Raw genomic sequence first — 144,179 nt, 5'->3', positions numbered from 1 at the left:
GAGTGTAATGCCAAGTATACTCTATTTAACATTTCATGTTTGTCTATATTTTTGCCACCCTGAAAGACATGTTTTCTTCCTAATTACAATTCTGACCGGAACAGTACCGGAATAGTACCAGTTTTAGAAGTTTTGAGCTTTCTGTCGTGTTTCTGGATTTTGTACCAATATGCTACAATATGAGTTTGTCAATTTGGGGCAAACGCTGTCCTGTATCTAGGCTGGGCCCTGTCCTACACCTCACCCAGAGGAGCATTCCAGCTACCCCTCACCACTTACCTCTGTAGCTGCCGTCCTCTATGCTGAGCACTGGGATATGGCATCATATTCCATTACGCTCCGTTTTAAGGATACTAGGTGCAGAGAAAGTTCACCATGGAGGCTGTTTGGGACAGGCAAAGTGTTCCATGGTGTGTATGAGCCAGATACTGGAGTAGTGGTATGCCAGGGAGCCTGACTGCCCAATAGAATATGCCACTGGGCATATAGCATTTTGATTGAGGTTTCTGCTAATTTTCTTGATAATTAGAAATTATATTTATTTTAGCCAGTGGGTCACTGGAGCGCTAGCCATATTGCTTTATAGTATTTATTACCCATATTTTTTCTCTATGTACATATTACTTCACTGTGTGCACTGAGCTGCATTTCAGTTTGATTATTATTGTTTTTGTCCTTTATATATAGTATTAGCCATACTTTTTATATGCACTTTATTGTTAAATCATTTGTAATATTTTTTCTATTAGTTTTGGCGTATATCATAATTACTGGAATTATTTACTTAATGCACTTTCCACATCTACACTATTCAAAGCGCTGGTGCTTATATTACTTTTGACAAAGCCTCTTTGTTCTTTCCTGCTTGGTAAATATTAAGTACTAGTGTATACATTATCTTTACTATCTCTTATCTATACTGTAAGCATTGTAAATGTTAGAGTTACTATATCATGTAATATATTCTATAGATAGTGTCCTAGATACAGTAGGCAATGTAATTTACATCAGAAACCTAAGAATGCATTACAACAATCTTGCATCATGTGCTTTTATTTCAATTTTTACCATCATGGTTTTAGAAATAATGTTGATCTAATAGTTTTCGGTGTTACCATAGAAACAGTGGCAAGCTTGCGTCACTACATATTAGCATAATTATATGGGTCTATATGCAACCACATTAATACTTTGTTATTGTCATTTTTTCCAGTGTCTCTAAGACTTACATGTATATAAGTTACTATTGATCTTGTTTTTTTCTCACTTTTAGTTGTGTCATTAGGTCACACAGATATGAATTTTTCATACCTCTTTTTTGGGGGGGTCAAAACGTTTATTTTCATGCCTTATGAACATATTATTGAAATATCTATGAGTGCGCACGCCATTGTAAAATTTCTGCATTCATGTCTTGAGGTAAACTACATATACAAACAGGCCGGAAAGGCAGAACGGTTAGTACTTGCTATCAGGCATATGTAAACTACTGTCATAAACACACAGAATTTGATGGAAGTCATTTGGCCCATCTACTCTACCCATTTTTCCTGATGTAGAGAGTCGGACCTTAAGCAGCCCTTGGCCTTGTTTTAGACTCATGGTAGCTTTATGCCTACCCTATACATGTTTAGATTCCCTCACTGTATTAGCCTCTACCACTTCTAATTAGAGGCTGTTCTATTTATCTACCACATAAAACCTCCTTAGTATATGTCCTGTAGTTTATGGGATATATCAAGTCACCAATGTAAATTACTCAGTTAAACATCACTCATATTGGAAAATGTAATATACTGTATGGCCTGGAACACATGGCTAATATAGGCTAATATATCCACTTCAACAGGCAATTAAAGGGAGGCTGGGTGAGTGCTCAAAATACCATTGTATGGTGAAAAACAGCTAAACACCTCAAAAATGTTAACACAACACACGCATACATATTTTTGTGCTCCACTTATATAAAACTCAGGTGTTGTCAACTAAAAGTCTGGAAACAAGTTACCATTCGAAAAGTACTAACTTGAAGGTGATAATGCCAACTGATCTAATGCCATAGGGTTTTATGCTCTAAAAATAAATAGCAATTTAGTAAGGAATAATTGACTTCAAAGCCCACTATAGCACAACGGATCGCCGATCCCTCCAGCCAATTATCTACATTAATTTTTTTAATTAGCCTAGAACTAGATGACACAGATTATTTTTTCAATTATAATAAGAATGACATCTACATCATTTAAGGACAGGTTATTAAGAGCTTACACTTTATTACACAAAAATGATATGAAAATAAGGATGTTTGTTAGCGAGGCAATCTAAACAAGAAGCTTTAATGCCGGGGGGGGATCTGTGAGATTATTTAATGGGGTAGCGTTTCTTTTTAATGTCAGCACCTTCCAACGCACAGAATTTAAAACCTGATATTCGTAGTCCCATTTTAGCTCAAGTCTTCAACTTGCTTAAACTTCAGCAAAGCTCGCAAGTTTCTAACTAAACTGATAGTACTGTATATACCTAAATGGCACCTTAAACTGGTTCAATCAACTTCAACAGAGCTCTTCTTCAGTTGTTTCTGAACCTTAGTAGATAAGGAGTTTTAGTGAATCAACTGATATGTCTCCTGCCCATTGTTTTCTCAAACTGAGTTTGTCTCTCGAGTATGGCAGTGACAAAACACTTTCGTTATTCACTTTATTAATACATTTGCAGTCTTTATGCAAAAAAAGTAAACATTCTTTTTCTCATTGTTATTTGTATGTTCACCATTACGAAAATGCAATGTAGAATTTTTAGGTAAAATAGCTTAGGCATGTTTTTGTGTCTGATTTATCATGTTTAAAGACCAGTATTATGGTCTGGTGGGCACCCTTTGCATAAGTACAGTCATTGTTTTGCCTAAAATGCAATAGACCCGTCTCCTTGTTGGTGGGCAATCTTAAATACAAATGTACGGCTTTAGTAAAAAAAAAACTTACACATTGCTTCAACCAACATACAGATATAAGCAGATAAATAATCCTACAGTATACAGAAAATAATATAAATCATATAAAAATTATGTCTTGTACTGGACTCTGTATATATGAGAAATCTAGAATACTTATTTTAATTAATTGCCATTTAGCCAATGCACAATCTTAAGGAAAAAAATCAATCAGGTAAACAAAAAGGTAAAAATATATAAACTGAGATAAAAAATCATTTTAGTAGCCACTTCTCACCAAAAAACAATCTTTTGAGCCAAACGATGTTACTCATGTTATTCAATTGATTTGTTGAACTAATAATTTGTTATAAGATGTATTATACAACATCTTGATACCCTTCATAGCAAATGCAGAAACAGGTTCCAATTGGCTACGCAGATTTCAACATTCACAAAGTTTGCATTTGTTTTACGGCACTGTGCACAGGGACCAGACAGCAGTGTAGACTACCACAGCAGGATATTGGACCACGAAGACAAGACGAAATAGATCAGGACAAGCCAGGTTAGGATACCAGAGAGCACCGATGTCAGGACAAGCCAGGCCAGGATACCAGACAGCAGCGAAGTCAGGGCAAGCCAGGCCAGGATACCCGACAGCAGCGACGTCAGGACAAGCCAGGTCAGGATACCCGACAGCAGCGACGTCAGGACAAGCCAGGTCAGGATACCAGAGAGCAACCAATATCTAGGCAAACTGATTAAAAAGAATCTAGAGAATTGGACAGAACACTACCAAAGAAAATCTCAGACGTAAACCATGAAAGGGTGTCATGCAGTGAGCGTGTAGGGTTAATATAAGCTGCAGCGAGCAGACTAATGAAGTCACAAACATTATTTAGAGGAGGAAGCAGCAGGTGCAGTCTCCCTAGCAGCCAGAAGGGGAGCAGAGGATGCATCCACATGGTTTCTGGGTTTCAGGTATGTCCTGACAGCATGACACTATGGTGAAAATGTAAATACACTGATTTTGGTGTAACAAATGCAGTGGTTTAACTGTATAAGCATAGCAACCAATTCAATGTTCTTGAAAATTAGACTATTACATTGGTTGGCATGGTGATAAGGCCATTTCTCCAACTTTGCACTGGGATCACAGTTTTGTGCTTGCATCAAAATTTGAACAGTGGTCAAAAATACATCTATTTCAAAAAAGCAATACACCAAAAATACCAATAAGCAACCGAGCCCATCTCAGGTGTATTTTGTCCATAATTGATACTTAAGGAGAGCTCTTACATTATACAAACTTGAAAATCATATTAGCTATAATGTGATTGCCACTACTGAAACCTAGTTGTAATGAACAAAGTACTTATTCTGTTATAACAGCATAAAACCAATGCATATTCTGACATTTTAGTCTATTCTCATGTGCAAAAACCAAGATAGAAAGAAAGGTACTTCCCAAAGAGATGGATAGATGCTGTCAATTTTTCCTTAATTTCACGGTACAGAAGAACTAGCTCAGATTTTTTTTGCGTTTACTAAGAAAATCAATTTACATGTTATTAAAGTCTTGCTAAGAGTAATTGTGGTATCAAAGAAACATTGGTGTAATATCACTCCATTAAGATTATATCTATGAGGAAGATTGACGTACAAGCTGAAATAGCCTGCCGGTCACAGATTCTGCCTCAGCATCCATAACACCTACAGCTGTGTTTATGGTATATTACATCTTGGAGAAATTCATAAATTGGACAAAAGGGGTACAGTGACTGATTTATTTTAAACTTCTTTAAATCTGTAATCTGTAGAATTACATTCCCATTGACACTTGCTTTTTAGTTGTGGATTCAGCTGCCACATTCATTTATTTCTCCTCATAAACTATGATTGATCTTAGATTCTGTTGATGAAGCCACTGTTTTGTTGCCCAAACATGTAGTCTTTGGTCTGACCATCAAATATATAAGGAATGGGTGGTTGCATGAGGTGGTTTAGCCAATGCCGGGTTATGATTAGCATATGAAAAGTAGGAATTTTTATATTTTGTCTACTTGTTAAATGTGGATGTGGACAACAACCACCACTGAAGTCCCTTTATATATCAATAGAAAGTGGATGCTCATCCATTGTGTCACGGATCTGATCATTACTAATCAGACTTACTGACATATCAGATCTTTTAATGGCTGGTCACATTGGGTCCTTATTTGACCGAAAATTATATCAAGAAGAATGTAGCACTTACAGCCACCACTCACTTGCAGCAGAACCATTAATCCTGTAGCGTTAGAAGACCATGCGCCTCCCCAAACACGCATATTAACAATTTGCGACTGCCTGAAACCTTATATAGAAACCAGATGGGGAGTTGCCTGCATGTTAGATTGTGAACTCTGTTGACTAAGGCCCTCCTCACCTTCTGTAACTCCAAACTGTTAACCCATTATATAGCACCGTAGAATATGATGGAACTATATGAATCAATAAATAATAATTGTAATAATGTAAACTGACTGTATATGGCACTTGACATAGTTAAGCTTCATCATTCTTCTGTGAATGTACTTTTTTGTTATTTCCATTTTTTGATGTTTGAGAACAGTGACATCCTTCTGGATGACCCTTACATAACCATAATTTTGTATTACAACATGAATATTATTTTATACAATATAAATATATAGATTGCTATAGGAAAGTGGATTCTAGAACAGGGGTATATCTAATACCCTTAGTGTTAAGAAGAAAGAAGCAATTAGCTAAGATTAAGAAGTGTAACTGAAGTGTGAACAACTCACTGTGATTTTAACACATGTGATAAAACACCATGGTTGTGATCACAGTTTTTTTTCACCAGCTTCTCTATAAAAAGCTCTGTATTAAAAAGGTGGGGTGATCACAAAATCTTTTCACCATTAAGACTTTTAGAAATTAGATTATGTCAGGAAATATTACATGAAAGGTAAACAGTATTTTAAGAGTTGGATCTACTGTTCCTATGCAGTTAAGATGTAAGCCTAAACAAGTTTGTGTAAGCTGTTACCCATAAACCTTTGCTACATTGCAATTCTTATTATGCCATCTTATTATGTCATCATGCCATGTCACATATTACTATGGCCAATTTTGCATCACTGGTCTAGTACTAAATATGAACGCCTGAAAAGGTTATTGCAACTTCTTTAGCCAGCTGTATGGCAAATTGTGTTGCATTATCTGATCAGAAGGAACACAGACTGTTGGTAGTCCTCTTATGGCTTCTAGATCCAGCATATTCTGCAAGAAGGATGGAAGGGGACTGTAATTAAGGCACTGATGTATTCTCCTGTATACATTAACTAAAAGTAAATATACCAAGTATGTTGAATGTATTATTATTATTATCTTTTATTTATATAGCGCCAACAATTTACGCAGCGCTTAATACAATACATATATGCAAGGGGTCTGACAAGACGAGAATTGGCAGGCTAAGACAAACCGATACATTAGGTGGAGAGAGCCCTGCTCGCAAGCTTACAATCTTGAGCATATGCAGTAGGCATTGTGTTTTGTTACAATCACTTACTAAGGAGTCAGATGTCTAAACTGGTGTTGATTCAGTGCCCATGTGTTGTAATTCATTCCAGTAAATCTAGTGATAGTGTCCCAAAATAACTCTTCACAGTGACATACACTTTTGTAAACTACAACACAGTTTGTAAAATGACGTGTAATCTCAGTTACGCTCTGATGAAAAAGCACAATGTTAGTAAATCAGTGGATTAGAAATTTGGCAGACCTTAACATTGTAAAAAATATCATTGTACAGGTTTGGTGTTGATGAGGATGATTGAGCAGAGGTCAATAACATAAGGACATCTGTGTGTCCGTGAAATCAGTGGAAAGGAGATTTAACCTATTCCAGGAACAATCATGCCCTCATAACTTATAGTGATGTTGGGGTATTTGCTCCCAGAAAAGTGGATAGAAGAAAGGGCTAGATGTGTGCATTATTTTTGTGGAAAATAGTGTAAGTGACAGAATTCCTCCAAAAGTTAAGAACTGACTTTGTGGTGGATGTTGTTTATCGGTGGATACAACATTTCCAAGATGGCTGTTAAGGGTGATCTTGGAAATTCTGCACTTCAGTGAAAAGCAAAAAAAAAACTCTTGAAGTGTAACCATTGTTGAGACATTGTTGATGAACTGACCTTATTTTGATCCTGTAATTTGGTAGGACCTTGATTTTGTGATCAGTAACCCATTTTGATGTATGTTTTGGATAATTTTTCCTGCTGGAAGATCCATAACATTTTTTTTATATAGGATAAACCTGTGTTGTGTTTGCAGTTGTATTTTGTGTATTTTTGAAGAAAAGATCAAAAGGTTAAACAATAAAGACAAATTTTTAGAGCCCCCTTTGCTCATATTTGCCAAGGGCACCAATATGAGTGGAGGGAACTGTGTGTATATATATATATATATATATATATATATTTATTTATAATGATTAAAACAATGAGAAATCTTTGTTCTTTTTGCTCATAGCGTTAGAAATATTTTGGTTGCAGCAAAATTTATTATTTTTTTGTTCATTTTAAGGTAATCTTACTTATCTTGTCAACAAAATGCCATTTACAAAACCAGTAACTGATTGATAATAATTAATCAGTCAGCATGCCCTGAAAGGAATGAGAAAAGACTAAACAAATGACAAATTAAAATATTTACATTATGTGTTGTTCTCCTGTGTTATCAGCTTCTGGAACAGGTGACATGTTCAATATGCCTAAATGACACACTGCTTACAATCACTAGTGGGTGATTAATATACAGAAATGACAATTTAAGTCTTCGGAAAGGAAATAGTCGCATATTGGTTGTTATGAGACTATCCATATGCCGATTTCCCGCTCCCTGCAAGTCTGGCTCCACCTGCTGGCGGCGTCATGAATTGTGGATTGCCACAATTTACGCCTGACTGGAGGGCGGCAAAATTCCCCTGGAACTCTCGGTTTGGGTCGCCCCATTAGGGGACCTGGGGGGCACTGTTTTCCGTACACCAGGACATTTCACAGCAGGAATGTTTACTTTGGGCAGGATAGGGGGAGTGGAGGATATTACATGTGCACCGTAACTCAATAAAGAGTCTTGTTTTCACCCTTCCTCAAGCTTCGACTGATGTTTGGGTGGGGAGCTATATATCACTGAACACTCTGTGCAAAAGGGGGAGACTTTTGGTGGAGATACTCTGGTTGAGTATATTGGTCACGGGCAGGGAGCTGCTCTGGCATTAACCAATGAAGGAGTTCCATGCCGGCGATGAAATGAGTCGCTCTTACGGACCTTTAACTCCTAGAGCAGGGAGACCAATGGTCTCCCCAGGCCAAGTTCCACTGTCAGGAGTTAAAGGTCTTTACAAGTGACTCTATTGGTCGCCGGCAGGGAGCTCATCTGCCAAACCAATGGTCTCCCCAGGACAAGTTCCGCATGGAGCTCCTCTGCCAGACCAATGGTCTCCCCAGGACAAGTTCCGCCCTCAGGAGTTAAAGGTCTGTACGAGCAACTCTTTTGGTTGCCGGCAGAGTCGCTCGTACAGACCTTTAACTCCTGAGGGCGGAACTTGGCCTGGGGAGAAGGAGAACACGAAGACGAACACAAAGAGTTGGTCAGCGCCCAAGTCTAATTATCATAGCACATCATGAAACCACTATGTCACATATAGTGTTACTATTATATGTGATCTAAAGGTTGCAATGCATTTGTTCAAGCATTATTAGTAAATACACTAATAAGATGTGATGTTTTCCTCAGAGTTTCATCTCTTTTGTTGCATAACTGTGATATCAAATCCAAAGCAAGGATTTCCCAAAAGACTCCGTATAGACTGTACAGTGTAATGGAAACCAGGGGTCTCTAATGGGACACCTTGTCGTTGTTGCTGATGTCCTTTTCAGGTCTTTCATGAATGATCCTATGAAGCATGCAGTCTTAAGGTGTAATATAGCTCTTTTGTGGGGACTTGACATCAGCTTTTCCCACGCAATAAACTAGACAACTGGTGTATCGAGTGTACAGTTCTATTTGGAACAAAATCTGGTGTTAAAACAAATAAATACTTAAAATCAGGAATCAGAATAAATTAGCCAATAAGAAATTTCACAAAGCAACCAATCAGGCAGATTGTAATATACCATCAGGTTGGAGAAAGAGTGGTTCACAGAAGGGTAACTTTCCTAGAGATGAGTGAGAATTAAAGCCTACTCCTGAAACTTTATCATATGGAGATGGGTGCAGATAACACATTCAAATACCACCCCCATCACCCAATCTGTCACATACAGGAAGGGTGTAATGATAAAACTTGAATCTTTTACATAAAGTTACAAGTGCTGGGTTCTGAGGCAGAAACACGAGGCAAGGCTTCGAAAGTCTTAGCTTTTGTCCTTTTTGTGTACCTGATTAGTTTAGGCTTTGTGCACCCAAATGGAAGCAGTGAGGTATTGGGTGCTGCGACACTTATTCATTTACTTGATTTAAAGAGGTTTTTTTAGATGTTTCCTCAAAAAAGTTGCGTTTCTCCAAATGTGCTTTGCCAGACCTCACTGGGGGACTAGTATGATGGGCCTCGATTTGGTGGATTTTAACAGAATTAGCACAGTTTCAAAATGCAAGCAATTACTTGTTAATATATCCCATGTGTAACTTAATATAGATGAAAAGTGTGTTAAAATTATCCTGGAGCTCTGTTGATGTAGCATTTAAAACAGCAGGGTGTTCTGCTGGAGCTCATATGTCTACCACATGTAGGGACGGTGTTTAAATAACTGTGTCCTCTTATTACGTAATGGAGTATTTATTTACTATTGTCCTAATATTTAAGCTAATAGCACAGTGTTACTTGCAATAAGGATCTCCACGAGCCACAACACAAGCTCATTAGGGTTGGCCCTTCATAATATAATGTTCGTGATTTGATACGCAACCATCATGGAAAATTACAGTTTAGAGAATCAAGTCCTTGGTAGATCTTCTTGCAAGCTAATTGAGACTGTAATATTTTAGTTTGCTGATGCAAACTACCTTGTTATAAAAAATGTTAGGATCAGGGTACAAATGCTTGCTAATTAGTGCCCTCTTTTTATTTTAGGTATCAGGTAAGCATAACATGATTTGGATAAGTTATTTTCCATTTTAAACATTCCTTAACCACAGAAACTGTGTGCTTGAGAGGTTCCATTTTGCTTACTGATTGCTATTAGTTGTTATCAATACACATTAGCTACCTGCAAAGGGTTATTCCTGTGTGTTTTGTTTTAATTAGATTTAATTGTGTCTTGAATTACAGCAAAATATAGATTATAGACTTAAAATAGTATGAAGCTTTCAATTTGCTATTCATAGTTTTCCATCTGTTCTATTGTATGGCAAAGTGTCATAAAAATATTTTGAAATGAAATCATTTATTAGAGAGTGGGAAATATCACCTTACTATTGTTTACAGCAAATATGAGCAATGCGCTAGAGGTATTGGAAACAAATGGCAAGACTCCATCCCGTCGAGGCACACTAATGCATCCCCATGGACAACTGCAATGTTGCAGAAATAATATGTGTATACTGTAAGTAATATACTGCCCCAAAGGGTTACATAGAAACCTGATAATGGCAGATAAGAACCATTTGGACCATCTAGTCTGTACCATTTTTCCTGATGTAAATCTTAATCCCTAACTCTTAAAGTCTTAATTCCATGCATGTTTATATTCCCTTACTGTGCCTCTACCATTTTGTTGATTGGAGACTGTTCAATTTATCTACCACCCTCTATTTTAAAGCCACTTGATCATGTACGACAAGTACAAAACTACATTGTTAGTGCCTATTAATTAAAACTCTGGAGTTTGTTCATCTGCAGTTTAATACATGTGATAGCTGAGAGATCCTTTCACATTTTCATGATGTCACCCCTGGATATGCATGGGGAAATTCTGCAGAATACATCTATATACATTTACTCTTCACTTTGCTCGCCCTTCAACTACTCTGCACAGGAGTTGTGTTTGACTTACCTCCAGCGCTGGCTCAGAGAACACTGCGGGTAGTGGTCTACTCAGAGCCCCTTGCCCATGTGCAGAAAGTGCTACCATTGCATAAACTGTACAGGCAAACAGATATTTGACAGTTATCTGTGTTTATAGCGTTCCAGAATGTTTACATAACTTTTAGAGCGCTATACAAACTTTGATGGTCCACATCTGAATTTGAGGCTAGAGTTGCCATCTCAGCTATTTTTTCCAGGATATATATAATTTTCAAATTTAAAAACTCTCTGGCTTTAATTTGGAATCTCCAGACGAAGAGCTTCTTCCCTTCGTCACCTTCGTTAACCCATACTTCCAGCAGGTGACAGTGGACACTAACTGCAGTGCAATATCTGGATCCTTTGCTTGGATTTATGTTTAAGTCACCCTGTAGCTAAAGCGCTGGCAACAGGGCAGAGCATCGCTGGCCCCTGCCCAGCACCTGCCAAAGGTATTCAGGGAGATACAGCAGCCAGCCCATCCCCCCCAACACCAGCAGGGAGGTGGAACAGCCGGCCCATCTCCCCAGCGGAAGAATCCAATTCCGGGACTGGAGGAACCTGACCTCCCTCCTTAGCGGCAGTTACAACACCAGGGAGAGGATGCCATTTCTTCCCAGCGGCAGGACAAGTCCATGACCTGTGTGGACATCTGCTCGACTAACGCAGATACAGACCGGCATGAGGTCTGGTGCCTGGTTAGTGTCTTTTTGAGGGGGGAGAAATGTCACGGAAGCCTCCGTGACTTGGGACCTGGGCGGCGCCTGGAGGCTGTATTTCCCATGATAGACAATGGACACCTGGATTGCATTTCATACTTCCAGCAGGTGACAGTGGACACTAATTACAGTGCAATATCTGGATCCTTCCTCCTGCCTGTCTGACCAGTATTATTGGTTCTGATGGCAGGTTTGTTTTCATGTGCTTTTTGAGTGCTGTTATAACTAATTTGCATATGATCTGCATATTGTTTTACATATGGTGTGATGCATGCTGATTGTACCTCACCACCACCTTATTGAAAAGCTCTTGGAGGCTAGTGGTGATTGCTTCCTCGATAAAGTTAGTTCCTGTTTTACCTCAATGTGAGTCTCGTCTTGTTGTTGGGGTAAGTCTCGGCGCTGCCCTTGTCAGGGCAGTAAAGCACTGTATTGCTATACTTCTGTATGCTACAGTGCCGCTGACGTCCCGAAGAGCTATGATTCTTGCTGTCTCCGTTGCTAGTCCTGCCTGACGGTTGAAGTTTCGTGTTCCCGGTGGCCATGGGGAGAAGGAAGGATCGTCTGGCGGGTGTACCCAGTTGGGGTACAGGTCGTTCCCGTCACACTCATTATCACTGATCAAAGAAAGTTTTTTTTTCTTCAATTGTTTCTTTTAGTTAAGCTGTAGCAGATAAAAAGCATTAAATAGTACAATCAAACAGGTGCTATTTTTATGGATTATGATCATTTTAAATACTAAGGTCCTATTTGCTTTAAAACAGAGGTGTTAATCTGTGCTATTTTTTTATCTTGTTTTTATTTGAAAAAGTTGTAGAAACTACAAACTACTGATGAAAAGATAGCAGAGGAAATACATTTATTTAAATGTGGATGAATGGCAAAGTATGTGTACTGTCTAAAAAAGTAAATAATTATCTTAGAATAACGGAGAAGAAGAGGTATAGAGATGGGGTGTAGCTGTAGGGAAATGTTGCTTAAGTATATCCATTGGTGCTGCATTAAGTGATTAAAGGTGAACAATGACAATGAACAAAGGCTTTATTTCTCCACTGAACCTTCATTTAGCATTTCCTCAGTGGGCCCTTAATGAAGACAGTTTATGTTATATTAGAAAAATCTGACAACTTTTTATACTCTTAGTAGATTTTAATTATTTATAGAAAACACCTGATAGACCATAACATGACTTGGGCACTATATATTCCATGCAGCTTGACCAAATTAAACATAAATAAAAAACACCGGAGACATGAGGTCGTTGGGAAGGCCACATCGCTTTATTACTGTGATGAATTATCATAGAACAAATAAATTAGTACACATGTAAATAAAACATCTTGATACAAAAGAAGGTTTACCAAAATTTTCCTCTTCAATCCCAGGGGTTTTTGGAACCTCAAGTCCCAGAGCAACTTTGCCATTTTTGCGGTATGTCGGTTCAGCGATTATTCTCTTTTCCTGTGAATAGTGTACCCATGTAAACTATATATATTGTTTTTTCAAGGAGAGATAGAGCTTTCTTTTGATACCTTAGTTTGATGATTAGCTGAAAATTTAGAATGAAAAATGTAGTAAAAACTAGCAAAAATTTGAAAAAAACACCTATTTTTTTAATAAATTTTGCCTCTGAATCCATACAAAATTAGGTAATGTGATGAAAAATTTATATAGATTTTCCATACTTTCCAAGCAGTTATAGGGAACCTACAATAAGGTGTACATTATTCGTAGAATTTTTATGCTTATGGCTTAACGGGATTGGGGATTTATTTTTTTATTATTATCTTTTTTATATTTTTTTTTTTGTATTTTATTTTTTGTATTTTTTTATATATATTTAAAAAAATTGGCGTTTAAAAATGTAACAGTTTTCCGGTGTTCCATAAAATACAGTCGATAATGAGATAAGAAAAAGGGGGAGGGAAGGTGGGACACTGTAGCACACTGCTATTAACTGCAACTAAACCAGTGGTGGGAAAATTGACACATAAATAGCCACTCTGACCCTTCCCAATAGGCTGGGCAACATTGCCCGGTCGCCCCCATGTAACCCCGTAATACCTGAAATGCGTCACTCTTACTGTCATTATGCACCCAGTCATGTAGCCCTTTCTCTTAATATCCAGGGCTTGTCTTTCTTTTAGCGCTATTAAATAACTACAGACCAAACTAAGATGAAAAAGACTAGAACACCAAAAATGGCTAACATGCATCTGCTTTAAAACATTATATTATGCAAAAACTAGATTTGTTTTAAATAAAACTGCACAATACTTTTATAAACATATTTATTATTAATGTGATGCTAGTAATAAAATATGGACGCCCCCCTTTAACAATACCGTATCACCTCTAATTCTGCTCTTTTTTAGAAATAATATATAGTGTTATCTTCTCTCTTCGCTCTCTCTCTTATGTCTCTCTTCTACTGTTATCACTTCTTCCAGCTCACGCCCACTTCAGGCACTGATCACAAAGCTAAGTGAAATAAACTACGCAGCACTATCTACATATAATGTGTTTTTTCCTAAACAACCATAAAAAAAAAAAACAAGAAACAGATGACCACAATCACTGTCTTTGGAATAATTTTTAAGGGTTTCACGACAACGCTTACATTAGAAAATCTCTGCGAAGCAGTGTAATGTTCAAAAATGGCTAGGATGGGAGGCTGTATAATTAAGTATTTTACTCATTCTGCCATTATATTACAGAAACAAAGTAATGTCACCTTTTCAAGCATGTAATGAAGGCATACCTGGCATTTGTACTTGTAAGACTTTTTTCACAGATAAGGGCTGTTATTATTGTCTGAATGTTCAAGTCAATGCCGTAATTAAACATAGTCAAGGCTGCAGAGAGATATGTTTCAAATCTTTTATTCATCCAATGTTTTTGATTTTCCATGGTGCTGAACAAATGTCATAATATAATGATAGGGGGATTTAAGTTACCTTGCCCTCTTATAATCAAAACCAATAGCAATGTGTAAACTACAAAGCGACTGTTTTCTTTTTCCTTCATACAGTAGACACATGAGAATGGACCATCTACTGATGGAAATTAGCTGAATTTATAAAAGAAAATATTCTAATTTTAGGGGAAGAAGTCAATCTAAAACACTACATCTATTGCATTTACATTACCTATGCTATGGGAAAAAAAAACCAGAATAACATAGTAATGTCATTCAGAAAGGCAGCCTAAACCAAAAACATGAGGGACCTATGGACACAGAGGTTTAGTCTTTGTGGGTTTCCTTTTGTGGTGTGGTGAGCATTCAGTTGGGCACATTAAGCAAAGCGGTCCGCCACCCTTTGGCTCCTAGGAAGAACTCCAGCTCCCTTCAGAACTAATCTCCGTGCTGCTGTGGACACAACATGCTATAGTAATAGACCTCAGTAGTGTGAATGGGCTGGTTACAAGGACAATCTCTGGTCTCCCCAACCAATCCATTAATAAAGCAGTGCACTATGGAGCTTGATCATGCAATAGAGTGATTATCCCCCATTTTGCATTACAGGGCTACCATCTTCTGGACCTTTAGCATAGGTCTAGACCAAGGCTAGCAAATACCACTGGCCCCTAACATCTACAGGACAATGCAAGGGACCTCACGATCAGCTCAACTGAGAACAAGCAACAATGGTGAGTAAACAATTATTTTTGTATCTAGAAAGATACTATCCACACCTGAGTTTGTTGGTTTCTCCTGTGAAGAATACATTTGCCTCTACTTGGACATACAGTCTGACATACAGATGTTAAATTCCTCTGTTCCTAAAGAGAGATATGGCAAGCTATTGTTGAACATCATCAGTCGTGCTGGGCACAGACCCAAATGAAGGGAAAATCATATAGACTACCCTTATTGGTAATATCGCTGACTTATGCCCTCAAGTGTAAAATAAATAAATAATGAGAGGAAACCTAATATAGTGATAACTATGAAATGTTGTCTGTCCTTGGTCCAGCATGCCTTGTCATTCTATGCATTGTTCCGAAGTTTCTAGATACAATAACATGGTATTCCAAAGGTGGAAATGCTCAATTTAGCGGCATGACCATGAAAGGCTAGAAAAAAGTACAAAATACACGTGTTTCTAATTGAGATTGGGACTGCTATAACAGGCGGGACCAATCTTATATACGGCTGGAAAAACCTTCACTATTATATCTGATCACAAATATGCAAAGTGTTACCTTTATCATGAGGCCTTGTAGTCTTCAAAATACGAAACCAAGTACTTGTGTGAAATTTTGATATACTCATGGATGGGACCTGCCATAAAGCAAGCTATTAAGAGTTGTCCCACTGTATTGAACTAGTCTGCAGCTTTGCTGCATATTTTAAGACACAAGGACTATTCCCAGTAGGGTGGTGTAGATGTGGATTCCCGCTTGACTATTGTGCCTAGAGCTGCATTAGGTGATATCAAATATTAAACATTGTTCCATTAACATACAATCAAACATAGTCCACGTTTGCCATGACAACAGTACTACACAGCTTGCCGTGTGGCCCATCGTCTTTGACCCCCTCTGGAGACTGAGCCTCAAACAACTGTATCACACTGATGGCATATTTAATGATAAATGGGTAGTGGGAGACATATTACATTGTTTTGAAGCACAGCTTTGATTTTAGTGTGGACAAAGTGGAACGTGCACTTGTAAATAAAAACTGATATGCATTAAAAATGATCCAGTTATGTCAACGCCCTTGCTCACTGTTGGCGGTTGTGCCATGCTAATGAGGACTATCACAGATAAAAGGTATGTCTGAGGTTGTTCATGGTTTTTTGGTTAGTAAATTGTGGGCTGCCCTTGTTAGCAGTATTAGTCTGATCTGCCTATGAAGAGATTATCCTGAGTGAGGATTCTGTAGGTTCAGTTTTAAGCAAGCAGGAAAGCCAGCAAAAGTAACTCTACATAACTTATACATTATAAAGCAAGCACTTTGTTTTCTCCAAATTCCAAGATGAACAAAAATGTAACTTTGGCGTAAAATGAGAATAAACTGGAAAATTGTAATTATAATCTCTCCATTCTACATGAGTCATTGCCTTGTTACAATATCCTCTTATCAATGAAGTTATTTAGCTGATCTGTCATGCCTGTATAATTGTCCGTTATCTGGGTTTTATCCCTTGGAATGTGCAGATAACCTTGATCATTATACTGCTTATAAGACATTGCAAATGTTTGTGGGTGTAGAGATTGAACTATAGATAGCATTTTATTGACCTGGCTAAGTCTAGCACAGCGCACAGCATATGTTGCCATCACAATTTCCCCAAAGAGCCCCAAATTTTAGCAAACCACTTGTGCTATGAAAAGTTTGCATGAAAAGCGAAGATGTATCAGAGGTATACAGACAGAGCCGGCCTTAGGTGTTCTGGCGCCCTGTGCGGACTACTCCTCTGGCGCCCCCCCATCCCAAAAAAAGAAAGGAATAAAAACTTGTAACAAAACCCCAATCACTATATACTACGCCAAACATTGATGTGGTGTAGGCCTACCACTTCACTGTCTGGCTTAGTAGTAGGGATGCACCGAAACGATTTCTGGACTGAAACCGAAAGTGCAGCATTTACCTGGCCAAAACCGAATATGACCCCCCCACACCATAAAGAAATCTAACACTTTCATTTAAAGTAAGTAACACACCAAAATAGGACAAAACAATTAAATAACAATATTATATATATATATATATATATATATATATATGATTAACAGCAATCACATTCCTATCATGCCCAGGGATACCCAGATTCCAGGATGTACTCGCAGACTTGGCATGATAGGAGTATGATTGCCCTATCTACCCCTTCTCACTCCCTTCTCCCTATCTACCCCCTTTCCCCTGCCTCACTCCCTTCTCCCTATCTACCCCCTCCTAACTATCTACCCTTTCCCTCTTTGAAGTTCACTTACCTTTCAGGAGTCCTGCGGTGGGGGTGCAAGACCTCTGCCTCCCAGCTCTGCCACTGTATGGAACAGTATAGAGTGATGGGAGTTATGATGTACTTTTAGAGCATAATTAGAACATGAAAAAGACATTGGAAATGGTACAGCATAACACCCATCACTCTCACACACTTACCAATCCACACATATACTAATCCACACATATACCAATCCACACATATACCAATCCACACATATACCAATCCACACATACACCAATCCACACGTATACCAATCCACACACATACCAATCCACACGTATACCAATCCACACGTATACCAATCCACACGTATACCGATCCACACGGATACCAACCCACACGTATACCGATCCACACATATACACTAATCCACACATATATACCAATCCACACACATACCAATCCACACACATACCAATCCACACACATACCAATCCACACGTACACTAATCCACACATATACCAATCCACACATATACAAATCCACACATATACAAATCCACACATATACAAATCCACACATATACAAATCCACACATATACAAATCCACACATATATACCAATCCACACACATATATACCAATCCACACACATATATACCAATCCACACACATACATACCAATCCACACATATATACCAATCCACACACATATATACCAATCCACACATATATACCAATCCACACACATATATACCAATCCACACACATATATACCAATCCACACACATATATACCAATCCACACACATATATACCAATCCACACACACATATATACCAATCCACACACACATATATACCAATCCACACACATATATACCAATCCACACACATATATACCAATCCACACATATACACCAATCCACACATATACTCATGCACACATATACCAATCCACACATACTAATCCACACATACCAATCCACTCTCACTGAATGCTTTCCTACCTTTCCTCTTTTCTCCTTACAGCTTCTTTTCCTCCTCTTCTTCAGTTCTTCTGTCCTCTCTGTCTTCTTCCGGGTCAGAGGGCACGGACAGCTGTGGGCGCGGCTTCAGTGCTGTGCGCCGGGATCTCACAACAAACCCCGGCGCACAGCAGCTGTTGCCGTGCGTATCACAAGGGAGCGATATCGGAGGTCTTTAACAGACCTCCGGCTCCCTTGAGCGATTTTAAGCCGGGTTCAAGGGAGATCCTTGAACCGGCTTAAAATCACTCAAGGGAGCCGGAGGTCTGTTAAAGACCTCCGATACCGCTCCCTTGCGAGCCTGCTCCTCCAGCGGCGGACATTACTGTCCGTCTCTGGAGGGGTGCCGGGTGCCCCCCTGATGAGCGGCACCCGGTGCGGACCGCCCCCCCCCCCCGCTGGGTACGCTACTGGCGGCGGCGGACCCCGCGGCGGCGCCCCCTGGAGTGTGGCGCCCTGTGCGGTCGCACAGGTCGCACACCCCAAAGGCCGGCCCTGTATACAGACCTAGACTCCAAAAAATATTCAATATTCTCGTGGAAATGGGGTCTCCAGAACTGTACACAATACTCTAGGTGAGGTCTGACCAGATGATGAAGTGGCAGAACCTCCTCACTCATCCTGTCACTAAGGACTCCAGTTATTATGAACTTATGTCTCTGTCTTTTCTGTTACAAAAAAAAGTTGAACACTTTTGACCACATATTAGATATGGACCAAATAGAAACATCTGACATAACGTATACATCAAACAGTCATACTTTATGTACATATACATATAAGAAAAACTTAGCTCCAATGTTTGAATGCTACAAACCAGCAACTCTTGGCTTTGTGAGAGCAACATACCAGCATGGAACATGCAAAGCATGGACAATCACAAAACAAGCGTCAGGACAGTTATTATTCAACAGATTTGGTGTCAACCTTTGCATAAATTTAAGAAAATCGGGGTTCTGTTTTTCAAACTTTAAAGTCAGGAATCATTTGGTTAAGGAGATCTACTGTCCATGTTTTGCAATAGTTGGTTTCTCCTCTTTTGCAACACCACCACTATGCCTAATATGCAAATGATTTGTTTTCTATTAATCCAGGTAATTTCCATATGAAGGTGGAATGCTTTTGATGTATATATTTTTTGCATTTTTTTTCTCTTCCCATACCTTTTTAGATGACCGTATCCCTTTAAAATATCTTACAACATGAACGTATTGGATATGTACTTTTACAAAGACCCACAAGGACAATCTTATTTTATTCATAATGGCTAATAATTGTTAACAGCAGGGCATTTTAAAGAACACAATCCTTGTGTATTAATGTTCTCCCAGTTCTCTAACACTTCTTTTTTAAAAAAAATCAAATGAAATAATAAATATGTGCTCCTAATACAGCCGCATACTGCTAACTTAATTGGCAAATAGTGGGTAATCAATAAAATAATTGGCCACATTGCCAACAACATGGTTATTGTCCTGTGGATACTCTATAATTGGTTGTTCTGCAGCTGAGGTTTCTGTAGACAATTAAACTTAATGTTACTTTTTGAAATTAATTGGTTGAAGCTCATGTTTTTCTTCAACACTCTGTGTTTTTATCGATAGGAAATAGTATATCCACAGTAGGATGCCTTTTTATTCATTATTATTTTTTGTTATACCCACCATGTACTCAATTTGTATTGTAGATTATAGGAAGCCCACAGTTCAGTAATTATATGGTATATTCTCAGTGTTACTTCCATATATTCCAGATACATTTTGTAGTCTTATATATTAAATCTCAACGTATAAACTTTTTATTTAATATAGTAGAAAGAAGATTCCAGGTTTCTAAAAGTTTCAATGGCTTTTTAAATATATGGTTTTGGGGTTTATGGCTGGCTCACAATCACGGTACGTGACAGCATCATGCGTGAAATTACGAAATTGGCAAAACTACCTCTTCCACACTTTTATATTTCTTTTAGGATAAATCCTTGTCAAATTTACACCAAATATACAAACATGATAGAAATGTTGTGTTTTTGGTTTTATATATATATATATATATATATATATATATATATATATATATATATATATGTATATATATATAAAGCACTTTCAAAAGATGGTCAGCACTCCAGGTCTTTAAATTAACAATCTCTCTTTATTCAAAGTCAACGTTTCCGTCATTACTGACTTTCCTCAGGACATAGATATATATATATTGGCCACTAATATATTTAAAGGGCACTCCAGCCACCATATGCACTAAAGTGTCCCTTTAAGCTATTCTGTTACTTCATGAAAGCAGCCGGCATAACTGGTATGCTCAGTGTACACACAAAACAGCTGTCAAAATGTATCTAAAGCACAAAATAGGAACTGGAGATGCAGTTAATGGCTACTGTACTGGTCGTGACAGTTTGCCATTAAATAGGCACCAAAGTTTTAAAGATCTGCTGAAGATCTTAGAAGAGCAAAGTGTATCCTCCTCTGGCAACTGCTTTTGACTCTGGAATGAATAGAATGGTTTCTAAGTAACATTGTATTAATATACCATGGTCATGTATGTATACCATTACATTTATTTATACATCGACTGCAGATTCCGTATTACAGTCGATGTATCCTATATCCTATTCTCCAGGATAGTGGAGATTCTGCTGATCCTCATTTGGAATCAAAACTGCTTTTTGCACATTTGTATATTGTGCAATCACGTCTTGTAAGTGTCTCTCTACTTATTTGCAGCCTTGTTTTGTAGAGTCACAGAAATGGGTTCTTTATATTTGATGAGTCTTCCTAATCAAATATTTTTGTGAGTGCATATATATATATATATATATATATATATATACTCCCACTTGTTCATATTTATAACTATGTAACATTATATGTTTTGTTATTTATTTTCCCCATATGTAGATGCACCTCATTTTGATGGTGAGTTACTTAGAAGTAACCCATTGTATGGAATATGATGGCTGCTATATAAAACAATGAATAAAAAAAGCAATAACTACTGGAGGAATACATCTACGGGTTGCTGCAATTACATCAGGGGAGTATTAATCATGAATATACACTCACTGGCCACTTTATTAGGTACACTTTGCTGGTATTGGGTTAAATCCCCTTTTGCCTTCAGAACTGCCTTCATTCTTCATGGCATACTTTCTACAAGATGCCGGAAACATTCCTCAGAGGTTTTGGTCCATATGGACATGATGGCATCACGCAGTCACTGCAGATTTGTCGGCTTCACATCCATGATGCGAATCTCTGGTTCCACCACAACCCAAAGGTGCTCTATTGGATTGAGATCTGGTGACTGTGGAGGCCATTGGAGTACAGTGAACTCATTGTCATGTTCAAGAAACCAGTTTAAGATGATTTGAGCTTTGTGACATGGTGCGTTATCCTGCTGTATGTAGCCATCAGAAGATGGGTGCTATTTGGTCATAAAGGGATGGACATGGTCAGCAACAATACTCAGGCTGTCGCTTTTAAACAATGCTCAATTGGTACTAAGGGCCCAAAGTGTGCCAATAAAATGTCCCCCACACCATTACACCACCACCACCAGCCTGAACCGTTGATACAAGGCAGGATGGATCCGTGCTTTCATGTTGTTTACACCAAAGTCTGACCCTCCCATCTGAATGTCGCAGCTGGACTCATCAAACCAGGGAACATTCTTTCAGTCTTCCGTTGTCTATTTTTGGTGAGCCTGTGCAAATTGTAGCCTCAGAGATGGTATTCTGCATACCTTGGTTGTAATGAGTGGTTGTTTGAGTTAGTGTTACCTTACTGTCATCTCAAACCAGTCTGCCCATTCTCCTCTGATCTCCGACATCAACAAGGCATTTTCAACCACACAACTGCCACTCACTGGATATTTTCTCTTTTTTGGACCATTCTCTGTAAACACTAGAGATGGTTGTGCGTGAAAATCCTAGTAGATCAGCAGTTTCTCAACTACTCAGACCAGCCCGTCTGGCAACAACAACCATACCATGTGGTATGAATACCCTTTCTTCCCCATTCTGATGCTTGGTTTAAACTTTAGTTGTCTTGACTACGTCTACATGCCTAAATGCATTGAGTTGCTCCCATGTGATTGGCTGATTAGCTATTTGTGTTAACAAGCAATTGAAAAGGTGTACCTAATAAAGTGGCCAGTGAGTGTATATAGATTTCACTTGTGGTTTTGATCATTCAGGTGTGTTTCATTACAACTCAGAAACTCATGTTTATACTCGTATATAGCCAGAGGCTGCAGGAGCCGATCTGCTGCTGAAGCGGCAGTATCAGTAAGTATGTGGCCGTGCTGACCATCAGCCAACTAGGCACCTGTCCGATGTTTCTTTTGGCCAGGTCTAGTCATATCCAGGTGGCATTCACACACTACAGGATGGGCAATTGAGTTACGCTAGAAGCACCACAAGACAGTGGATGGCTTGTCCAGGCCTGCTTCATAATGTAACCCGAGTATGGGTGTTGCAATGTTTTTTGTTTTTTTTTAAACGCGCAACGTGCCTTGGTCAACATGTAGTCATTGTCAAGTTAAAATATTTATTTTTATAGTTGATTATATTTACTCTTTTCTGAAATGTCTGTAATGATGATTGCCTTTACAATAACGCACAGATTTGTTTTTTGTTCCCTTGGAAAATCCCTAAGATGCATTAATTCAAGCCACACAAACCTTATCTATCAGAAGAACCTTTTGAAGGTCATGAGGAGGCAGAGTGTTAGACAATCAGTCTAACACTCTGCCTCCTCGTGACCTTCAAAAGGTATGCCATAAAATATTATACACCGAGACGGACTTTAATTAACATTGCAGCCGACCGGCAAGCAATCCATTGTCCTCACACCAAAAATACCCAAGCAAGAGTTAAGATTTTTCCTTTGCACCTAACATTATTAATAACAACTTGTTAATAATTTGGAAAAATAATAGCAAAACAAAGCCAGCGTCAAACTGTCTATCTCCTTTGTTTATACATACCTCCCGACTTCTACTCTACCACAAATTGGGACACTGGGGGGCAGAGCTTGCGTAGCAGTGCCACTGTGCAAGCGCACAATTCTGCACATGCACAATATGCATTTTCCAGTGTGTGGAAAGTGGGACAGAAGTAGAGCTCTGTGGGACAGCAGGATAGAGTGGCAAAATCTGGACTGTCCTTCGCAAAGCACATGGTTTATACCTGCATGCTCTGTCTCGACTATGTGTACCCACTTCTGTAATACATGTGTAATGGATCGGTTTGTCTTAGTCTGTTAACTCTAGTCTTGTTATACTGCTTGAATATATGTATTGTATTAAACGCTGCGTAAACTGTTGGCGCTATATAAATAAGAGATAATAATAGTAGTAATAATACTGTAAAAGCACATCACAAAATTTAGTTTGCATTGCAGTTGGCTTAACTAACCACAAGATGGCAATTGACAATTTCCATTCCACTTTTAGAATATATAAAAAAAAAAATTAAAGGTTTTTTCCTCCTCATAATATATATATATTATATATGTATGTATGTATGTATATATTTGTGTTTTCATTTCATTTCATCAAAGAAAATGAATTATTTTTAATTAAGATCCTCCCTTTTGGGGTTCCTCACACTGCAACTAGCTTGCAAATGGATTGAAAAACTGTTGCTGGGTTCAATCTTGAATGCCACCAAATGGGAGAAAATTCATCTGTAGTACTAAAATACCTAGCAATGCCGTCTGAAAATGTCAGGAGGCAGCCAATGGGAAAATGAACGTAAAAAGTCCCTTTAACACTACATCGACTAGATTGTAAGCTCACAAGAGTGTCTCCTTTTGTACCAGTTTGTTATTGTGTATTGTTGTAACAGTGCTGCGGAATCTGCTGGCACTATATAAATAAATATAATGTACTTAATAAATTAGGCAATCTCTGTTAGGGAGGCTACAATGGTGTACAACAGTACACAAGGACTGCAAACAGGCCACAGCCTTTCAGATGTCCCACATCAATATAGCTCATTGATTATTGAGCTACTGGTTTTCATGCAAGGATGCACAGAATTCATGGCCTGTTTGCAGTCCTTGAGGACTGGAGTTGTACAGCTCTTGTCGACTACTACCATTATTCTTCCTCTGGACATAGTTTTAGTCTATGGCATCCAAACAAATAGAAGTTGCTTGTTATGCAAAGCAAGAGACATTTCACTTCAAATCAACATTAGACTTTTGAGCAGAAGTGGTATAATTTTTGGGCTATGCTCAAAACGCATGAATGAAATGAAGCAGAGAGCTAGGCTGAAAAGCCATCACAAAACACCAATTCATATCTGCAAAGGTTGGATAAAAAATGTTTTTTGAGTGCAAAATGAAGATTAAAAACACCTGATTAATTACAGCTGGATTATTATTCTTCTGGCTGATCAAAAGAATAATTCAGTCACAAAAAATGTATCAAAACTGTTATGGTAACAAATGTGAAGCCAAACAGAAGCAGTTATGTTGTTACCTAATTTGAAACCCTAGACCTGATAATAAAAACATCCACAGGAGGGCAGTCATGTATCTGAATCTATAGCATTTCCTTCTGTTAAGATAAATTCTTTAAAAATAAAAAAATGCATAACAGTAGTGTAAAAAAATATTGGCATATTATAACCTTTGGGGCCACTTTAGGCTCGACCTAAGGCAACACCCCAGCTGCCTCCCTCTGTGGTTGACGTCCAAGTACAATAATAGAAACAGAAACAATCTTAAGAAACAGAACACTGGGATATCATAACAATCATGTCTGCAGAGGCTGTGCTAAGCTGGTGCAGCGTCTATAGAGTAAATAGGCCGGTTGGAGAGAACAAAGATCTCTATCCTATAGGGCTCTGGCCCTATTGGTAGTATTCCTAAAGTCTCTTTATCTTGCAGATAAAAGCAGATTGCAAACTGTATTGAATGAGCTTTAGGATGCATTTCACTTTGCAGGCTGGGTTTTATTTTCTTATGTTCTGGCCTAAAGAGCTTGCAATAATTGTTTGTTAGACCAAGACAATATTCACTCTTCTTCTATGTGTACACACCACAATCATCACATATTGCATGCCAGAAAGAATCCCAGTCATAGACTCACACAAATTGACATAATTGCCAGAATACTATTTGGGCAGCTATTGGTGCCAATGGTTTGTTGACAATAAGAGCTTGTGTTTTATTTTTGTTTTGTGTCTTAAACAATACTTGCAACGTTGCAAATGCCTTAATATGCATTGCTAAAAAATGTGCTCCTATGTTTTGCACCACTTTTGCATTTGCAAAGGACATCACATAAATTTAAAGGGACTTCTCAGCTATCACAGCATATATTAATGTGCATATGATGGCTGGAGTGTCCCATTAAGAGGGTATGACATATGTATGTTACATAAACAGTATGTGCCAAGTCACTTTAAAAATGTTTTACTTTCTTTTGTAAGAAGTAAGAATACTATGTCTGCTTCTACCCTACGAAGCATGACACTTGAGTGCTGCCTGATGTTGAGTTTGTAGGAACTGAAATGTAGCGTTCCCTTAGAACTGATATATCATACATTTATTAAAAAAATTCAGACATTGGAATGATGTTTAAAAAAGTTATGTGTTGCAAAACATGAAAAGAGAAACATGGAATATCCCCACTGAGTAGACCATCCCATTGGTTGCTATAGTGATAAATCCACTTGGCAAACTTTGGACCAGAAACATTTTTGATACGTAACCTCTAATGTTCCCATTATTCTCCTCTTGATAACTTAGGTTTTTTTAATTAACCCAGTATCTATATTGAGCTCATTATTTGACACACCAAAATCATAACCTAAAGCAAATATTTTACTTATTTTAAATATATTTACAAGCCTGAATTTTTGTAATACATCAGACAAATTACCATAACAGGGAATTTTAACTTCTCTGGAACGCAAATATACTCCATATTCCTTTCTCCTTCCTACAAACATCTCAAAACCACATTCCCTGGAGGGTTAGTAGCTGAAAGAGAAATGTCTCAAGTGCATGAGAAAGAGAAAATTAGAAGAAAATGATTAATTACATTTTATAAAGATTAATTTGCAGGGTATTTAGCACAGACACCAGAAGAGGTTGCTGAGCTAGATCTATGTTAGTGTTAAAAGTCTTCTTATTCCAGTGCAGCTTTTTCCTGTTTTAGTATAAATAAAAGGCATGTCTAGTCTTCATGAGGATGTCAACAGAAATTGTATGAAGCAAACACTCTTTATTACACAGGAGCCAGGAGCAGGCTGGCAACTTTGGAAACAAATATTATCACAGATCCAGAAACAGATCGCTGTAGAATTACACATAAAAGCGCACAAAAAAACATTTCCCCCAACAGTCCCATTTTTGTAGGATAGTAACTATTCCATGGCAATGCTCTGCAGCTAAGCACTACTGTGGCTTATCAGAAAAGGTGGGCAGGTGGCCATGCTTATGGTCCCACTTACCCCTGCCTACAGCCCCATCCTGTGCATTTTAGATATGTGCTGACAAAATGTGATCACATCTGTTTGTTCTGCTTATGTTATTGTGCCTTTAATTTTTTATGCAAGACTTGAGCACTAGATGGCTTATTGTCTTAAAAGATCAATTTATGTAAATAATGAATCCCTTCTCTTCTCACAAGTTCCACCATACCCCTATATAAACTAAATGAAAATACATTTCCCACCCAACTCCACCAGCTTTATGTCTACCTCAAGCTAGAAGACTGCATCGGGTTTGGGTCCAGCGGGTTCTGTGAGACCCATCAAAAAACTTGCGGGCGGTATTACGTGTGTTGTGGACAGGAGCGTGCGGTCACACAATATACCTGCGGGTCCAGGTAATTACGCGCATTCCTGCAAGGCTGCCTTCACATTAAATTTCAGAGGTGGTCCTAGCCAGGGGCGGGCTGGGGGGCAGGGGGGCAATTGTCTCTCAGGACTCCCTAAATCTAAACAAAACAGCCATGCGATCACGTCCCCTGCTGCTGCTTTCCTGTGTCTCTTGTTCTACCCAGGGGAAGCAGGAACCCAGCAGAGTCACATGAATTTATGTCTTGTCACATTACCTGGCTCCGTTCCTGCTTCCCCTGGGCGGGGCAAGAGAAGTTGAAACACAGTGCGAGCAATGCAGAGGGAAGCAGCGGCCCCTGCAGAAGTCTGCAAGTGGCACAGAAAGATCTGTGGATCAGGTAAGAGGGTGGGGGAGGGTTATGAACGAGTATGTGTGATTGAGGGAATGAATGAGTATATGTAAATGAATGAGTATCTGTGAATGAGTGAATGAATGAGCATCTGTGAATGAGTATCTGTGAATAAGAATGTTTGCGGGAACAGGCGGGATTGGACACATATGTTTTGCGGGAGCAGGCGGGATTGGACACATATGTTGCAGGAGCAGGCGGGAGTGGGTGACACATGTTGCGGGAGTGGGTGGTAATGGTAAGAAATTCAGCGGGAGCATATTTCAGTCGAGGCAGTGGATCCCAATTGGTTCTCATAAAATAATTTTAAAAGTGTGGGGAAAAAAATGTTTACATTTAGAATCGCAATCTCACAAACAAGAGTAGGCTGGCTCAGGGAGCAAATGGGAAATTGTTCCCCGGGCTCGCCCAGATAGAAAGCCCTGGATAAGACAATATAAGAGGAAGGGCGCCATGATCAGGCCTGAGTTTTGGTATTGGATGCAGGTTGCCCTTTTGGTGACCCCAGATGGGAGGGGGAGTTGTTTTGTCCTTTGCTTGACCCTAGGAGGACAGTGTGAGTGACAGCAGGGGTGGGGTCAGATACTTGATAGGTAAGCTTACGGTAGCAACAGAGGTAAAATAAAACAAATAGGGCTATATATATATATATATAAGTGTTGCCTGAGGGTGTGGTTCAGTTTTTAACAAACTTATAGGTGAAGTAGAGAAGACCTGTTTAGGGAGAAATTCCCACCCTCCCCAATTAATTTGTTTAAAAAAATATATATAGTCGATGTTTTAGTATGTTAGTGTGCTTATTGGGAACTATTGGACAGTTTTTTGTTCAAGTTGGTTGTATAATGCGGGATACCCATCTCAGGTATGGGTCCGTGTTGGTTCAAGTGTACGGTGTGGGTCTTTCCTGCGGGCAGGGTCCCAAGGGGAATCTGGTTGGTAGTACTGACAAAGCCCACCTGCTGGTGCAGTTTACGGCTGGTGGCGCAGTACATGGTAACAAAGTGAATGGTGTTCCTCAAGTGAGAATGTTTATTGTTGATTAAGCAAATGCGGGGCTCAATGATATTTGGAAGAAATAGCCCCGTGGTGTTCTTGTTGTAAACATGTTAATGTATTTATATAATTGTTACATTGTTTGATATCAATAAAGGTGTGTCACAGTTTATCGCTGAAAAATAAAGAAACGCTGTGGCCTTTACACATTCCAAAAGAAAAAAGTTGTTATGGTCATTTTTTAGGGGATAAGAAAGTGTATGGGTGTGAGCTCTAAGTCGTACCAATAAGCAGTGCCTGGATCATGAGCAGACCCTCTTGTAGAGGTGGAGGCTTAGTGGGGTCATGTAACATGTTTGTTTTGTGTGTGTGTTAGATAGAGTGTGGTGTTAATGAGAGTGTGCATTAGAGTCTGACATTAGCAAGCATGGACTTGCCATCTGGCACAACAGGCAAATATGCTGCACAGGGGAAGTTCAGGTGCTGCAGCGGCCCAGCCGCACACTATGTGAGCATAAAAATGTAGTGTGTGGCCGTGCATATCCAGAGTGCCAGGGCCTCCCCATCATCACAGTCCAGCCATGGGCATTAGTTTGTCTGTGATGTGTGTAAGCATGAGTGTTAGTGTATGATTGTATTATTTACAGTGGGGGGGGCACTTGGCTGTACTAAGCCCTAGAGAATTCATAAACTTGATGATATTAAAGAAGATTTAAAAATGCTTAAACTCTACTAATATGAATTTTGATTGCCTTTTCCTCTGTTAATGATCTTAAACTGCACTGCAAACCCTTTAGAGAAAGCAGTGGGCTAGGACAGATTAATGCTTTATACCCTAAGGGTTATAATGTATAGTAAATTACTGACTATATAAAAACCTACTAAGAAGGAGAATAAATGATCAGAGAAATGGCATTCCACATGTAGCCTCTTTGTATTCGAATCTTGCTGACTGTGCTTCATAATTTCCATTAATCCAATTAACACATGTATCATTGTAAAATAACATTAAAAGTAAACTAATTTGATTTCTGTTTTTCTGCTCTGTGTAGAATGAATGGATTGTTTATCAGCATCTCAAGGCTCTACCAATATTTATTCTACTACCCGGAAATAAAACATTACAAGGAAAAGCATCCCTCATCCATTTGTGTATACACAGTGCTGGGCAATTAGAACCAGGTTCCTCATAAGTAGGGTTGCCATATGAGGGACACAAATAAAATTCACATAATGCCTAGGAATGAAAAGGCTGCCTCGGCACTTCATGGCCAGCAGCTGCCAAAAGTACAGCTGGATACGAGTGGCCCCATGTTATATTTATATTGACGAGTCATGCAGCCACACATATCCAATAAGAGACTTCACTGCAGGACCACATCTGTTGCTGGAGTATCGGTAAGTATCGGTAAGTTTGCAGCCCTATTGGTCACCAGTATGCCAGATGGTCAGTCTAGGCCTACAGAAAGCTGACTAGGACTTGAGAAGTGCTGCCTTCAACATGTGGAATTCACAAATTCACAAAAAAGAATTAGTTACTCAGTTATACATCTCAGATAATGCCGGGCAGCACTTTATCTATGCTGATAAGTAAAATGTGAAATATATGTGTCCCCCAAAAATGGCCAGTATGAGGTCCTAACCAACTGAGAGATACCAACCTGACCACACTGACAAGGCCCATGAAGGCTGGAATGTCTGGGGTTGTTGATTCCCTCATGCAGAGGAAATTGTTCACCAGGGCCGGCCCAAGACATAGTGCCGCCTGTGATGAAGTTTGAAATGCTGCCCCCCCCCTGCCAGTGCCACTGCTCATTATCTACCCTCCCTCTCCCTCCCTTCTCATTATCTACCCTCTCCCTCTCTATTATCTACCCTCTCCCTACCTATTATCTACCCTATCCCCCCCATTTGTACTTCACTTACCTTCCAGCAGTCCTGTGGTGAGAGTCTCCCTGCTCGGCCGCGGTGCACCGTGCTTCACTGCTGAACGCCGGAAATGATGTCATATTCCGGCGCTCAGCATTACAAGCCGGCATCAAGATCGAGCTAGAGGGCTCGCAGAGGAGAGAGAGGGGGGCCGAGCGGGTACTGAAAACTTGGTAAGTGAAAACCATTCTCCGCTTCAAAAAGAAAAAAGGCGCTTGGAAGTGCCGCCTCTTCAAAAGTGCTGCCTGGAGAAATTGCCCCACTCTGCTCCATGGCAGGGCCGGCCCTGCCTGACACACAGAGCTTGTGCTGATTTTACACATTATGCTCTTCAGCACGTGGCAGTTCCACACTGTGCGTGTGCATGGTCTACCTCTTGGCTGAGCCGCTGTTATTCCTAACCACCTTCACAATAATAAAAGTGGACCGGGGCAGATCTAGCAGGGCAGAAATCTCACAGACTGACTTGTGGCTAAGGTGGCAGTACGACCAATTCTACTGCCAGTGTTTGGAGATGGCATGCCCTGTGCTTACTTTTATACATTTATTAGCAGTCGATGTGGCTGAAACACCTAAACTCAATAATTAGGAGGGGTGTCCACATTATGTTACTCGTATGGTGTATATTAGAGGAACGTATTATCAGTATTGTAGGATCTACTGTAGAGTGACCAAATTGGCCAAGTTTTCAGGACACATATACTGTACCTGCCTTGAAACATCCCATGGTAGGCTATTTCCTCTTCTGTGGGAGTGTTTTTTAAGAAGGGACATAGTGGAGGCCAGACTATCCCAAGACAGCCTTCAGTGTGAGGGAATTGGACTGTGAGTTGAGGGAAGTGATGGAGAAAGAAGAAATTGACCTGGAGATCCTGGGAAGAAAAGTATCATCTGGAGATTCCAGGTTAAATTCCCAGGTATCCACAAATCATTTTTACATATTGCTGACCAGTACACTTTACCTGTATCATCAGCAATATGTAGAAATTATATTAAGCTGAAAAAAACATTGCCACCTTACTCTACAGATCTTCTTTTCAGTATACTGCCCAAGGGTTTTGTAAAATGTTTCCTCCCACTTCATAGCAATTCAAAATATATTTGCACTTTTATTATAAATGTATTATTATTTTGAGTGCTCACATAAGCTAAATAAAGCTTCACTTTCAAAAGAGCAACATACTTTAAAATATGAAGATGTCTACTATTAAGCCTTTTTTTTTGCTTTTTGCTGAATTAATTTAATTGAAGTCTTTATTGGTTGAGGAACTTCAGCTTGAAGGTGTTATTGTTCGCACTCTTGGTGAAAATTAAGGTGTGACTTAATTACACACTGCTGATATGGTTGCTAGGTTTTGCCAACTTAACACATATCTTAAATACTTAGTGATTTTTGAGCACAGATATAACAGCATGTATAATCTATGTTACTGGACAATGACAAGCATAAATCAATAATATGTCTATGTATATTTAGTGTTGAGAAAATCTATTTAGAGACCAACTGCCTTAAATACTGTTTGTGGTGAAAGTTCAGGGTGCAGTGTGTTGGCAAGGGTCTCAAACCTCTACAAAAAACATTTAGTCATATTGCCTTCAAGAAGGGACATGTACCTTTCAAAAATCTTAAATTCTACAGGTTGTGAACATTAAAACCATGTAAACTGTGATGTTTATATGTGGGGTACTGCCCTGTGCCCCAAAGAAGCATAAATCCCATGTTGATCCCCACATCTAGCCTGTGTAGTGGGTCTCCTCCATAGTGGTCTAGCAGAGATTCAAGCTACTCAGGCCCAGATCTCTATGATTTGCTATGACATCATTTCCTAGCATGTTAAACCATGAATGAGCATAAAAGAGGAAAACTAGAAAGATTTGGGGCCAGAAAAGGACAGCTTTCATATCCCTGGAGTGTTCATTCGTTGGTGGTGCCACCCTAGGCCAAGTTGGCTTAGAACTCAAAAGCTATTTTCAGATTAAAAAGTGCCTTTATTACAATCCACTTTATCTGTACGTCAATGATCAGACATCCTAAGTGTCTGTGACAGGATTTGCTTGACTTGTTCCCTTTCTACAGATCCTATTTGATTCTTAGAGGGAAGAGATTTCCGGGCAGGAATTTTATAAAACAGTTTTTGAGATGTGACAAGTAGTCTTTTATTATATAATATACAGTTCAATACATGTGTATTAAGTTAAATAATAATAAAATATTTTTTAATTCAATTAAGCTACAGTTAAGAATTAGAGGAATATTACTTAAACACTTAATGAAAATGTAGTATCTATGACTGTGTTATTTGTGTCCACTGTCCAGTAATCTCTGTGATATAAATCTATCTAGCCTTACTGAGGGCAATGCTTGTGAAGGATCAAGAGGTTTAAACTTGAGGATAGTTGAGGCAATGTAGGCTACCAGCCAAGGACTTCTCACAGTAATGCAACTGCTTTGCTGAAGGGATGCACTCTGTGTGTTAGGTAGCACGGGCTCCACCTATTTACCAGTACAGTATACTCTCCAAATAAATACTCAGCACCCCAGAAATTGTGAAAATTAGGTGTTTATTGCAACACAAGAGCCAACATTTCAACTCACCAAGTGGCTTTGTCAAGCCATAAATGTCCAAAACAGGCAATTCAGGGCCCTGCTAGATGACTCAGCTAGATGGAAACATTGATAGTAAGTTTTATGAAGAAGAGGAGTGCCATAATCACTGCAGATAGTGATATGGCAACAAGCAAGGAAATACCCCCGTTTGCCTCCCATTGATTTCAAAGTGAGCACTTTCTTGACTTTGATTGGCTACTTTAAGCAGCCAATCAGTGGCAGGAAATCATAACACTATGGAGGAGGCATGGGAGCTGTAGGATATGCCTAAGGTAAAGTCCTTTAATATCCATTCTACTTAGGCAAAGCTGTTGCTCTATATACCATTGATAAGTCTTGGTAAGCAACCAAGGTAATAATGTGATCTCCTCCTGCTACTACAAATGATGCTACTTTGTTACATACATCATCATTGAAATGGATTTCAATGCGGAAACCCAAGGGCTATAGCATTTCAGAACCAGTGTTAGAACCAATTGGATCAAGGATCTTTGCAAGTTTTTGATGTTCACAGCTATTTTCATCTTTATAACCATGCAACTTGCTACATTATTGATTTAATACATAAAGGGCCTCTGTACGCATATGAACATATTCCATAAAAAATCTGTTTCCAGCTACAATAGTCATTTACAACATTAATAATATCTATACTACTTCCCTCTTATACGTTTCATGTGGGCTGTAGCTCCCTGGCATTCTGACTGGTCTCGGTGAGATGTACTCATCTGTCCAATGAAGCGGAGGTTCAATTATAGCCTGCATCGTGCAGCAATCTTCCTTTCTCACTGATGCTGTGTGCTAACGAGGTGATGTAATTTCCGGCTGCATAGTGTCACTGAGGAACCCTGATCTGTTGAGGATCCAATAATACCTTATCTCAGAACTATTGGGCTAGATGAGATACTCCTTTAGGGTTGCACCTGCAACCTGTTGCCTCATTTCAACAGCAAGTTAACTGACTATTTTAACCTTGTACACCTGACCCTAGGTGCTCATTTGTTTTTGCCTCATTTGCTAGCTAGCAGTCTGTGTGTTCAAGCCATGCCCAGGTCCTTGCTCTAACCTTGTCTGAATTCCTGTTGCTGATACTGATTACAGTTCGTGATTCTGCTGTCTTCTGACTCCAGTTGCTGGCCCTTGCCTACGTCTGACACAGATTACAGTTGCTGATTCGGCACTGCTACTATATCCTGGTTGCTACCATAATTTTCTGCCAGGGACCCTGTTGTTCTTTACTCAGCCTTAGTGTACTCTAATCATTCTATGGTGCACAAGAGTTGGGCAGAGGCCATTCTCCACAAGTGGCTCCAGCTTTCAGGTATGTTAGATATTCTTTGTCTTAAATAACTTTTCCAGTGACCAAACAGCAATCAAGACCACAGCTTCTAAGTCTTCTTAAGTAGGTTTATTTAATAACAAAGTAATATACATACAGCACTGATTGATGAACAGATGGTGGTCATAGGTACTGTAGACTCAGTATTCTTGGTGAGATGAAGGAGAAAGAGACCTTACCCTTGTAACCATGAGTATTTATACCCCTTTACCTTCAGTTAGGGTATAAGTTTTTACTATATATTGGCGATATATGAATTTAAAGAATCCTATTGGAGCAGTCATAGGATACACCGGCATTCCACAGAAGACCCTCTTAGCTATGTCACATAATTGATAACATATGTTCCTGGCACTCAGGTTGCATTCAGGCCTAAAGTGTGTAGAACAGAATAAAAGCATAACAATGATTTCTTACAAGGTACATTCGGTGTGATAACCTCTCACCTGGACCAGTCAGAACCCCAGAGCCATGGAGCAATTGCTGCAGAGTCCCTCAGAACAGTTGAGCCCTGGAGCAATTGTTCTGTTTCCTTTGCCCAAAATGCAGCCCAGCCTAACACTCTCTCAGTAAAGTAAAGTAAAACTTCCTGAGATTCCCACTTCTACTCTGTGCTGCTCGATAGACCAATGAGAGTAAAACAATGGTCTCTGTACACCAAGGCTGAGTAAAGAACAGCAGCGACCCTGGCAGAAAATTATGGTAGCAACCAGGATACAGTAGTATTGCCACATTCAAGCAAGCATTGTTCTTCACAGAGAGAGAAGTTTAACAGCAGAAGAAAATAACTTTCTTGCTGTTCATTGAGTGTGACTTCTTGGTGCGCATAGGAACTGTTATATTATTACATTGAAGGATGGAGGAGGAGAGTGATTCCTGTCTGCTACTCCATCGTCACACCTGGGAACTCCGGGAGAAGCTCAGGTTGTCTAGGTCAACACCTTAATCCTCTGGGTCGCAGGAGCAGGGTCTTGACATGCCCCATTCCCTGCTCAATGGAGGTGTTTCCCACAATGTCAGCGGGAATGACCGTTGACGGGAATGGCAATTGATGCCTGCGGGAACGCTCACTGTTGTCAGCAGGACCACCCACTGATGTCCTGCAATGGCAGGCTCTGGGTAGCCGAAGCCAACAAGTTTCCAGGTATGGCCATCATGCACACACAGATATGCTACACAGGGAAGAGGGCTGAGGAAAGGGGAGTATGAGATTTTCACAAACAGTTACAAACACTGTAATATAGCAAGCACAATTCTCCCTTTAACATTACATTTCTTATGGATCTTAGTCATGGTCTGTCACAACCCTTAGCAAAGCCACTACCCCAGAAAATGGAAAAATCTAGATAGCCTACCCTGGGAAGCTCCCAGGTATTGTGTTGAGGTGCTGGCTAGGATACCTAAGGTCCTATAGAGTCTTACTCCAGCTCTGGGCTTAACATACCATTCCAGACAGGGCACAGATTGCATTACATGTTATTAATAGAGCGCTCTATAGACCTAAGCAGTAGCTCTTCCATATCATTTAGTTGGACAACCTTTAAAAACCCTTTGCCACATTTCTGAACACACATGAACGCATATTTGGAATGTCTCTATAGAGCACTACATAATTCTGTCTACATTGCTGGTATAATTTTTTTTTTTTTTTAGACAGAGAATACATATTTGAAGAGTAGGTGCGGCGTGCAAAATACTGGGAAAGCAGCCAACGCAAATGAATAGATGGTTTCCCACCCAAACTATATAGACCTCTGTATAAAATATAAAGAATATAGTCTAGTTAGCTGTCTTTAACATTTAAGGCAAATAAGGTAACATATTTCCTATTCAGAGTCCAAAAAAATTTGCTCTCAGCATTAACCCTTTTGACCTGGATAGTCAGTGTAGCTATTAGAAATTGAACGATAAACCTAGTAGGAAAATATTTTAAACAGGAGCTGTGTTTTGCAGACAGCTAATGTGGCTATCAACAGTTACATACTCTAGATAGATCCGGTACACAATATATCTAGAAGAAAACAGCTATAATATGGTAATGACAGTCCAATTTTCTTGTCAGTGCTTGAGCAGCAAGAATCCCCAACACAAAACCCCAGCATATACCAAAATGGGATCCTGTCATCAATACTAAAGATTCAAGAATACTCCCCTATACATTTAGGATGCAGCAACATCATTAAAGGAACTGACTGATGAAAACGTTTAATTTGAGCAGTTTTGACTTCAAGTGTCATCTTGACACAGTCTAGAAAAGCAGAAAACAAGCTTTGACATAATGTGTCATCTGGAAAAAATTCAAGATAAGCAAGAAACACAACATACGAATGTCACAGTATGGGGTAAACTTCAGTTTAGGAGAGAGGCCACAGAGACTCTGTGGAACTCCCGAGCGGTTCGGAACTTTTCCACCACCCACTGGAACTTTAACTGGGTGTAGGTCGGACCCCCCCATAACAGATCATGACCCTTTTTTGGACAGTTGACAGAGCGAGCCAGAGCTTTCGAGTGACAGCCTGCTTGTAGAGGAGCTACACAGGGAACCCCAGGAACTGTACCTTTTTCTGCCTTGGGGATGCTTTTTCATCTTGGGGGGTGTGTGAGCGAGCCCCCTTGGAGGGGACCCGGAGCAGCATGTTTTATGTTCCTCAGACTATGTCTTCACAAAGGGTTCCCAGAGTCAGGCACCAGGGGGAGAATCCTAAGATCCCAATGTATTCTTTGTTTGTGTATTCCCCTTGCTGGACCTGAAGGAGGACTTTGGGTGTTTTTCTGTTCCATTGGTTCTGTCTGATGTTTTGGGTGGGCTGCTGTCGTAACTCATAGATATAATATAACTTTAATATCATGGTGGACAGTAGAAAAGCTTCACATGACCCAGAAGGAAGGATAACTCTACAGCAATAACTATAACGATTTAACCCTTACTACCCTGGTTCTTGTTACATAGCTGTTTAGCCATTGTGGTAAAGGGGGACCAACACAGGCAGCCAGGCTCACCTTTATTATGTACACCTCACATGCACAACATTCTCCTTAAACATAATGTTTTGGCTCTATATTGAAGTGATATTTATGTTATTAAATAACCTAAAGATACTGAGGTCTAAAGGTGTACTCACAAAATATGGAGAACAACCACTCAGGCTGGGATAATGCATAAGATTTTTGTAGCATTGTCAACTTTTTTCAGTTTTCACTCTAACACTATGGAAATCATCACCACCACAGCCAAATGTGAGGAACATCAAGTTGCCTTGACTTTTTTTCTTAAACAATTGGTTTTATTTATAGTTTATCAGTTACTGGCTGTGGGCTTCTAGAACAAATGAAAGGACTGTTGCAATGTACCAAACTATAGGGAAAATGTGAAATATTCAAGAACAGTTGTATCTTTTGTGAAAAGCAAACAGGCAATAAAGGACACATTTGGGTGGTGCAGTGTATAAACATTTGGAAATGGTTAGAAGTTGGTTCTTGAAATGGCTTCAGTTCTGGTACAAAAGCCCTTCCCTGTCTGTTCATCTCTTAGTCTTTCGAGGCTTGAGGTTATAATATGAAGACACATATTTATGCCATATTTGGAAATGGAATTCAGCATTTAAAATCTCTGTTACAGAAGGCACGACTTTGAAATAAAATATATATACACTGTTCCCCTAACACTACCACCTAATTGTTTTTATAGAGGCGTAATGATAAATCTTATTTTACACTGTATTATTTTATAAGCTTAAGTCTAATAATAATGTATACTGAATATTTTCTACCAGGGCTGGCCAACGTGGAAACTGGGCAAATGCCCAGTGGGCCAGTGTCCAATGGTGTCTTCCACCATCTTATTTCTAGATTGATTTAAATCCCCAGTTTGTTAGATTCCTATAAAAAGAAAATATAAAGATAGTAGGGATTATCTATAAAAATGTTTCACCCTTCTCCTTTTTTTGTTTTTTTGTAGGTGTCATATTTGTATTATCAGTAGACTTGTGCATTCGTCTTCGGGCGAACATGAAAACGAACACGAAGAGTGCGTTTTCGTGTTCGTTACGAAGACACGCCGAAGAGAAGACAGCGGCGGTAAATCGTAGGCGAAGACGAAGACACACACCACGAAGATCTTCGTGATCGTCTACCAGTCTCCCCCCCTTCTAACTTACCTTGGCATCGCGGCATTGCGGCAGTTCACGGAAGTGGAAATCCGCAGGTTCGCCATCACGGGTTACAGGGCAGTGCGAATGAGCCTATTGGTCGCCTACAGGGACCTCCTCTGGCATCAACCAATTGGTGACCAATAGCCTCACTCGCACGGCCTTTGTAACCCCTGACAGCGAACTTATGGTCGTTTGTACGGACATTTAACTGATAGAACAGGGAGACCAGTGGGATCTGCCGTACAAGTTACAACACCAGGAGCCTAAAAGTCTGTACGAGCGACCAACAGAGTCGCTCGTACAGACTTTTAAAACCCCAATGCTGCAACTTACCCTGCAACTTACCCTGCAGATCCCACTGGTCATTATCCAAATGGTCATTTTTTTTTCTTATGACTATTTGGATAATTTTTGTTTTGTCCTTAAGGTATTATATAGTCTCCAAAGCTACACATGATTTTGTATCATGTCATCATGATATAAATAGTAAGGAAGGATAGAAAAGTGCCATATTTTTCATCTGGGCAAGTGATGTCTCCCTTTTCTTTACCTTAGTTAGCACACAGAGTTTTATGATGTCTGTAATTAAACTGAAATTCAACAATACCACTACAGCTAGACTTCAACTACTGGCACTTGTTAAAAAAAATCTTAGAAGAAGCATAGAAGACAAACTGACTTTGAGTTCATGCCAAACAGACTAGACTTTGAACTTCAAGAAGAAAGATGAAAGGCTTTGTCCAGCGCCTTCAGGATGCTCGTAATTATTTTTTCTATCAAAACCCTTTGTAGATAAATGCATTGTATAAAACAAGACATAACTAAACTTTACAAAATGCATTCTGTGATTTTTAATACATTTTTGACCAGTTGGGACAAATACTGTCTCCACCAATAAGAAAGTAGTTTCTTTCTTAGAAAATCTGTGTCACTTATTCTGCCATTGAAGAAGTTAAATTTTCTATCTAGCATGTATTTTTTGGTGCCACAAATAGAAGTGACAGTACTTGCAGAGATATTTCACACCTCCAAGTTGCGTTCATATTGCTGACAATTAAAGAGAAAGGCTTACAGGAATAGAATTATTTTTGTGGAATATGTGTTTTAACCCAAATAGATGCCCTAATACTAGATAAATGTTAACATTTATTTTTGTTTGGATGTCATTTGCATAATAAGGGTATTTTTAGATGTGAAAAACCAATAATGTCTTTGTATGAAAAATATGCAATATTTTAGGATCAATTAATAGCTTGAGTCCCTTGAGAACCACCAATGTAATTTATACATTTCGTGCAACTTTGGGTTTTGTGCAAAAAAAAAATTGTGCAATGTTTTGATCCAAGCTATCATCCGTGGATAGAACATTTTCTTTTTATATTTCTTATTATTGTGTTGCAAAGAATGGCTTGCAGAGATCTTTGTGAATTACGGGATGGTGTATTGGACTGCTCTTGCAGAGATTTCGGAAAGATGACTGCCCCTGACTCACTATTTCAGATCATATTAATTATTTGAACAGCTGATTCTAATTACTCCCTATAATTTGGCTGGTGGAAATGTGCCCTGCCTTCAGCAAAATTACATTTTAATGTGCATATAAATTACATAAGACAGAACTGATTTAAGCAGCTTTCCTTTCACATGGCATTCAAGGTGTCTTGAGCACTAGCATCCACAAATCTGACTACCAGGCCTCTGGAGCAGAGAGAATAACATTTGATTCTACATATTCATTGCCCAGGCTCCAGCTACCTCCCACTAGAGGTTGATCCATAAGGTTTAGGTTGTTCTTCCAGAAAGGTAATAGAAATAGATGGGCAACAGACACATTGTGAAAAAGAACATTTCAGTGGTCAACAACGAAGGTCAGGCAAGCTGGGTTGACACACAGGAGAACTCGGTATAAACAGGATAGCAGGCAGGAGTAACTGGAATACACTGGGTTACTGGAACACATTCTGGTGATGACCATGAATAGCAATAAAAATAAACTTTACAGCAATATACAGTTGAATTATGAATTAGGCAACAGATGTCCGTGGTTCTATGAGATCTCACACATATCATGCCTATTGGTGACATTTGCATGACAGTAGGATGCAAAGTAGGAAATGATGTATACAATAGATGAAGTACCAGACATGTTAATCCTCATTTATATACCATGAAACACAATGCTGATTTATAGAAAGCCAAAATCTTGTTAGTTAATTACACATTAATTGGTGAGAATCATGATAAATGAAGCTTTAAAGTAGCCATTGTTAATTTGCCATTGCACAACTAGCACGTTTATTAACAAACTGTATGTTTTACAACAGACTATCTACAATCTCCTGTTATGCTTTTACTGTCGAGCAGAGTGCTCCTAAACAGTTAAAGACTCCAGCCACGCTAACAAGATACATGCACTGAGAAACAGGCTTCTAGCATGACCATAGGAGTTCCACCAGCATTGATTCCTTTATTGTGGTTGTAGTACTAAAAAGTTTATGTGTCTTATTGTAGAAACGCTTCAGGCTTCTGTACAATCTGAAGAACAGAGTTTGTTCAATTGGTAGCACTCTGTATGCTCACTTGCACATTTGATATTTGTTATGCTAAATAAATGTTATTATTGGATTTTTTTTATTATTTACTAAAATGTATTTTGGTTTTAATGCAAAATAAATAGCTGTATCTATATTTGATTGGCTTGTCTTTTGAGCATTGTGACCTGCTCATTGTTGTTAGTAGCTGCTTTTTCTTTCTTCTATCTGTCTTCTTTTCTTATCTATACTTATCTATACTTCCTAATGGTGCACACTTCCTAATTCCTAATTAGAATTCCTAATTACACATTAATAACAATTGTGTTAAATCATAATGTGTATCCTAATTTTATATCCGCACCCTAGGCACCTACCATGGAAAATATATATTCTAGATGCTGTCTGATATTTACTGTTACATATTTTGGGATATATATATATATATTCTAGAGGGACTCTGGTTCCTGTCTTGCCTCTATAAACTGCTTAAACATCTTTTTGGAGCACTCATAATTGTAGTTCTGGTCACATGCATTTGGTAATGTTTTTTTAATTGGCCAGCTGTTAAGATTACCTATCTATGATGGTGCTGTTGAAAAGAAGAATTCAAAGACTCGACAGCTGTTGTAAATCATTCAAGACAGCTTTTCAAGGCATTTACCTTAATGTATGACTCACCTACAGCGACTCACATTTATATAGTATTTACAGACCACAATGCACTTAGTAATCAGACTCAACATCAACATAATTATAGCAGTGATATCATCTGCTGAAAGATTACACCTTACCACCTTAGCTCTACCACAGCCCTCTGATTTTACTACATGTGTAGCTGTATACTGTGAACCTCTTAACCAACTGATGGACAGTGACAGAACAATAAATATATGCAACAATTATCACATACAGGTCCCAAATGCTGAACCATGCTCTTATCCAGGGTGGAAAAAAAAGCTTATTGCTATTTTATTGCTAGATTCAAGTGTGGTTTATAAGTAGCACTGCATGTCAGATATAGGTTGCAGCTACACTACACGATCAAAAGTATGTGGACACCCCTCCTAATTATTGAGTTTAGGTGTTTCACCCACATTGCTAACAGGTGTATAAAATCAAGTACATAGACATGACATATTCGTAGACAAACAGTAGAATAGGTCATACTTAAGAGCTCAGTGACTTTAAACATGGCGCTGTCATAGGATGCCATCTTTGTAACAAGGCTATTGTGAAATAGAAGCATCTAGAAGTTAAGCCAACAAAGGAATAGACGATGTACAGAGTGAGTCACCAGAATCAGGAATCTGCACTCACTCCCCACAGGAACTCAGGTGCTTAACTGTGCCAGGAAGGGCCAGCTCCCCAGTAAATCAAAATAGAAAAAGGCTCCAGGCACTCATGGGTTCCATCAGGCAGATTTATTGAAAGAGACGAACAACAACGTTTCGACCTCACGATGAGGTCTTTATCAAGTTGCAACTTGATAAAGACCTCATCGTGAGGTCGAAACTCCATGTTGGTGCAGTTAGGTTAGACTTTAGTTAACATTTTTCAGAGTGAGTCCTCTGTAGCATCACTGACTACAGAGTTCCAAAACTGCTTCTAAAAGCAACATCAGCACAATCACTGTGCATCACAGAGCTTCAAGGAGTGGGTTTCCTTGGCTGAGAAGCTGCACACAAGCTGAAGGAGGGACCAATTCCAATTGTTTTACTGGTACAATCCCAATTTGCAAACCTGCGGAGCTGTCCCAGTCTGTGCTGAAAAAAATACCTTGATTGTTTTCAGTGGGCTGCTGAGGGGAGATCCTTTGATCTCTAACTGGCCCATGACCAACACTGTTTGCAAAGGCAGGAGTGGAGCAGCTCAGAGGGACAGTACCCACAAATGTCTCAGTATAACACAGGACACTTGAGAGATATGCTAACATGTTTGGGGCTATAAAGAAAAAAACACCATAAGGATTGGTGCAACTGGAAAGAAAATTCCACTGGTTGCTATGGAGATATGATCACCTTTTAAAATTTTACTCCAGAATAACAAACCCCTCATATCAATGACATAGACAGAGACTTACTGGATTTTCTACTGAATTAAAAGCTTTAAAACTTCCATTCCTCTGCAGGAGCATCTTCTGTAAATTCTCCTTTACAAAAAGGAGCTGAGTGACAGTAATTATAATGCCTTCAGATGCAAACAAAGATCTACCATGCTTGATGGCTGTCCACACTAAGTCTTCAAAGGCTATGATTTCAAGCTTAATTTAATGACTATGTAATTAGTTAATCTTAATGTAATTATGATCAATAAATCATTTTTTCTCTAAATTAGTTATTATCTTAAATAAGTCTATTCTTCCACAGAAAGATATTAAGCATTTAATTATTCTAACAATATACTTTCCCAGATCATCATAACCACCATTTATATTAAGTCAAATATATAAAAATATGTATCTTCATTCCCAAATTATATATATAAACCATTACAGATTATGTATGAAAATGTATATGGTATAAAATTTGCTTATATATAAACTTTTTTTAGACATAATCTCCATTCAATTAAAGCAGAAATCTTAATCGTCAGCTCCTTTAAAATAGCTAAGAGATTGAGAGCAAAAATAACATTTCACTGAAATGCACTTGAAATGCTAATGACTATTTCAGATGCATTTTCATGTCAAATTGGATGGGCGTAATATGCTGTCAATGAATTCCAAAGACTTAAATTGAACGAAAATTAAATCAAGATTATAAATTGCAAACCTTGAAAGATCAGGCACATATTAATTGTAAAAGGTTAACCTCTGAATTAATTAATTGATGTAATGAAAACATCACATTATTTATACATATTGTACCATTTTCCCATTAAACAATAATTTCATTTAAAAAGTAATATTGCTAATAATCTCTTTTCTATTCAACAATGTCTACTTTTTAGTAATGCAAAGAAAATGTATGAGGCTTAAAAAATGTAGTCTGTAGTGCACTATTGCAACCTTATATTAAACCTGCTACATTTTAATGTACCAGGCATGAAAATGCTATAGGACATGATTGTCCTACTGGGTAATGATTACCCCCTGGCACTCTACTCCATGTTGGTGCAGTTGAAATCATCCTTAAGAGGCGAATTACAGGGATATGCTCAGTAGTAAAGGACAGCAACCATGGAGGTAAGTCCCAAAGGCGGCTGAGAGCAGTAAAGTGAACATAGTTGGTTTCATTATGACTGCTGCATGCTACACTCTCACAGTATGTATCTATGCGACACAAGGTCCTCATCTACCATTAGAGTAAAGATAAGTTTGTGGCGCCACTGGCCCAATGGGCATTTTCACGTATCATTGGATGGATAGTCCAGGCCTACCTCCAAAACAAAACATGGATAAGGTACTTTTCTACTTACATGACATGTTAATTGCTATCTCTAGCATGCTAATAAACATTAAAAGGCCTGCAGTGCCTTATTTTGGTTACATGACAGTGAAATGAGGGGGAGGATATTGAGTAATCTCTCTATCCATTTTGCATGAAAAAATGTTAATTGCAAAGTAATACTCAGCCATAATATGAATTAAAGTGCATGTGAGGTCTGGAGTGTACCTTTAACTTATATTTACATGTTTAATTTGTTCCTAGCTACAGCAGACACTTAACAGTTTTCTCTACTTTTGGGCAGCCAAGCTGTTCTTTTCAAGTTGTCTGTGACATGTATATGATCCAAATATATTTATGACATCATACCTCACCCAGATGCAGTGATGTGCAAGGTAGATGCAACATCTATTGTATAGCTGTGACAAACTGGAAACTGGAAAAGGATCTTTGACACACTAAAGGCAAAGGTTAGTAGTGGGAGGAAGCGGATCAGAACTGATTCAGACAGAGGAAATAGGACAGACAGCAGGCAAAATGATAGATAAATCATCAAGTGAGAAGGAAGCGGGAAGTGAGGAGAGCAGCTTTACTAAAACTATGAGGGATATTCATGATGCATGAAATACAGCTAATGTTTTTAGTTTAATTTGACATGGTGTGTTGATTCGAGATATATCATCAGGAACACCATCGAAATGGTGCAACCAGTACAGATGTATGGGGGTAAGGGTTTGAAGTGGTGTTCGGGGCATAATACTCTCATACTAGTCCAGTCCACCCACATAATTATTTGGAATACCAAAAGAATGTTAACACAGTAGGGACCTATAACATAAGCCCCGTTGGGAACTTTTAACTTTTTTTTTTACTCAGGGTGCAAAAATTAATTAAAAATATACATTATTAAGAAAGAAAGGGTCATGAGTCAGCTGTCCAGCTGAGATGAGCCATTCACAGACACGTTTTCTTTTATGATGCTGACTGAGACTCATGGGACTTGTAGGTTTCATAACAATTGGAGAGTTATCGGTTGGTCAGCTTGAGTAGTTTGTGGCTATTTGTCATGATATTGTGCTTTTACATGTAATTGCATTTCTCTCTTTATTCATAGAGATAATAATCTGAAAACATTGTAAAAAAAAAAAAATGTAAGAAAGGATGTTTTATAGAGAATGTGTGTCATCAGACATCCTTATTTTGAATGTATCAAGGGCGTTGGCTGTAATTCCTATATGGTTCACCACATCCTGTTTGCCAAACAGCTGTGTCATGCAGAGAAGACATGACCCACCTCGGATTCTGATCCATATATTCACTGTCAAATCCTGTCAGCCTCAGAAATTTCTGCTATAAGGGGATTATATGAACGTGTCCATGAAAGCATAGTCTACCGAACATGAAATATAAATACTTTATCACAATAATTCCATGAACAGATGAATAAAGTTTAGAAATCTCTCTCGCAATCCAAAAAAATTCCAGAAAATAATTTGCATTTGTATTGTCATGAAACTTATGTGTATAAATGAATCTGTCCATTCGCCAGGACTGTCTTTTTGCCCATTAGGCAACATTATATAGCTAAATTATGCATTAAGCTCCTGCTGCATGCAGCAAGGCAGTAAGTGTTGTTGTGTGTATTTATCTGTGCCTGTATGCACACTTGTGCCCGGGGTCCTGGAGGGTCTTAAAAAGGGTCAACTGTCACATCATGGGTTATTATCCGCCACTGTCATTTTTGCCGCCCTGTGGATGTCACAGCTAGAAGAAGGATGGAGAAGACTTTGACATGCCCAAAAAGGTTGAAAGTTCAGTACATGTTTGAGGAAGTAAAAAATTAAAGTTTTATCAGGGGTTTGCTAATGCCTCACTTATTACATAACAGGATACATTCTCTTCTTTGCCTTGGTCATCATACTTATGTGATTCTCAACATTGCTTAAAATATTATGGTGTACATTATGGTGCTCCACCCCTGTGCTTAGATCTGAAAGCATTGCTTTTCAAAGTTCCAAGTTCACTTAGAGATTGAATAATAATAAATCCTGTATTGCAATTAGTTGTTCCTGCACAACTGAGTATATTATTTGCTACAACCCTGACACCATATAAATCATGAGGTGACCCCCTGTAAGGATCAGGGTCATTTAGGAGGAATTTAATAATCACCCAAAGGTTGTTTAATGTGCCAATGGGCCAAAAACTATTCAGATTTTTTGGTTTGTTTTTGTCCCATTTATTCAGCTGAAAATAAGGGACATTTTGAATTCGGGAATAACATTTGTTGCCCAGTGCACTCGTTTATTTCACTTACTCTCTAACACTCTCATTCTTGTTCACTCTCTTTCTCAGGCTCTCTAAATGTTTACATACCTGGTTGGTGGCACAGGCAGGCTGCAACCGGGGCAGGGGTGGCACAGACAGACTGTTTCATGGGTAGAGGTGGCACAGGCAGACTACTAAAGGGGCAGCGGTGGCACAGGCAGGCTGTTTTAGGGACAGAGGCCTACCATGTCAATGTCTGGCTCAGTGTATAGTAATGGAAGTTATGCTGTGCCATATCTGTTCAGTATATGTTATCTATTTAAACGTATTTAATTTATTTATAAGTTAATTTATTCCAGATATCCAGTTTGCTTTCCAGTTGATATACAGTTGACACATTTGTGAAATAAAAATACACGTTTGTATTTCCCACCTCAAGAGAAGTTTTCTTTTTTCTTGCATATCACTGACACATCAATGACAAGGCTCTGCATTTGGTGGTGCTTCCAGAAGATTGCATTCACGTAAAAACGCAACTGCATTCTCTTTTAGGAGATGAGGTGGCAGAAATAGTATGTGTTAATATGATTGGCTTTTTACTGAACGTTAATAACCATAGTCAATTACCTAGAATTTCACACTGCAATCTACACTTTTTCTTTTTGTGTTTTTCTTGCATGTTAAAACAGGTGCGTTCCCACCTAGATTAATTAATAATTAAGAGGCAAACGGTGTATTGTTTCACAGGTTTCGATACAGAAAGAAAACCGCATCTTCACAAAGCCCTTTACGTAATCGAGGTAAAAAAATGGGAAAATCATATGAAGCCTGCCAACTAGTGAATATGATCCCAAAGGTGTTCGATGGGGTTGATGTCAGGGCTCTGTGTGTGCCAGTCAAGTTCTTCCACACCAAGCTCATCCAACCATGTCTTCATGGACCTTGCTGTGTGGACTGGGGCACAGTCATGCTGGAATAGAAAAGGACCTTCCCCAAACTGTTCCCACAAAGCATAGCATTGTCTAAAATGTCTTGTTATGTCCCCTTCAGCAAGAATCCAATTAATAACACAGAATTCATACCACAGCTGGCAAACTGGGACAATGTACGATCCCATGCATCAGACTGTGGGCAGTTGAGCTATGCTAAGCGCAACCTGTACTAGGGTGACCACATGTCCCGGATTGCCCGGGAACGTCCCGCAATGGGACTAAGTTACAGGTACCGGACAGCCCCAATCCGGGACAATGCATTGTCCCGGAATTGAAACACCTTCTTTTTTTTGTTTTTTTTTTTACGCAGAGGAGAGAGAGGGACAGCGAGCGGTCGCTCATGAAGTTTTCAGCAACTGCTCGGCACCCCTCAGTCTCCTCCGCGAGGCCTCTAGCTCGGTTGCGGTGCCGGCATGTCATGCTGAGCGCCGGAGTATGACGTCATATTCCGGCACTCAGCTGTGAAGCAGGCCTCACGCTCCCACCGCTGGACTTCTGGAAGGTAAGTGAACTACAAAGGGGGAGAGGGTAGATAGTGAGAAGGGAGGGAGAAGGAGGTAGATAGTTTGAAGAGAGGGGGTAGATAGAAGACAGGGAAAGGAGGTAGATAGTGAGAAAGGAGGGAGATGGGGTAGATAGTGAGAAAGGAGGGAGAAAAGTGTGTGTATCATAGATGTATAATTGATTTCTGGAAAGGCAAAAATGGCACAAGCAGGGTGTTTAAGCCTTGGGGACAAACATGGCACAGGACGGGTTGTTTGGGGACAAAGTTGACTCATGCTGGGCTGTTTGGGGACAAAGATGGGGACAAAGTCCTATGTGTGTTATCTGGCTGCTGGTCGGGTTCTATGTGGGCAGTGTGGACGCCAGGGCTGGCTTTGTTTTGTTTAACCTGTGATCTATGCCTGTAATTTAGGGGGTTTTATCTATAAATGTAATGCTTTTTGTGTGAATTCCAATTGATCAATACATGCAAAGCTGGGTTTGTGTGTTTTTCTGTTGATCCATATCTGCTATGCTATCTTTCCATACATTATTTATGTAGACCTGCAAACACAGGGTTTGTAATGTCTTATTCAGTTGATCAATACCAGCAGTGCTGTTTCCATGTGTTTATTTGATCAATACCCTCAGTGCTGAGTTCACATGTGAATTTCAATTGATCTATACATACAATACTGGGTTTGTGTGTTAATGTGTTAATCTATACCTGCTATGCTATGTTTTCATACATTATATGATTATATAATGTTTACCTGCAAATATAAGGTTTGTATGTCTTATTCAGTTGATCTATACATCCAAGTGCTGTTTTATGTTTTGTTTATTTGATCTTTACTTATTTTTTGGTGCGAGAGCTGAGGGAGTGATTGCATGCTAGGGAGCGTGGAGCTGGGCCCATGGAAATGCTTGCATAGGGTCCATTTTTTTTCAATATAAAATGTATTGGCAGCAGGGTCTAATATTTATATATATTGGCAGTAGGGGCTAATATTAATATATACTGGCAGCAGGGGCTAATAATAATATATATCGGCAGCAGGGTCTAATATTAAAGAAACTGCCAGTTCAGTTGTTATTTTGAAATCATATTTCAATCATAGTCTTTATTTCAAAGAGATAAGCAGGAGAGCGCTGGCAGCCTAAGGCCTGGAGGGCAAGTCTAGCCCACCATCCATGCCCATCTTTTCCTGGTTTTCTAAAGCATATTGACATAATGTGATGGGATTGGGAGTAATCAGTACACTTAAAAAAAAGTCATCATACACAGGACGCCACAGTTCACTGCCACTAATGTTTTTTAATAAAATATGCAGATTGAAATAGAGTAAATAACAGAAAACCTTTACTTTTCCTCCCACTGGTTTCTGGGCCTAGAAAATTTTGTCCTCTGAAGTGACTACAAATTCAGGAGGGCGTTTTATCTCTAGATAAGTAAAAACTACATAGTTCTCTTGATTCCTACAGTAAGTAAAATTCCAGGAAACAGATGGCCAATTACACACCAGGACAGGCTCTGCCACACTAACACTCAAACACACACACACGAGACCAAGCTCTGACACACCGACACCCAGACACAAACAACAGGAAAGGCTCTGCCACACCGACACACAGACACACACATATCAGGACAGGCTCTGCCACACCGGCACACCAAACACACACACACCAGGACAGGCTCTGCCACACTGACATCCAAACACACACATGTGGACAGGCTCTGCAACACTGACACCCAAGCACTCACACCAGGACAGGCTCTGCCACGCTGACACACCAAACACACATACCAGGACAGGCTCTGCCGCACCAACACCCAAACACACATACCAGGACAGGCTCTGCCACATCAGCACCCAAGCACACACATACCAGGACAGGCTCTGCCACACCGGCACACCAAACACACACATACCAGGAAAGGCTCTGCCACACCGACACACAGACACACACATATCAGGACAGGCTCTGCCACACCGGCACACCAAACACACACACACACCAGGACAGGCTCTGCCACACTGACATCCAAACACACACAAGTGGACAGGCTCTGCAACACTGACACCCAAGCACTCACACCAGGACAGGCTCTGCCACGCTGACACACCAAACACACATACCAGGACAGGCTCTGCCGCACCAACACCCAAACACACATACCAGGACAGGCTCTGCCACATCAGCACCCAAGCACACACATACCAGGACAGGCTCTGCCACACCGGCACACCAAACACACACATACCAGGACAGGCTCTGCCACACCTACACCCAAAAACACACACCAGGACGGGCTCTTCCACACCGACACCCACATCAGTACGGGTTAATCTACAATAAAAAATGCTTTCCGCACTGGTTTGTTTTCCCCTTGTGTATTGATGCCCCAGCCAAGTCCCCCTTTGGTTTTAATGTATCCCCCCACACCCCTGTGTATTGCCCCATGTGCATTTGTGCCCCCAGCAAGCCCCCTTTGTGCATTTATTTCCCAACACTCCTGTGTATTGATTTATGTGATGTCCCCAGCCAGCCCCCCTCCCTTGTGTATTGGTGCCCCATTTTCTGGTTAATGTACCCATTTGTATTGATGCCTCCTTTTCTGGTTAACACCCCCTTTGTGTATTGATTTATATTGATTTATGTGATGCCCCAACCACCCTGTTGTGTACTTATACCCTCCAGCCACCCCCTTTTTGTATTTAATTGTTGTCCCAAGGCACCCCTCCTTTTTTTTTTTTTAATACTCACTTTTTTGCTGGCTTCCTTCCCTGCAGACTGCTCTCCTCTGACATATTCTTCCAGTTGTCACGAGGAACTGTTCCTTGTGAGCCCGCCCCCTTGAGCGGCACGTCGCGTCTTCAAAGGGGTGGGACAAAGAGCCTCACTGAGGCACTGGGCGGCACGGTGCAGGCATGCCGGCCGCTTTAAAACTCGCAGCCGCATCGGCTGCAATCACATCTCGGTGTGCCGGTCTGCCTCTCCCGGTGCGTATACCATTCGCTGGAGAGAAGTGCCGACTGCCCCTTCTCCCTGGAGGGTACCCAGCCTCTGGGGAGGGATGTCGCCTGCACCCCCTCCCTGTTGCTCCCTCTGCCGCTGGGGAGATGAGCCGACTGCCTTATCTCCCTGGATCCCTGTTGTAGGTGCTGGGCAGAGGCCAGAGGTGCTCTGCCCTGTTGCCAGCACTTCTGCTGGGGCTAAGGGATCTTCGGGTCCGGCCTGCAGCTGGGGGGAGGGAACGGTGTCCCTTGCTACCATCTGCTGCTGAGGAGGGAGGGCAGGTTCCTCTGCTCCCGGGATAGTGGGCTGTCGCTGGGGAGACTGGCTGGCTGTGCCATCTCCCGAGTATGCAATCAGCCGCTGGGGAGGGATGCCGCCTGCACCCCCTCCCTGGCTCTCCTTCTGCCGCTGGGGAGATGGGCCGGCTGCCGCATCTCCCGGGATATCTGCCAGCCGCTGGGGAGGAGGGACGATACCCTCAGCTCCCATCATTGGAATCAGCCGCTGGGGAGCGCAGACCGGTTCTTCCACTCCCGGGTCTGTGAGCTGCTGCTGGGGAGACTGACCAGCTGCGCCATCTCCCGGGTCCTCACTCAGCCGCTGGGGAAGAGTGCCACCTGCACCCCCTCCCTGGTGCTCCTTCTGCCGCTGGGGAGATGGGCCGGCTGCCGCATCTCCCGGGATATCTGCCAGCCGCTGGGGAGGAGGGACGATACCTTTAGCTCCCATCATTGGGATCAGCCGCTGGGGAGCGAGGACCGGTTCCTCCGCTCCCGGGTCTGTGAGCTGCCGCTGGGGAGACTGACCAGCTGTGCCATCTCCCAGGTCCTCACTCAGCCGCTGGGGAGGAATGCTGCCTGCACCACCTCCCTGGTGCTTCTTCTGCCGCTGGGGAGATGGGCCGGCTGCCGCAACTCCCGGGATATCTGCCAGCCGCTGGGGAGGAGGGACAATACCCTCAGCTCCCATCATTGGGATCAGCCGCTGGGGAGCGAGGACCGGTTCCTCCGCTCCCGGGTCTGTGAGCTGCCGCTGGGGAGACTGACCAGCTGCGCCATCTCCCGGGTCCTCACTCAGCCGCTGGGGAGGAATGCCACCTGCACCCCCTCCCTGGTGCTCCTTTTGCCGCTGGGGAGATGGGCCGGCTGCCGCATCTCCCGGGATATCTGCCAGCCGCTGGGGAGGAGGGACGATACCTTCAGCTCCCATCATTGGGATCAGCCGCTGGGGAGCGAGGACCGGTTCCTCCGCTCCCGGGTCTGTGAGCTGCCGCTGGGGAGACTGACCAGCTGTGTCATCTCCCAGGTCCTCACTCAGCCGCTGGGGAGGAATGCTGCCTGCACCACCTCCCTGGTGCTCCTTCTGCCGCTGGGGAGATGGGCCGGCTGCCGCAACTCCCGGGATATCTGCCAGCTGCTGGGGAGGAGGGACAATACCCTCAGCTCCCATCATTGGGATCAGCCGCTGGGGAGCGAGGACCGGTTCCTCCGCTCCCGGGTCTGTGAGCTGCCGCTGGGGAGACTGACCAGCTGCGCCATCTCCTGGGTCCTCACTCAGCCGCTGGGGAGGAATGCCACCTGCACCCCCTCCCTGGTGCTCCTTTTGCAGCTGGGGAGATGGGCCGGCTGCCGCATCTCCCGGGATATCTGTCAGGCGCTGGGGAGGAACGCCAGTTGTCCTTCCTCCCATGATTGGTGACGGCTGTTGGGGAAATCCAGATGATGGGGATGTAGGCGGGGCAGGGCAGAGGTCAGCAACTTTCTGCCCAGTTGCCAGCGCTTCTGCTGGTGTGGGGAACAGTGCTGAGCAGCGGACAGCGTCACTCTGCCCTGTGGCCAGCTCTTCCGATGGTGGGTCCCTGCTAGCAGGTGGGGACCCTTCGCTGTGGGACAGGTAGACACCAGCAGCATTCTGCCCTATTTCCGGTGCTTCAGCCTGAGCGAGGATTGCTGATGTAGGACAGATGTCAGCGATGCTCTCTACAGGTGCCAGCGCTTGTGCTGGTTGGTCCTCGTTAGCCGGCCGGGACACCGTGCTGGGGGATGAGCAGAGGCCAAAAGCACTCTGCCCTGTGGCCGGCTCTTCTGCCGGTCTGGCATTTTGCGGTGCTGGGCAGAGGATCGCGTTGCTCTGCCCTGGTGGGTCCCTGCTAGCAGGCGGAGACCCTTCACCGTGGGGCAGGCAGAGGCCAGCGGCACTCTGCCCCGCTGCCAGCATTTCAGCCGGAGTAGGAGGGGCGCATGGTGCTGGGCAGAGAACAGCGTCCCTCTGCCCTGTTGTCAGTGCTTCAGCTGGAACTGCAGGATCCATCGACTCCCGTGTCATGCAAAGGCCGCCTTCCAGCAGCCCTAAGTATTCCATCTCCAGGCACCATTCCCTGTAGACTAGCCCTTCTAAGTCAGCTGCCAGGGTCGGTTCTTGGGAAAGCGGCAGCATTTCCTCGCGGTCCTTGTACAGGTCCCAGAACCTATAGCTCTCCGAACTACCAAAGTCGTCTTCTGCTTCAAAAGCTTCCCAATCTAAGCCAGGGACATAGAGGTGCTCACCTTCCGGAGAATAGTGATTTCCGGACCCCCACTCCTGCTGGGCTGCAGCCCAATATAATGCTCGATATAGGTCCCCGAGCTCGAGCTCCTTCGCCACCAACTTCTCCAGTGTGGCTACTTCCTCCTCGGTGGGCTCCCATCTCATCCGGCGACGCCGCAGCTTAAACAGCTCCCCGAAGCATTGTTCTGGGGTAGGCAGGTTCTCACTTCTGCAGTTGTACCAGTTTTCCATGGCATCTTCCCACAGCTCTAGCCGAATCAGGGCTCTCCATTCCAGCCGTACTTCCTCTGGAATCGGCCCTCCCTGTATCGTCAGGGCGACCTTAACTCGAGTCTCAAAGTCCCATAACGGAGCTTCCCACTTATACTCATCAGCTCCTCGTGACGCATTCCTCTGTAGATCCAGGTCCACCTTGAACTGCCGATCCATTTCCATTACCGTCCTACAGACTGTTTCTGCAGATGGAGTGGCTCCGTAGAATGCCATCCTCCTCTGTAATCTGTTGCGGAACTTCTTCGTTGCCTGTTCCCGACACCGGCTCAGTTCTTCTGCCATAGCTGCCGCCGATGTGGCTGTACCTCCTTGGTCAGCAAGCCTGTTAGTCCCAGTAGTGGTTGGGCTGTCTCTGTACTGAGGAAGCATCCCACCGCTGCCACCAATGTGACGGGACTGACCTGTACCCCGACTGGGTACGCCCGCCGAACGTTGCTTCCTTCGCCCCATGGCCACCGGGGCACCAGAGATTAACCCCTTCACTGTCTGTGGCTAGCCGAAACTGAGCTACACAGGGTGGCTATCGTCCTGAAAAGGACAATACGCGATCATAGCAGAGAACACAGCTCTTCAGGAACCTCGGCCGTACTGTAGTATACTGAAGTATAGCAATACAGCACCCTACCGCCCTAATAAGGGCAGCACCGAGGCTTACCTCAATAACAAGACAGGACTCGTAGTGAGGTAAAACAGGAACTCTCTTTATTTGGGAACAAAGGGGCATTTAAACAGTACAAGGGATTGAGTTACGTCCAATAGACACACAAGGGAATTGCGTCCAATAGACACAAGGGAATTGCGTCCAATAGACACAAGGGAATTACATCCTGCCCTCCTTTGCATATGACTGAGCATTAGCACTCAGCACAGTAGGGGGTCTCTACTGTAGTCTGTGTAAGGAGGGAGGGGGCAGGACATGTGGCACCTGGACAGGGTAGCAAACAAGGGGAACAAAAGCACACACCATAATCACAACATATACTGGGAAATGCAGGTATCACAAACAATAATTATTACAGACGGTACCGATTAACCCGGGGCCGTCACAACCCCCCTTTGTGTATTGATTTATATTGATTTATGTGATGCCCCAACCACCCTGTTGTGTACTTATACCCTCCAGCCACCCCCTTTTTGTATTTAATTGTTGTCCCAAGGCACCCCTCCTTTTTTTTTTTTTAATACTTACTTTTTTGCTGGCTTCCTTCCCTGCTGACTGCTCTCCTCTGACATATTCTTCGCGTTGTCACGAGGAACTGTTCCTTGTGAGCCCGCCCCCTTGAGCGGCACGTCGCGTCTTCAAAGGGGTGGGACAAAGAGCCTCACTGAGGCACTGGGCGGCACGGTGCAGGCATGCCGGCCGCTTTAAAACTCGCAGCCGCATCGGCTGCAATCACATCTCGGTGTGCCGACCGCAGGTGCTGCGTGCTTTTGCACCGCATTATAGATGGCCCTGGCGCGGCCGCTTACTTTAGATGCAGGGCGGCCTGGGGGTACATATTATGCATGTCTAACGCATATATATATATATATATATATATATATACCCCTGTGTGTGTGATCTCATGCGCTTCATAGTGTGTCCCTGAATGGCAGAAGTAAAACGTGGTCACCCTAACCTATAATGTTTGTTAAATTAACCTAAGGCCTTTAACAGATCGTACTTATGGGTGCAGCTGTTCGATATACAGCTCATGCCTTCACCAGGTCTTATTCCTAGGTTCTGATGATCACATTCGGCCACACTTTCTGCTTTTAACACGAGGCAGCAGCTGCACTGGGCCCAGGGTTTTTTAGGGGCCCAAGGCAAAGCTGGCTCAACAGCCACTATAGTTTGGAAGTCTTTGCATCTGCTGACAGAGACCTCTTCATTGACACTTTCTCGTGGCCTATGTTTTATTTTACTGCCCAGCAGCACTTAGAATGCATATTGTGGAGGCAGAAGTTTTAAAGGAGAGTTTTGTGCAGGCATTTGCATAGACCTCCACCTCACACTTAGGAACTAGACTTGGGTGCCGGCCAAGTCTTCATGTTCATCTTCGTGAAAAAAAACTCCTCATGTTCCACGAATATTCGCCCGTTCAAAATCTAAACTAAATCTAAACGACCACTGCACAGGGCCGGATTAACGTAGGGGCTGATGGAGCTCCAGCTCCAGGCCCCTACCCGAAAATAGGCATAGTCAGGTCCGGGCTGGTGCACCGGGAAAGACTCAGACATTTGCTCTGAGCAACTTGGCTTGGAAGGAATGTGGATTTCAGTGTCTGGGGCGAAAGGCAGGGCAAGGTACACCACGGAGCAACTTGGCCTGGGAAGAAGTTCCCGGCTCCAGAAGTTAAAGGTCTGTACGAGCAACTCTATTGGTTGCTTGGCTGATGCCAGAGGAGCTCAGTGTCGATGACCAATAGAGTCGCTCATACAGACCTTTAACTCATGACACCGAAACTTGGTCTGGGGAGGTTCCAGGAGTTAAAGATCCGTATGAGCGACTCTATAGGTCGCTGGCAGGGGCCTACTCTGGCATCAACCAATGAAGGGCTCTGGACTGGTAGGCCAATGGAAGGAAGCTGGGCCCCATTAGATCTGTATATAGTCCTAATATTATCCAGTCTCCTCTGTGTCCTTTGTTTTGGATTTCACTACTGACACAACTGAGCATGTATGTGTAGTATTACAGGTTAATCTGCACAGAACAGTCATATGCTATATTCCAACCTCTCAGTTGAGTAGCAACATTTATAAATACCAAGAATCATATAAACCAGTCATTAAAACAGGATACTCAACATTCTTCATGTACCATATTAAGATAACACATTTCATTTATATAGTACAAATGATTAATGAGAATTTTGCAAGCAAAACTGAAAAAAGAAAAAGTAGTCTTACTGAAACATACACTGAAACCTAGTGAAAAGGATACAAAGCTATAGAAGCTTTATAGACAATAACAAAATTCCATCCATCTAGCCTGACAGCTATTTCTAAGTGTAAAGACTCAAGCCTTCTTCAGTAACCATGAGTTACAGTCTGTGACTGCATGGCTTATGATTATCTGAATGCATAATTACTGAGCATTGTGATGTAGTACTGGTAATTTATACCTAAGTCTTGTGTCCAGTCATTCAACAGACTGTGGAGTTTATTGACAAAAGGGTGAGTTGAAATAAATTTAATTTGACCACATTTATAATACATTATGAGAACTCTGCCCAACACACTTCACTTATTTTTTATATTTATTGAATAAACCCTTTGCAAAAGTAAAATGGGAATACATTGAATTTTGGCGATTCGTACAAAGCCACAAAATTGAGGCCAGAGCCCCCACAAAGCGGAGGAAGACGAAGCAAAAAACGTAGAATTTTAGTCCAAAATTTGCAGGCCCTTCCACTCGCATTCACATTCTTGTTCACTCTCTTTCTCGCGCCCTTTAAATGTTTCCTTTGCTGACTACTTCCGCTTATCTTATTGTTCTTTCTTTCATCTTCTCTCTTTTTTCTTCTATCTTCCTCTGCAAGACATAACCTGGCACAAACTTCCGCCAAAATTACAGCACTTTCTGGTGACGTCCTCTCGTCCAAGAATCCAGTCGGGGGCAGAGGCCATTACAGAAAACGCAGAGAGTTTGGCTGAAGTTCACCTTATGGCACAATGGGCTTTCAGTGACGTCATCTCACCTGATAGGAGGATCGGACATAACATATGTCAGGCCCCATCCGGGCTGCGGAGCTGCATGTCTTTCGTTTACCTTGCCTTGCTATAGTTTCTTTAGTCTTGCTACGGTTTTCCTCCCTTTGCAGTAATCCATTCCTGGATTTCCCTATTCTCTGTCTTGTACCTTTGATTCCTTGCTTCCAGTCTTGGTCTTTGCTTTAGCTCTGTTTCCTTTATAAGATGTGCCCCACCTGTGTGTCCTGTTTGTCTCAGGCTGCAGTCTACAGGTATGTCTCTCATTGTTATGTGTTTGGGTTTCATGTTTAGTTTGTTTCGTATCACTGTCAGCAGGGATTAGTGTTAGGAGTACTTTGGCGTAGTGGTGGGCTAAGCATACTATGGCCATAAGATGTGACGGAATCTCCAATAGTTATTTTATGGTCCTAGGCTAGTTCCTGTATTTCATGTGTGTCAGTCTCATGTAACCTGTGTCCCCCGCAGCGGGGTGTCCTGTCTTGTATCCCCGGCAGCGGGGTGTCCTGTCTGGTTCCCTGTTGTGCTCTGTATTATGTATGTCTTGTCTGGTTATGTTTCTTGCTTGGTCTCTCTGTTCCTTGCTATGTCCTCCTTGCTCTCTCTGCCCCCCTTGCTTGCTATGTTTCTGCTATATCCTTTGCTTAGCTTCCATGCTCCCAGCCTGTGAGCATCCTGCCCATTTCTATGTTCTGTTATGTCTCATACCTACTCCAGGGTGCTTGCAGGTTATTACTTTGTTTTGAACTGGATAACATCCGCAGATATGTCAGGGCACTGGTATGTGGCTGCACAACCCTAGGTGCTCGTCACCCTGGAGAGTGCGGTCGCCCTGTATCAGGCCCTGTCCAACTCCGCTACTGGGCAATAACTCCTGAACTCCATCTTTGGGCGCTCTGGGTCGTGGTAGCCGTCTGACCACGGACCTGGGTCCTTACAACCAGCACAAACTTCTGCCAAAATGATGGTGCTTCTGGTGACATCCCCTCACCCAACCCTCAAATAGTGGCAGAGGTGATGCCCCCCCAATTGGAGGATCGAGTAACAAGACTTCACTGGAACCACCACCATTTTGGCAGAAGTTCACAACAGGTTATGTACACAGAGATGCGGACACAACTAGAAGATGAAAATGAGAAAATAGAAAATGAAGAACAAGTAGATGTGAATTGGTTGGCAGAGAAGGTAAGGGAATATTTAGAGAGGATGAGAGAGAGACTGAAATGAGAGTGTTAGTAAGAGTGGGAGAGAGTGACTGAGAGTCAATGAAAGTGATATGTGGGCACTGGGGGATGGCTTTCGTTGCCGAATTAAAAATGCCCCCTCGATTTCCGGCCAAACCGAATGGTCCGGGGAAGGTATTCATTTCCCAAAAACAAATAGGTCAAAAACTAACTGAAACATGAAGCTGTAGAAGAGGAAAGGAGGTGTGGTGGGTTGGAGGGGGTATAAGTGTATGTGAGCATGGATGTCTGTGTATAAATGTACATGAGCATGAACATCTATGTTTAAGTGTGTTAAGTGTGTGTTAGCATGGATGTGTAAGTGTTTGTGTAGCTGTCTGATGATACATAGTGTGGCAGTTGATTATGGAGAAAGATGTGTGCCACTGAGTTGGTAAATTTGCCAGCCATTGCATGTAGAAGTTTAACACTTAACACCCCCCCCCCAAGTATTGTGTTTCAGTTTTTTATATTGGATGGCCTTAGACAATAAATTGACATTTGAAGTTCCCATAAAGCTGTGTTAAAAATCAGCATTGTATGTCAAGGACAGTAGTGGGGATGTAGGGGTAAGAGATGTCTACCTGTACCCGCTGGGAAGGCCCAACTCAAGCCACAACTGGCAGAGGCACCATCAAGAAACATTATGCCAGTTGGACCCAGATTTTGGGTGTGGGAATCGCTCATTCTACCACTCTAGAGAGATGGGAGGCCCAGTACTAAGTTTTTAGGTCAGGAATTCCCAAACCCCTGAGAGCTTTGCGACAAATAAGGTATTGATATCCCAGTCTCATTGACCTAGAATTCCATATAGGTTTATTAAGTAACTGTTTAGGGGTCATTATTGGTAAGGCTTGCATAATATAGGGTAGTTTGGGAAGTGTGTTCATTTTGATTACTGATACTCTACCAAACCAAGAAATTTGGAATTTCAACCATCAAAAGTACCCAATTATTTGAGACTATTAGTACACCACCTGGGGTGGAGTCAGACATATACAGAATATAAGTATGTGTTATTTTTTTTAATTTTTTTGCACTGAGTTTTTTTTACACATAGGTGTGTACACTTGTCTTGTGTGCAGCACGCTGTGTTTTCCTTGTTAATCAAAGTCTACTCGCTGAGTCCCTGGCGTCCAGGTTAAAAACAACAACAACATTAAGATCAAGTTACTAACTATTCAGATGTTAACATTCCAAGTACTATGTGTCTCAAGGTGTCCCATGTCACTTGCATTACCACTCAGTTTTTCATTGGTATTTTCTTTACAATATATCAGTTTTCATTTGGCAAAAAAAGTTTTAACCATTTTTGTTCATACAGTTAAATAAAATTGTAAGGTACAAAACACAGCTGTGTAGTACTGTGCATTATCCTGATATTAACACATTTTTAATTTCTTACAACAGCTCAGTACATTTCATTTAAATTGTTTCCTTTCTTGTAGGCCACAATACGGAGCCTCCCTTGCGGGATGTGGGTAGCTTTGAAGAAAGGGCATACTTTTTGTAAATATGAAAGGCATTGTGTGAATGTGTGGCAGTATGTGCACATGTTTGTGTGAGAGCTTGCATTCAGGTATAGATGTCTGAAGTTGACCATGTCTACACATATGTGTGTATGGCCATCAAACATGGCTGCGAAAGAAGTAATCATAATCAAGGAAATCCTACAACTACAGACAATGGGTTGTCCTTAAACCCATTAAAAACAATGCATTGTGAGTCCATACATGAACCTCTGCAGGGAGAAGGAAAAACATGAAAGATTATGTTTGTCATAGATCAAAAGTTCAAGTAAAAGTAAGTTAGGAACAGAGAAAATAGGGACTGAAGATGCATTGTGCAAATGAGAAATTACAACGATTTGTAATGGTTAGTGCTGCCTGTAGTTTGTCCAGTCGAATCAAAAGTTAGTAATCCCATTCAGAATCAATTTAGGATTGTCTAGATTCCTTAATCTCTGTGTTAAACATTGTGTATGGGCATTAGAATAAAGTGTCACACTGGATTTTGGAATTAGCCACAGGGGTATGGCAATGCCAAGCTAAAACGTGGTACTAATAACAATAAATCCCCAACAGTTGTTTTCGATTTGAGCCTTCATTCTATCGGCTGAATTGAAAAGGTCAGCCAGTATAAAATAAATTACAGATGGGTTCTTGATGATTACTTTCATGATTACTGTAAAAGGTAAATCCATAGATTTATATGGTTTGTACATACCTCTCGGGATTGGAGTTAAAAGTTTTGCTGAATCTTTTTCTCTTTTCTTTTCATTTTAAAAAAAAACATGGCATCCACTAACATACAAACAAAATAATCCTTAACATATGTCATTTTATTATTTCATCGAAACGTTTACGCATATAAACATAATAAGAAAAGGTTTCTCAGCAGGAGAGGGCTGGCTGCCTATGGCCTGGGGGGCAAGTCTAGTCAAGTGGCCCATTGCGCCACTGAATCAGCCCACCATCCATGCCCATCTTTTCCTGATTTTCTAACACATGTTGATGTAATGTAATGGGATTGGGAGTAAGTCAGTACACTAAAAAAGGTAATTTTACATGGGACACCTGAAGCCACAATTTAACACAACTAATCCTTTTTAATAAAATATGCAGATTAAAACAGATTAAATAACACAAAACCTTTTCTTTTCTGCTCACTGATTTCTGGGCCACGAAAATTTGTGTATTGCCCCCAGCTAGCCCCATATTGTATAGTTATCCCACCGACCAGCCCCCCTTTAGTATTGATTTATGTGATGCCCCCAGCCAGCACCCTCTCGTGAATTAATGTCCCCCCCCGGCACCCAGATTTCACTCAAAGGATATGCCCAACACCCAGAATGGAAGCATAGGACTTCCCACCTTTGCAACCAAACAGCCTGCCTGTGGTATCCTCAAACAGCCTCCCTGTGCAATGCTTTCCCCCCACTTACACATCCATGCAATCAGACACATATTCATTCATTCATTCATTCATTATTCACATTCATTCACTCATTCATATATTCATTTCCTCATTTACAGATACTAATCACTTACATATACTCATTCATTTCCTCAATCACACATACTCATTCATACCACCTCCCCCACCCCCTTACCTTAACTGCAGATCCCTCTGTGCCACTCGCAGACTTCTGCCAGAGCTGCTGCATCCCTCTGCGTCCATCTCTTGTACCGCCTGGGAAAACAGGAACGGAGCGGAGTCATGTGACATGACGTAAAGTCACGTGACTCTGCTGGTTTCCTGCTTGTCCTGGAGAAGTGGTTGCAGGGGTTGTTTGTCCCCCATTAAAGACGACCATGGTGGCTGTGCGGCCACATCGGCCGGCCATTTTATTAACATTTACGGCAGCCTGGGGGGCAATTGCCCTCCTGCCCCCCGGCCCAGCCCGGCCCTGTTTCTCAGTCACTATTGCCACAACTGGTGGCTTTTTTGTGTTACATGACATTTAAGTGCTTCTGGGAAAAAAATATGAATGAAGCAACATTTAGATTAAACAATTATTTCTGGAAAAAGATTCTAGATTGTCAGCTTGATTGAGCTATGTCCTCCTTACATTTCTCTCTAAATTTACATGTCTCTGTACATCTAAATTATTATGTGATCCATTACATATTATGCTCTTTTTACAGCACTGCAGAATATGAGGATATAAATCCATACAAATAATAATAAAAGTGTGAGCATTCAGCAGTACTAAAAACGGTTTTCTTTATTTAGTCAAAAACGTGTTCAGTATGTAAACCATCATCTTGAAAAGAAAGACATGAAATGTCTGTCAACCAGAAGTGGCTCTACCATATTAGCAAGGCTAAGCAGTTACTTAGGGCCCGCCTGGGTCTAAGAGACCCCTTAAAGTATTTTTTTTTCATTATGTTTATTAGATATAATCCTCAAAGGTTTTTTCACTTAGTACGCCAAAAAACTAAAGCTGCCTCGGCTATTATTGCAACACTAAAGGAACTTTGAGGGGCAATATTTTGCCCATTAGCACCTAAACACCATCATTTGATTAGCATAGTGGTAATCTTACAGCCTGGCCATGTTGTAATTTCTGGTAATATCAATATTAAGAACTCCCTGATGACACCTTATCATGGTAACCTCCTGAGGATGAGGACACATGGCAGTATGTTTGAGTTTGGAAGGGGGCACTGGTAAATTCCTGGGGAGACTCCTTACCTGCCTGCCCAGTCCCCACTTATGTTCAAGTAACCCTGTGCTCATTGGGGGGGCACAGGGTGAACAGGAAACCCCAACTGGTCTGCCCTAACCAGACTCTCAAGAACTAGCCAGCTACGGGGGCTCTACATGCCAGGAAACCCTTGATGTGCTTGACCAGGACCTAGCCGCAAATTCATGGAACCACGGCGATTGGAACTGCGTCTCTATGGCTACCCTTTGTCCTACCACGTCGCTCTTTTGAGGTTACATTAAGCTTGTGCTGGGCAACACTCAGTGGTGGTTACAGAGAGGGAGCTCGTTTGGGAACCCTGGTTTAATTACAATCCTTAGGACTGGGGTTTACCCAGCCACGGCTATGGAACTCCCAGCTACCGCACTGCTGTCGCTCAGGGTCATGACATCAGATCACGTCACTTTTTGGATCATAACATCTTCGGACCCTGAGCTCTCCACTGATACCCCGAGAATGACGCCACTCCCTCGGGATCACCCCGAAATAGTGACACTTGCTGGCAATAGAACTGTATGGCGGCACCGGGCTCTCTGGTGGTTGATGAGATTATATCCCTAATCCTGCCATGTCCTATGTATAAATATCTGTGCTGTCTTCAATAAACTGAGTTCTGTTTGTACCCTACACTAAATCTCAGCTAGTGCTTGGAATATGAAAGGTTAATCTCTTGAGCAATTGAGTGTGTGGGTCTTGATTCAGTGCCAAAGATAAATCAGTTGAATTGAATAGCAATCCTCCCATAAATTGCAGTGGGAAAATGAAACAAAAAAGATATATTGATCCCTATTAAAGATAAAATGAATCATTGTTTTATATTTATGTTCTATTGCAATCTTTGGGAGGATTGGAATTTCATTACTTTTTTCTTTTTGTTCTTTATGGAGAGGAATAAGACCATAGCTGGTTGATTTGTTTTTATATTGATCCGGTAGTTTAGTCAACTAGCTGTCATTTTTTTTTTAGCAGAACATTTTGGTTCCTGCTTACTTTTGCAATTTGAGAAGTTTGCATTTTAATTTCTGTTGCTCTTCCACAATGCTCCTTTGGAAAGGCTGCACATGCATAGTCAAACCATTTCAATTGGCTGATAACGGGCAACTACTAGCTCTGTAGAATGTAGGCCGGAGAAGGCAGGCTGGCTCCTAAATGCGCATGCATATAAACAGTTAAACATATAAACCTAATTTTAGTACAGATAAGAACATTTGGAAGATCTAGTCAGCCCATTTTCTCCTGCTAAAAATTTGATTCCGTCCCTTATTAACATATTTGGGATAGCAGGTTGCTGAGTTGTTTTGCTAGAGGCATTAGTAACAGAAAGATGGAAGGTGGTTCTGCCACTTAAGAGATCTCTGGTCAGACCTCACCTAGAGTATTGTGTACAGTTCTGGAGACCTCATCGCCAGAAGAATATTGGCACATTGGAGAGAGTTCAGAGGACAGCTGCTAAAATGGTGAATGGTTTGCAGGAGACCGGAGGTCTAATACAGTGAGGCTCTGCAGCTTTAACACAATGGGCATGGGGATATTACATTATATCCCAGGGCACAGCCCTGTTGACAACTTAGGTAAATAAGCCTCTGCTTACACACTTGCTCGCTAACAACCATTCATGCTTATAACGGCATACACCAATACACAATCTCTAACACATATATTAATTCATTCATCCATACACACGCTCACTCGCCTTGCAGTAATCCTACCTTAAGAAACAACAACTACAGGATCACGTAATGCATTGTATTATCTGGTTAAGTGCCTGGGTTACAGGGCACCTGGGTAAAGTGTACCTATCGCACCCGTACCCACCAGGAGATGTGTTCGGCAGAATACATCTGCAAACCAAATAGCTAGGGTAAGGGGAAAGGGGAATCCCTTCATGCTTTGTAAGGGGGACCACTCAGCTATCATATGCATCAAAATGCATATTATGGAGTGTATCTTTAAATATAAAGGTAGCTAAAAAGTTTTTTTATTTTCTTTAAAAAAAAGACAACTCAAAAGAGCAGTTAGTATGTATCAACAGTTTGAAACATTGGGCAGCCATTTCCAGTTTCTAACAATGTTCCTGAGATGTAATTATCCCTTTAAGTTCTATCAGCAACTCATTGTTATTCAAAGAAACAGAAAGTCAATTAAATAAATTAAGCATTTCACACATTAATAAACATATTTAGCCTACTGTGTGTTACTGTTATTAGTTGGCCAGCTTTATAGACATGGTCCTGTGTGCCTTGGGGAGTGTTGGAGTGGAGTCACCAGCTTGTTTGTCCAGTAGTGTGTACACAATCATTTTCCTTCCCAAAAATACATGTAGAAAGAAGCAGGTAAACAGGCTTTCCTATTAATTAATTCAAACATTTTGTCCTGGCTAGACATTATCCAGAAACCCCTGTTTACAGTAGGATATAAGAATTTCATCTACTCGAGTCTAAATTTGTTGACGATACCACCTTAGTTTCATTGCATAAAATGAAAACTTCCAAACATTCCAAAGTGTTATTGGCTTCCTCGTCTACAAACATAGTGCTTCTTTGTTACAATCACATTCTATTGCATGTGCTCTGTACCACAATGTCACAGCCGACAATGCGTCATTGTTATAACATTTCATTTGGACTTCTGTAATATATCAGAATAGTGGCTTATACAAAAACTGAAAATTTAGATTGCTTTTCATATTGAGAAGTAAAAATGGCACATTTGTACCATAGCATCATTGAAGAATTACAGTAAAACTCTATATAATCATTTTCTAAAACGCTATAATCGTTTAGCACCCTGAACTTAATTTATACACATATATCAATATTCTCTATGATAACAGAGAATGTTGTCACGTGCTATAAATATTGTTGAGTGTGATAAACTTCACTCTAACGGATATAACTCTCACTAAAACACAGCTGGCCCAGGTGACAGGTAAAGCCAAGTGGCCCCATTAACCCCATAATCAACATACGCACTGGCACACATATTTACATACACACATTCATGCTAACACACACACATACACTAACATATGTATACCTACACAATACTCACTATTACCTTCCCTGCCCCCAGGCCAGCCCGTCCCTTCTAACACGCACTCACCCATACTCACTGGATCACACATCCCCTCACTCTGCCACATATCACATTTTTACCTTGCCTAGAGATTTTTATTATAGCTGCTTGCGGTGTCTGAAGGGACACGCTTTCACTGCGGAGTCACATAACATCGCTTTACGTGACCCCACAATTCTTCCAGCGCGAGTGGGCTGGTCCAAATTTGTTCCCCAGGTCAACCCACACCACCAGAAAAGGTTTCTAGAGAGCACAAGTTTATGTATGCATTCTGCTATTTGTTGGCCCCTGAGAGGATAAAAGTACATACCCCCTGCACTTTTTGTTTAGATTGCAGATTTGGCTTGTACTATGCTCTTAATGAGTGCTACTTTCTTTCCTTGTAGTTTTGCTTGCGTCTCTTATGTTACCTTGTGAAACACTTGACACAACCAACTTTTCACATAGGTCTAGCGTCCAAATATTAGGTAATCAGGTTTATCTGTAGATGAATTTACTTTTTTTCATCCAGTAAGGATCGAAACATTGATCATACAGTAACAAAGGGATCAACTTAAAGGGTGTTACAAGCAAGATTATCATGCAGCCACTATTAGATTCTTTTTCTTAGAACTTTGCCCCTATCCCAGCGATAGTCAGGTGTCCCTTCCAGGGGACCATTCGGTTCAGTCCTTGATCTTGTCGTATGTAGGATAGCTTTATGCCTATCCCATGCATGTTTAAATTCCCTTACTATGTTAGCCTCTACTTCTGATGGGAGGATGTTCCATTTATCTACCATCCCCTTAGTAAAATTTGATTCAGTGTATAGGTGACTAGCCACATAAAGCGGTCCTGCCACATTCTCTCATAAAGGATCTATATAAATAAGATCCGTAACAAAGATATCACCATTGCTGTATCCTTGTGCTGCTGGCAGCATCATAACAGGGAAAGAAATCATTCCACAGTTTAAGGTCTTCAGTGTACCCACCAAATCTTTAATGGCCAGAGGTCACATGCCTTCTGTAGGCCACCACGGGCATTTTGGCAGTGGCAGGCAAGCTGGGTAAAAACTCCCACAGAAAGTTAGAGTCCCAGAAATATTTCAATAACACATCATGAATATTTCAGCTGTGAGCTAGCGTTGTTCCCTTTATTTTTACCTGTCGAGAGATTTTAAATGTTAAAAATTAAGTCTGGATGTTACTGGCAGCGTCAGCCTTAAGCAAGGGCAAAAGGCCCCACCAGCAGGCCCTACTGCTTACCATTCTCTCTCACGCTCGTGGTCTCTCCAGGTCTAAGTGAAGCAGAGCACCGAGATCTCATCATATTCCAGAGCTTTGCTTCTGAAAGTTGACTTATTCCTACAACACAACTCAAATACAGAAAATATACAGCTTGGGATAGAACTCTAACTCTTGTGAAACATTACTATCCCTTTAATTTTTTTTTATATAAAAGAAAGCTGACTGATATTTGGCAATTAGTCCACATGGCATTGTGGGAAAATATACAACTATAAAGCAAGTGTACTCTAAATACATAAATCAAAGAGCCGTTAACATTAACCATGTGCAAGCAACACTGGTGCGTCAGTAAACAAAACTGCTGATAGTGCTAAAAAGTCACAAAGTATACCGTTTTACTTTGTCCAGCAGAAAAGAATGAACAATAAAACAAGTATATACATACAGAATGCTACAGCAGTACCGAAGCCTTAAAAGAAGCAGACACCCTAGTGAAACGGGAAAGTGTTTGGGTGATATGCTCCTTTGTCACTTAGATACTTGTATTGCTTTCTTTGTTGTATGTACCCTTAAGGCTTTAACATTTCTGTACTAATGCTGATTGAGAGACTTTGTTTTTTGGTATTTTAATAGGCAATAAGCAGCATTATTTTTCCATTTCAAAAATACAAAACAAATTAAACAATTTCCTAGAATGTGTTACATATGACAGATTTCTAAAAGTAAAACATGTGGAGTGAAAATAACGATAGAGGTGCGATTTAAAAGTTTTCTTTCAAAAAAACTGGAAGTTGGTGATTATGATGACACGTTAATTGCAGTTTATCCACCAATAGCTCTTAGTTGCAGCTTTAGTCTCATACATGTAAACTTAAAACCAGTAGCAGATTTTATTTTTTAAAGAAAAAGTATAAAGTTTTTTTTAGTAATAAATAACATTTAATTTTGTTTCAAAAAGTTCCTTCTGTCACAATGTAAAAAAAACAGAGCATATTTTAGTTTGGGCAGATGTCCTTGAGAATTCCTCCCGTCAGCTCTGAAGCACAGACTCCAAACTGTGGTCCAGGTGACGGCCATCTTTCACAGATGACAAGATAACTCATCTTGCTGTCAGTAGTGTATCCACCGCAAGAGTCTCCAGGGAAGACAGTCAGGATGTTTACAGGCATCATGTAACTTTAGGAGAACAGCTGTGTCCTAATCCTTTTATCATTGGGGGTGGGGGGGGGGAGAAAAAAAAATGTTAGTCTGTGGTCTCCAACAGATGAATAATTAGAATAATTACAGCAGATAGAAGCATGGAAATATACTTCAGTTTTGTTTCAATTAAACATATGAACATAATCACTGTTATCAAAATGAAGAACTGCAATTTAAATGTTATTTAAAATTAACATATTTCCATGAGCTTCCTTAATCTGTGGCTAAAAAACTATTTGGAAACAAAGATCTGGTGGTGCAAACTTTGTAATGATCTCATAATAAAATACACATTAGGTTTGTGAACATTTAGGTCAATATAGTACTAAAATAAAAGAAAGAACAAAAAAAAATAATTCAGTCCTCCTGTCATTTCATCTGTCCGGATCAACTTGACATTTGATTTGGTGACATCACAGTAAACACTAAAGCCTAACTGTAGCAGTCATGCCTATGTCGTCTTCTGGAGGTTATAATTTTGTGTCACCGTGGTAAAAGGTTTTGTAACCATATTTAAAGAGGAACTGTTATACTTACAGCTTTTAGATAAAAAAACCTTTTTTTGTATTTGTTAAGTGTAATTTTGCTTTCAACTCATGGAAGAAGAGATTAGGTAAAGCTGGCCTTGCCGTTCTGACAATCAATGTCCTGTGCTTTAGTCTCTTCATTTTGCTAACCATACCCCTACAAAGGATCCCTGAACTATTCAACTAAATATGAGAGAAACAACAATGAGGAATAATCATGTAACAGGTGTTCGTGATACCTTTCCACATGGTTTACATAGAAGGTGGATTTTTAATTATACATACATACATAGTAAATGGGGAAAAGTTTATTTGTGCAGCTATCACATGTAACATAGAGCCTCTCTCTCTAGCTAGACCCATGCTACTTAGGCAGGCAATCCAACCTAAATTCCCACCTGTCTAGATACAACAGGGGGCTCATCTAAATGGAATATGAGGCCTGCACATCCAAACATCTTTCACCATTTCATTGCGCTTCTGTGTGCGGAAAATAACCTGGAACATAACGTCGTGTTTTGATATTCCGCAGCACAAAGAGCAGCATGAGATGTGTGCTGGAAGAATGTGTTGTCCTACCATCATAGTCTGACTTTGGAATATCCTCTGAACTCAACATCTAGCCCACAGGAGGACACCGAGAACCTGACCCAGTGGCTGGGTCTCACATGTGCACCTGGAAACTAGGTTGCCTGATTAGTAATCTAGCTTCAGCTCCAGGTCATAATCATTTAAAAAGGACAGAGTTTTGACCCACAACAAATACCGCTAGGAATTGGACAATACTACTAAAATGCATTTATTTTTAATAGCTCCAAGTAAAAGAAGTGGTGTTTCTGTTCAGCAAGCAGTGGTTTTGAGAAGCATCGGGTGCGTAAACTCTCAATGCAAGCCATGTCTACATTACCGAAGCCTGCTGAACAAGCTGCTGTGCCAACCAATACATTGACAGAGCAGTATTTATTTTCTTGTTGAACAATGACAAAGGAGTGTTCAGAATCAGTACACTTGAAGCATGCTGTACTCTAAGCATTAAACAGTTGCTTGTATTATTCACTCCGTCCCATTCCAAATTATTAACAATTAATATGCAGTGCTAAAGAGATAGAGTGTTGGGGTGAAGGGCCAGAGCGCAGTCACCATTAAGTGATTGATGACAGGAGAACCACTTGGGATTCTGCAAGGCCGCAATCAATATTAAGAACAAACATAATTAGGAGTCCTAATCAGGAACATGCAGGCGCTTGTTCCTTTTTAAAAGCAGCTGAGGTCTTACATCTTTTATAGGTAACCCTTTACCGTAGGGTAAAAATCTGTTAAATGAAAGTGGACAGGCCAGAAGCTAATGTAATATTAAAATGATGGTGTTTTACTGGAATGGAGGAAAATGTCCCTCCATTTTCTAGGTTTTATTTAGGTGATAATCCTCTAGGTGTGCTTGTTTGCTCACAGACATACTAAAAGCAATTTAGATAATGCCATATATTTTGTTAGCGATATGCACGCGTCTCTATTTTGAATGAGTAAGGACAGAAAAACATGGCCCAGATATGTAACGTTTTCTCAAAATGAAAAATACACTTCGGATAACCCTAGCTAGACAATACAGATCTGTCATACAAGTCACAGCAGGGTTATCGTTACATTTACAGATAACAGTGTCAAGGCATTTTGGACTGAACCATTATGTAGTTAACAATTGCATGTCTAACGTGTGTAATATAACTAATCATAAAAGTTATGGCAGGTAAAGGTGATCATTGTTGACCTTATTTGAATTTCCAACCAATTGCCACCTCAGGTTGTGAACAGATCCACTTGAGCCTTGGTGACGAGCCCTTCAGACTGTATAAAATTCTGAAACGCATGTTGATACCGACTAAAACCTTCTCCCATCCACTAGAGCACACCCATACCTACAAAACCCATGAGCTGGCCATGTATTGATCCACTTATAATAATTTATTGATTGCTAGATGGAAAGTGGTCACATGCAGCGTGCACTTATATCATAAAACCAAGATTTCCAGGAAACGGGTATTATATTGGCCACCTTGGGGAATTCAAGACACTGTGTCCTTCAAGAGTAATATAATCTGAATTTAGATAATCTTAATATCCTTGGTTCTGAGATTACAACAATCATTTGCAAATACAGGCTGACTGAATTCAGAGAAAAAAAACCATCATTAAAATCAACAAGACGCAACAGTTAAAGGGACAGGAAGCTCTGCAAAAAAGAATGTCTAACTCTGCTTACTTGAACGTTCTCATACATTTAGGGAGGACAACATTGGAATTCAAAGGACCATGCTGCTATGCAGATAAGTACTTGATTTAATTTTATATCAGTTTAAGCTGATCGAGGATAGACTCCACTGACCCATTGATACAATTCAGGAGAAGGAAATATGATAAATCAACGCTAGAACATGAATTTAATAATCCAACTATCTGGATAGATCTTTTATTTATCCCCTTAAAGGACAATGGGCGGTCCCTAAACCCATTGAAAATAATGCATTTTGAGCCCGTACATGTAATTAAGGGGTTAAACAACCTTTTTGCACACAGAAGAAAAGAAAAAACAAAAACAAAAAACACACCCTGGATTTCAGTGGAAACATATATTGTTACTTTAAAGTTAATACAACAACTTTAAAACTATCCTTTGAATACATCACATCAGCCTACACAGACTAGTATCCTAACTGAAATTCAATGAAAACTCTACCCTTCTACCATTTGTAAAAGACTTATAACCATAGCACATACATGATCTCTACTCACGGAACACTAAGAGGCTGTCAGACATCTAACACGGTATAACACATGGACATGTTTCATTACATACTACATAAAAGTATTCAGACAGGTTCACCAGTGTTAGGTTACAGAGCAAAGAAATATAAGCCCTAGCCGTGTCAGGGTATGAGCAGAGCCTTGCAGGCATACGTGTGGTGTGAAAAGGAGTGAATTCCGGCACTCTACTATTAATTCTTTACAGGCCTGACCCTGAAGCATCGCATTTATTTAAAAGGGTAGAGTCACCAAGAGAAAAATGAAAAGTGAACACACAAAATAAAAAAAATAAATCTGTGTCATGCATTATTTTAAAACAGTTACTGTATCATTTTGTTATTTTCTGCCTTAATTATTGCAACTCTCTAATCTCTGGACTCAGTACACATCAGACCTTCTCAAATCAAAATAGCTTTAAATTTTCCCAACCCAAAAAAGAGAAGTGAACGTTTCTTCTTGGGTAAACAGTAGCACTAAGTTTAAAATGTACTGCTTTTGTAGACTACAGGCTCAACGTGATGGGAAACGTAGTTCACAAAGACCATCCGGCCGCTTTTCTTTGTAATTAAAGAAAATGCACATATACATATATACAAATGGTGCATTTTTCTTTTATTGTTCAGTGGGAGTTTGACAAGGAGGACAAAATGTTTGATCCCCATGCATGATCACATTAGACCATCCCACTCATCTTAACTTCAGATCAGTTGGGATCATGCAAACACATTAGCCTTTTTTTCCTTTTTCTTTAAAATGGCATGGTAGCGAGCGATCATATTAGGCTGCTTGATTCATGCACTGATCCCGGCCTTTAGGTGATTTTTTTTTAAGCTACCTATTTAGAGTTTAAGAAGATGCATCAGTCACTGCACAGTCAGCCTTTATGTCCCTCGTGATCAGAGCCTGGGCTTTTAATGTAAATTCTTGCGCATACATGTAACATCCTGAGATGTCAGTTGCAAGGGGCTTGACAATGGTTCCCATCGACTGGCTAAAGTGTGAGGTAGCCCACTGCAAAACATCTTTTTAGCTGCCTTTAACCACCATAAATGGATTAAAGTCCACTAGGTATACTGTAGGTCATAAGTGGTGGAAGGAGTTAAAGGACAACAGTCACTGTAAGTATAATTAAAAATATTAACATATTGCTGCGCTTTTAGCACACTCATCCAGAAGGTTAGAAATGTTTTAAAGGAAACAGCAGCTAGGGACAAAACCAGCATTAGTTAACCAATTTCCGATCCTGATGTTCTCTCCTCACCCATCTTTACAAAGGCTAGCTCAACCAATCATCAACATCTCTGGATCACCCATGAAGACCCCCGAGTGTGGGGTACAGAAGAACCATTCAGTGCCACCTACTCACAGCAAAATGTTTCCCTCACTGAGTGTTCTGTGTATTTTCTCACCATTATAGTCCCTACATCCCTAGTAAAGAACAGGAAAGGAGCAGCAGATATAAAATGTTATGGTGTGATCAGGTCAAGCTTTAAAGCAAGACTATCTCAATGTATTGTAGCACTTTTTGTGACATTGCATGGCTCAGATATTTGTTCAGTACCTTAACCAACAACAAAAAAAAATGATTAAACTCCACTCTGCCAGGAAGATTTAGTACACAGGTCTACTCAATAAAGGGAGACTTGTGGTTTCACATTCCTCACGTCACTATTCATTATGAAGGGCCAACATTGGCATGTGTTTTCAGCACAAAAGGTTGGACTGGCCCTGCATAATTCAATGGGTGAGGAGACTATAGAAATCCCACTGATTTTAAAGGGACATTGCAGCCATCATATGCACTTTAATGATCATAGCTGAGGGGTCCGTTTAAATGTCCATACTGTACCCCTTGCAAACACATGGGGGGGGCTAGTCCCCATACCCATTTGCCCTTTTCCCCGCTAATTTCCATGCAGGAGATGCATACGGCTGAACACATTTCCATGTATGCGATATACCACCTGTCAGCACCAGCTCATCGAACGCTGTAGGCGGAGTCTATTCAGACCCTCTTGCGCAAGTGTGGAAAACTTTCCTATTCATTTTAATGGGAGTACTTCAAGAAGAGTGTCAGGAAAGATCCAATCAAAAGCAGCATTTGTGTAATATGCATTATTCTTTACTATGGCTGAAAGGGACATTATTGGCTGGAATATAGGCCACACCCTTATAGTTTGGCGCTATTTTAAAGAATTTTTTTATTTTTTTTCCTACGTTTAATGTATGGTAGGAGGCTCCCACCCTCCTTACCTAAACCTTAGTTTTTCAACGTTGATGTAGATGCGGCAGACGTGACCGCCACTTCCTGCACCAGTCTGCCTCATCTATATCAACGTTGAGAATCAAAAATCAGGGGGGAACTAAAGTTTTTGCTCGTGTTGCCTGGGGGCCGCATTTTCGCCAGATTACACTACAGAAAACGCTCGGCAGTCTTCTGATCCAGCCTTCCAGACACCCTGGAGAAGGTAAAAATGCTAAACCCCGATTATAGGCCACACCCCCACTTGTGCGGCCTATAATCGGGCCAATACAGTAGATATTATCCAGGAACGGGCAAGTGCTTCCTGCAGCAGCAGATGTCTATGGTTAGACCTTGACAATGAATAGTTAAAAAAAATAAAAAAATAAAGTCAAATCCACAACTCTCCAGACAACACTCCCTTTAGTAGAATAGACACCAAAGATTCACAGAACATAACATTTGCATTATTCTGTGTGCCATGTGATGTATGGGTTCACGTTAAATTAACTCACTGTGTATGTGCTCTTAGTGGAACGCAGCCTCAATTAGCTTAGTAGTCATTGGAACGTCCTTGAGTATGCAAATAGAAAGGAAGGCTTGGAGATATTCTGTGATACAGAGATAAAACATGATAGAGAAATACATTTATAGTTAAGTGTTCCAATGTGTTAATATACTAAAAAAACAAAAATTATCAAGGAAAACATTTTACAGCCCAAGTTATCCAACCATGAAACTGCTTAAAGAATCGACGTTCTTTAATCTTGAAGGTACAAGTTAGCATTTGGAAAATGGAACTAGATAGTATTTTCCTTTTCTTAAAACTGTAACATAACCATAGTTCAAAAATATGGCTTGAAGTGGTAATTTCTTGATCTGAATGTTTTCACATTTTCTTATTAGATGCAATACTATGTTTATGACCTAAATAAGCAACAAGAAAATAAAAATAAGTAAAAATGTGCGCTTAATGCACTACTATTCAATTATGAAATCTCATCTGACCATAGAAAAAGAAAGGGGGCTTCCAGATGCGGGTGTCCATAGGCATGTATCCACTACACATGTAGTTTGTGTACAATAACATCTGTATGAATTTACAGCCATTCTACTTCTCAGGAAAAAGAAAAAAAAACTATAATCATTGAATAGCAAACACAGGCCTACTATGCCCTATATCATATAAGGAAGTGTTTATATAAAATTCAATGTCCCACTTCCATATACCCAGAATATATCACACTACCATTCTCCAGGTAGTAGGGTCCATAACATTTGGGGGGGCGGGGTGTTAAAACAGACCCCAAGTAAAAGATCCCCCTGATAAAGGGTTAAGAAGGGTTGCCTGTTCGGATCACCATTGAATAACATGGAGAGTAAGCACTTATTTCTATGGTTGCCCTTCATCATAGCATAACATGGGGAGGGTACACTTGCTCATCATCTGCCTTACTACCCCCCCCGGAGGTGAGTGTTAACACACGGCCCAAAGCTGTTAGATAGCCCATTTCCTTTTTTTGTTCCTTTTCCTCCATATTCTGCCATTTCTTGCCACTGACTGGCTGTTAAAGCTGTCAATCAGTGGCAGGAAAGTGCTCCCCTTGAAATCAAGGGGAAGACTTTACACATGCAAACTGGGGTCTAAACAAATGCTTGCACGCAGCCTTCAGAGCCAGAGCTGGAGCCGACTGGAGGCAAGTACATCATGTGTAGGGAGACGCATTCAGCCGAACGCATCTCCTGCAGGGCCTTTAGCTAGAAGGTGAGGAAACGGGCAAACGCATTTACAGAATCCCTCCACACATTTGCTAAATGGACCATGTAGCTATCATATGCAGTAAAGTGCATATAATGGCTGGAGTGTCCCTTTAAGATATCCAAGGTCTGACCACAGGGGACCTACAGTTGAACAGATAAAAGTGGCCTGGGCCAAAAATACATTTTTAAGTGGTACATTTGTCTAATGTCCCCATCAGTTTATGCTAATTCTTATTTCAGATATACAGGGCAAACAGCCCTTTCTATATAAACAACTTTCAAATGAATGCAAATAAGTGCAGATTACATAAGTTATCAATATCCAGTAGTAAAAGAAAAAAAAAGAAAAAAAAACTATTGCGCTCTCCGTCCACCAAGCAAACTTTAGTCATTTTATTTTCCTCTGCCTCAATCACGTAAAAACACAGAAACGTACGTTATTGGGCAGACTAGATGGCTCATATTTGATGTGAAATTCAAATTCAGTTTTATGCATGTGTGGGAAAATGCTCTAAAGTAGTAATGCTTTCAAAAATAGACATGTTAATAGTTTATCATTTAACAAAATGCAAAACGTGGGTGAAATGAAGAAAAATCTTCGAGGTACACTTGCACTAAGTCAGGGATATATGCACAAAGTAGGCATATAGTTAGGTGTATCAATTTAATATGTAGGTTGAAACATAATCATTAACTATAACATAAAACTGCGTGAGGAACAGCCAAACTCACTAACAAGGTAAGGTTGCTAAAGACAGTTTAAAGTCAATACACTCTGGCGTATCTACTGCCCTGAGAAATGTGGGCAGAAATGGTCTTCATAGAAGACCTGCAGCCAAAAAAGCCATACCTCAGACGTGGGGAAAAAGGCCAAGTCAAGTATTCACAAAAACACAGGAATTGGGGTGCAGAAAAAATGTCAGCAAGTGCTCTGAACTGCCATAATCTAATATTTGGCTGTGGCAGGAAGCAATTTAATCACCAAAAGCCTGGAGGGGGCTGCATTTCTACAAATAGAGTTGGGGATTTGGTCAGAATTAGGTCTCCTCACTGCCGAGAAGTACAGGCAGATAATTATGCAACATCATAAGGGAAGTCATCAGTCACCACCTGACCGGTCCCAAATTTATTCTGCAGCATGGCAATTACCCAAAACACACAGACAAAGTTATTGACCGTTTAAGAACTATCCTCAGCATATAGATGAACAAGGAGTCCTAGAAGTGATGGTGCGGCCCCCACAGACCCCCGATCCCAACATCATCAATTCTGTCTGGGACTACATGAAGAAAGCTTCCTAAAACCACAGAGACACTGTGGTTAGTTCTCCATGATGTTTGGAACAACCTACCTGCCAAGTTCCTTTAAAAACGTGTGTAAGGGTACCTAGAACAATTGATGATGTTTTGAAGGAAATGGGCAGCCACATCAAATGATTAGATATTTCTTCTGTTATAATCACTTCACATTTTTATTAAAATGATAAACTATGAACGCGTCTATTTTTAGAAAGAAGGCTTACATTTTTTTTCACCTAAAACTTACTCAATACTGTATAAGGCAAATTTGTTACTTGATTAAAACACAATATTCCTACGAAAGGCACCGAGAGGGAATTGGGTATCTGAAGGTACTGTGACACAAATGTTAAATTCAGTAGCGTGTGTGGAACAGCATCTCCGAGACATTGGTGAACAGCTCTATGGACTTCAACACGACTTAGTGCTAAAGTAATGAGCTCATTGTGTAATACTCATGGAACATTAACAGAAAGTAAACATTATTCCATGACCCTTCAGTAGAAAAGACAATCCGCGACAGGAAATGATTGGTATTTGAGTCACCATATAATTAATCTCATGAATCCCTGATGACTTGTGCATGTGCAGTTTAAGATGATTATGATAAAATCTATCATGATCTTACTGGTCTTAAATATTTAGTAATTTGTTGTGTTTTTGGTTTTTTTTTAACACCATTTACTAATTTTAATAAAATAAAACATTACATATACTCCATTAGTCCCTCATTAAAGCCAATGCATGGAGAGGCTTTATTATCTGAAGTTTGAGACTCATATACAGATGCTCCTTGCTTTACAATGGCTTGACTTGGGTATTGCGACAGTGAGATAGCGATGCCATAACAAGAAAGCCTGGATGACATAAGCAATGTTTGAAGACTTTTTTTAACCGTTATATTCACATTCCACTTTACACAACTTTATTGTATTTTCAACTTGTGATGGGTTCATCGAAACAGAACGGTCATAAGTTGTGGAGGAGGTGTTTAAAAACTTTATAAAGAAGCCAACCTAATGTCAAATATTTACCATTTAATAGTACATCATGAAGATTGTACTGTAGTGGCAAGCTAATGAAGACAATGAAACTAGTCCTAGAATGGTATTTATTAAAAAAAAAAAAAAAAAAAAAAAAAAAAACTCACCTGCTCTGTGACCATTACGTTTCACACTGCATTAGTAGCTCCCTAATTTCTGGTGTAAGGTGCTTAGTAGCCTTTGCTGCTTCTGCAATAGCTTTACGATACATGCCTTTCTTCTTCCGATTAAATCTTAGTTTGAAAAATTCAGAAAACGACGAGAGCTTTGAAACGGACAAACTGGATGTTGTTGGCGAACCAAACCATGAAACTGTTGCTTCTTGCCAAGGCGGTTCACCATCCTCTCCCTGGTTCACATGAATGCTTATAATGCGTGCGGGCCACCAAGGAAAGCCATGGACCTTGCCCCATACAATATCTCCTACTGAAATAGTCTTTCCCTCAACAGTAACACAGTTTGTAACACTTTTAGCGTGCAGCCTAACAGTCAGTCGTGGAACAGTTTTACGTTCATCTTTGGATGATGATGAAACAGAAAGATCATCACCAGGCAAAATATCACAAAATTCCATGGAATTCAGTTCCAAACAAGAAGATTTTGATTCATCCATGCTGTCATTGCTACACAAGGACGCACTGGACGAGTCTGCTTTTCTTTTCCGGTAATTTACAAGCAAATTTAAATTAGATGCTTCTTTATTGTGTGGAAAACCTTTAAAATCCTCATCTTCACCTGAGCTTCCCTCACGGAGTCTTTTTTCAGAGGAGTCATCCATATAAAAACCAGAGGAATCAGACTCCCTGCTGTTCTGGAGAATGTCTATTTCAATTAGCTCAGATTTATAAATTGAGTTACTTTGTCTGCTGCTTACTCGTTGAGGTTTAAGTCTGATTTTGGGTGGTGGTGCAGCTGTACCGGAATGCAAGGGCTTTGTTAACTTTAGCTTTGGAATGGATGACAAATGGCTGTCAGATGATTTGTCCGTTGATCGCTTTGGAGTCTGATACTTATCACATTCTCTTGAAGTTTCTTGGTCCCTGCTTCCGTTTTGTGAAGTCTGATCTGGGCAAAATGGTTCCACGGAACCATGTACACGGGACGGGATTTTAACCACTTCCCCTTTACCTTGAGGTGTACTATAAGATATTTTTATAACTGGACTTCTGGGCACCAAGTCTTTTGAGGATGTCTGATCCTCTCTCTTCTCTTTCCCAGACTTTCTGTCTTCCGATTCTGATTCAGTTTTATTTAGTTCATCATTAGGCTTTCTGCTACTTCTACTAGGATTTTGTTTCTCTCCATCGGTCTCTTCAGCATTCAATGTGTTCTTGCATTTTTCACAAAGAACTTGCCGTGGTCTTAGTCTTATGGTACTCATTATAAGCCTCCCTGGATCCTTGTTTCTTGATGTTCTCCTTTTAGTCCGTTTAATAGTCCTTGGTGGTGGCTGGGGAACCCATTGATTGTGTGAGTTCCTCAGCCACAATGGAGGGGGGAAAGGGGCCCCTTCAAAGTAAGGGGGGTAACAAGGAGCAACTCCTGGTGGAGGAATCAAAGGGGGAACCTGGTCAGTGTTACTCGCCATAGGGAGGCCACCATCTTGAAGGGGAGTTTCAGACAGAAGTCTTGGGTTGGTATTTTCAGATACAACATTAGAGGAACCATTGCTTGGCGAATCTTCATAATTTGGAATCGACTTGGGGGGCACACAGAACAATCCTGATCTAGTAGAGTAAAGAAAAAATATATTGAAACAAAGATCAAACACAAAGAAATATCATAGTAATTGTATTTGATGAATATGCATTTAAAGATTGAAGAGAAACATACATAATTCTCTGGGATCTTTTGCTACATTAACTTTTTTTTTTTTTTCCTCCCCTTTAGAGCCTTACTCTATTTTCATAGAACGTTCATATGATTCCTATGGTAGGAATGGAGAAATGTATTCTGCAGGTATATATACTTTTTCCACCTTAACAATGCATTGAGAACCACCAGTAGACAAACAGCATTCGAGTAACGACCTTCACCGAACTACACGAAGGGCAATCTTACCTGGGTTGAGAGGAAAAAAAATTATCACTGCACCTTATGCTGGGCCACAGTGAACAAACACTAAAGAACCGAGTCCCCCTTTAACTCAACATCCAAAATATAGTCTGTTACTGAAATTTAACAAATCTGGAAAAATCACTAAATACAATGAGCCTTTGTAAGACAAAGCCACTATTGTCTTAAATCTATAAAAACAAAAATCTTATTTTATCATTAGAAATTACAAAAAAATACCAGTTTGGTCATTACCAATTGTACCTACAAGATACAAAAAAATGCAATTCAAATGCAGCTAAATACATTAATAAGGAAAACCAGAAATAAATCTATGAAGGTAAGGTTACTGGAGGCCACTTTTTCTCACACATTATAGAGCAAAAGCTATAATAAGAAAAAAAAACCCTGTTTTGTGCCTTTTTTAAGAACAGTTTCAGCCAAAACGTTGGATAAACAAGTCCTTCCTTGTTTAAACTGGTTTTAATCAGCATGGCCACCTCATACAAGTGCTGTTTATAAACATGGTAACTGCGCATGTCAACATTTTGCAAGACAAATATCCAATTTTAATGCAGTAACTTATATATTTATAATTATATACACACACACACACACAATTCCCCAGCACACTGTACATGAATATGGGGGATGGTGGGACAATTCACACTGTCTCCTATTATTCTCTCTGGAGAGTTTGATTGATTCTAGCTCGCCTTGGTATAATGAGACAGCACACTCACTACAGGGAGCGGAATTAAAGACATACAAAAACACCCCCAAAAAACAGGGGTGATGAAACAAGAAATATTGCATTTCTTCCTGGGGTCAGAAACCACATTTTGAGAATTATAAAGTGCATGCTTTTAATTATTTCTCCCCATTTCCGCTACATAAGAGTCCCAACGTGGATCATGTGAAAATACCGTGTATTTCCAATCAGGACAGTAACGGTATTTGACTGACCACTGAAGAAGCTTAAAGAGAACCAAGCTAGTTTGGGGGGCAAATCAGTTGTCAATGAGTGTAGAATTCCGTTTTGCCCTGACGAATGCCTTGCATGGCTGAAACGTTGGAAAGATAATTATAATATTTAATTAATCTTATTTTGGAGTGTGCGTGGTTTTTCCTACTCACTTTATCTCTATGACTAAATGGGAACGCTGGGACATTTCCCCAGACCATCTTTACCTCTCTGAATCCATGATTTTTGATGATGTTCATTGCCACATTAATACGTTATGTGTCAACGAGAACAATAACCAAGTCAGGATCTACACATCTTGCTTTATTTTAAATGGTATTAACTATTTAAATGCCTCGACGGCATTCCACTGGCACTCAATGAGACTTCCTGACAGCAGCAGATCTATGAGAAATATCACTGTATTAAGGGTGGGCTCCATCTAGTCACATTTTTTGTAGTGCACACCAAGGGGTAAACAGGACAGCAGATAATTTGGGAGCAGCCTGCACTTCCCATCCCCCACCTCTCTACAGAAGGCTTATATCCATTAAAGCTGATTATATCCAAGGCCTTAGCAGCTGCCTTGCTCCTCCATGACCAGATCACCTTTGTAGTTCAACGAGAGAAACCCATGTTGCCAACCTGAAATCAGGTGTAGTTAGTCAAATGTATCAAATATTTGGTATTGAATGAGTTAAACGGTAAGCTCCGCTTGCCTTTTCTCCTAGACCCTATTATTCTTAGTGTTCATGGCTTATGGTTTACTCGAGGGGCTGCTGCGTACACAAAAAGACACGGTGTCTCCAAAAATGGATCATGATATGAAAGTAATACATATTTTATTTAACTGTCCAGATTTTGTCCTTGAAAAGTAATTTGTCTTTGATAGATTACAAAGGAATGATGTACGTCACAAGTCAGCATTGTCACTTAATGGTGAGTTGTAAGCATGCAACAAGACTCAACGCTGTGAAAAAGCAGGAGACCATCTCGCTGGAGAAGCTTGCTGGGGTGATCCTTAACAAAGCAAAATAATGAGATGTTTTCAAGCTAATAAATAATTAAATAATCCACAATCAGGGCAAATATCAAAGCGCATTACACGTTAAAATCTAACTTACCACCTTTACTCACTAGAAGTCACTATCAGTAATAATGGCAGCCCGCTAAGCAAAAATCTCTGCAGTTACCCATGGAACGCACACAAAACCACTTTTATTTTGATAAGATTGTCTCATGACATGGAAATGTTTAAAAACAAAAGTAGGCGAGACTGATATGATGTTACAATATGTAACCGATCCAGGTACATAAGAGAGCAGAGGCCTCATCACTATTGGTTTAATACAAAAGGCTTGTATATGTAAGTGGCAAAAGGTAATCTAATGATCACTGCAAAAATGTCCATAAGTGATCACCACACCACCTGTGCTCAAGCAGGGGCACACTCAAATCGTGTTTGTTATAATGCCTTATAACGGCTAGAGAATAAGTAGCAGTGGGTCACTTATATTAATGTATAATGAAACGGTATCCATGTGGATCATCGCACATTGAGGCAATTTAATGCATCCCACGCTGCCAAAGTTTGCTAAAAGGTACTAACAGCCCACTGCAATCACACAGAGGGGCAACTACAACAAATGCGGGTCTGCAGGACTACAATACGGCGCTTTAACACGCAACCAAGGAAACCTAACGCGTGGAGTGCATGAAGCAAGGAGGCTGGAAGAAAGTTGCTGCGGCTCTGGCCGCACGTTCCTCAGGCATTCTATAGCTAGCACGAGAAGTTCACAATTAAGGAAAAAGAAACCCGGACATGTCCCAAGAGGTGTTTCCCAGGTGAAGCGGAGCCTGTTGTGTCGCCTGAGCAGCTGCCCTCCCCCCTTACTTCTTGCTGCAGTCCAGAAGTATCCCGGTGAAGGTCCTTTCCCCGCAAGTCAGGGTCACCAGCAGCGTATCGTTCACTATTTGTTCCACCAGGACCGGCACCGACGAGCCGACCTGCAGCTCCTGCCCGGCCGCGGCCTCCATGCTCGCAACGGCCCTCCGTGAGTCCCTTTAAGGGGCCTGCGTGCACCGCACAGCGCCCCCTCTCCGGTCTGACCTCCGGCTCTACCAGCGCCGCGGCTGTAGCTGCTGGTTTGGGACAGCCATGATGATGTCACGCCGCAACTCCCCCGCCTCTTCGCTTACGCGCTAGCTCTTCCCCTCGGCTATTGTGACGTCACTCTCGCCCACTGGGGGCTATTGTGACGTCACAATAGGGAATCCCGTATCATGTAACATATCATTTAGCTCCGTGTGACGACTGTGATGATACGTTATCCGACAGTTAGACAAAGAGACCTGATCTGTCTCCAAAGCGAGTGTGCTCAAGTGGGGGGGAGGGAGATCATTAGGACTTCAAAGCACGGGACCGAAGGAAATCATCAAATAGGGGAATGAATGCACTTTTGTAATAAAGATTACAGTTGCTGCACATGTTTGCTCTAATCTTAAATTTTTTTATTTCATGTATTGTGATTTTTTGTTGAATAAATATAAAATAAAAATAAACTATAGAAAAATAACCACCTACTTAACGGAACATACATCTCCTAACCTTTATAGGTTAGTGAGTGAGTTTTTAGGAACAGTAGTTGGAGGCACAGTGAATAAGACCAGTCCTTCTTTTCCTCAGAGGCATATAAAGGATTCAAAAAAGTGCAAAAAATGTTTTTAATGAGGCTGAATATTTATGTGAAACTTAATATTTATTCAACTGAGGTTCAAATTATGAATCTGCATGGAAGTCACTTACAGATCAGTCCTCAAGCAAAATGATGACAATAGCCTGGCATGTTTCGCCCATCTTGGGGCATAATCATAAGAATCCCCAGAAGGATATACAACCCCTTACTTTCCTCTACAGATAGGAGTCCTGCAGGACTGAACTTGATCCCCAAATAGAAAGGTGACCACTGAAGTCTTAAGTTGGTGATGGTGGCCAGTTTGGAGGTCCTAAAAGCTTGCAGGTTATTCCCTCCCTCACAAGGTGTCATGCTTACCATAACTGAGTAACAGTGCTCCAAAATTAAAGTAAAGCCTCAATAGGAATCAGGTTCCAACCCATTTCTTGGCTGGGAAACAGATCTTCTTGGGCCTTTGAAATAAGAGAACCACTAAAGTCTTCAAACAGAAGTGGTGGGCAAAAGCCATACCCCCATCAAAAAGCAGAATCTAAAGGGACCCTTCTCTACTGCAGCTATTTCAGTGAAAAACCTCAACAAATGTGCAAGAAAAAATCAAAGCTGGCCCGAGACCCCCGGCTGGCATTATAAAAAAATCCTTGCCCACCAGCTATAGGCCAGACTGGTGAGGAAAAACTAAAAAGAGTAGCGAAGGGTCCAAAATGTGGTCAAGTGAACTTACCAGTACCAATCAGCAATTAATCCCTTCAATGGGAGACCTTCGTGATGAGTGCCCGGATGGACCAAAGATTGGCTCTCTAAACCACACCTTTTGGTTTCAAAGCATCCTCAGCCTTAAGCCCATGCTCTTCCCTCTCTCACAGGTACTCACTTGATTATAACCATGAAATGCACATAATTGAGGAGGGCCTTCAGTAGAATAATCTAATCTAGTGACATCATTTACAAACTCATTTTCTGCTGTTTCGATGCACGTTATTGTGAGGAAAAGTAAAATGGGCAAATTTAGGTCATAAAGAAGGGCACTAGAGAGCTATGCAGTAGTATTTATTTTTAATGCCGCAGAAGTGAACATCACATCCATGTAAATAATCAGTGTTTTTTTACTGTATGGATTTTCCCATTTACAGGGATCTAGGCAACTGTTTTTTTTTTCAGAAGAGCGCCATTAAAAAAGCTATAATTTAGCTTTTTTTAAGGAAGGCTTATTTTATACCCCCTCAATGAAAGATAATTTATCTTTAGCTTACACTCTCCAGCCATGTTGTAGATACCTAGTTTGAACTCATCGGGCGAGGGTTCTGCAAAAGGGAAGGCTGACACCCTTTTGCTCATGGGGCATGTCAAGTCCCGCCTCTCCCATCATAATTTATGCACATATATAAACACACACTTACTCTAACACACATGCAGACACGTGCTCGCTAACCTTGCATGTGGCCTAAGCCTGTCTGTAGGGCACACTACTACCACAGGGTCACATGATGCCACATTAGCCACTGAGCCCTACCTTTACAAACATAGTGGCCAGCATTGTTTGGGGAATTATGGCCAGACTGTCCATACTTTTACAATGCAATTGTCTCAAATTATCAACTCCATGGACTCTTTTACCCAGACTTAGGTATTCCCCCACAGGTCGCCCTCTAGCCAAATTGCAGTGTGAATGAGGTGGACATCTGTGCTGCTGTTGGCACAGACCTCTCGCTATTTGTTTTCGGACAACAAATGTAATTCTGTTTGGATGAAATTCAGAAGGCTTTTTTATGCAGAAATAATATTTACTGTCACTCACCCTCACACACGCTCTGTCACACCGTTTCTCACTGAAGTGGTAGAGGCTAATACAGAGAGGGAATTTAAACATGCTGAATATGCATGATAGGCATTTGGCTTCTGAATCTAAGACAAGACCAAGGACTGATTGAGGTTTGAGTCTTTACAATAGACCAAAATGCACTCCAGGCAATTTTAACCTTATAGGCAGAGACATGGTTGCTGCACTCAGCTAATGACATTATCATTTTTTGTATTTAAAATAATCGGGGCTGCCTTTCATATTGATTAGACCCTGGGCAAGCATTTGCTTGGACCCCACCACCACCACACCATTCTAACACCAAAAAAAACCACAATAAAACAAAAGTACTTGCCACGCTGACTCTACAGATTAGGAGGGCACTGTCTGAGTCACTGCGGTCTTCCCTCCTTCTGACCCTAATGTGACTCCGTGTGTCCTCAGACCCCACGCGCAGGGCAGCGGAAGAGCACAATACTTTGTAGATTGCATAGCAAATCACATAGTTGTTCATGGGAGTGACCTAAACTGGATTTGCAAGTCATGATCAGGGCTGGCTTCCGGTGTTCAGGCGCCCTATGTGGGCCACCCCTATGTTGCCCCCTCCCCCATCTTCGCCCCCTGAGTCCCTTTGTCCCCTTTTTCACTGTGCCACACACCTCTTTTTTCCTCCCTCATGCTGCCCCCATTGGTCGTGCCACCCTAGGCCTAGTTGGCCTAGCCCAGAATACATCAGTGTTTATGAGTAGTAATGCACCATGACAACATGTAATATGCAGTGTATTATTTTTCTTTCAGTATAAGAGACTGCACTTTAATAAATATGACTCCTGCCTAAATACATATGTATGCATTAACATAGGATACCAATTAGTGATACTATTATGCAAGAAGTTGTAGTAGGCATATTAAACATAACATGTCTTCTGGGTGTGTTTCAGCATGCATGTACTATTTCTTGTAAGTTATTGTTTTTTCATTTAGCATTTAATGTATAGTATACTATATATTGAGTGATATCATACAATTCAATTGTGTTGTTTTTTTTCTTTAAAAGAACAAAACAGACGAGGGCCCTAAAAATCATACAGGGCCACATTGAAGCTGCCCTCTTACAATGAAGTATCTAAAACAGTATTTGTAGCACAAAGACAAATAATAATATACATAAACATAGACAGGGGTGTTTTTTATAAATACATATTAGGATGTAGTATAATATAGTTATATTTATATACAGTATATTAATTTGTCATACAAACATTTTTGATATGTCTCATATTTGTTATATTATTGATATACAAAACAAATTATTGCAATAAATTAAAGTGTAAAAATATATATACTAAGTAGTTTTCTAAGCTCTTTATTGATTTAGTAGATATCACTATATTACATACACTAAGTAGTGCTTAAAAGTAATGATCAGCCTAAAGGGAATGATCAGCCTTTATTATGCAATTGCAAGTTACTTTAAGGCAGGCAGGAACTGATAATGTGTCCTGGGTGAGCCGTAGTTAGGGCACCAGGAAGTAATCACTGCGAGGACGTAAGGAAAGGGTACATTTTGTTCGAAGGAAGTTCTAGTTGCAAGAGGTCAATAAAATGTTGCAATGGTAGTATGACCTGTTACATAATTCTGATGACTCAATATAAGAGTTATGAAATCTGACTATTCTGCCTTTCATTCTTGCAAGAAGTAATAAAATGAAAAAAGTGTTTTTTTGGGAGTGGCATTGAGAATACATTAATAGCGGTACTAAATTGTCTAAAGACAGAGCAATGAAACGAAAAATACATTTCCTTATTATCTCCTCTGAGGGGTCTTTTAACTAAACTGTTAGTTTGTAAGTGGGTTATTGTGAAGGGACACTCTAGCCATCATATGGACCTTAAAGTGACATTTATCCCCTCTATGCATTTGCATGGTGTCCCTCCACTTGTGGGAGGATCATTCTTCCAAATGCATCTCTTGATTACCAGTGTAGATGCACAGTATACTTTCCTCCAGTCAGCTCCATCTCTTGCACGTGTAAGATGTCCAGAGGGTCTAATACCCCTGTGAAGAAAGTGCTCCCATTGAGAATTCAGTGGCAGTGCTTTCTTGCCAAGGGTCTGCTGTAGAGGATCCCACGGGTGCTGACGGTATTCTGTATGTTGGGGGTGGGAGCGGGTAGTCACACAATATACCTATGTGTCCCGGTAATCCCGCGCACTCCCGCAAGGCTGCCCTGTTTTTTTTGCTTTTTCACATTCAAAATCAGAGGCGTTCCTAGTCTCACTTTTATGTTCAGCCTCATTTTCATAGAGGCGGGAGAGAGAAGATGCGGGTGTTAGTGACTCATGCATGCAGCCCTGAGCTCAGGACAGGTTGATCTTAGACACCCAGCCCATTTAGGAGAAGGCCCATTTCTGGCAGATTTTTGTAAATCCCAATTATCTGTAAATAAATGTATTGGAATAGAAGCTTGCGGGAGCGGTGGGCGGAATCGGACACACACGTTGCGGGAGCAGGCAGTAATGGTCGGAAATACAGCGGGAGCGGGATTAAGAAAACAGTCCCGTACAGGGCTCTAGATTGCTGCGGACAGCAGAGGGGCGGTGACTGCAGGTGTGGCGCTGCAATGTTTTCACAAGGTAAGCACACTATATAACCAGAAGTATGCGGACACCCTTTCTAATTATTGGGTTTGAGTGTTTCAACACACCCACTGTTAAAACGTGTATAAAATCAAGCACATAGGCAGCCATCTCCATAGACAAACAATGGGGCACACTGAAGAGCTTACTGACTTTAAACATACCACTGCCATAGGATGCCACCTTTGCCAAATGAAATATCCGTATGGAGTAACAACATCTCAGCCACGAAGCAGCAAACCACACACACTCAAAATATGGGGCCACCAAATGCAGAAGCACATAGTGCGTACAAATTGCCTGTACTCTGTAGAATCACTCACTACAGAGTTCCAACCTGGAAGACCAATCTGGGTTTGGCAGATGCCAGATCTCTATCTACTGGAATGCATAGTGTCTACTGTAAGGTTTGGTGGAGGAGAGATAATGGTCTGGGGCTGTTTTTGCAGGTTTTCTGTTAGGCCCCTTAGTTTCAGCAAAGAGTAATATTAATGTCACAGCTTAGAAATATATTTTAGACATTCAACTTTATGGCACATAAGCACCACCATGACTGTGCCCTTTGATCATCAAAGGATAAATCAATGAATTAACCAGTGTGTTACAGTTGTGTTTTTTTTCCAATAGATATTGCATCCTTTGGAATTACCAGAGTTCCCGATCAGGTATTTCTTTAAATCTTATTAAAACAATAATTAACTCCAGTTAAGATAACATGTTCCTTTAATTATACATCCTAAGCCTCTAGAAAGAAAAGGACCACACACATGCTGCCGGCAGAAGAATAAAGCAGCATGCTGAACTGGATTTCAGTAATACTGTTGAGTATTGCCATAATATATTGACGTGATAAAAATATAATACTTCCGTGTCAAAATACTTATTAATCTTGGACGTTATTCTTATTTATCTAAAACTGCAACTATAAAAAAAAACATTAAATCCACTTTTACAATCAACCAAAGAGAAGTTTCTGCTCCTGAAAGGAACTTTGATCTTGTTAAATTTCACCATAACAAATAACTTACATTTCTGTGGCTTTCCTCAATATAAATATAAACATCTTTTCTCAGTACAAAGTGGTTTGTGCAGAGATACTGACATATTTTTTCTATTGTCCATCAAGTATTTTAATAATAGGCATCTATTTGTCAGAGTTTTTCATAGATGTTTTTGTTTATCTTGTAAAGTCCACTATAGAGTTTTTTGTTTCCCATGTGTTATGGTTGGTGGTGTTTGTTTCCTACATACATCTAATATGCATTTTGTGATACACTTTATGAAGTCTGATACAAAAAGTTAGTCCTTTATGCCCCTTTGTATATGTTTCTGTCACTCACTACAGAGTTTAAAACTGCCTCTGGAAGCAACATCACCACAAGCACTGTGTGTCTGGAGGTTCATGAAATGGGTTCCCATGGGCTAGCAGCTGTACACAAGCTCAAGGTGTATATGTGCAATGCCAGATGTTAACTGGCAGCACACCACTGGACACGGGAGCAGTGGAAACATGTTCTCTGGAAAGATGAATCACACTTTTCTATCTGGAAGTCTGAGGGACAAATCTGGGTTTGATGGATGCCAGGAGAATGCTTCCTACCCAAATACATAGTGCCTTATACAAAGTGTGATGGTGGAGTAATAATGGCCTGGGGACATTCTTCAGGGTTTGGGCTAGACCCCTGATATCCAGGTTGATATTAATGCTACAGCATACATAGACATTTTAAACAAATGTATGTTTTCAACTTTGTACCACCACTTTGAGGACCACCTTTCCTGAGCTCCTGAGAGGGTCGGGGGGTGCCAGCGAGGGTCGGAGAACAGCGAGGGGCCTGGTTAGGGTCAAGCCTCAATCCGGGACAACACATTATACCTGAAAATACAGGATTTGTATATCTGATTCTATGACTTCAGTGTTGAGTTCTCATGTGAATTTCAATTGATCTATACATGCAAAGCTAGGTTTGTGTGTTAATCTATACCTGCTATGCTATGTTTCCATACATTATTTATGTTTACCTGCAAATATAAGGTATGTATGTCTTATTCAGTTGATCTATACATCCAAGTGCTGTTTTATGTATTGTTTATTTGATCTATACTTTTTTTTTGGTGCGGGAGCAGAGGGAGTGATGCTGCATGCTAGGCAGCGTGGAGCGGGGCCCAAGGAAATGCTTGCGTAGGTTCCAATTTTTTCATTATAAAATGTATTGGCAGCAGGGTCTAATATTTATATATTTATATATATATATATCGGCAGCAGGTTCTAATATTAATATATATATTGGCAGCAGAGTCTAATATTAATATATATGGGCAGCAGGAGCTAATATTAAAGAAACTGCCAGTTCAGCTGTTATTTTAAAATCATATTTCAATCACAGTCTTTACTTCACAGAGAGACACAGAAGTATATATTATGTAGTTAAAAATACATGTCTAACGCATATACAGTATCTCACAAAAGTGAGCCACTCCAGTGGCAATCTGTGAAGCTCTGGAGAACTCCATGCTCAAGAGTTGCTGGAAAATAAAGGTGGCCACACTTTGGGCCCAGTTTGGGCATTTCCACTTAGGGGTCTACTCACTTTTGTTGCCAAGGTGTTAGACATTAATGGCTGTTTGTTGAGTTATTTTGAGGGGACAGTAAATTTACGCTGTTATACAGGCTGTACACTCACTACTTTACATTGTAGCAGAGTGTCATTTCTTCAGTGTTGTCACATGAAAAGATATAATAACATATTTAAAAAAATGTGAGTCAACCTATTAGAGTTACTTGTATTTTTCAATTGCTGTCAGCATTATTTAACATATATATATGTAATAAATTATATTTATGTGATATGTGAAAAACACAAATTAAAACATGTTTACACTGTTTAAAATGTATCTTTTTTCATTATGACAAATACTGGAAATAGATATAAGGGGGTGTAACCATAGGGACGAACTTAATCAGGAAGGGGTGTGGTCAAGATAGGGTGTGGCTAAGGCAGTGGCATCACCACAGGGGGCCCATGGCTTTTTGTTGCCCGGGGCCCTGGATGATCTCAGTCCGCACCATTTTTTTATTGACAGTGAGCACAGCGGTGGCTGGTGGGTAATTCCAATGGGAGTTCACAATATATACATTTTGAAAATGAAATTACATTTACGTCGTAATGTACAGGTTACAATATATTTCCCTAAATTAACCATAAAGAACCCATCAACCATAACTGCCCCTAAATTAACCGTAAAGACCCCATTAACCATAACTGCCCCTAAATTAACCATAAAGACCCCATCAACCATAACTGCCCTAAATTAACCCCAAAGACCCTGTTAACCATAACTGCCCCTAAATTAACCCTAAACACCCCATTAACCATAACTGCCGCTAAATTAACCCCCACCTCCCCTAACTTTCAGCAACCCAAATATTAATTTTATACTTACTGTTAGATGAGTTGCTGAGCAGTGTGGACGCTATAAGGAAAGGGGCAGAGCCAATCTTTTGCGCTTGGGGGTTCACATGCGCATGTGCTCCTATGGGGGAGCCTCCACTGAGTGAGCATTAAGTAGAAAAATGAACTGGCAGATATGTTTCTTTAACTACTCTGCGCATGATGCAGCACTTGTCTTGGGACATTTTAATGGGCCTCCCATGGTTTGGGAATGGGATGCAAAGCACATGTAGGTGTGATGGTCAGATACCTTTTGTCATTAGTGTAGTTCAGCTGATAGAGATAGACAGATGAGCACAAAGGCAATGTAGTATGTCCTACATTAAATATCAGGCACACACCAGGAAGCATGGAATTATAATTTTAGTCAGTTCCTTTGAAATACTTTCACTAGCAAGCTATTTAACACTGGCTGGGGATAACACATCGACTGGCTGCAGATGAATTACTAAAAAGCTATAATTTACTGTAGTTACCCCTAAATTAATTTGAGAGTTATTTTGTAAAAACAACAATTTGCTTACTGTATACTACTGTAATGTTCCTACTTATGAAAACTATATATTTACAAATTAATCAAAGGTTTTTCTTCTGCAAATATATTTTATTTACCATAATCTGCGCACTTAAACAAGTTATTTTTGAAATCATCAGTTATTATTAAATGGAAATATGGTCAAATATTATTTGATGGCAACGAATCACCGTGGTCCAGAACCCAAAATTTTGGCCCCCCCCAGCCTGGTCAGGAGGAATTATATACATTGAGATGTTATATAGCAGCACCCTCTAGTGGGCATTTGAATGTATTGAGAATAAATTAGAGATACTATGAAAGACGTTTTTGTTGACTTTATGATAGCAATTCCATTACAATTTAAATTTAAAAAGTATAAAATACATAATAATTACAATTGCATATAAGTTGTTTATCTGTGTCTTTGAAAAGTGATGACACAATTAAAAGATTAGTCCCAAACTTTTATCTTGGGCTATTAATGTGAACTTTGTCTTTTACCAGATTTTATTGAATATTGTTCAGGGTAAGACGCGACCTTTGTTTGTTTTTCTGGCACTTTTTCAATTGCATATGTATTTATATTTTCACCACCTTATGCTATTTTCTTTTCTCACAGAATTCTAAGCAATAGTTCTATTATTTAAAGTGGAACACCCATTGTGACATATTTATAAAATGTATGATAAAGAAAATGCTATAAATACAAAGACCCAAAGAGCACACACCTTCACAAATGAAAATTGAATACAAACCCCAAACATAAAAACTCTGTATTTGCAGGTATACATAAATAATGTATGGAAACACAATAGAACACACAAACCCAGCATTGCAGGTATAGATCAACTGGAAATCACGTGTAAACTCAGCACTGAACGTATAGATCAAATAAACAACACATGGAAACAGCACTGCAGGTATTGATCAACTGAATAAGACATACAAACCCTGTATTTGCAGGTATACATAAATAATGTATGGAAACATAGCATAGCAGATATAGATCAACAGAATAACACACAAACCTAGCTTTGCAGGTATAGATCAATTGGAATTCACATAAAAACTCAGCATTAAAGGCATAGATAAAACCCACTAAATCACAGGTTGCGCAGCCCAAAGGCCACACCTGGCATTCACACTGCCCACATAAAACCTGACTAGCACCCAGATAACATGCATAGGACATGCCATCTTTGTCCCCAAACAGCCCAGCATGAGTCAACTTTGTCCCCAAACAACCCAGCGTACAACATCTTTGTCCCATAAACACGCTACCTTTGCCATCTTTGTCCCATAAACACCCTGCCTGTGCCATATTGGTCCCCAAGGCTTAAACACCATGCTTGCGCCATCTTTGCCTTTCCACAAATCAATTATACACCTATGATACATATAAACACTTTTACAGTGACTCACTAATTCACACGTTCATTCACAGAATCATTTACTCTCTCACTCTTTTGCATAAATTGTTTACACATTTTCATTAATGCATTCTCACAAATTCATTAATTCTCTCACTCATTCACACATTAATTCATACTCTCACTCATTCACAGAATTCATGCGCGCATTAAATCATTCATCCTCTCTCTTATTCCAACAATTCACACACACACATTAATTGATTCACTCTCACTTATTCTGACTCTTTATTTCAATATTCTTACTACCCTCTTTTCTCACCATCTACACTCTGTCACCACTTTTCTCACCATCTCCCCCCTCTGCCCCTTCTCACTGACGTGCTCAGCATGAAATGCCTGCACCGTGACCAAGACGGAGGCCTCGCAGAGGAGTGAGGGGCGCTGAGCGGTTGCTGAAAACTAATTCCTGAGCGACCGCTTGGCACCCCTCTCCTCCACATCAATCATAGCTGCACAAAAAAAAGACGGCGTTTCAGTTGGGGGGGGCACACGGGGGGGCACAGCATGATGTAGGGGGGCCCCATGCCAACATTCTCACAAATTCATTCATTCTCTCACTCATTCACACAATTCATCCACACATTAATTCATACTCTCACTCATTCACAGAATTCATGCACACATTAATTCCTTCATCCTCTCACTCATTCACACAATTCATACACACATTAATTAATCCCCTTCTCACTATCTACCCCCTCTCCTCCATCTCACTATCTACCCCCTCTCCCTCATCTACCCCTGTGTGGTATCACTGTACTCAGGAGATGTTGCTGAACACATATCGTTTGACAGGAACCAGGAACTATACATTCATACCTGAAGCACAATGTGTGTTAAAAAAACACACAAAAATTACTACCACACATTTGTGCTGGGGTAGAATTAACCCCTTCAGTCCCCTATGGACGCACTGGTACGTCCAAAAAACGCATCCCAAGAATCCCCTATGGATGTACATCCTGCCCTTCTGAAAGCGGCAGGGACACATATCTGCCGCTGTACGGGAGATCAGCCTGTCGTTTATACCTAAAGAAAATGAATGTGGATATTGAGCGATGTCTTATGCAACCTGTATAGTTTTTATGTTTGTATGTGGAATATACAATTTAAAAAAATAATTAAAACAATTTAAAAATCTCAGAATTTTTTTTTACCACATTGTAGTACTTTATATGGTAAATTAGATGATATGATCAAAATAATGGTATCTAAGGAAACTCCTTCATGTCTTAAACATGAACACTAAATGAGACAGTCTCCTATCGTTCTGGAGGTCACATTGTCAACACACGTCAACACACATGTCATGATTCTACTTAACGTAACAATATTTCTCAAAACATAACTCTGAAAATGCTAGGTGCTGTGGTCCCTGAGTGACCTTAGCACCTGATCCCCTGTGAGATTTTATGGCACCCAGGACAGGACATCTGATATTCTTTGAAGATTGCTGGGTAAGTTTCCAGATAACATTTATGGCACGGGAGTGGCCTAAGAAAAAACTACATTTTCTCTTCTGCATGCAAAATGCCTTGTTTATCCTTGAACATTTTGCATGACATAGGACAATATGGAAAGGATTAATGCGGGATATTATTGTAATCAGGGATTGTTGCCGAACCTTACATATATATATATATATATATATATATATATATATATATATATATATATATATATATATATATATATATATATATAGCTTTCCTGAAAGGGTTAAAAATGTCTTACTATACTAAATATTCAACATTCTCCCAGGGCACTCCATTTTGATGAAATAAAGCTCCCTGCAGCACATTAAGGTGACTTTCTCACTTACTTTCACGAGTGTATTGCCACAGACAGTGGTACAGCATGACTCTCATCATTATATAGTGATCCAGATACAGATGTGGTACATTATGACTCCTATCATTATATAGTGATCCAGACACAGATGTGGTACAGCATGACTCCTATCATTGTATAGTAATCTAGACACAGATGGTGGTACAGCTTAACTCCAATCTCCTGTACAGACAGTGGTACAACATGACTCCTATTATTAAATAGTGATCCAGATGTGGTACAGCATGACTCCTATCATTATATTGTGATCCAGACACAGATGTGGTACAGCATGACTCCTATCATTATATAGTAACCCAGATACAGACATTGGTACAGCTTGAGCGGGGGAGAGGCTGCCACATTGTTATAGGCTTATGATAAAATATTTACTTTTTAATTTCTTCATGATTAATCTAATGGTTTATGATAAGATTAATGCAATATATAATTATCTATTAAGATTTAGTGTACTCACACTTTCATTTATATTATTGTAAGTATACTAGTAGATATCAGGCAGTCATAACGCACGATGGTCAACTGTCTACATTTGAGCTTTGTGCTTTGTTTTTATAAAACTAAGATATTATGTGTCACGATCTTATAGGTGGGTTTCGTGGTAAACAACTTTGAGTGACATATCCAAGTTTGCAGGTGTCTGTTCGTGGTAAACAACTTTGAGTGGCATAGTCAAGGTCATCCCATAGGGCAATGCCAACTTTTGGCTAAGACAAAAGTATATAAGATAGCGAGATTGTAAGTTCTGGGGGGGCGGAGTACTGCGCTTACTGAGAGACTGTATCCCACGGGTATGTTGCAAATTATTATCTTTATTGGCAAGCATTATACTTATGAACTCTGCTTTATAGATACATTTTTGGATTCACATTAATTATTGTTTGTATTATATATATACTCAATAAACAGAAGTTGGTTTACAATTCTCAAGTCCCTTTATTTTATTATACCCTCAATTATTCATTACGAATAGAGGGACCTTACCATTTATATAAAATTATTTCTTTGGTACCTGTATGATAAGCTCTGCTAAATCCTGAGAAATAAGACGTTAAAAATGGGAATAAAGGTAATGACCACATTATAATAACATGGTATGCGGAGGCTCCAAACTTATGCTCTGGTATGCCTTATGCGCTCCAGAAGGCTTGGTCAATGTAGTGATACTTGGGAGAACCAGACAAAGAAAGAAGGCAAACAAAGAGAAAAAGTGGAGCTTCTTGAAAGGAGGCAGGCATGTGGAAGCAGTCAGTGGAGGGAAGGGGTCACCCTACAGAACATGTGTTAGAAGTTTCTACCTTCAAAACAATGCATTGATATTCAAGGTAGAGATGCCAAAGGTTCATCATCTTGAAAGGCTCATCTTAAAAGGCTATATACACATTATTATTCTTAAATATATCTTTTATATTTTCCCTGAAATCAGCTCAGTAATCTCTTTATGGAAACCACAGAAATGCCTGTTTCAAAAAATCTTTTTCATTTTGTGCATTCATCGGACACTGAAAGGGTTAATTCACTTTAGTTTCGTTTCCTTACTTGCTCAGAGAATTGGTTTCGTTTTCGATTGTAAATGTTACATCACAGCTCGAAAAAGAAACTGCTTTCAGCTTACAGATTTCATTTCTCAGCTGGTCCCTCCTGCTTAGCCTGTCATAAAAGCACTGACATTCTGCAGCGCTCACAGACGCACAGCCCAGACCTTCTCTGATCTCTCGGACCACTAATTTGCCATCATGAGGTAAATATAATGATATATTTTATTTTATCACTTCAGGACGGGACTGGGGATGGGTAAGTTGTCCTGAATATATGGAGCCACACACTACAGAACCTGATCTGCCAGTCATTTACCAGTCAATTACTGTACTACTGATAATAATAACATTTTCTGTATTATTGTATTAGCTGTACTGAGAATTTATCCTTTTTTTTGACAAGAGGAATGTGTAACACAGTGCGCCGTATTTCTAAAGCATGATTCTAGTGCAAAGTTTTAAATGTGGAGCAATCACCATAGTAACAAACATAATGTCTAATAGCATTACTCCACTTTGCCTCAGAATTTCTATATGTGACTTGCTGATAAATTAATTTAAATTGGGCTTAGCTTTCTTAAATAACATGGAATAATACATTTGTAAAACTGAGGTTACGTGGTTGTGATGTCCTTTTTTATTAGACTTTTGCATAGGACAAGCGAAGCTAAGGCAATGGCTACTCCATGGTATTCACTGATTATAGGTTGTCCCTTAAGTGTGGCTTCCATTTAGAAACAAGAGTGGATTTACAATTATTTTGGTAAAATTATAGATCACCAATTGGTATAAAAGTGGAAGTTCAGCATTTATTGCTCAGATTACTGATAGTGTTTATCGTATAGTTAGTCGCTGCTATCTTCGTCATAGTGGAACTCCACGTTATTTATATACAAGTATCATAACTATAACTAACACGTGCTTTTGCTTTATTTTCTGCAGTTCTGAGAGAGCCTTAAAAGTTCGCTTGTTACAGCTAAATTGTCATTTTACATGGCAGTTACTAGAGAAGGACTTTGATGCTGATGAGCTTGAAGACAGATTGAACAATCAGCTGGAATATTTGGTCTCTGAGAATAAATACATGGTATATAATATGCTGGCCTTTGTAAAACATACGCAAGACAGTTACACAGAAGCAATTGCCAATTTAGAACAAGCTGAGAAGCTTTGCTCAGATGAAACAAACCGTAAACTTCTGGTGACCTATGGCAACTTTGCATGGGTATATTATTACTCAAAAAACTATGAGAAATCTGAGATATATCTTGACAAAGTGGATCGAATTTACCAAGAACTAAAAAAATTATCAGAGGAAGATCTTGAAGTGCATGAAATATATGGTGAAAAGGGTTGGTCCTTGTTAAAAGTAAGTGGAAAATACTATGGAAAAGCCAAGGAGTGTTTTGAGAAAGCACTTGAAGCAGATCCAGATAATCCTGAGTGGAACAGTGGTTATGCCACGGCAGTTTACCGTTTAGAAGGTTTCACGCTAACCTTTGACCCAAGCAAATGCAAATCATTAGAACTGTTGAAACGGGCGGTAGAACTCAATCCAAAAGATTCGGTGGTGAAAACACTTCTCGGCTTGAAGCTGCAGGACCTGAAAAGAGCAGATGAAGGACTTAAATATATCGAAGAAGCTTTAAGGCAAACACCAGACCTTCCATATATGCTTCGCTATGTTGCAAAATTTTACAGGCGAGCCGGAATGACCGATAAAGCTCTTACTGTTCTCACAAGAGCGGTGGCTTTATTGCCTTCTTCTGGATTTCTTCATCATCAGATAGGACTGTGTTACAGAAGAAAAATGATAGATGCAAAAAAACTAGCAAAGCATGACAGCAGAAACAGAAGTGCCCACACAAAAGAAATTAAGGACTGCATTAAGAAAGCCCTATTTCACTTTGAAATGGTAGTGGAATTGAAAAAACAATTTGTGTATGCATATATTGATTTAGCAAATATGTTTAAGGAGGCAAATGAATACAAAAAATCAGAGGAGACATTTAAAAAGGCGTTGACCCTGGCCAATCTTTCAGAAGATGACAAGCAGAGGATTCATTACTATTATGGCATGTTTGAAGAATATGGTAGAAAGTGTGAAAGTGAAGCTGTGAAACATTACAAAGAAGCTCTCCTAACAGCAGGCACTAGCGAGAATAGACAAGGTTGTGAGCAGTGTTTAAAACGAATAGCTAACAGGAGGCTCGATGGAGACCCCAAGGATGCTTTTGGATATGGTTTGCTTGGGTTTGTCTATAAGATACAACAAAATCCAGTTGATGCAATAGAATGTTATGAAAAAGCTCTAAACCTGGACCCTTCCAATGATGAATTTCTGAGTTCTCTTTGTGAATTAAAGCTAAATATTTAAATGAAAAGATGAATTACATGACGCTAAGGACTCTTACCATTTTAATGTTTTGATATAAGAATAAGTTATGATGCAGTTCCATTAAAAAAAAACAAAACACCAGAGGTTCTTGTTGGCTAACCCTGCAATGTACATTATTTAAACAATTTTGTTGCAGTAATGCTGGATGGAGCAGAATTCTACCCTATGATTAAAGGTGCAGTTCCACCTACACAAACATTATTTAATTACATTTGAATAGGATCTCATAATGTGTAATAAAAAAAGAAAAACAATTATTAGTACTTAGTACCTCAAATTATGTTTCCAGTGCCATATTTAATTATATGTGTTATAATCAATTAAGGTTCACATTGCCATTTTGCATGAACCTGTTGCAACAATCGCATTCAACCATAAAGGTCAGGCTTCTATGATATCGCAGTGGATTGTACACATTAGTTTCCACTTGTGTTTCACACTTGCAAAGTTCTTTCATGTGCTTCACCATCAGTCTCGTATATTTATTTTAAGTATGTTTTCACATTTAGCAAAGTTTACATTTTGTGTATAAAGCACTTTATTACATATTTTAGGGAACATACTGGTTTCCATAGCATGTACCAGTTGAGTTGTGCACGCATGTCAATACTGATAAAATATTGTATTCTTGTGGTAATTTTATGTCAATTACACCTTCAGTACACTAGATATTCGGCAATTTTTTTTTGTAAAGAATTCCTGAACGTGAATAATAAAAATAATAGAAAAGCTGAATAATAAATATGATAAAAAGGACATAATGGGAGTTACGTGTTTCTATTTTTTTAGGCAACAGTTCATTTCTAAATCAATCTGATCTATTTGGTGCTCTGGCTCTTTGCAGAAAACCTTATGGATGATTGTTGAAGAAAATAAACACCTTTCAGTGCTCTGCAGCATTTGGTAATTATTTTGATCATACAGAGTAATTGTACAGCAGTGGTATACCTGGGGTGGGAGGACCACATTGGTAGACAGAGGTCTCAAGTGTCACGGAAATTCCCTCTCTCTGTTATGTCGCTAGGACACAATGCAAATAGGCAGGCAGGCTCCTGCCAGTCAGCGCGAGGGTGCTGAGCAGCATGTACTCACCTGTTTGCTGCAGGCCGCATGGTCCTGGCGGTTAAGAAATAAAGGGGCCCCTTTCATTATCTCCCCTACTCTTTTTCTTTATATTTTCTTTCTATCTCTCCTCTTTTTCTTTTTATCTATCTTTGTTCTCTTTATCTCCCCATCCTTTTGCTTTACCGGTCCTCCTCTTTCTCCTCTTTCTCCTCTTTCATTCCCATTGTCTCCCATTTCTCTTTATTTCTCCTCTTCTTTATCACCTTTTTTCCCACCTTTACGCTTTCTCATTAGCTCTTTTTCTTTTCTCCTCATATTTTACATTATTTCTTCCTTTTCTCTTTACCTCTCCGTTTTCTCTCTACTTCTCCACTCTCATTATCTCATCTCTCCCTTTTTTATTAATCCATCTTCTTTCTCTCTCTTCCTCTTTTTCTCTCTCTTCTTTTACTTTATCTCTCCCCTTAGTTCCCATCTCTCCTCCTTCTCATTATCTCCCTTTCCCCCTATCTCCATATGTCTGTCCTTATTCATTATCTCTTCCCTTTCTCTTTATCTTTCACCTTTCTCCCCATCTCCCCTCTTTTTCATTATCTCCTTGTCTATCTGTCTCTCCCATTTCTTAGTACCAGACCCAGGCATAGTTTCTAGTACTACCTGTGGTTGTGCCCCACCTGCACTGATGTTTCTGGCTAGTCTTAAGTTAATGAGTTTGTTACATCTTTCAGTTCCCTACTTTTCGAACAAGACATAATACTTCCCTACACTACCCTACCTCATAAGATGTATCCAAAGTAGGTAGGCTTATATAGATAAGTAAAAGTGGCATCAATGACCAGGGTCAAGTTACTAATGCTAAATGCATCATGAAAGTTGCATATATCTTGCTTGTAATTCTCCTTATGACTATGAGTTAATGACGGAGAATGGCCGAGGATGGAAAGAAACCAAAGGAGGTTAATGCCCCTCTGCTTTACATTACTCCATAGAAGTATACTACCATTACCTGTTGATGGCAGCCCCACTGGCAAGGCTACACTCTAATTTATTCATTAATGATGTTGCAGGTGGCAAAGGAAGCCATATATGTGTGTAATAGAAACCTGCTTCTGTGTAGCCAACTTAACTACTCACAGGATTTGGATTATTATCCCTTGCCATTAAGTTATTCCTCGCCTTTGTTACCTTACTGTTATGTGCTGGCAGGTGTTCTGTTTCTGGCAGAAGTATCTGTAGATACGAGCGCAGGGATTTATTGATTAGTTCTGGCACCACAAATATTAGCACATAAACTAAAATGCCCACTTACTTTTACTCCAAATATCTCCAAAGTGGGTAATTAAACTGATTTAAAAAATTCTTTCAAGCTATAGACAGTTTGAATGCTCAGATGTAGTTACACTAAAAGATGTAAAAATGATGGTTCCCCATATAATAGAAATGATGGGAATGCACAGGTAATTGTCAAACAACAGCTTGAATCTGTTTGCTTCCATCTAATGTTACAATAGGACAATAATATACTAAACAAGTTGCATCTCTTTAGCACACAATTCTATTTTTATACACCATACTTCTCACCGGCATGTGCTTATGGTTTCTAATGAGCAGGACTCATGGATAAGAAGACCTTTGCAGCAGCATAATTTCCTTTTTCATGGAAGCTCATTGGTTATTTGTAAATGTGATATGAGGAAAGAAAATATCCGATATGCTTTTTTGCCACAGATCTCAGCTCCTCTTAAGTGAAATAGTACCTTCCTCTTAAACCAAACCAGTTTCATTTATCAGACACAGAAATGCAAATGTAAAATGGATCTGAATTTTATTTTCCAGTTCTGACAAACGTCTTGCCCTGATAAGGGTATTCTTACAAAACTGATGGTGGTTTCCCATGTTGTCCATTGTAAAGTGCAGGTTTTCTGCATTTGATGTGCAGAAGGAAACTGTTTCAGGTGGGTAACTGTCTTCAGATTCCAAATTAAAAGTCAATTATAAAAAGTATTATCTTGAATAGTGATGTCTTATAGCAAATAAACACGAGAGATCATAAAAACAGATTGCTGCTTAATGCACATATATATAACTAGGGCTCCTTGTCTTAAATATCTTGGGCCCCTTGCCCATTTTATTCTCTGTTAGCATCTCTTCTCGGAAGGGGCTTGGCATCCTGAGGCTGCCAATCCTCTAACTAGGACGCAGCTATACCTCCTTTTGGCTCATCTCTTCTGTGACTGAATGGACCGCGTCCCCATTAGTCCAAACTTCCTGCCTGGTGTCTGAAGCTAAAACAGTTGGTTTTTGCTGTTTGTTCTTAATCTTCTGAATGACCTTTGCAAAACCCAGTAGAAAAGCGCAAAATATCATGGAGAATCCACTGAGGAGGAATGCTGCAGTATAGTCCCCTGTAGTGTCCACCAGCCAACCTTCACAAAACAAAAAGATAAATATTTTTATTTCACAATAATGTAACACATGAGTTGTTTAAAAAGGTGTATTGTGTCTTCATACCTGCAATGGGTGGGCTAACCAAATAAGGCACAGCATGCAGGAAGAAAACCAATCCTAGGGCTGAAGATAAATGAGATGTTCCTACAACATCTCCAGTCACAACGGGTATCAATGCCACGTATGCTCCATCAAAATAGCCAAATGTAACAGAAAATGGCACAAGTAGCTGGAAGCACTTGAGAAGTGGAAGAAAAAGACAGGACAGACCATCCAGTCCAACAGCTATGAGGTAGCAAACATATCGATGTCTCTTCAAAACTCTGGTGGTAAATTTAAAAACAAACACAATTAAAATGGGATTTCAACCAAAAGTAGTTCCAAAGCTAACAATTTTGATTTCCATCCTGGCAGTTCACGCCATGAAAGATACTGTCATGGTTATTATAAACCATAGCTCAACCTGATGGCTCTTTCAACTGGGGCACTTGTATAAAATGTATCCTGCAGTATCACACTGCTTCTTATTAGAATCAGATGAGCCAGCGGACGCTAATGCCTTGGTTCAGTCTAACTCAACAAATGGGTAGTAGCATGAGCCAGAGCCGAAGTGCAACCTTCAGATTCTTGGAATTCATGGTTCTTGTTATGTGTGGACCTGTGTATGAGGTGAACAAGTCCACTATAGCTTGCTCCACCACCTCCACTTCTAATGTAGCTTTATTGTCCACATCTTTTAAGCATCCTTTTAACAGAAATATCTATGTTAAATGCACATACCTGTGCTATTCAGAAAGGTTTTACTGACAAACCAAGTTTCCAAATTGCACGGTAAGACACACAAGTAAATCAGGGCCAAAAGTGATTAACTGTGTGTAACCACTAGAGGACACCATTTACATATATCTTAAATCCATCGTGACCAATACATTAATATTATAATTTTATCTATATATATATACATACGAAGGCTCAGCCTTTTCAGTGAGATAAGCAAAAAGCTGATCTACGTGTTTACATCTGTCTATCTTGATTGCTTTATATTTCAAACAAATATTTTTCATTACTGGTAAGCAGCATGTTAATTTGTACAACATTTATGTTAGGCTGTAGGCATGGATTTCAACAACTAGCTCTCTAGCTTTTTTGGAACTACAGCTCTTATGTTGCTTACTTAGTTCATGGATGGGTAATCTGTTGGCTACACTAACTCACTAATATAAAATAAAATAATGAATTAATGGAAAACAATAATTGACAAAATGCAAACAAAATTAAAGTTGGTGAAAGTCTGTACTTACTATTGGGTACATTTTTTCTAAGAGGTTGACTATACTTGTCAGATATTGCAGTGAAAGACATTTAGAAATAAGGTTTTAATGCACATCCAGGTTGCCTGTAGGTTAAACTACTCCAGATCATGATCCACCACAAAAGAAAATGAATATTACATTTATTTAAGATGGAAATTGTGACTACAGCACAGGGAGAACCTCGGCAGTGTGACTCCTTATACCAGCAACTGTCTAAGTTCCCACAGCAGTATTCTTACAGTGTGAATTTTTGTACAATATTTTGTCATATGAGAGATGCTTGAAATTACCTTCTATCTGTTAACCATCCAAAAGTGATGTTGCCAACAATGTCTACCACACCAAGGATAGACATTAGAAAAGCGGCTTCTTGGTGGCTAACTCCAACACTTAAAGCATAAGGCACAAGGTACACAAATGGAGGACTACATCCATAGGCCAGAAAAAGAAAGGATGACGCAAGTATGATGAAGTTTGGCTTCAGGATAAAGCTGTAGTCCTGCTGAGAACAGTAACAAAGACTTTTATGAGTGCAGTCCTGGCTCAGCGATGTACATGTGGATGTTTGAATTATGTTTTTCTTTGGTTCATCTGGAATCTTTTCTTGGTTTAGTTGACAATGTGCAAAGTCCTCTTCCTTAATGTTAATAGGCCGCATTAAAGCACCACAAACACATAGATTTGCGACAAACCCACCAAGGATAAGTAAAGCTCCACGCCAGGAAAACTGTTCAATTAGCAGCTGAACCACAGGGGCCAAAATAAAGGTTCCAATACCACTCCCAGACATGGCAATTCCATAAGCTAAGGCTTTCCTTTTGTCAAAGTACTTTCCCACCATTGCAATGGCAGGGCTGTAACATAGTGCAAATCCAACGCCTAAAGGTAAAGAAGAAACATAATCAAGGTCAAAATCATGTTTTCCTATTTATGATCGCAAAAATAATAAAAAAAAAGAATGCTGGGCAATGTTGTAAAGTTACAATGATACATACCTCTAAATAAATACACTTTTGCTTCAGGGGGCATAGTTAAAAGTCTGCAAAGTTAAACATGTTTGGGATTTATTTAAAAAAAACACACACGTTCTGTTGTTTATATGTTTGTGGCTTTTGGAGCTGCAGGACACTGTAATACACTCATACTATTGGAACAGAGAGAGACAGCATTTCAGTCCCAAAAATGACTCGGGAGAAGGCACCGGAGATGACATTGGTCATTTGGCCATGACATTGCCCTTCTTGCCTCATGGACATTTTTGGTCTTGTTGCCACAATGTAAAAAGTTGTGTAAAGGCTATTGCCAAAATACCGTATTGGCTCGGATATAGGCCGCACCCGAATATAGGCCGCACCCTAAAAGTTAGGTGCTATTTTAAAGAAAAAAATTTTTTTAAAGAAAAAATACACGTTAGTGAAATGGTAAAACAGTATTTTATTTAATGAATGGTATTTGAACATTTTTTATATTTATTATGCAGTTAGCCCTTCTTTTGACAGTATATAATATATGTTATATGAATAAAAGAATGGACAGGTAGAAAGTAGAGATGGGGAGAAGACTAAGAAAAGGGAAAAAATATCAGAACCATATTTTACATTTTTCTCATCTAGGTCATATTTTCTGGCAGCTTCCCTGTTGCTCGTTTTTTCAGCATATTTTAGGACGTTTATCTTAAAAGTTGAATCATAACTTCGCCTTTTCTCTTTGCTGGTCGAAGGTTTAATCTCCACATGATCAGCCATTTTGGTATTTTATTAGTTCCTGTAGAAAAATTAATTCATTGGTCTTAGGAGACTACAATAATGTTAAGGTTCCCCCTTAATTCATAATGCACCTTACTTACAGAGTGCATCATTAATTAAGGGGTGCCTAAAAAGGCTATAAAGTGTGGGGCTACAATTCAATACTTTATCACCATTTTAAGGTTCCCGCCTTAATTCATAATGCACCTTACTTACAGAGTGCATCATTAATTAAGGGGTACCTAAAAAGGCTATAAAGTGTGGGGCTACAATTCAATACTTTATCACCATTTTAAGGTTCCCGCCTTAATTCATAATGCACCTTACTTACAGAGTGCATCATTAATTAAGGGGTGCCTAAAAAAGGCTATAAAGTGTGGGGCTACAATTCAATACTTTGCCATTTTAAGGTTCCCCCCCTTAATTCTTAATTCACCTTACTTACAGAGTGCATCATTAATTAAGGGGTGCCTAAAAAAGGCTATACAGTGTGGGGCTACAATAAAATAGCTTTTTAAGGTCCCATTTTAATTTATGATAATTTATAATGGAGCCTTAGAGTTTAAGGTAGGGACATTTAAAAGGGATTCAAGGTTGGGGACTACTTGGCAAGTTCTTTATGCTTAGTGTGTGTGGGTTTTTTTTTTTTTTTTTTTACATTTAATGTATGGTAGGAGGCTACCACCCTCCTTACCTAAACTTTAGATCTGCAACCTTGATGTAGATGCAGCATACGTGAACTCCACTTCCTGCACCAGTCTGCCTCATCTACATCAATGTTGGGAATAAAAAATCAGGGAGGAACTAAAGTTTCTGCTCGTGTTGCCGGGGGACCGCATTTTTGCTGGACCGCACTGAAGAAAGTTTGCTGATACGGTCTTCCAGACACCCTGGAGAAGGTAAGAAATGCTAAACCCCGATTATAGGCCGCACCCCCACTTTAAAGATTTAAATTGTGGGAAAAAAGTGCGGCCTATACTCGAGCCAATACGGTATATAGGTGAGGAGCTCCAATTTAAAACATGATGGCCCAGCATGTTGACAGGCCTTAAAACCCAAGAGAAAATGTTATACCATATTATGAAAATGGGTAGGGGTAAGAAGGCCTGTCCTGAACCAAGGCTGGGTTAACAGTAACAATCTGTGTACTTAATAGATTATGTAAACAAATTAAAACAAGATACCACAACACAACACAACTACAACATTCTACTCATCTCATGTAAGTCTACACAATTTGTTATTCTTGTCAGACGAAGATTAGGGGTGTTTTTAAATTGTGTATTGATGCCCCAGCCAGCCCCTCCCTGGTTTTAATGCATTCCCCCTTGTGTATTGCCCCATGTGCATGTGCCCCCAGCCAGCCCCCTTTGTGCATTTACACCCCAACACCCTTGTGTATTGATATATGTGATGTCCCTGGCCAGCCCTCCTCCTTTGAGTATTGATGCCCCCTTTTGTACTGGTTAATGTACCTTTGTGTATTGATTTATGTGATGCCCCAACCACCCTGTTGTGTACTTATACCCCCCAGCCACCCTCTTTATGTATTGTCCCAAGGCAGACCCCCTTATGAATATGGGTCCCCTTCCACCTATCACTCCAACTATTTTTTTAAATTTTTTTTAAAATACTTACTTTTTTGCTGCCTTCCCTACAGACTGCTCTCCTGCGACATGCTCTTCTCCCTGTCGCGAGGAGCTGTTCCATGTGAGACCACCCCCTTGAGCGGCATGTCGCATCTTCAAAGGGGCAGGACAAAGAGCCTCACTGAGGCACTGGGTGGCATGGTGCTGGCACTGGCCAGCCACCGCGGGTGCTGCAGGCTTTTTGCCCACATTAAATATGGCTGAATCGGCCACTCCCGTGGGCAGCCGTGCGGCCATTTAATTTAGATGCCGGGCGGCCAGGGAGCGATTGCCCCCCTGGCCCAGCCCGCCCCTGGCCCACATTCACTTACTCTCTCACACTCTAACTCTTATTCACTCTCTCTGAATGACTCCCTACCGACCGTTTCCATGTCTCGCAGCACCACTTCTTCTTTAGCATCCTCTTCCTCTTCTTGTTTTTCATCTTCTTGTTCTTCTATCTTCTTTCTTATTTCTTCGTCCGCATCTCTGTGGACATTGCCTCCCTGTGAACTTCTGCAAAAAATGGGGAGAGGATGTCACCAGACACAATGCCATTTTTGCAGAGGTTCATCGGAGGTTATCTTGGGACTAAATGGCGGACCTTCCGGGCACAACCTCTCCTCCTATCTTGAGAGAGAATGTCATCAGAAGTCCCGCCAGTTTCACAGAAGTTCACCTGGAGGTTATCTTCGGACAAAATGGTGGGGCTTCCGGGCACACCCTCTCCCCCTATACTCTACCTGGGAGGAGAGGATGTCAGCTGAAGCTCCGCCATTTTTGCAGAGGTTCACCAGGAGGTCATTTCCGCAGAGATGCTAATTAAAAAAGGTGGAAGACAGAAGAGAGAAAAACATGAAGATCAAGAAGATTTTAGAGAAGAAACAGAGCTGCGGGACACGTAAGAGGAAGTCGTCTGTGGAGAAGGTAGGGAGACATTCGAAGAGAGTTTTTTGCTTCGTTTTCCTTCGTTTTGTGTGGGGGGGGGTCTTGCCTCGTCAGAGTTTTGTACAAATCAACAAAATATGCAACTTTCATTACATTTGAAATCTGTGCGAATCTGAAAGTCTTAATAGATATACAGATAGACCAGTATTGTATCGTACTGTATCTCCCTTTATACTGAAATTGCTCTGGGAATAGTGCATCCTGTGTTAGTTGTTTCCTTGTGAATAATTACACAATAAAAACAAGCAGTCATGTGCAGTGTCCAGTATTTTAAAGAAGGGGAAAAAGCAGAAAAAAACAAACAAACATTAACATCATTGTTGTTGCAGGTGCATCTTTTTCTTTTGTAAGACGTCTGGCAATTTTCCACATGAAAACAACAGTAATGCCAGATTATTCATACTGTCCTCCAGCAAACCAAAATACTAAGTTTGTAATACCAGGGCTACTCTAAGATAATAATGGCTGGTATTATTCCCAATCCCATCCAAATCATGTAAATGCTTTCAGCTACAGCCTTCTGGCAAAAGCCAATTTCAGATAACCTGTCAGTTGACTAATGGAATTTCAAGTTCCTTACCATAAAAAAAGAGAGAAAGAAAGAGAAGAGAAATAACAGACTTAAAGATTGGCCTTAAATACTTTGAAAGTATTGGTGCTTCCTCACAAACTCTGCTATTAAAATACTATGTATTGCCAAATTATTTAAGAGATGCTATCTTTGGTCAGATTTCTAAAGCATCTCATGCTGTACCCGATGCTGCCCATCCTTAAGAGGCTGGAATAAGATGTCACTTTCTGGCGTTCGGCAGTAAGGATTGGGTACCACATTTTAGAAATGTCACAGGAACAAAGTGGATGTTAACAGTCACTTTTCAGCAGGAAGTATCTCTTTAACACACAAATATAGCTAACAAGGTCATTTTATAGATTACCCAAAATATTTAGATTTTTTCTACTTCCTTTCTCTTCTTCCTACTAGTTAGTTATTAGCAGTCAGGGTCCTTGGTTATACTCACGAAATACTCTTTCACTGACATCGAAAGCTCTTTGAAGAGTCATTTTAGATAACTTGATTGTACGCACAGAAAACCTTCCCGTTTGTCTCAACCAACTTATCGGAAATGACTGAATGTGAAAGCTATAATTACATATAGCTATACTAATAAAGTATATTTTATTTATAGCTTTTACCTGTGAGGACTCCTAATGTGAGGTATAGATACTCCAAACTCGTAGCAAAGGAGCTTAGAACTAGTCCCGTAGCAGCGAGAAGTCCTCCTAGCATTATTCCAGTTTGGCAGGAGAGGTGGTTACTTACATAGCTTCCAAGGGGGGCTGAAAAACAAAATAATTATGTTAGATCTAGCAGTCATGTATAAAAATATAAAACTAAGGGCCAATGAGCCAATACCAAACACTACTGTATTATGTTACATGAGCAATTTTGTATCTTAAAGGTATTTGTTTATTAATTATATCAAATATATTTTTTTGTATTATATGAGACTACAAGATTAACAGATCAAATGTCCCACAGTTGCAAAGGAACTGAATCCCTTAGAATAATATAATATTAGATTTTTTTATTATTTCAAAACAGCTAAGCCAAACTGTGAGACACAATGGCAAACACAGTAAGGATATGCACAGGAGAATATCAGAGAAGATAAAACGTTGAAACAGTAAAATTAAATACCCTTACTAAATATATACAAATACATTGTGTCCGTGTTTGCATTGTTTCCATAGTAGGGTGTTCTTGTTTCATGGCTCTGTCTAGAACTTTGTATTTCTGCATTCAAAGTCGGGTGGATTTTGGAAAAGCCACTACTAAGGATTCCCTAGGGATTAGGGAAGTAACACTTTCTAAATATATATAGAAATGGAAACATTACATTTTATTTATTTATTATTATTTTTTGCAATGTGATCCTCACCACACAGCATAGTAGAGCAGTCAACAATGGAATGTATCCAAGCTGTTCTTGAATAATCTTGACCAAAATATACTTGAAACTCAACAAAGAATATGGAGATACATCTATGAAAAAACACAAATATATGTTTAAATGCATATAATATTTTGTGATAAAATGTTATTTTTCAATGTAAGATACTTTTAAGATGGTTGAAATTGTACTCTACCTGCACATGAAAGCAATGTGGTTTTGGCAAAACTATCGTGTCAGGTAAGGTAAAAAGAAAAATAGTCTGCAAACGATTTTCTAAACATCTCTACAAAGTTTACGGTCTACCTTAAGGAAGACTTTGTCCCTGTTCGTCGTGTTTGAATAAACTGGACTGGCCGCTGTGGTTTCTAGAAATCTTATAATGATTTTGGCAAAGGAGAAAATAATCCAGTTGTGTGAAAATGGATAAACTCTATTATTACTTATATAATACATTTTATTTGGTTTTGTATTTTTTCTTTTTTGTAGTTAAGTCAAAGTTTTTGGATTGGTTTTTAATTTTAGAAATTATATTTGGGAAAATACATTTTGGTTCACTGCTAGTTGGGTTTAGTCCCTGGCAAAAAGCTGCTAGTTAGTCCTTATGCAGGCAGTGCTTTGTCAAGTCTGGTAAGCAGATTTTTGTAATAAATAATAATAACCCACAATTGGCCAATTTAACGCTAACCAGAAGCCTAGACAGATACATAATATTTTTTGATCAGACTGACGTTTTGGTGTCCATTTTCTATACATACAGGGGTTACTTCTAGATTGTAAAATAATTTCAGCAGGACCCACTTTAACATTTGTTTCTGTAAATCCAACTTGCTATGTGTTGCACTACTTATTATGAAGTGTTTATCACTTATACAGCGCCGATATATTCATCTCTGGTGGGCCTAATGAGATGTAGACAACCTGCAAAACATTGAATTATCATCTCATGTGGTTACTGATAACCCATTACAGTGAAAAGTGTATTTACCTTGTAACAGCACGTGTACAAACTGTAACAAAAAAACAGCCAACTACAATCATCCACCCCCAGCCTCCATCGGGTGGCGCTGTGAGCAATTTCTTCTTCTGTGCCATCCTACAAAGCAGTGGGCTTTCTTGCAGACTGATGATGCGTCCTCAAACTATTGGCACTGGTTTCTCCACATAAGATCACATTTAGTTGTAAACACACTTCCGACGACATGCGGAATATTCTGGAAATGTTACCTTCCGTTTGAGACTCTATTTAACATCTAAAAAAAAAAAAATAGTGCATCAACAGATGTATGAAAAATCAACAAAACAAACATTTACTAGATTATTAGCTTCATAATATTATATATATAGATTATTTTATTTAGGTTTCTAACATAAATTAATAATGTTAAGCATAAAGCAATTGTTACTATGAGGTGGGGACTTTACACATAAACTGGCTACCCCAGCATTGGAAGTTGTTGATATTTTATGCTAGATGTTGAACCGTGTGAATGTTGTGTATGGAAAGCTGTATTAGTTACTAAGAGACTAAACTAGCTCTGGGCCTGTGGCAATGTGGTGAGCTGAATCACTGTAAGCAGCAACACAGGAGACCTCCATGCCAGCTCCTGCAACCTGACCTGATATGTGCAAGGATTTATGAGGCGCCATTTTGATGCCATGCCTAAGGGCCTTAGTTCGACTACTTTAATTGGGGTCAGCCTTCTTTTGAACCCACACCAGAGTACCACAAAAGCTGTGTCTACTGCAATATATCATTCCCTGCTGCATCCACATCTTTTATATATGACCAAAAGTATGTGGACACCCACCTTTCATTGAGTTTAGGTGTTTCAGCCACCTCCATTGCTAACAGGTATATGAATTAAGAAAATGAGCATGCAATCCCCATAGACGGGTTGGCAGTGGAATGGGTTGTACTGAAGAGTTCAGTGACTTTAAACATACTACTTTGCCTCAAGTCAGTTTGTGACATTTCTGCCCTGCTAGATCTGCCTCAGTCCACTGTAAGTGTTATTATAGTTAAGTAGAAGCGTCTAGGAGGAACATACTGTAAGCTCTGCCATAAAGGGGTAGACCATGCACACTCAGTGCAGGGATATCGAATGCTGAAGTACGTAAAAATTGCCTGTCTTCTGTAACATCAACATTCTGTAACATCACTAATTCCAAACTGTGTTTGGAAGCAACATCAGCACAACCATGAAATAGGTTTCTGTGAGACAGCACACTAGCCGAAGATCACTATGCGCAATGCCAAGCTTTGGCTGGAGTGGTGTAAAGCAGGGGTCAACAAATTTCTAGTGAAGGGTCATGTTAATGCTGCAGCATACAAATGCATTTTAGACAATTGTATGCTTCCAACTTTGTGAAACCAGTTTGGGGACGACCCTTTCCCGTTCCAGCATATATATATATATATATATATATATATATATATATATATATATATATATATTGCACAAAATCAGAATGCTCAATGAGGAAAAAAGAACCCTAGAGTAACAGTTAAATGCTTAAAGGAATCATTGGAACTGGTTAACATCTCTGTTCATGAGTCTACCGTATGCAGAACATTGTCCTAAAACGTTGTCAAATTCCTCAGTATACTCCTTTGGCAAATCCATTTGACAGCCTGTATAAAGGATTGTATTCGCATTACTGATTTTTTCATCCTCCTGTCAACACCCTTTCTTCCTTATGTGACCTTTGGGCATTCAAGCCCCCATTTATCATACTTATCCTGCTTATAGTATCTTGGACTCTTCATATACTCTGTAAAACATTTTCACCGCACCTAAGTGTGGTTGCTGTAGTTGACCTTAGTCTTGGAGCAGTTAGTAAAACTTTAACTGATGGTAACCTTGGTATTGTTAGTACAGCTTAAACTATGATAATGCAATAATTTTGTTGTTATTATCCTCATCTCACAGTTCTACCCAACTGACACTACGCATGGCTTTCTGGCTCGCCAACCTGAAACAATCACTAATTTGTTTTGTTTCTCTATTCTTTTTTTACTCAAAATGCCAACTATATTGAACCCATAGTTTTTTTTTGGGGGGGGGGGATCTTTAGAACTATTTAAATTCAATATTTCCTTAATCACGTATGCTTACTATTCTACATGCTCTCTTTTTTCTAATAGACAATTTAAACTGCATTCAGTTACAGACTCCGATTAAAGCCCTTTGATTAACCCTCTCAGCTCAGGAAATGAATATATCATGTTTAACCTCATATCATGCTATGCTCCAAACTAAAACATAATTTATATATATATATATACTCACTGATTCTTTATGTAAGGAAAAGACTCTTCTTATATTTTGGAAAAATATCTCATTACTACCTGCAAACTAAATCCGCAGCAACTCAAAAGAAGTTCTGCTTTTCTGGAGAAATCAAAACACAATGCAGTCCGCTAATATTATTATGAGAGGAAGTTTCTTACCAATATAGCACATTTGCAGTTTCAAGGCTGCTGTACCTTTTGTTAATATCCGAAAAAATCCTTTCTCATGTTTTTTTAGAAGTACCTGCAGCTGCTTTCCGTTCCATGTTTTCTACCTTTGAACTTCTATTTAGTAGAGAGGAGGGGGTGTCTCACCATGTACCTTCCCATGTCTAACGTTCTTACGCCATAGGTCGGTCATAGGAGAGGAGTAATGTCAACATTTCACACATGCCACATACTGCCAATTGGGTTGCATTTTAACCTGCCATTACATAAACTAACATAAATAATGGTGTTTTTCGATATATAATGTGTTCAAAAGAGGTGATGTTGTATTTTGCTGCTGTTTAAAATTCAAATTGGTATGGGTTGATGGGTTGAAGGGTCCTAAATCCTACTTCTGCTAAAACGTCCTGCACTTCTTCACCACTAATGACAATCTGAACTAAAAGATCGATAAAAAAACGATACTGCACATTAGTTCAATCAAAGAAGTCAAATTAAGACAGCTTTTGGAGGTTTATTAAATGTTGAAAAAATTAATCAACAGGTTAACATTTTTTTCTGCTGTAAAAATCTCTAACCTTATTTAATCCTTGGTTTCAATAATTAATTAATGACTAATATTCAGGATAACCTTCTCTCTATCCTGTCCATGTTCAAATTCTCACTCTGTTGACCTCTACCACTTCTGCCGAAAGGCACCTCTCAGTGATGGGTCATTATCTGACTGCAACAACAATAGAAGCCATGGCTATAAATTATACGGATAAACATGTTCTAGCTACAATGTGTCTAAAAAGGAATTTATTATAGTGTAATTTAAAAACTTTTAATTAAAAACTTGGTTTTTAATTAATGTAATTGTTTAGGAAATATCCATCTTAGACATTTATATTGTAATCTCTTGTAAACAATTATGTAGCAGTTCATATTTATGTCTAAACTCATTGTACAGTAATAATAAGCAATATTTTAAAAAGGTGTATAAAGTTTTAACTTATATACGATGTATTTGGGTTGTTGTTATGAGAATTTCATCAGGTTATTTGAGTCTATGACACGTGTAGTCTGTTTACTAGAAGATATGATTGATTTCCAGGCATGGATCGGTAAAAGGTTACAACGCCATAAAACACTTCCTACAAAAGTAGTGTATGATTTATTGAATGAGTGTTACAACCGAGCTCTGTGTTACTATAGTTATTACTATTAACAATATACACAACATTTAGTACAGTAAAATTATGATAAATATTTATTTTTTAACCAAGGATTTATTTTAAAATCTGGATCTTGATTCAATGACTTGTCTGAAAACAATGCACAAAGTGACCCCAAATTTCTCAGATGCACGTAAACATTTAGGCAATGGATCTTTAAACTATTGTCATAATCTATATGAAGGTCTGTATTTGCTTTGGTGCAAAAATGTTTGGCTTGCTATCTCCCCACGTAAACTCACTGAAATTAAAATGATTTTTTTTACACTCATTCACTATACTAAAGGGGCTTTCCAGCCATCACATACACGTTATCCACATAGTGTCCTCTCATACAATACGCATTTGCCCCCGTGCACGTTATGCAGGATTTCTGTTCTCCATGCACATGATATACTTACCCCCAGTCAGCTCCAGCACCGGCTCATTGAATGCCGCCAATCGGTGACAAGAATCTTCGGACCCCAGAAGATGAGGGCAACTGCAGTTACAGGGCTGCAGCTTCTACCGCGGGTGAGTGTTTTTAAACTGTCTCTTTAAACAACCGTCAGCCAGTTACACTGTACGCTGCAGCAAAGAAGGTATGAACAGACACAGCTATGTTGAAAGGAAGCTATGTTGAAATCTATTTAACTGTTTAAAAACTAGGAGAAGGTATACAAGAGCTCGCTAATGAGCACAAGAACGTGTAGACGTTCCTTATGTTGTTAAAAAGTTAATATTGTATTTTTTTTTTTAATATGTTTATAGTTTCTGAACAAAAAGAAAAAAATAGTAATTCTGAAATGTTCAAAGTATTTGAAACAGCATGCAATGTCACTAAACTGGTCGGGTGTGTTCCTTCAGACCTATCTGCTCAAGCTTTTCCCCAAACAGAAGGATCCTTTTGCATGAGCACATCAGGAAGTGAGGATTGGAAAAGGAAAACCATTCCCCAAGCCTTTTGGGAAAAAGGGGGGGGGGCAAACTCGAGCAATCAGTAACACTTTTAGTGCCAGCAAATATTCCAACCAAGTTATGTAACATTTGACAATTTATGCTCTTGTAAGTGCATTCAGATCTGTAAAAAAATATATTGATTTTTGCTTCGAGATTGTAAGCTTGCAAGCCGGTCCCTCTTTACTTAATGTATCAGTTGTTGATTCTAGTTTGTCATGCCTTTTGAATGTATGTACAGTAAGAAGTGCTGCGTAAATTGCTGGCACGATACAAAAAAGGTTAATACTACTACTACTACTACTAATAATAATAATGTTAATAATAATACTACTACTACAAATAATAATGTTAATAATAATACTACTACTAATAATAATAATAATGTTAATAATACTACTACTACTACTACTACTAATAATAATAATGTTAATAATAATACTACTACTACAAATAATAATGTTAATAATAATAATAATAATGCCATAGTTGGCCCCATCATATAGCAAAACTAGAAACCCTGGGGCCATCCCTGTATAATGCAAATCAAATAAATGGACTAAGTAAAAGAGAAATCCATGTCCAGTAAAGCAAAAAGTAGCAAATGTTATAAAACCCCTTTTTGTGACATTTCACAAAAAATAAAATACACAGGCAAATGCAAAAGTTACACAATAAGATTGTTCATTTCACCTAATAGGTGCATGGTACCAATGGTGATGTCATGAAAAAGAATCTAGAAAGAAGAGACCAGAAAGTATGAGGAATTTAAACATGATTTTCTCAGCAGAGACATTTGGGAGGGGGGGGGCTGAGTTATTACATCATAGCCTGACACTCCCTGTCTCTGTGGCAATGTGCAGAGGCACAGATATCCCTGCTGCATCCCCCTAGGTCAAGAGTCAAAAGTCCTATTAGTTTCTTAACAATTGTGGTGGGTAAAGGTGATGGAAACCCTTCCACTAAAATTTAGGGGGTAGTAGAAGTATTATTAAACACTCATCTACAGACACCAGACAAGCCAGAAGGCTTGTTTTCCCCTCAGAAATCTCATGGCGCTGCCACAACCACAAGGGACTCTGGGTAGGCGCATGCAAAAGGGATCCATTTATAAAGTGGATAAAGAGGCAAAGTGTGATAATTGTTGACCTTATTTGCATGTGCCTACCCAGAATCCCTTGTGGTTGTGGCAGCACCATGAGATTACTGAGGGAAAAACAAGCCTTCTGGCTTGTCTGGCTTCTTAACAATGGTATTAAGAAGGCAAAAATAGTAACATTACTTGAACAAAAAAAAACCTGAAATAGTGATGGTAAAATAGACACATATCTTTCAAACAGTGCAGGAAAGCCTTGAAGATATAAATTGCAATTATGTATCGTGTTGGGTTCAATGACCCTCCCTGCATAACCATCAGCATAGTTTTTGGTGACCTATTTACAATGATTCAGTATTTCTTATCATGTATTTTGTTTGTTTTTAAAATAGCCTATGTTTTTTTAATGGAAAATATGTAAAAAAAAAACCAAAATCAGTATAGTGACAGTAAAACAATACAACCTGCTATCCACTTACCGTTAAGCCTACAATAAAAAAGGAAAATGAGAATTTATCTGATTGTTCAGCTCTCTACGTTTTGGAAACTGCCTCAAAAGTCTAGTGAATGCACTAAAAAAGATCTAGAATTCTTCCTACATAAGATGACAGGAATATTACTACCATTCTGTTTAGGTGTCTGTCCCTAAATACCCAGTGTTATATCTAAGGTCAATTTTTCTGCTTTGTAAAAAGTGGATTATGTCCTAAAAATATAGCAGAATCATTACTCCATTTCTTCTTTAAACTCACAGCTTTCCTTAAATATAAAGTAAAGTCTCAAGCCAGAGAATTGGAAACTCACTTGGCATATGTCCGAAACAGATCCCTTAGGTTGTCGTTCAACCAGTGATGAAGAAACATCTACATTATTTATTATAACTGCACATATGTGTTAGCTGTGCATCTCATCTATGTAATTGGGCACTATCCCACTAATATTTTATTATCCTTAACATTATCTGTCATTGGAATGATCATTTTTATTCATGCTTAGTTTAGCTTTGAATAATTGTGTAATTACTAGTAAGGTTAGACTCTCCACATTTTAACCTACTAAGAGATCCAAACACATCCTGGACTAAACTGAGAAACATCTTGTTTTTGATGTAAGTACGCATAGTTTGTCTGAAAACATCACACTAACATGCAATCTTCTGTTAATGCAATCTGCAGCTATAAGCTAAAATCCCGTACAGAAATAAGTGATAACTGTAAAAATACACGGATGATAGTAACATTGTTCACAAGTGAGCAAAGTGCTAGTTATCGTCATGAAAACATTTGAGAACTGGAACTGGACACTCTCGACTAAAAAAACTATTCTAAGAATGTGAAACAAGTAATTTGTTTGAAAAGGAATGGACAATTACATGAATCTTAGTTTTACACCATAACGCTAGCAGTGATAGCAATGGTACCTCCAGTTTCCCAAAATGCTAGCTTCAGCACCCCTTAAGCAATCAAACTGGGGTTAAGTATATCACACAGCAGGGGAACACCATCATAATTTAGACGGAACTCTCAACTACCATATGCATTAAAGTACACAATGTTTTGATTGTCCCTTTATTTATCCTTATTTGCCCCGGTGTCACTGTCACATGAGTTTAAGATGTGTATATATATACATACATCAACTGCCAATGCTGCCAACTGCCAACGTTACAATCACTGAGGCACAGAATGTGTTAGATGTGAGACACTCTGCGCTGCTGGTGATGGGTGTTAAAAGAAAACGATTATTTTATTCCCATGCAGTCCTGTATTTTCCTGATTATAACCTTGTTGTACAGTGCCCTCCTCACCTGTGGTTTGCTAAAGTCCAAACTGTCATATAATGCAAAACTTGTTATGTTCTGTTTGCCCTTTGTACAGCAGTGGAGAATATTATTGTGCTTTATAAATCAATAAATAATATTTATAATCATCATCATGGGGGTACTTTGCTGATTCTAAAAATGTTCTATAAGAGCAGTTTTTTGATTACACTATTAAAATCAACAATTGAAGATGGATCTGGGTAGAGTGCGCAAAAAAAGGTTGGTGAGCTCTTGGTAATCCTTATCTCCCAAAACAACAGTACTTCAGAAGTTAAAGACCTAAGGTCTAACTATCCTGCCGAGTTATGTTCGCAGAGATGTAGTACGAAGATAGAAGATAGCAGATTAAAGATAGAAGGGAGAAGTTGCTGAAGAAGAAGAAGATTAGGAAGAAGACGCAAAAGCAGAAGTGGTCGGAAGAGAAGGTAGGGAAACATTAAGAGAGAGAGAATAAGAATGAGAGTGTGAGAGAGAGTGAATGGGCACTAGGCAACACATTTTATTCCCAAATAAAAAATGCCCCCTAATTTTCGGTCATACCGAATAGGCACAGAATGTAATTATTTGCACGAAAATGTTTTGGCCCATTTGCACATGTCTAATCTTTAGAGTGTAAAAGCTATCTGAACATCAAAATTGTGTACGTGTTTTTTATCCTTGGAACATTTAAAAGGTTAAGTTGTCTAATTCATTGGCAATAGATTTCCAATAGCTTGGCTCAGTCCTACAGATATTATTCATTTCATTTTTTTCCATTTCAAATAACTGAAAAATATTGGTTTAATAATCAAAAAAATGTTTCATCAGAAGCAAGCTTCCAGTTTGAGTTAAAATTGAGTTTTTCTGTATTGATTCCATGTTAAGTAGTTTTCATTCCAAGGGCATTATTTAATAATTAATGCAATCTATGAGCTACATATTAAAATGGAGAGCTCTCATAACACATCTAGCACTCTGTTCTTGATCCAATCTTATAAACCACACAAACCTAGTAAGAGACAGGGATTATCAATGATAGACAAAGTGATCCACGAGAGACAAGTCAGCCGAATGGAGCCTTGATGAAATCATATTATACTTTTCCCATAGACATATGTCTATGTTAATGTTAAAGTCAGCATTTCATGGAGACATGGTAACAACCAGGGGTGACCAGGCAAGGAAATAGGAGCAGTTGCTTGGCATATCACTAATATCCAATGGGATCTTCTTAGCGTCCTGGATTGTTCACCTGAGCTTTGCCGTTTAATGGGAGGATGAGGGATTAAGGAATGGAATAAAGGATATTAGCTCGAGAGGCATTGATTATTTACATTCATGTTTGTACTATAAAGCTAGTCTTAAACTAAGAGCAGGGCAGCTGTTTAAAATGCGGATGGAAGCTTTCACTTTCTGCATAACAGAAAAATATTTTAAAAATCAAGAATAATATGATTAGTTTATGGATAACTAGGAATGTGACAGTTCCTTATTGTACTAAATAACATAAAAGTTGAAGAAGGATCATGTGTGTAAAATATGATTCCATCGACGTCTAACGTTAACCTATCCCACTGACAAAACTAACGTGTTCTTGCTGTTTTGTGGGAACAAGCCACATGTTTCGTTTCCTTTGTACTGCCTGAGCTCAAACTGATGCCAAACTAAACATTACACTCTGCATCTTTGGTGTTTCTTTATCTTTGGACCAAAGAGAAAAGGACAAGGTCCTACGAGTTACTGTACATGTCAGACACCCTTCCATGACCTCTTTGCACTGCATACTTCCAAAGCAAAGACAGTTAAATGCACTATCCAGCTCTAGCAACAAAGACAAAATAAAAAAAAATGTAATTTAGAAATAAATAATATAACAATACAGTGCAAGCAGATTATGTAGCGCTACAACGATACAAGTGAAATGAATAATACCATTAACACACATTAAGTCATAATGGTACAGAAAAAGCAGATGGTCTTGCTCCTTCAAGCTTACAATCTCATATTGAGAAAGTAAAATGACCCTACATATCTGAGGAACTAAATCACTGGATATTGGAACATTATTCACCAAGGAAATGTTTACCAACATAAAACCTGTGGGTTTTTTTAATAGGAGGCCTTCTTTAAAAGCCCTCTGATCTTTTGAAAATTGTGTCCAGATGCTGCATCTGCTCAATCACTGTTTTCTCAGCAAACACAAAATTAACAACATGTGCTTGATGTAACCAATGTGGGGGAGTCAAACTACATGATTTGAAAAAGTGTAATTATAATTTGAAGGCTCTGGATATTCACCAGACTAACATTATTAGACTGCAAGCTCTACAGACAGGGCTGGATTGATGTAGGGGCTGATGGAGCTGCAGATCCAGGCCCCTACCTGAATATAGGCCCAGTCAGAGCCAGACTTGCCCACCGGAAAACCAGACCACCACATGACCACCTCTAACAGCTACCTAACGTTAAAGCATCCAGCTTGTGGAAGCCATGCTACCTAATGCCTCGCTTAACTCTTTGTCCTGCCTCGCCTGCAGCGGTCTCACACAGTGACCAGAGTTCCTTGTGTGGCAGTCAATCCCGTGGAGAAGAGCACAGAGCAGGCAGGCAAGAATGTCAGGAAAAAAGTGATATAATTAAATAATAAGTTGGTGGGAGTGGAGCGATAATGGATGTGGACCCATGTTCAAAGGGAGAGTTGGCTCCCTGGAGCATCAGTGGTGATGACATGATACTAAAGGGGGGGGTAGGCTGGGTGGCATAAGTACACACGGTTGTAGGGGCAACAATACACATGAGGGGGTTGGCTGGGTCATCACATAGCCCATACAGATGTGGGTGTCCTGCTGCGTGTGTATTTTGGTGTCGGTGTGGCAGAGCCTGTCCTAGTGTGCGTGTTTGGTGTCAGTGTGGCAGAGCCTGTCCTGGTGTGTGTTTGGTCTGTTTCCTGGAACTTTACTAAATGTAGGAATAAACAGAACTATTCTTTATTTATGCAGAGATAAAATACTCTCCTAACTTTGTAGTCACTTTAGTGGACAAAAAAGTGGAAAAGTGAAGGTTTCGTATTATTTACACATATCATTATGCATATCTTCTTACGGATGATTAGTCGCACTAAATTGTAGCTTCAGGCATCCTATTTATGATGACTTTTTTAGTGTACTAATGTGCTCCCCATCCCTTTACATTATATCCTATACTATCTGCCTAGCACTGATGTGATCTTTATACAGTACACATGGATGCCCAGGAGTTAAAAATTCGGTCTATTCTGTCTATTTTATTTATTTCCAAAAGGCCCATTAAAAATCATCAGCATCAGGCCCATGATACAGGGCAGATACCTTCCTTAATAATGCATTCATACTTACTGGTCTCTGATCAAAATATCTGTAGGCTACCGTACTTACTATATGACTGTATTTATTGTACCTCCCCCCCACTATACTGTAAAATATAAAGCACTAAGTAAATCTGTTAGTACTAAATAAATCATTATTTAAATTCTCTCCAATAATTGTTGTACAAAAGAAATGTGCATGTATGTGGAGCAGTTGCCATAGCAGCTGACAGCATGCCCCTGCTTACTGCACACAAGTAGTTTTCACCAAACAGCTCAATATAAACTATTGTGGTTCCCTTATTACATGACTTGGAAATTATTCTAGTATACCAACCTCCAACCTCATAGCACCATACAAAGCCCAAAACATAAGTCCAACTGATTAATATATGGTTCACTTTTAAAGAAAATACCATCTAGAAAAGAGATACATTTAATAAAATATCATACTCCCTTGTTATCATTTTCTTAAACATCTTCGTTTTTATGAATGAAGAATACATCTGAAAACACCCTTGATGTGTAACATGTTCTAACAAGTGCAACTTCAGCTATTCTCAACTATTCTCTATCTTTTAAGAAAGAAGTGCATTCACAACACATTCCTGTCTGATTTAGGAAAATAGAATGGTCCTAAAACAGCAGATCATGGGATTAAAATGAAACAGTAAATTCTCTGTCATCTAGTCCAGTCTTTACAAAGAATCCAGAGTGAACATGTAAACTATGGGGGATGGGTGTTATTAGGATACTAAGATCAGACTCATAAAAGACATGGTAAAGGTTGTAGTGTTTGCAATGACCAGTATTGGAGAGCTATTGAGCAATCCCGATTATGCAAACAATAGAGAACTTTAGGAATATGTTCCAAGTTTTGTTTGTCTAGTATTAGAGTACATATCACTTATGTAAATTATGGACACACAGAGAGATGATTAAGGGATTGCCGTCAGCTAAGTATGTGCATGTCACAACTACATACAAATCTTTATGTAGATATGGGGAACCCTTGGTCAACCACAAAATTATCAAATGAAGGTGTATAAGAATCAGCAACCAAATTCCTGTTGCCTGCTTAGGTTTCCATATAAGATGTCTCCTACAGCTATAATGTTGTCCCCTGTCAACTAACTGGTTTTGCACCCTGCTGAATAAGGGGATAAGGGATATATGTGGCAGATGCTACATTTAGAAGTATTTATTGGTTATGATTGGTTCTCTAGTATAGAAATTTCTAAGGTAAACAAAATGGTATCAATCCCACGAATGGTAGCCAAGTGGGTACCTCTTCTCAAACTATATCAATACTTCTTAGGCACCACCAAGAAAATGGTACAAGACATTGACATTTGGGGCAAGCACTAGCATATGTTAACTTAACAATCTAAAGAATGTGATTCAGAGTGATAAGAGAAAACAGACTTGTGTTTTGGCCATGGGACAAGGACATTTCATGTGTTACATATTCACGTCTCTTCCTTCAACAGAATACCTATCTACACTGTCAATCACGTTAGCTTTTTATTTTTTGCAATATAATAGTTTTGTAATGGGTTTTGCAAGCTATTCTCTTGGCAGTTAGAAAATAGTCCTAACCCTAATTAGGCACTAAAATGAACAGGAACATGCTTGAGCAATGCCTTGGGAAAAAGGGATAATAAGCATACCCATAATACATATATTCATTAATTACCTGTCACACAAACTCAAATTACAGAGCACAGTAGCTTTGATTAATTACCTTTTTTCGATGTACAAAAAGGTAAAATGTGTATGTATATGAGTGTTTGTATATATATATATATATATATATATATATATATATATATATATATATATATATATATACCTACATTTTCAAGTTGTGTCACATGGGCTGTACAAAATGCTCTCATTTCTGTGTTTATCCCTATGGCACGTTTCAGGTCATCAGGTTACTGATCATTAAACCATTGCTGCTCTGCCATTAACTTAAAATAGACTAGAATGGGTCAGCAATATCATGAAACTGACAAACAAGTTTCTCGTTGTGCAACTGGCATGTTCTCAAAAGCCTTTCCTGGAAAGGGAAAGTATGGCTGGGCACATGGTTATCCATTCACTTCCCAGATTAATGCATGGCTAACAAAAAGGAAGAACCTGCTGTGGAGTGACCATCAACATTTGTCATGACAATTGACTGCCTTACATTTTATGAGTTAACTATGGTTCCACTTTGTAAAGTATATATTTTTAAGTATAGATTAGGCTAGCCAGATCACTAGAAAATGTATACATTGAGTTCTGGATTGTACTGCTATTCAGACAGAAGTATGTGATGGTGGGACAGTGAGCATCCCTATATTTTAAACATATAAAGGTAACAAGCCAATGCTTACCCTATGATATTCAATCTCGCTAGAACTTTAGGATCATAGAAACAGAGAACTTGACTGCAGGTAAAATATATTTGGCCCACCTAGTCTGCCTGTTTTTTTCTGATGTAAAGACTCTCTCTCTATCCTCTCTCTTTCTTCTTAGCTATATATATTGAGATCTACCTATAAGGGAGCTCACCAACTAAAGATCTTGGCACCTGGGGCAGTGTCAGAGGTCATGCCCCCATTAATTACACATCTGCTTCCAGAATATCTTTTTACCCCAATCTCAAAGACCTAATTCAAGTACTATTTTTGTTGCTTTAAAAAATGATTGTCTGGAGATGTTTTATACCGGAATAAAGACTTCAATGACAGTAGCCAGACCATGTCAAATAAAACGCAATGCATGCAACATAATACATTGCAGGAAGGAATCAGTAAGGGAATCGGAAGAAGAACAATAGTGAGCATTGAAGTCTATTTTAGAATGGACACTCTTTGAACTGGTATCAGCCATGGACCACATGACGTGGTTTCCTATACCACAAGCCGCAATGACAACAAAATGCCCTCCGGATATGACAACAAGGAGGACATTTTAGTGAAAGCTTTCTTCAGTCCATTACTAAGAAAATAAAAACCTTTTATCTCGTGCTTTAAAGAAAGGATTCACTTCACAATACCCTCCATCCTGTGGATGTCGCACTTGTAAGCAGATGTGTGAAGTGGTCGTAGACATCTATTCACTTCACTTGGTCCAAAACAGATAAAAGGTTTGTAAACATATGTTAAATGCCAAGTGTACAGCGTGATATAGAAACATAGAATTTGACGGCAAATAAGAACCATTCAGCCCATCTAGTCTGCACATTTTTTCCGGATGTAAGGGGTTAAAACGCTTATCATTCTTTGGTCAGACCCTATAGTAAGGAAAGCTTTATCCCATGCTTGTTTAACCCCTTAAAGACAATGGGCGGTCCCTAGACCCATTGAAAACAATGCATTTTGAGTACATGTACGTGCTTTGTCATTAAGGGGTTAAATACCCTCACTGTAGTAGCCTCCACCACTGCTGCCAGGGGACTGTTCCATTTATCTACTACCCTCTGAGTAAAGAGGGCAAAACAGTTGTGAAATTTAAATAATGTTTTGGGTTCAAAATTGCAGTTAAAGTACGCATCTTGTTAACTCTATGATCTTTGACCAACAAGTTAATTGACCATTTTCTCATGCATTCCATCTATACTTCCAGTTTAACCATTTACTGCAGTGGTTCCAAACTCCAGTCCTCAAGGGATACTAGTAGGCCATGAATTCTGTGCATCTTTGCCTGAAAACAATTTAATTACTTTTTTTAATCAAGATTACTGTGTTCGAACTGTGAATTCCAAAAACTGTGGTCTATTCATAAAATGCTAGATGTCAAGAACCAATTAAAAGGAAATATCTCACCCTCAACCGCATTGACCTAAAATAAGGCTTTCGAGGAAAACACCCATGGTCCACTGCACCAGTTAAGATTAACAAGGTACTGAAGGTGTGAAGTGTGAATACTAATAATGGTGCAAATACATTTAGGCCAAGGCCTAAATCCAGTCCAGTTCATTTCTCCTGCCTGAGATACCCAGGTCTGCTCCTACTTTATAAGATAACCTTAGTTTTTTATAGTATGTGTTTGGCAAACACAGATATGGCTATTTTTCCATGAGTTTTATTCCCTACATTTTTGAGATAATTTGTGCAACTTTGAATGATGCAACATAACCAATCGATTTGCATGGTTTAGTCAAATGCAACATCAATTTTCAAAGACATTTTTTTATTTTTTTGACAAATCAGAGAATAACAACATACTGGTGAGTCTCTCTGGTAAGTAACGCACCATAATGTCAAACTGTGGTTGTTTCTAGACAGCATACTTTTCTATCTGAGGAAATGTTCTCCCCCCATGTCTAGTGTAGATATTAACTTGTCACAGAACACAGAGAGGAAGAGATTGATTTTCTAATACTTTCTAATACAGTTTTATTTCAGGACAAATAACCTACTATATTTGTACGATCCTGTTGGAAAGTGTATGGTAACTTTTCTTATATGGTTTTATGATAATGTTGTAAGATGTTTAACAATAATATTCCAAAGTCTTCCAACTAGTCAACTTATTGAAATAGCTGATCTAGAGCTTTCCTAAAATAAGTTTATAAACAGACAAAAATAAAGAAAGCTACTTGCAACAAATACTCTGATTATGAAATGACAATGATCCCACCTCAAACACTGTCAGTGATTTCTATACACAACAGGTAAGGAACAGGTTATACTGGACAGACAATAAAAGTACAATGACAAACACAGATGTCAGGGACGTAATGTGGATTTGTGGATCTGTTTCAAATATTTGCTTCCTCTAGTAATAATAATTTAAAGCACACTTCTTAATGAGGTCACATTCCATCTGCACAATTCCTTTAAACGCAAAACAAATGTTTGAGGTTACATGCAACCCTTTCAATTTTATGCCAAAGACCAGATATTGTTTTTCATACTGAATTTAGGATTTTGTATCCTGATAATAATAATGATAAAATGTTATTCTAAGAGCAGACTTATAAGTACTCGGTGATGGTGAACTGCTGTGTAAATATTAAAAAATATATATTTAGATTTTTTTATGTTTCTATTTTTTTGAAGAGGGAACCACTTTTCTGTGTGCTAAAGCAGTGTTCTGCCACCATGCGTGATCAGTGACCGTGTGCTCAGCTTGTATTCGTTTTTACATTTGTATCAAAATATTTCCACTTACAATTCCATTTACTTCTGCCGGGTTAACATCGTGTTTTATAAATTATACAAGAAGAAGAAAATAGGAGGAGGTATTGATTATTTAACCAGCGTGTCTAATGCATATCAAGTTTTACAACGGAGAGCTTGGAATGCTTTCTACCAAATACCTCAAAGACTGCAATTATAATACAATTATTATACAAATACACAGGTTAATTATTATGCACTATTGACTAACATTAAAAAGAAAACATCAATTATATGAAATGTGCGTGTTTCTACAAAAACCCCAGATGGAAAGGAAATGCCTCTTTTTTTTTTACACACAATGGTAAGCGACCCTATAGAAATGGTTGCCAGATGACTTTGAACACCAACAATCACTGCCATAACAAAGGTGTTAAGTTATAAGGTAGCATGCCATTAATTTTTATTGCTCCTATCCTGGAATGTCCTACTTAAAGCAACATATGGCTATATTTCTTTTCTTGGACAGAGTGACCTAGTACTGGACACCTGGCAAACTGACCCCAAGCTAAGGAAGAACGGTTATGGAGCAGGTGTGTAGATTCAAGGTAACAAAAGCAAACAAAGAAAGCCCTGCACACACATAAACAAAAGAGGTTATTTAAACTTCCACAACTAATCAAGCATGCAGCACAGTTACCTATTATTATACTAAACCACGTGGAAGAAGAGAATCAGACAAATTAATAGCATTGCCCTTAATAAACCTAAATCCTTGCGTGATTACTCTAATGACAGAGAAATATTTCTATGAATTAATAAGTAATCAAACAAGTTTCAACATGTGACATTTATCTATGAGGTGTGCAAGAATCATCGAGATTGACATACAAAACTGAAAGAAATTACTTTTTATTCAAAACTGATTAAAACGGAGTACTATATTATACTAATTCTTTGTCCTTAAAAAGGTTCAGGTAACCAACAGAACATGTGTTGTGATTCTGGCACCAACCTAAAAGGACATCATGAACCAATTTCAACGTAACATTTAACAAACACTAAATCAAATAAAAAACATTCTTTGGAACACTAACTATTAATTTAAAATGTTTTTCCACAAATTCACAACTCCTGTAGAGGTGATAGTTTATACTGGAGAGAGGGGGTCACCAGGGTGACTCTGACCTCAGCCTGCTCAGATAACCCCCTGCCCCTACCCCTGGAGCACAGGATGGCCTTTCTTAGTATGGGGTGCTGGGTTACATGGTAAATAACACATGCAATGCAAACATATTTAAGTCAAACACAATAAAGGATATTTTATGTTGTACTCAATAAGGGACACATAAATGTGTGTTCAACACACACTTTAAAAATGCTAAGACCAAATCCTATTCTGTCCAGCAAAGCAGAGCTTGCATATGTTGGGTCAGTAGACATACATTTTAACCAAAGTGGAAGATTAAAGATATTGGGAAAGAACATTTAGGTGAAATAGAATAAAAATCATAATATGAACAAAATTAGATTAATGTGGGCACAAGTATTTATTAAAACACAACATCATTTAATGTTGGTACTAGGCTGAGTACATGCCCATTGTCTTTCTTGCTATATTCTTGGGATCTGTTCACCCATGTCATGCAATTTGACATGTTTAACCTTTGTAGCTCTTTATCTCTCTAAAAGCATTCCTTTCCACTGTGGCGTGAAATCCCAAATTAACCTTATTTATGCGAAAGTTGATCATTGTTGACAAAAGTCAGCAAAAATCCCTGTATTCCAGTTGGTGAATGTTTAATAGTTGATACCATTAGTAGAAGTTGATTACTGGGCCAAAATGTACCTTTACATTTCTATGTTGGCCCAATAAGGGCCAACAAAAGGCTCTTTTTTAGGGCAAACGAGTAGTAGATTCCACCATCTTGCTGGCAATGTGCCTGAATACTCTACACTAAGTGTGCACACAAAAAACACACAATTTGTATGCAAGTAGTGCATTATAGAGAGCGGCTGTGTCTATGCATCCAGAAGAAGGTAGGGCTAAAAACTCACAATAAGCAATTTGGCATGAGTTTACAGGGCACTAAAACACAAAATCCAACAGCTACAGAACGGTGCAGCTCATGAACTCCAGAAAACCAGGCGAAGGCTGTATTCTAAAAAATGTATAATCCTGTCGTTATGTAACACTTTATGTCATACTAAATGCGTCACAATTCTGCCGTGCTATTGACATGTACATACCAATAATTATGTCCCTTAGTAAACAAAACATGAATGAAAACTGATACATCGTTATTAAGTATGTATAAATACATTATAATCCCCCATAATAGTTGCCGTTTATAAAAAGAATTTGTCTGTAAAAGAGTGTATTTCCAACAGGAAAAAAGGGATTATGTTTTTTCTTCTAGCTCAGCTACACATGTACAGACATGAATAGGCTAGGATCCACAACAACTGCCTAGATGCCCCTGTCCTTGGGGACATCACCTGATTTATCCCTTTGGTCTACAATCCAGACAACATTTCATTCCACGGATTGGTTTACAAGGCACCGAATCACCCTGAGAGGGGTGCGCTGTCCAGTGGCAAGTAAAGGGTTAAATGAAGGCTGCCACCCAACTGCATGAAAACAGTTAAGATGACAGAAACTTACTGTAACTATACACAGTATCAGAAGTGTTAATAACGTGTTACACTGTACATGAAGATAGAAGACCCATGTAGTATAATGTGTCCTATCAATCAACTACTCATTAAGATAACATATTCTCATATACATTCTTGCTTATCACAGAACTGTAAAGGGTTAGTCACACATTCTATTACATTGATGATGTTTGTGATATTTTTTCAGTGGTCCTGTGGGTCCCACTTTGCTAACTCAGCAAAAATACAGATTACATGAATTCTTGCCATAACTTGTGTGGATTAACCTCAGACCCACTTACCATAGATTGTGCTTTGTCTGTTCTCCACTCTACAGATTCAGTAGGTTAAAGGAGTCCACACAGATCCAATGGAGGTGTCAGAGTCCTCTGCATATCAGGAGCACATATCATGTGGCATATGCTCTGTCACTAAAACTTCAGGTGTCTGCATTCTAATGTTAAATACTTTAGCTCCACCTTCAAGCTGTCTGTGCCAATGCAAAGCAGCAGGGATCTCCCACTAGAGTCAGGTTACATTCATTTTTTTTTGCTTTCCAACTCAACATCACCCCCCTCCCCTTCCCCTTTCTTTCCATACAAACATGTTGCCTTTCCTTTCACTGTGTACCATACGTTTATCATAATGTACCAGACTCTTAAGGCCAGGCAACTTGTCTGAGGATATCAAATTGCAGACAGAAATGCAAGGCTTCAAAATAAACACTATACCTATGTCATTTCTATGCACTGCTTTTAAAATCTTTATGTGAGAATTGTTTAATGGGTATTAGAGATCCCTTTTTTAAAATACAATGTTCGCAATTTTGTCCTCAAAGTTAAGTATCAGCGAATTTAATTGTGTTGTGTACTAGTTTAACAATACGTATAAATAAATATACGAGATGTCGCGGATTACGGGACACAGTAAACTTTTAGTGGCAGAAATACTAAAAATAGCAATAATTCACTAGATATTTCATTTCATGGGACAATTCCATCGACAGCTGTCCAGAAAAATAAGAAAATAAAATACATAAAAAAGTGAACAGTGTCAAAAATAAAGAGCCACTATAATCATTAAATTTGATTTGGTTATTTAACATCCACGAAGAGCTGTATGTCTTCTTAAATAAGGCGACTGCAAAATATATTATATATTTATCAGTTTGTTGCTGTGACAAAGCTGCCTTATGGAATATACCGTATATACAATAAAGATTGAGTGCAAACAAATTGGCTTCTTATTTTGCCCTTTGCACAGATAATCACTTAATATTTAGTTAAGACAAAGAAAAGATTTAAAATATCAGAAATATCTAAAAAAATATCATATATAAATAAAATATGCTAGAACATTTACATTGTACAAAATAAATACCACATTCAATTATACAGTGGGACTTTTTTGTGGTTATTTAGCACATGACCCCACACCAGTGAGTATGACATACATAAAGTGCACCTCTGCATGTTGTATCTATATTTATATCCTTATTCCCTAGTGTTAATGTAGTGTTATTTAATGTTGATTCAGTTGCTATATGATGACTGAAGGAAGGTTGACGGTTTACTTTTCATCAATAAAATGCCATAGGTTACAATGTGGGTCATTAAAGCAGATAGTAAGAAGAACTAAAAAAGCTTTCTATTAGGTGGTTCTCCTACAGTGTTAGCTGTGTTTCCTCAGTGATGCATAATAATGACTGGTTAATTACATATGAATTAAAGTAATACTAAAACTCAGCAGGATTATGGGCTTTCAACACAGAGATTGACACCCATTGTGTAGTAGCTTAACAGAGGGGTATCAAGAGGTACTAACCCAAGACAATAACGTAAATCCACCAACTGAAAAAAAACTTATTAAAGGTCTGAAAAACAAACCTTCAGACTGTTTTGACTCTTGGTAAATAATACATGCATTGAATTATTCTTATGGATAGCATAAAGTTGGTGCAAATTGAACCCCCATATAAATTCAAGTTCCCGGGCCCACTTTTCAGGAAAGTGATTCAGTATGCAGGCAATGCGTTTCTAAAATATTTTTATATAAAACCACACACAGCCCTCCAGATAACTCACTCAATGTTGCTTTTTGTTCTAATTTGTGTCAATTTAGGGCAATCATATACACAGATATGTACATGCAATATTTTTACAGATTAAAATAAGCAATGCATACATTTAAAAAAATTACCTAATATGTATAAAATGAGAAAACATAATTAATATGTATTGGTCCCCATTAATTGCCCTATTGTTAAATTGCATTGGTATACATGCAATTTTTATTGGGGGTGAAAAGAAAAAAACTTTAGGACATGAGATTAATAAGAAAATGCTGACCCTGCCACTGGCTGTTACTGAATTTCCATAAAGTTAACTTTTAACCCAAATACTGTATCTAAATAGATTGGCAAATAAAAATGACAAGCTAGGTAGCTATAATTGTTTTTGTTTTCATTTGTTATCATTTTTATTATTACTATTGAAATGTTTTCTTTATATAGCACCAACAATGTATACAGCACTTCTTACAGTATGGACATTCAAAGAATATGAACCAGTAGACTACAAAAAGGCCCAGCTCACAAACTTGCTATATTTTCAAATGAAAATATTAAAACGCAAACACAGTAAATGCACAGATAATGACAATAATGCTATTATTTAAATTACTTTTGTAGTGTGATCTAGACCTTCTACCTTTTTACCTTTTCAGGTTTTGGTTTGAAGACGAATATGAAATGAAGATTCAATTATTGCCCATCCCCTTAAAAATAGAAAAAGATAAGCAGTTTGTGTGTGAGTTTATGATAGAAAGACATTTCCATGTGTTATTTAACTGCAAATATAGTGTATGTATGTCTTATTTAGTTGATCTATACCTGCAATGCTGTGTTTCAATGTGTTTATTTGATCTATACCTGAACTACGTGAGGGAGGAAAAGAGAGGTGTGGCACAGTAAAGGAGAGACATAGGGACTCTGGAAGTGATGATGGGGGAGGGGTTGCTAATGGGGGAGGGGTTGCTGATCAGGAAGGGGCACTATGGGAGTGGCCCACATAGAATGCCTGAACATCTAAAGTCTGACCTGATAATGACTCACACTGTGTTTCAGACATTTTGGTGCCGGTGTCCAAACTTGAAATGCTGCCACCCACAAACACCAAAGTCACGCTCATGCTCTGTCACTCACAAGCTGTGAGTCTCTGAAGTTTAGAGATTGTGATTATTGGGCTGCATAGTGCAATAAAATGGACTTTATTTTGAAACTTCTGTGTTCTTCCCTTCTGTGAGATTACCCTGCAGAGGCACAGACTACCGAAGGTTTGTCCAAGGATTCGTAAAGGCAAAGTTGGCATTAGCTAAAGGTTTTATTGCCTTTATCTGGATTAACATAGATAGGGATGTCTTGGAATGGGTGAACGTGAGGAGCTAATGCTGTCTTGCAGTGGCTCAAGAAGCAATTGGCTATTCGCCTGGTCCCTCAGCTGACTGGATAAGCTCAAGCAGCCTACCGCACATTAAACGATAGAGATGCCATGCTGGACTGTTAGGACATTTCTGAGGATACCTACAGGCAAAGGTTCTGATGAGAGAAGTACCTACCAGGATCTCAGCCCAGAGTTCACCTAGGTTTTTCATGACCTTTGTTCAAAGTAGCTAAAACCAGAAAGAAGAACACCAGCACAGATGGCCTAGCTACTTGTTGTGGAGCAGTTTATGGGTGTGTTGCCTGCAGGAGTGGGTGTGTCGGCACAGAAAAAGCGAATGTGAGATGAGAGCCTGTAAGAAAGAGGATAGCGTGTGCAATAAGTACCAAGTAGTAACTTACAGGATACACCATCAGAAAGAGAAATACCCGTTTTGGAACATGCAATGTTTACTGGGTTATCTGGTTTCATAGGCAAAATGAGGACAGAACCCTTAGCAGAGTGCATGGCAATTTCCCCACTATTTACCCCAATTTACCAAAAATTATTGGTACCTTGTTCTAACAAAAAAAGCTTTTAAATCTGGCTCTTGCTGATCCCTTATCAAGTCATGTGGGATGGGAGAAAACTTTGGCTAGGTTATGAGCCCAGTTCTTTTTTGCTGGGGATTTATAAGGACTATTGCTCTTCATGTCCAGATTGTCAGCTGGTTGCCCTGTTAAACCAGTTGGGTAACTTGACAAAGGGCTATTGACAGATTCCTTCTGAGTCAAAAGAGAAAACAGCCTTCTCTACACCACTTAGGCTTTCCCATTTGTTAGCCCCTCCCTTTGGGCTGCACAGTGCTCCAGTCACATTCCAGAGGCTGATAGATAGGGTACTTCCGGCCCCAGGCTATGTGGCTGCATACTTAGACGATGTAGTGATCTACAATGGGATCGTTTGAAAAACCCAAGTGTCAGCTGTACTAGAGTCTCTGAGGAAAGCAGGTCTTATTGCAAACCGTAACAAATGTTCCTTCAGAAAACCTAAGACCCAATATTTAGAGGTGTCAACGGTGGGCAGATAAAACCTTAGTCAGTAAATTAGAGGTTATTATGGCTTGTAGCCAGGTTACAGGAAATGTATTCCTGGGTTTTCCGCGATGGCTATCCCTGTAACAGAATAGAGATTTGGTGGACGGACATGTGTTAATGGACCTTAATGGATATCAAGTCAGCCTGTATTTCACAAAACCTTCACAAACAGAGGCCTCTTGTGTGAGTTTATGGGCTGTGTAATTGTAGTTGATCAATGGTGAAGACCTTCCTGTGTTTGTACATGAGCAGAAAGCTACTCCCTTGTAAACTGTCATATTCTGTAATTGAGAAAGAATGTCCGGCTATCAAATGGGCTGTACTAGCATTAAGGTATTATTTGCTGGGGACCACATTCACCTTGGCCTAGCTGAAGCAGCTTCATGCAATGAAAGAAACCAATGCTAGAATTACGAGGCTGCATATCAACAGAGCTGGACTGGTTTACCGGGAAACCAGGAGATTTCCTGGTGGGCTGGCTGGTCCAGGGGCAAGCCAAGCAGCACTGGCCGCTTACTGCTGTGGAGCTTGCATACTGTGCGTGGAAATGCTTTTTTCCAGCCCAGTTTCCTGCTTTCTCTGTGTGAGAAAAAGAGAGTTTCCTTATACAGTGCGCGGGCGCCACAGCGGTAAGCTGCGGGCCCGCATTAGGCAGACATCTGGACAGCCCCAGTACTGCTTGGCCAGCCCTCTGGCCAGTGAAATCTAGAGATGAGGTAAGGGGCTGCAGGAGGATGAATGGGTGAAAAAGTTGGTTAATGACTGTATAAGTGGACAGAAATGGGACAGGCAGGCTGCTTAAGGGGCAGAGGTGGCACAGACAGGCTGTTTAGGGGACAAATATGGCACAGAAAAGCTGTGGGACATGTTGCCTGTGGTACTGTCAGGGTCTGCGGCAAGACACCCGATAGCGGGTACTAGCTCCCACACCGCCGCAACCTCCGTCCTCCAGGAACCAGCTCCTGCAACTGTCTTTAGGCGCGCGTGCCCCCACCTCCCTTTTCTAATTTCCTGAAAGGCGTAGGCGGGGAACGCGTGTCAACGGCACCACGCAAGGGGGTGGGGCGACACCTAGTGGAGCTTCACTCAGTGCTCAGTTATTGTTCTTGACAGAGCTATTTAGTTTGCTCTCCCGTTTATTCTGATTCCTGTTTTTGACCTCTGGCTTGTGTATTCACTGTTCCTTACCTCTCCTATTCCGACCTTTGGCTTGTTATACGGACTTCGCTGCTCTCTCCCGCCCTGACCTTCGGACTGATATTGGATTTCACTTTGTCTACTAAACCTTCCCTCATCTCCTGGAAGGTAGCCTGCATACTGGGTTCCTCACCTCGCTCCTATCAGTCTGACAGGTGTCCTGTGGTTTCTAGTTATACCCTTGATGTGGCGTTTGGGCACATGAGCTAGACCACACAATAAAATATATGGGGCTTGTCATCAACTATTTCCAGGGCTTTTTTAAAAATTCCCAATTAAATTCCTGCATGTCAATGCGGATTTCCTTTCACGAGAGGCACATGAGGTTTCCAATGACAAGATCACCCACGGCTCCACTCTGAGGGGGGAGGTATGTGATGGAGTGTACAAACCCTTCCCCCTAACATGGCAACAAGAGGTCAAAGCCCCCAAACAGGGCCAGGGAGCCAGGCCTTTAAAATTCTGTAGTAAACAAGGTAAGAGCTGCACAGGTGGATCAGGTAAAGTAATTACTTGGGTTTAAAAACTTCTTCAGTTTTAAACCTGAGGAAAGGCCAGTGTGAGAAGTCTCTAGGTTGGCACTGGATGCTACTTGACAGATTGACTGTAAAATACTTATGGTTGTTCACCCTACTATGTGTCAAGAGAATTGACTTTTCTTTTATTTGTTGTTAATTAAGAAGCTGAATTTAACAGACTGTGTATATTGGACTGCAGAAAAAAATAAAACAACATACTTTATTTTGAAACGTGTCCTTCAGTGAGACTACCCTACAGAAGCACAGACTACCAAAGGTTGATTCAATGAGACATAAAGGATTTTCTGTTTGCCCCCAGAGGCAAACTTGGCATTAGTTTATGTTTTATTGCCATTATCTGGATCAACATGGATAGGGATGTCTTGGAAAGGTTGAACATGAGGAACTATTGTCTTGTATTTCAACTTCATTAACTATGTTAAAGTAAAATGTACAGAGAAAGGAGCTCTGAATGTAATTCTTTTGAAACTAAATAGGGCATTATGAAACATCAGTCCTTATCCTGTTTAATTAAGCTACATTTTGCCACATTCACAATTTTTGCTAGAAACACAGTTGTCATATAACACAAAACCAGCCACTAATAGATTGATGTCAAAGGCCCTGAACAAGCTTATTGAATGTTCTATTATATTATTATGGTAAAATTGACAAAACATTCTAGGTGAGCTCATAATGTTTGCTGGGGATGGGTATATCACAGTGTTCTATAGTCTGTAAGGTCACAATTATTAGAGGTATGCATATAACATTGGCAGCTGGACCGCTCATATTTTGGCCAACGCCATTAAGGCAGCCATTTTTTATAACTAGATTGAGCTGTGGTTGCAGACAGGGAAAAACAAAAGGTTTTGCAATTGGTGTCAAAATGTATTTAAGATGTTATTGTTATATAACTTGTAACAAGAGCACATTATTTCCATATTATAGATATAATCCATAAAGTGTATATAAACAGAACACAAGGTACAACCACTCTTATTCCTCAATTCCAAAACCAGCCATCAATAGTCCACAGAAAAAAATATGTTTCAAAGGCCTATCTCCAGCCTCACATTTAAACTGTGTCCCTTTTGGTCATTTGAAATGTTAGGAATTATGTCCCTTCATGTTTACCTGGACTAGGAAAAGTTGCTCCTCATAAATAAATAGTTCTTGATGAGGGTTTAGGCAAGTGTACCTGAATAGACAGGACAAAGATTTAATTAAGGCTTCAGTAGGAACATAGTCTTTGTTAAGCAGAAGTTAATGTTGTGCAGTAGTACTTATCCCTTATGACGACGACAGCTCCCGTCATTAAAAATTCATCATTCTCTCTGCAACCAGGGTAGTCCAGGGTTACAGAAAGCATTTTATTTTCAGGCTGAAGCAAAGAAACGGGTTCATCATCTGATAACGGATAGTTTCTATAGCACCAGTAGACTACTTTCAAGATCCATAATGAGATACAATGAGCTCTAATTAAACCTGTATGGTAGAGCCACCTGTTAATCCTCATACACTGGTGGGGTTAACAATTTAATTGCTGGCTTGTTTAGCGAAACCATAGTAAAAACGTAGTGAATGAGGTTTACAATAGTAGCTTTTGGTAAAATATATATTTAAATGAAAATAATAGTTGAACCAATTAATTTTACCATAATGCTCAGTATAAGAGCACTTGGTTCAAGGGTTCTTTATATGACCTATACTCAAAGCTTATGAAGTTAATTACTAATGGCTGCGCCTGACTTTTATCAGCAGCAGCAATTTAAAACATGGTGTGACATGGTAACTTTCACATACAGTACAAGAGAAATATCATAGGTCATTTTTGATTGATTCTTAATACTGTTTAGGCCAAAAAATATGTATATTATATTTTATCATATTATACGTCAGAGACATCTTATTTTCTTCAAATCACATTAAGGCTGGTATTTTTCTTAAACTGAGAACAAAGATGTTCTTGGTGAAACTAGATCTCTTATCAGGTATATAATTAGATATATGACCCAGCTACTCAAGTCAGGAGGAATTTGACGAGTACAAACTGTTTATCTCAGAGGTCGCGGAATGTGGAACGTGAATCTGAGACAAATTAAAAATTAATTGATAATCAAGTATGTATTATATTTTAAGACAAGTAATAATGTTTGATTTTTACTATTATATTTATATTGAGTAAGATTATATGGTATAGAATGTCTAGATATTTTTATTGTATCTTATCTACCATGTATACCATTGTCACTGCTTTACATACAATATTAGGCTACACATATACAGTATCTTACATATATTTGTCAGGTGTGTCTACAGTATACCGAATTCTTAGAGTATACACATTTTTTTAGTTAATGATTTTATTACTGGTCACATACTAAAATTATTTCTTAGAGAAGAGCGCCTCTGGGTGGTGAAAGCTTGTCAAAATTTGCTAAACCACATGATTAAGCTGATTATATAATAAGTTACACTTACGTTTTAATGTCTTTAAAAGTTTTTGGAAAGACAAAGAGGAGATCACTCACTCGTTATTCTGAGTGCAATCAATTACTTTTAATTTTCGCTCAAGTCTCTAATTTTTTGTATTATTCATATTTACATTTTTGTCCTGGCTAATTAGAATCTTATAGCAGTTACCTAACTTTAAGAAAATGATTTCTGCTTAACTTTTCCCACCGAAACCGGATGTATAATTGTTCATCAACAGAGACCAGTTGGACAACAGCAACGACAGTTGTTAAATATAATTGTGTTATTATGTTTTAAATAGAAGTGAATTTTGACTTTCATCATTAAGAAAATTTGTATCCTTTTTTGAGGAAAGTGTTTTTTTTATTGGATATAAAGGCTTATGAGAACTGCAGTTTATAGCCTGAAAACATAGCAATATTGCACAAGGTTTAACCCTGTCATTTGTGGGATATTCACTTTTTGGAATTGACATTTTCAGCTATTAAAAATCTCACTGATAATCTGTAGAAGTTGCATAATTGCTGCTACATTTGAGTACTTGTTGGTTTCTTTTAAAATTGTTGTGACTTATAACATCGCAACAGACTGGTACAGTGAGATATAGTGATTTTATCACGTTAATTAATGTGTTCTGCCTTTTGTTTGTTGTTGCTGAATGTATTGGAAAAAGTTTACCGGTTTTGCATATTTTAGAACATAATTATCCTCACAATATGTAAAACATAACAAATATGTTGTATATGGGTATATACTTGTTTTGGGATAACCTAGAATTTCAAGTGGATCCAACATGAAAGTAATTGCGTGAGCAGCATTGTTACAAACTACTCTTTTTAACCCCTTAATGACAAAGCCCGTACATGTACAGGCTCAAAATGCATTGTTTTCAATGGGACCGCCCATTGTCCTTAAGGGGTTAAATTTAGTAGCTGTTGAGACCATACCATGTGTTCGGGAAAGGAGAGTAACAGGATGTGACTAGAATGGATGTGGCTAGATTAAGGGGTTCATGGGCCTGGAACTGATTGTGACATTACACCTAGGACAATCAGGCACTTTAGGAAAAGGTAGGCAGGTACACAATAAGCTTCGGCAGTGGCCGATGGGCCAATTAAAGAAATATGAACCTTCAGCTTCAGCTCCATCAGTCCCTATGTTAATCTAGCCCTATGGGTCACATGCCTATGAACTCAACAAAATTTACTGCAAACATATGCTTTGTTTTTTTCCACTACAAACAACCCTAGCTTCAGAGTTGTAATAGCATTATATACATGTTATTATAATCTGTCTTCGGTTTCACTCAGTAAGAAATGTTGTGAGAGAATTGAAATGAGGGGAAACATGAACGGACAACTTTATGCATCATGAAAGGCCATCGCTGAGCTTTTCCAGCAACACAGACTGAGCTTACCATGTGCAATGTACAGTTAAACCAAGATGGCATTCAAGAAATCTTCTACATTAAGCATTTGTAATATTAGTGTAAAGATGTCCCTCTTGTGGCCTGGGCTGGCCCTTATTAATGCATAGGGAAGTTTGAAATACTTAACCGCAAGTAATATGCAATCTGAAATTTGTTATCAATGGCCAGCATTTTGGATAATGTCAGGGGGTCCAGCTGTTCCAATAACCAAAAACCAAGGCACAACAAGGAGTTTTAATGTTTTAAATTTAGTGATTATTATGAATAAGATGGGCATCTGGTTCATAGTCTAATAACCATAACAACTAATAGTATTTTCCAGTCAAAAGGTAAATTTCATTGTTTTAACGGTGATAAATGTCCTAGATTTTTGAATTAGTTTTGCAGAGCTACAATGTATACGCTAAGTCTCGTTATGCAAGTAAATATAATTGGCTACTCATCAGGGAATAAAATGCATAATAATGACCATAGCCAACATACACTTTTTCTCATAGGAAAACATGGATCAATTAAATCAGCAACAGACAAATTGCATACAAATAATACATATCAACAGAACATCTAGAATATACGATTGTTGGTGAAATCAAAGCATGCTTTACCAGTTAGTATAAATGTAATGTTCCATCTTGTCTTTCCTTGTGAATTGTGGGTAAGGATTCGGATTCAGGTGTTCTGTTGTCAGGTTAACGTCATTTTGTCTCCAGAGACATGAGATCTGCTATGAGCTACAGGTGCAAGCAGGAGGTAGAGATTCCTTCCACGCAGTTTTGACGTATTACAGAAATTGTAGGAAGCATCAAACATATATCACAATTTTAAGAAATTGTGTGTCCCTCTTGGAGGCTATGAATGTATCCAATGTATCATCTGTCTTTTTTGTTTTAGCAGCCACAGAACCGACTGCATAATTTCTGTTTGGAGTGTACATAGGGAATTTTATCACAAACGATGCATTTCCAACCACTGTTAACGCCAATTAAGGTTCATAGGGATCACCGAATCAAGCCCACACGTTGTAACAACTAGTCACCGTCAAACCATTTTCTGACCTTACCATTGATTTTCAAAGAAGGATCTTCAGCACTGCCTGGTGGCTACATAATGACATTCTGAAATAGCAATATTCTCACCAACAGTATGAAAGAAACCATCTGTTAACTCTTCTCCCTCTATTCTGCTTCTCAGTTCACCTATGCAGCTGACACCTTTTCCTGTATGGCATGTCCAACGATGTATATGTTTTTTTAACATAGACTTTTAAATGAATGAGTAAGAAGTAGGTTAGAAGAGAAATACATTATAATACCAACTATATTTTTTCGCATTCTGTTAAAACTCTAAGTCCCACTCCAGTGTAGACTATGATTAAAGTGCACACTGGAGTCCGTTGTTCATTTTAATGCACATGATTGTTAGAAAATGAATGCTTCCCCCTCTATTCAGTGCTGTAAAAATACTACTTTGGTGCTTTACGTGAGCACATTGCGTTGCACTCTTGGGAAGCCATTAGGAGAATGAACTGCCCACCTTGGAGATTCTACCATGCAACATAAGAGCTGCTAGTTGAGAACAATTAATAGATGAAGATAATGGGAATAAATATGAACATAGTCATACTTGAGAACATTATCTGGGACCAGACACAAAATACCTCTAACTTAAGCACTGACAATAAAAAGTCATTTCAAACCTTAGATGCACAGCTTAAGTGTTGTGTTGGCCATAACCACCATCATACTCTACAGAACTCCATAGTGGGTCAAAAAAGGACATATGTAGTGCACAACATAACCTAGTATTACATACAATTCCGGAGACTTTGGCAATTAGAAGAGAAGAAAGGGAGAGGGTTTGTAATGAAAACATTTAAATACATAAGGAAATTCAACCAAGCATAAAAAGGGACCTAAAAGTAGCAGGCCAGAGGCTTAGAAGTAATATAAGGAAGCTCTCTTTAACTAAGATGGTGGTCGAAAGACCCTCCAGCTAAGTGTTAAAGTTTAATAGTGACGGAAATTAAACATGCTTGACATACAGATAAGACTAGCTTCAATATGAGACCAAGATTTGAGGCAGATTTTAAGTGGGCAGAATTTACAGGCCATGTGGTTCTTACCTACTGGTAAGATTCTACATTTTGCTTCTTTTGAGCTTTCAGTTGTTTTCCTCCTCCATTTCTCATGTTAACCTATGCTTGCATTTTCCAGTGTATTCATGACACTTGATCCCTATATAACGTATCGTACTTGACACTGATTTATCTCGCTAAATACAAACATTTTCCTATGGTATATACAAAAACAATATTAGACGCTAGGTATGTGGAATCTCTGCATAAATTTTTATTTAAAAATAACTAATATGACCATACAAAATCTCCAATTCATTCCAAACATAAATATACTGTATCTACCCTGAAAAAAACTATATACAAAGGATAGGGAGACCAAAATCAAAGTAGAGGGCCTAATGTAATACTATAATTGTATCGTTCCCTAGCCTTTTATGTGATCTACCTTCCCAAGGTCCCGTTAAGGTGGAGAATCGCCAAAATTAAACTCTTAAATACCCTGCCTAATATAAAGTCTTGTAAATGACAGTAGATAACTGATACAGGTAACTGGAAGGAGATTGTCGAATTAACTGAAAGGAAAATGTAGTACAACATTAGGGTATATATGTATCTGGAGTGAATTTAAGACTTTGCATAGTCATTCTAATTCTTTTCTGAATAAAAGTTACATTTTATCCATTGATCATAGATTAATATTTGAAACTAGATATTATACTTTTTGAGATATTAGTGTTGGAGGTTGGCTTGCGACCGAACAATTGAAAGTCTTTTAAAGCTGGCTTAGCTCCTGATGAGCCTAGCTTCAGTAAGCTTTTATTTTTACCTGTTCAACAAGTTACACCACATGTTCCCATCTCCCATCTCCAGAATCGACAGGAGTTGGGTTAGAATGGTAAGAAGGATGATCTGGTCCGTAGCGATCACTGTATTAATTGACAACAAACCAATTTGAGGACTATGTGGATGCGCAAGACATCAAAAATGTGTTCAGCTTACCTGAAAATCTGAAATGGGTCAATGAGACAAGCTATGTTTAAGGCACACATCTTCAAACATAGCATTTACCCCAAAAAATGCAAATATAAAAAACCAACCAATTTATTCATAGTGATTTTATTTCTAAAAATGGTTTTTGTCAAACAAAAAAACTCTGTTGACCTACAATTTAAAAGATTTTTAAAAAACTCAGTAT

At 39.4% G+C, this 144,179-nt stretch overlaps 3 protein-coding genes and 1 long non-coding RNA gene across 5 annotated transcripts; 2 read left to right on the top strand and 2 right to left on the bottom strand.

The window, feature by feature from the left end:
- Positions 1-68,437: 68,437 nt before the first annotated feature.
- On the bottom strand, positions 68,438-83,863 carry PWWP2B (PWWP domain containing 2B). The gene is made up of 3 exons (XM_053450978.1): positions 83,614-83,863; positions 78,808-80,427; positions 68,438-69,030 (listed from the first exon to the last, which is right to left on the bottom strand). Exons 1-2 carry the CDS (start codon positions 83,754-83,756, stop codon positions 78,822-78,824), a joined length of 1,749 nt encoding a protein of 582 aa, XP_053306953.1. The 5' UTR covers positions 83,757-83,863; the 3' UTR covers positions 68,438-69,030; positions 78,808-78,821.
- A 13,865-nt stretch (positions 83,864-97,728) lies between these two features.
- On the top strand, positions 97,729-100,269 carry LOC128469326 (interferon-induced protein with tetratricopeptide repeats 5-like). Its single transcript, XM_053451139.1, has 2 exons — positions 97,729-97,847; positions 98,587-100,269. The coding sequence occupies exons 1-2, from the start codon at positions 97,843-97,845 to the stop codon at positions 100,019-100,021; spliced, it is 1,440 nt and encodes a 479-aa protein (XP_053307114.1). The 5' UTR covers positions 97,729-97,842; the 3' UTR covers positions 100,022-100,269.
- Positions 100,270-102,915: 2,646 nt separating this feature from the next.
- SLC16A12 (solute carrier family 16 member 12) lies at positions 102,916-134,463 on the bottom strand. Of its 2 annotated transcripts, none has more exons than XM_053451141.1 (7): positions 134,385-134,463; positions 112,130-112,394; positions 111,130-111,233; positions 110,384-110,527; positions 105,159-105,747; positions 103,619-103,878; positions 102,916-103,533 (listed from the first exon to the last, which is right to left on the bottom strand). In XM_053451141.1, the coding sequence occupies exons 2-7, from the start codon at positions 112,234-112,236 to the stop codon at positions 103,310-103,312; spliced, it is 1,428 nt and encodes a 475-aa protein (XP_053307116.1). In that variant the 5' UTR covers positions 112,237-112,394; positions 134,385-134,463; the 3' UTR covers positions 102,916-103,309. The 2 variants fall into 2 exon arrangements, with proteins under 2 accessions (XP_053307116.1, XP_053307115.1); XM_053451140.1 differs by lacking the exon at positions 134,385-134,463 and adding an exon at positions 131,072-131,207.
- On the top strand, positions 127,594-133,576 carry LOC128469331 (uncharacterized). Its single transcript, XR_008345935.1, has 3 exons — positions 127,594-127,663; positions 128,641-128,704; positions 133,494-133,576. It is a non-coding gene; the product is annotated as an uncharacterized LOC128469331 (long non-coding RNA).
- Positions 134,464-144,179: the final 9,716 nt, after the last annotated feature.

The sequence above is a fragment of the Spea bombifrons genome, chromosome 11 (assembly GCF_027358695.1).
Source record: "Spea bombifrons isolate aSpeBom1 chromosome 11, aSpeBom1.2.pri, whole genome shotgun sequence".
In the NCBI taxonomy this organism is placed as follows: Eukaryota; Metazoa; Chordata; class Amphibia; order Anura; family Pelobatidae; genus Spea; species Spea bombifrons.
The sequence above is the reverse complement of the archived record's forward strand: the minus strand, read 5'-3'. Positions and strand labels throughout refer to the sequence as shown.

Bases quoted from the DNA above. Each gene is read 5' to 3' on its own strand.
- PWWP2B (XM_053450978.1), bottom strand. From the start codon at position 83,756: ATGGAGGCCGCGGCCGGGCAGGAGCTGCAGGTCGGCTCGTCGGTGCCG. The intron at 80,428-83,613 runs GTAAGGGGGGAG...TTACTCTACTAG, and splicing joins CTTCTGGACTGCAGCAAGAA to ATCAGGATTGTTCTGTGTGC.
- SLC16A12 (XM_053451141.1), bottom strand. From the start codon at position 112,236: ATGGCACAGAAGAAGAAATTGCTCACAGCGCCACCCGATGGAGGCTGG. The intron at 111,234-112,129 runs GTAAATACACTT...GTTTTTTCATAG, and splicing joins TGTACACGTGCTGTTACAAG to ATGTATCTCCATATTCTTTG. The intron at 103,879-105,158 runs GTAATTTCAAGC...ATTTACCACCAG, and splicing joins GGATGGTTAACAGATAGAAG to AGTTTTGAAGAGACATCGAT.